General features: G+C 46.5%; 1 protein-coding gene across 1 annotated transcript; it reads left to right on the top strand.

Moving 5' to 3' along the window:
* Positions 1-64,378: 64,378 nt before the first annotated feature.
* GDF9 (growth differentiation factor 9) lies at positions 64,379-136,189 on the top strand. Its single transcript, XM_069652490.1, has 2 exons — positions 64,379-64,908; positions 133,809-136,189. Exons 1-2 carry the CDS (start codon positions 64,554-64,556, stop codon positions 134,738-134,740), a joined length of 1,287 nt encoding a protein of 428 aa, XP_069508591.1. The 5' UTR covers positions 64,379-64,553; the 3' UTR covers positions 134,741-136,189.
* Positions 136,190-144,179: the final 7,990 nt, after the last annotated feature.

Genomic DNA, 144,179 nt, shown 5'->3' with positions numbered 1-144,179 from the left:
TAAGAGCAGTGTTTTCTACCTTCATGGTTTGGAGCTCAGCAGTTATCGCCTGTATGGCATTGACCAGTTCTTGATACTGCTCTAAGCTAGCCATCCTTTGGCGTTGCAAACTATCATGCAATGAAGTATTGGGTGCTTGACAAATACCCTCCTTGGTTCCCTCCTCCTCCTCCTCACCTGTACTGGGTTCTTCTGCGGAACTGTCTGTGTCTATGGCTCTCCTTTCTCTCCAGAGGTCCAGTCCTTTCCTATTGAGTTTGGGACGAGCTCCTCCGGAGGCCACCTTGCCTGCTGGCAGACAGCAAGGCAGAGGGGGCCCTCCGGCAGTCTGCCCCCAAAACCAGGGAAAAGCGTGGCTGAAAAACCCAGGTGTGCTGGAATGTAGTCAGCACTACGAATGTAAAGGCAGGAGGCTTTCCGTTGAAGAAGATGAGAGGACTTCAATTCCCAGAAGACACTGCTGGAGGCGGGCTAGCGTGGGTATCTGGAGCGGCTGCTTGGAGGGATACAGTAGCCGAGGAATGAGGAAGAGGGCTGCAGAATGCTGCGGTGGGAAGGAGCGTACAATGGCAGCTGTGCGCACAAAACAGGGAGAGAACACAGAAAAGCACTCGAGCGGGAGAAGGAACAAGGGCTGCTCGACCGGGGGGAAAAGAGGAGAAGAGGAAGCACCAGGAGGGATAAAGGGCTCGAATCCGAGCGGGAAATCACTGCGGGCGGAACAAGAGGAAGCAAGCGAGGAACACAAGCGGAGCAAGAGAGGAGCACTAGCGTACGAACCTGGCGAGGAAAGCAAGGTTGCAATGCGTCGACTTCCGCGTGTGACGCCTATTTGTATGCGTCATGACGGTGACGTGCAGTGCGTGGGAGACTAGACCGCTGGTGGAGGAACAGGATCAGCCCTTCCATTGGCTCCATAGCTTCCATGGAGCGCACGTCATGACAGAAATACAGAACCTCCACACATTTATAAGCACACTGAACAACATAGTTCAGTCTGACAGCACGCTTACCTTGTCGCAGTAGTTTTAAATACAGGCACGCCATACCTATATTTCCATTGTTGATCAATAAACACAGGAAAGCACCGTCAGTCTGCTATATGGCTCTGACTAGCTGATGGAGGCTATCCCAACCAGTTTCACTGGCGTATGTAATGAGTTTAGCTTTGAGTTGTATTGCAACTTACAATGATTTTGGTACGTAGCGTATCAGATCTAACACGGGGTGATGCCCTACTTGGTGTAACGCTCAGACTCTCAATGTGGGGCACCAGTTCATTAATAAAAAGGGTATGTTTGAGCTTCACTGCATTATATTATGCGTTTTTACAATATTTTGATACGTGAAGACAATATTGTAATGCATTAACCTTTAATTGATTTGTTTTTTTTTATGTTTGTTGGTTGTCCTCTCTCCCTTACATTTATATGTTTTCTTTCTCATTCACTATTTCAGGGTTATGATTTTCATTATATGTTTGAATTCATATATGTTTGAATTACTTTTATGATTTTGCATTTTTTCTTTAATGGACATTGCATTGTCACACAGGTTTACTAACATCGCTTTATTATGTATATAGTTCACAATAATTCATTAATATCAATGGAATTCTCAAAAAGCCCTGAAGAAGACCTTATGGTCGAAACGCGTGTCAGCTCATATGAATCAAGGGACTTTTGTGATCTCTTGAGTATCAGCTTCCTCAATTTGCTATTTATGCTTGTTGACAGTATTTCTTTAGATTTGGGTTGAGCACTTTAGGAATCTAGTCATTTTGTTTTTTGTCCCATTCTAAGTTGTTTGTGACACCCTCATTTATTACCACCTAGCATTTAGCGCATTGATTGGGTTTGGGCCCCCTTTCTTTATTTATCACTTTTGTCATTCATCAACCTGATCTGCTGCTGACCGAGCTAGGGTTAGTACACAATGATTGATTATCTGGAAAGTTGGAAAGATGATGTAAGGATTCTTTTGTTACCGGAAGGCAGCACTGCACATGCCTTGAGAACACTGGAGCAGAGAGACTAAGCCAACAATGTTTTCGATTAGAGAAGTTAACTGAAAATGAAATCAGCATATTTTGGGGAAAGTCCACACTAGAGAAGTATTTGGAGCATGACTGAATACCTAGAGGGTTAAGATGTGTTTTTCCCAATGTAGAGGATGAAGATGATGAATTAAGCAATAAATGGGAAGAGCATCTTAATAATAGTTCAAGGAGAATGATAGAAATGCAAACGGAACACATAAATAAAACATTAAAAAAGGTTGGTAACCAGTTGCAACCATGGAAGATGAAATAGAAGCAGTGGATCTACCCGAGTCCAAAAGAAAGTATTATGAGAGCCTCAATAGAATCATTATCTAATGTCAGGAGGAGGTCAAAGTAAAAAAGACCAACACATTTTTCAGAGATGAGAGGAACTACAGGGATGGGAGGGTGTATACATTTCAGAACAAATATGACAGTAACATTCATCCCTCTGACAAATGCCAGCCCTGTTAGTTCAATTCCAGAGAGTAATGATGAGGGGGAGAAAGGGAATCAACCACCTACAGCTCACTCTAGTACTGGAACCCATAGCCACAAAAGAGCCAATTTTACTGAAGAAATTAAACGATATAGACGCACCTATTTTTTTGAGAACAGAAATTACCCAAATAGAAAAGTCACATCTCAGAGAAACCAGCTCCAGCCATAGATATTCAAACCAACTTCATAGAGGAAAGAGGCAAATACAAGACAAGAAGAAAATGAAAAAGAATACGGGATCACCACAAGATCCAAAAACCACAACTGATAGTTTCAATTAACAACTCAGTAGATTTAGTTATAAATGTATCATATTATAAAATGACATTATTGATATGATATGTTATGGCATTTATAACGTGCCTATACACAAGTGTTTCAAGGCGCGACGAATCAAGAGAGGGGGGAACAGAAGGAGGACAGATATAATGATCTTACTAGGTCAGGTGAACATTGAGAACGTGCAAGTGCAGGGGAGAGGGGGAGTAAAAGGGGACGGGGCAGGGCTGTACATGGGATCAAACAATAACAAGAAGTGCGGCCAGCAGGTCGCAGGGGCAAGGGTAAGTGCAGGCAGCAGGTGTCCAAAAGTGCAGGTGGGGGGACTGTAAGGTTACAGATACAGACCCAAGTGCAAGGGTTGCTGGGAGGCAGTGCAGGTGTGCAACTGGGTGGCCAGGGACCAGGACCCTAAATCAGAAGGTAGCCAGGTGACCAGTGCAGTATCAGGCAGCAATCAGCAGGGGAGAGGAAGAGAGAAGGCAGAGGCAAAGAGGAAGGTCTTGAGGTGCTTCCGGAACCGGAGATGGTTCTTCTCAAGTTTCAGAGAGGCAGGGAAGCTGTTCCAGAGGGAGGCCCCAGCAGAAGAAAGAGTTCTACCACCAACTTGTTGCTTGGAGGTATTGAGGATGCAGGCCCCAGAAGACCTTCTGGACAATGCAGAGGGTTTTAAAATTAATCCTTGCAGCCACTGGGAGCCAATGCAGAGATTTCAGTGCTGGAGAGATACGATCCCTGGGCTTGAGGTCAAGGACAAGTCTTGCAGTCCTGTTCTGGATGAGTTGCTGAGGGCGGAGAGTAGACATAGGCAGATTTAGAAAGAGGCTGTTGCCGTAGTCCAGCCTAGAGAGAACCAGAGCTCTAGAGACAGTGAGCTTTCGAGGGAAGGCGAGGAAAAGAAGAATACCTCTCTATTGAACAAGGGTTTAAAGTACTCCCCCTTGGGACCCATTAATATCACAGATACCTATATAGATTTGTACAAGTTTACCAGGAAATGTAAACAAAAAAAAATGGTTCACAACAAAGAGCCCTGGGAGAAAGTAGAACATGATTCACGGATACATAGTAACATCAGCATACAGCACTTAAAACACACAAGACTGTAGCTGTCCTTGGAAGAGGGATTTAAAATGGAGGCTGAAACTTTATTAAGCCATTTGAACACAGAATGGGACCTCTCTTGCCCCAGCAGGCTGTATAAGAAATCCAGGTTTATCCAACTGTTTGCAGAAAATAATGTGATTGATACTTTTTTCAATCTGGTCACCAAAGATTTGGAACATCTTCAAGCCAATCGTCACAATAGACTATTTCAAGATAATTTAAGTTCACATGAGAGGAGGGCATTAACTAAGATTATTGATAACAAATTCCTTGTCATCAAGAAAGCAGACAAAGGGGCGAACATTGTTGTTTTCAAACAGCAAGATTATATCCAGACCGCCATGAACCATCTTAATGTTCCGGGATGTTACCACAGGTTGAACTGAAATCCTACCAATAAAATTATTCAGAAAGCACATATATTGATCCACAAGTGGCATTTATATGGACTACTAAATGATGATGAAAAAGATTTCTTCACGAGTTTGGCTTAGAAATTGCCAAACATACACTTTTTACTGAAAGTTCACAAACAGTTTGACACAATACCAGAGATGAGACCCAGCATGTCTGGGATTGGTTGGATGACTGAACCAATCTTCAAGTTCAAAGACACACATCTGAGAGAATATGTCTATAAACTAGATTCCTACACCTGGGACCCCATGCATATACTAGACATTTTAAGTTTGATCCAATGGTAGCAAGACTACTTATTAGTGACGTATGATGTTAAAGCCTTACACACGTCCTTCCGGCATGATTTAGCTTTAGAAACCGTCCCTTTTGCTTTCAACAGAAATCAGCATCACGCTATTGTTTCTGTGAGATGCTCATAGAGATGTTACGGTTCACCCTTTCTTACAATGGTTTCATTTTCAATGGGGAATATTATAATCAAACTATTGGTGTTGCCATGGCAGCTAAGTATGCTCCCACTCTAGCTAACCTTTTCATGGATCAACTTGAGACTACATATGCTCTAGCACCCAGCCAACACAAAAGTGAAAGTCATGCGATACTGTGGAAGAGATTTATTGATGACATGTTTGTCCTATGGAATAGTAGCACAGCTGAACTGGAACAAGTTTCCAATCAATTGAATGTATTTCATATAGAATGTTCATGTCCTCAAAGTTCTGAAAGGATTACTTTTTTGGATCTGGAAATCAGAATAATTAACAACAAAATATAAAATAGTACATATTGCAAACCCACACAAGTAAACTCAGTCCGACATGCCACCAAAGGACTTAAGTGCAGTGTTATCGAAAATATAACTAAAGGAGAGATGGTGAGAGCACACAGGAATTGCAGCAGAAATAAAATATTTGTGCAAGAAGTCATACTCATCACCCCTGAATTGAGACATAGGGGCTATGAGGAGTACCATATTGCAGAGTGTGACATTGAGGAGACTGACCAAGAGAAGGTATGTTCTACAATACTTTATTGTTACACAAAAAACGCCCATCTATCCCTATTCTAAAGGTGTTTCCCTACCTAACAAAACTGGGGCAGTCAGGTCAGTCGAGTTCTTAAAAAGAAACAGTCCTGGTCAAAACCCTGCTATCCCTAACACTACAGCAAAACCCAACATAAATATAAGATACCCTGTGCTCCAAGCGGAATGGCTCCCTACCCCTTAGGAAATGTTGTAATGTGGAGAAACTACGTACCCGGGTGAATGGCAGTCTGTCAAGAGATTGGGATTGATCGCGCTGGGGAAAGTAGAGGATAGCATCTTCCCATCGTCGCTAAATAATGAAGGAAGTGTCAGAGTAAATCAGATAGAAGATCAGACTCAAGTGAGAGGTTAAGGAGGGAAGCGTGTATACTCATTAATCATCTAAACTTTGGAGAGTAGCGACGCGCAGGTATCCTGTCTGCCATTGCATGTATGCACTGTTGAAATCAGATGGGGATGGGAAGAGGAGACTGGAGTGTAAGCGAAAACTAGCCTGTTAAATGGAACGCTGGTCGCCATCTTAGTAGGAATCCGAAGGACCGGGCTAGTCCTTCTCCATCTGTTCCAAATGGACTGTTGGCGGAACCTGTATGTGACAGTCTGTGGATGACATACAGACATCCTTACGGTGGTAATGTGGAGGATTTCCTCAGCCTCGCCCATAGGTCTAGACATAAATGTGCTACCCTGATCCGTCAAAATTTGGGAAGCCAACCCTAGACAGAAAAGGAAGCAGGTATTTCAGGATCTGTTGGGTGGTGTTAATATTTAGTGGAAATGCTTTGTAGCAGGTGGCATAATCCACTATCACAAGGATATATTTATATTTACATTTATTTCCCAATCTAGATGGCACTAAGGGACAGAAAATGTCCATCCCTATATGGGAAAATGGGACCTCTGTAACTGGCAATGGTTGGAGGGGAGCTTGTGGTATCAGAGGTGGTGCTGTCTTTTGGCACAACTCGCATAAGGCCACAAAATGTTTGATCTTGGCATGAATGCCAGGCCAGTAGAACTACTGTGTTAGTACAACACCTTCCTGTGTAACATTTCCTTGGTAGAGGAGGTCTTTATGTATGAAGAAGAAGGGAACTGCCCTCTCTCGACCTACTCTTTAGAAACTATTTCTTGGGAGGCTTCAGCCAAAATGGGATTGTTCCGTTGTGCAAACGCTAAAATGGGAATAATTTCAACCAATTTGTCGTTGTTACTAGGCGTCTTAGTTCTAATGGTCACATCCTTTTTCCTGGTCTCCGATTGGAGGCGTGCGTTCAAATCCCACTCCTGAGAACCATGTGTGACATTGAGGAAGCAGGAGACTAACCAAGAGAAGAACAAATTACTTACACCCGCTAATGTTTTTTCGATTGGATGTTCCTCTGACGTATTCCTCATCTTTGATATCTCCTTCCAGCGTCAGCTGCTTAAAAACGATTTTCACTAATTAGAGGGCGCTGTGAGTCAATTCAATGCCCCCCAATGGCCTCCCTCCACTCTTGAGCATGACATCAGTGACTGTATATATATAGCACACACTGCGCCTGTCACTTCAGTTTTAGTTTTTCCCTCTCTTCAAAAGCACAGACATCCACGATCTCAAAAATGACCAGATGATAAAAAAGAGACACAGGTGTGATACAAAGAAATTGTTCTCAGGGGCAGGAAGGAGGGCCGATGAGGAATACGTGGGAGGAACATCCAATTGAAAGAACACTACCAGGGGTAAGTAATTTGTTCTTCAACTGTATTGTGTCCTTCCAGGTATTGCTCATTGTTGATACACTCCCAAAGAAGCATGATGTAAGCTGTGGGAACAAGAATGTATCATTAATCCTATGTAAAACAGCTTTCCCAAATGATGCCTCTTGTCCCGACGCAGAGTCCAGGCAATAATATTTTGTAAATGAATGCAGAGAGGACCAAGTGGCAGCAGCACAGATGTCTTGTACTAGTACTCCCCTCTGTAAGGCTGATGAAGTGGCCACCCCCACCTCTAGTCGAGTGCGCTTGTAAACCAACAGGAACGTCTGTACTTGCTAAATTGTAGCACTCTGATATGGAAAGTATGATCCAGTGGGACAAGGCTTGCTTGGTCACACGCAGTTCTAGCTTATGAACCACGTCCCCACAAAAAGTTGGTCGTCTTGCCTAAGCTTCGCCAGCTTGGAGAAGTGAAAGCTGAAGGCCCTCTTTGGATCCTCCTCTTCCTCCTCCGAGGGATGGAGTGATGGGTAAAAGGTAGAGTAAGGAAGGCATGGTATCAACAGTAAGACAGACACAAGTGACCGCAGTTCAAGGGTGTTTATTGAACTTCAAGAAGGGTTTGAAAAATTCCTGTCTAATCCTAAATCTACATATAGAAGGAAGCTATGACCAACAAATAATAATAATGCAGTCCTAGTGGTGTCTTGTCAAGATAAAAGGACCTGTACTTATAAACCTATGCCAATTCTTACCTCTAAATACAAATAGTGTGGGAAACAGTGTTACGAAAAAGAAAAAGGTTTTCACAAAATTATATGTCAGGAGGTTCAGGCCGTTGGCCTCCGTTCCCCATGTTTTCAGCACAGGACAAGGTGGTTCACTCGAGCGCAGCACAGTCTCTGGCTTCTTTAGCACGAGGATACAGTTCAATCATTAGCATCAGGGCCTTCTGTGTTCTAGTCTCTTTGCTTATCAAAGTCTCTCCATTCAGAGGGCCTGATGTGACCAAATAAACGAAAAGTTATTTTTCTCTTTCAGCTTTTCACAAGTACACAATTTAGGTGATTTGCTATTCACCCCGGATCCCCCTCACCTGGGCTCAGATCGCTTTAACACAATGTTCAACACCTTGGTTCTCCCTCATCCAGGCTCAGATCCCTATTAACACAATTAGTCTCCCTCGGCTGGGTTCGGACCAATTTCAATTAACATCAACTATCGAAGACTTTCAAATGTGCACTGGGTTTGGCTTGACCTGTTGCAGGACCACTTCGATTTCACAATTCCTTTCCTTTTAACATTTTCCACCTTTCAGTTGGATACATAACAGACTTTCGAATGAGCACCAATGTGGTGCCTGACCACCTCGTCTACGCATTGTATCTTGGCTTCAAAGTTCAGTCACTGGCCAGTTGTTTTATTTATATTTGCATCAGTTGCCACATATGCTTCATGCACTGTTCTCTTCTGTTTTCTCTATACAATGTTGGCGCTTGCAACCTTGGCTTCAACACAGACTGGTCTGGTATCAGTCTCCCCAACTGGCTGTGCTGACTTCACTGGTGGTGCTTTGTTGTAAGAGCCAAGGACAGTACAACAGCGGCAAACGATTCTCCCTGCCTTGACTATCTTAACTTTGAATGCAAAAACATCCTTATGGTAGTCCTTGATGAGAGACCTGCTTCCCTCCCACTAGCAGATGGAATTAGGGGAGGCTTGATAAACTACAAAGTGAATATCTTAAAAAGAACAATAAGTGAATGCAGCGACAGCATAACCGGTGAGTTATCACAGAAGGAAGAACAAAAGCCTGAATGTGTTGTTTAAAGTGAAACTGTATCAAGAAGGGTTGTGCGTTATAAGGCAACCGCCTTCAGTGGAATACTATAACAGAGCAATACAAAGTATCAGAGTGGTCATGCTGTTGAATAGCACAATTGAATGTCTCTGAAAGAAACGTTTTTGGAATTGTCGAGATTTACTGAGAGTGGAATGCTTAAAAGGAAAGCTAACGCCCGATCAAGGGGAGCTTAGAACTGTGAAATACTTAAAAGGAAAGCTTGTGACCGGTCAAGGGGATCTTAGAATTGGGAAATATTGAGTATTGAAATGTATGAGTACCGGACGAAACTACAAGCACCAGCAGGCACTGGGAAAGACTGTAGTACTGTGAAAGTCGAAGTGTCAGATATGGTTTAAATAAAACCCCATGCTGTTACGAAAGCCTTTGACGATAAAAGCCTGGAGAAGAGAAATACCAAAGTGAAAAGTAAGAGAAGTCTGTGTGTTTTGACAACAAACGTGAACTTTTGTTTCAAGGTGGAGCAAGCCTATATTCTGACAAAAGAAATCTTTGTTTTGACAAGCAAAGTTGACTTTGTTTCAAGGCGGAGGAAGACCATGTTAATTCAAGAGACGTTCTGTTGAGAACCTTTTTGTTTCTAAGACTCTATCACAGTGTTGTGAGACCAGCTGAACCTGTCCCACCCACCCAGAGTGGACACGGAGCTCGAAGGTGCTACCTTGTCCCATGCTGAAAACATGGGGAAGGGAAGCTAACGGCTCAACTATCCTGACATATTATTTCTTGAACACTTTTCCTTTTTGCACACACTATTGTCCCATGCTATTTTGTATTGTGCCAATAATCTCCAATGGTAATGCCCCGGGGGCCTTAACGGTGTTCCCGGGGGCATTACCATAAGGCTTTAATGGCCCGCCCGCGAGGCAGTTATTGCCATTAGTATTCCGGGGTCTGCAGGCTAGGGATACTAGTTTTCCTGAGTTTGCAACCCCGGGAACACTAATGGCTGACAGAACCTTTTTAAGCGGCATTTCTTTTGCCGTTTGAAAAGGTTTCAGCACAGTACGCATTGGTTCTGGGTACACTAGAACATGCGTACTGCTTCATTAGTACGGAGCAACAGGGTGCCATTTTGGGCCAACTTGCCCCGTACTAATGAAGGGGAGAAGAAAAAAAAAGGCCACCTTGGAAAAGGAAGAAGGGGCTACGTGTGGTCCCTTCTCCAGGTTGCCTTGAGAAAAAAAAAAAAAAAAAGAGTGTACCCGGCACACGAACGACATTTGTGCGTCCACAGGATTACACTGTGGTATGGCTCGGAAACAAGCCAATCCACGTTTAGTGTTTTCCGTGACACACAGTGCCAGGTACTAATTAGAAGTAAGGATTGGCAATAGGTTTATTAGTGCAGGCACTTTTATTTTGACAGACTCTACTAGGACTGCGTTATTATTTGATGGTCGTAGCTTACTCCCAACTTTAGATTTAGGGTTAGATAGGCGTTCATCCAACCGTTTTGAAGATCAATAAACACTCTTGAACTGTGATCACTTGTGTCTGTCTTACTGTTTGATACCATGCCTTCCTTACAATACACACACAGTCACAGCAGCCGCCTGGCACCGGGTCAGACTGCAGTCAGTGCTACTCCTTATTCAATATTAATGAACATATGAACAATTTAGAAGAATGTGCGCTGCCTGGGCCGGACAGCTGCCTGCAGGCACTAACTCTGGCCCTGGGTATTGTTGTTGGCAAACATAGCAGTGCACCAGGGCCCAGGGCAGGCCACCAGCACACAGTCAGATGTGAAAGTAACGCGACCTAGCTTGCAGCTGAGCTGGGGGGTGCTGTTGTGTCTGTGCTGCTGCTATGCCGGCCAGGGACCAGAGACCGAGCCAGGACGCCAGCAACTATCCCGGAGGACTTGTGGGACCCGAAACGAGTGGGCCGAGTAATATCCCCAGGTCTGGGAGCCTCCATCTCCAAGTGCGAGCAGCAGGAGCTGCATGTGAAGAGAAGCCCGGTGCAGAGAGGATGCCGCCCGCGTCCAGGAAGAAGCCGTGGGGCTGATGTACAGATGTTCTGTCGTGAAGACACTTCAAGTGGCATTGTAGTGGATCCACTCTTTTGCAACATGTCCATCACACCCATAGAGAGGAGCACAATCCCCACAACAAGGTCAAACCCTGGTGCGTGGCTTCCTCTTCCCCAGTACTTGGAAACATCACTAAACTGGTGAGAGCATTGGAAGCTTGTTGTTGCCACATTCTGCTGTACCTCACATTCCCAATATTCTGCTGTACCTCACATTCCCAATCACCCCAGAGCAAAATGCAAAGCTCACACTGTCCATCAAGTTCCTATTGTTACTCTCTGTGCCCCCAGTGGCCTCAGAATGATACAATGCACTCTTGACATACTTGATCTTTTTCTCAAGTAGAAACCGCACGATTTAAACAGCTTTGTCCGTGATGACGTTGGATGGGAAATCTTCTGTCCAAAATATCCCCTCTAGAAACTGTGTCGAATCTGGAGGTCTCTCTTCCCTGGGGGAGCCACCCACTTGGGGCTAGGGAGGTGAGCCGATTCAACAAAAAACCTTCCTAAGGGTTTGGGAAAGCGGGACCTCACTAGGAATGACTCCCCTCAAGGGGACAAGGACTCCCATTCCCATGGTGAACTTCAGATAACTAAGGTATTATCTGCATACATGGGAATCCGAGAAACTGATGTTATATTCAGCATTGGCATGGGCGTAATTTTAGGGGGGGGGCAGGGTTGTTTGTCCCCCCCAACTTTCATGGCACACCATTTGGTCCCCATTCATTTGGCTGGGGCACCTTTTCTCCAGATGTCCTGTCCCCCGCCCCAACATTTTCAGCAAAGTTACTCCACTGAGCATTGGGACTCAAAATAATACTGAAAGTGCCTTTGAATGTTTGACGCAAGACAATGCTGTTCTCTCCTTGGGCTTCGCAGCTGCACATAAACAACAGGTCGCTTTTTGGCCTCGGAGCGGGAATAACGGTGCGATCACTTTGAATGGAGGAGAAGAATCAATGCGCAGAGGTGGGCAGGTCATTGAGGGGCAGAGTTACGTTACACAGTTGAGCCGGCTTTGGGCGGAGAGAACCAGAACCAAGTAGGGAGAAAGCATCCCAAGTGGTGGAGAGGGATCAGGAAAATATCTCTCCACCCAAGGCAACTTGGGTATTTGCTCTTTTCAGGAACTTGAGACTTTATTATTTAAACTTTGTCAGACTATCAAGGACTTTTAAGCCAGGGAGAATTGTATCTACTGATAACCATTAGGATCCAGAACCAGGAGGGATTTCCTGGAAGCCCTGAGAGAGATTGAGTTGAATAACCTGAGAGCATGGCAGTATGCCCAGTTTTTCATTTTGTATTTTTTCTACATCGTAGGGCCAGTTTAGAGGATAGGTTTGGACAGATGACTCTTTTCTTTTTGTGACACAAGCACCTTAGTATAGTTTGTTAGGAAGGCAACTCCCCTTTTAGCAATAGGGCTGTTAAGGCGTTTTCATTTAAGTTAAATAAAACTCTTTAACAACAGGACCTCTGGTCTGAGTCCTCCTTGTGGCTTGCCACATTATTCGAATGATAGATCTGGTACCGGTCTCACTGGTAGCTGACCTATGATCCTGGGAGAACAAGTCTATCAAAGAAAGCACATTTCTGCCACCTACTCCGGGGGTATTGCTGAGGCATATAAAGTCAAACGCTATTTCTTACCATGATCCTTTGGGAAATTCATGGATTTGGGAGGATTCTCGCCTCAGCTTCAATGCACAATCCGTCTCCTGCAGCAACCCATTGGTCTTCCTGATACCCAGGTGATGTACATGACCCAATTTCACTAGGCTGTCAGACTCTAAAAGATGGAACCACTCTCTCCCGTTGCCCTACCGTCCACACTAAGCTCATCGGGCACCTTTCTATACTCCTTACGTTTCTTGATTGGGCGTCCTGCACAACCACCGTGCATCCTTTGCACTTAACCAGCTAGGAATAAGTATCATCAATTCTCATGGCCGCTTCCCACAATTTTCTGGCTAAACACATGGTGACTGCAATGTTATTCACCCCTACATTATCCATTCAAGCAGCAAACTCCACCTACATGTCGACCCTCTGCATACACGGGGGGGGCGTTATGTGATGGCCTAATTTTAAAATGATATTTGGGGGCCCCTTTGTCAACAGTTCGGAAAGCCTGCCTACATATCTAAACAACAGAAATAGATATCAGGTGTATTTTCAGGTTTTCAAATGCAAAAGGGCAGTGGAAAAGTGGGAAATGTGTTTTTGGGGCAAACGCAGTTTCATTTGGTGCAGTCGTGTGCCCCTGAAGCACATACCAGAGCCCCAGGTCACACAATCAATACATTATAAGCAATGGGAAGAATCCATTCAGTGCAGTAGGGGTGTGGGAGCTGTGTGGTGCATGCATTGGTGACATCGTTCCTGGTGTTATCATTGAGGTTGCAGAACACAAGCCACTTTGGACTTCATTACTCTCCAAACACATTTAACGCTCAATTCCAAAGAGCTGCACGCAGGGTAAAACACGTCTGGGATAATTGCACTCCTTTGGTAGATGCCTATACTTGGCCAGCAAATGAATATTTAACGTGATACAGCTTTTAGTTTTTGAAAACTGGTGCTTTATTTGGGGAAAAATGCATACCACATCCGACATTGTGGCTTCATTCGAATGCAAGGGGCAAGACTATTGGCCTTTGCACAGCAGAACAAAGAAAGATAGCCATCAGTGGGCTGAAACGCTAAATGACCATTTAAGAAAAGCTATGAGACTTTCTTCTCAGAGTTAAAGTTGGGCCCCCTGGTGTGGAAGACTATTTCTATTGAAAAAGATGAAAGGTCCCAACACCACACCAGTATACATTACCCACATTGTTATTCTACACATTAAGCCATCGAAACCCTTGCCGGCAAACATCATATTTTTTTTTGTATCTGTTATTGTGATGAAAATAGGTAAGTCCTAAGCTAGGTGGCCAGGGAGTGATGTTCAGCGTGCCCAATGTCAAATGAATGTCATCAGATAGTGCTCACACCTCAGCACAGGATATGAGCAAGCATTTGGGAGAGAGGTGCAAGCACCACAGAAACCTTGTCTATGTGTAAAAGGTTACTTTAATGTGACACGTTGAAATCTTTCAAAAGTATGCACTCAGACCTATGCCCTCACAACTCGTTAATGCTGAGTGTCAACCCAACCCATCCCTTACAACAAGATCCCACCATCAAAGGGCCTTCTCCAGCTCCAACATCTGTATCCATTCTCGGCTGCGACCCCAGAGGCTCCCCACTACTGAACCCCCCCCTACCTGCTCCTCCCAGGCTGCCCTGTCTGTACCTAGACATAGGCAACGGTCCCTCCCCTAACTCACCAACCCCCAAAACTGCTGCCACTCTGGCAAATCCAACTACACCTCTCTACCTCCTTCTTGAGGCAAAGCTCTAGGCTGACGCATCACACCATCTACAAAAATTGAGCAACACATCAAAATGAAGCTGTAATGTCACCATCTGTCACAGAACACTTCATGCAAGTTTGCAGTAGCAATTCCTGACCCACATTAACCCTAAAGGAAAAGAAGGGAAGCTCCCTCCAAAGCCCCCGGATCACCTCCCAAGGGACCACCCCACTATAAATCCCATGCTAATACAGGCCCGATAGATAAGGAGGATATAGGTTTTGGGGGGGGTCAAAACTCAGCCCAAACTGTGGGAGATTCTCAGCTTGTTTTGCAGCCCACTTCACCAATCATGGAGCACATATCCAGATTTCGGTTATTCTGTGCACCCAAACGCTGGCTGTTTCTAGAGTCACCCGGGAGGAAGTGGGTAGAGAAACGTAGCAAACTTTGGTAACCCCTTCACACTGTGCCAACAGAGTCGCTTGAAAGACCCTGATTTTCAACTCTCGAAACCCATAATCTCGTCCCTTCTCAAACCTGCCCTTCAACCTTCTGGCGCCACCCAATACTTAAAGGAATGCATACCACACTCCTTCAGGCCAACCCAAAGCCCACACACACACTTCCTCAGCACAGCCAATGCCTGAAAAGCAGTCCAGAATGACCGTCCGTGTGAAGCTCCTCCACTCTCCAAATGCTCACACTGGACACAATGCTCCCCCTCTCCAAAATCCCGGCGCACAACCCGTGTTCTTTTTCCCCTTTTGACTGTCTTCGAAGATCTCAGAAAAATCCTCAAGTGCGGCTGTTCAATAACCGCACTTCAGAAAAGGAATGGGCCATTGGGCTTCTGTTGGATGATCGAAGAAGGATCATCCATTGTTGGTCACCAGCATCCACTTTTGGGAAGTCACTGAGAAGTAGGAGATGTGGGTTGGGTGAAATTGTTGCATCTCTGGGCAGGCCGTGATTCTTAAGGACTCCGCACTGCCATAACAGCCTTAAACGAGGACTCCTCGTCCTCACCATGTGTGTTTCTTTTGGAAGCTCAAGCGTGGATAGCGAACGGACACTGGCAGAAGCTTATCACAGATCAACGGCACTGCAGAGTCAAAAGCTGCACAGGACACTACATCTTAAACATACTTTACATGAAAAAGTCACCATATTCATAGAACTCAAACACCTGATTTTTGTTTATCTATGTACCTTGATTTGTAGTGCGTCACACGCAACAATCACAATAATATGCCAAATATGTAAGTAGTCACTCTGTGTCCCTATTTCTAGATCAATGCTATCACTATTCATGCATATCTATCCTAGAAGATGATCTGTAGGCGTTGTCAATCTCCTATAATCTCAGTGAATCTATAAGTCTTTTGGAGTGGTTCCTGGATGTCTAACAGGTGGACTAGAGGAAGCCAGAACCAACGTGTCGCCTTCAGCACAAGGACAAACTTAAAAATGCATGGTGAAAAGACACATGCCTAGAATCGTTTTATGTATATATACATATATGCATGTTCTCCCTTCCCATGTATCAGAAAAAAGAAAAAAGAGAAACCAGTTGCACCCTGAAGTGGTGATGTTCCTGTTTCAGGTGAACTGTTCACTCTGGTAAGTGTGATGAATTTGAGTCTGACGACAAATGTGCATTTAAAAAGTGGTTGTAAAAGTGTAGAGTAACTTGGAGCATTCCAGACAATTCTCCACTTAGGAATGCTGGCCTGTGCCAGGCACCTGACTGGCTCTACTCTTCTTGCTGCTGTAAGAAGTGAAATGTCAGCTTTGGCCTCAAGAACACACCAACTTTTAGAGACAGTCCAAAGATTTTTATTATAAGAATCTTCCTCTCATCTAGTGCAAGTCTATCATTCCATGAGCCAGGCTTCCATCAACCCCAGGTTAGTCTCTAGACTTTGGTAACTGCTACTCTCCAAGATCCTGTCTGTCTTGTGGTCATGGCCTAAGAGCAAACACCCTTGCTATCTCCCACCGGAACAATCTAGGAGGGGACTAATCGAGATCCCCATTGCAGTGTAAAAAAAGGATGGGTGCCTTCCAGACGTTCAGACCCCACTTGGTCCTTCTTTTTCCTTGTACTCCTCAACCCGATGTTCTATCGTTCCTCTCCCTTCCGTCTACTCCCCTGCCCGTAAACCACCCACTTTCCTTTATCTTCCTCTCTCACTCTTCCCTTCTTCCGATGTTCTCTCTCTACTCCTACTCTCCTCCAGCACTCCCACCTCCCCACACCATGCCCACTCTCCCCACAACTCTCTCTTCTCTACACTACTACACTCCAACAACAATTTGTCCCGCAGTCCCCCTCTTTTCACTCCCTCAATCACATTCTCATTCACTCTCTCGATTAGCTCCACTCACACACCTTGCACGCACAGTCAACCCCAATTACCAACCATTTCTCCCACCAACCAATAACTCACCTTGCACACTCCTTCAGCAATCCTACTCCACACTCCTCTGCACATCCTTCCTCTACTTGGTATCTTGCTCCTTGACCTCACCCGTATAACCTGCACCTTCCCATTTCTTGTGCCCTTTTTAACCTTCCTCCTTCCTTCGCAATTGGCTCCCTCGCTCTCAACTGGATCCCCGGGTCTTTTCTTTCCCAAGGGGATGTGTTACAGGTGATCAAACAAATTAAAGGGGTCTGTGAGACAAGCATGGTATCAAGCGAGACACAGACACAAGGATAAGAGTTTGAAAACATGTATTATTAAAAGTAATAGGGTTGGTGGAAGGGCTATCTGGCCCGATCTCTAATGTGGGTTTACCCTCAACTGATGGTTCTAAGTAAAGTCGAGGTTGGTAAGTCCCAAAACAAAATCTGTCTGTGTCAAACCTATGCTTGCCCTCCCTCTAGAAGCAAATGGGGTGTTGGGTCTTCTAAAAAGAAAAATGGTGGTTCAAAAAGAAATGTAACATAAGGCTGCATTCAAGTGGCCTTATCGTCGGGATTAGTTCTGCCAGTTCAAAAATAGTTGAACTAAAAAAGGGTGACCATGGGATCTTCCAGGCAGGGTTCTTGCAACAAAACAGTTCACAGACTGTCTCCTGGGTTTCCTTTCCCCAAGCTTCGTAAAGCTTACAGTTTGCTTGGGCCCCTCAGGGTTGCCTTCCCCAAGAATAGGCCGCCTTTGATTCTACAGTTTCACCAACATTTCCTAAGGTCGCTTGGGTTCCTTTTGTCAGTCCAGAAAAAGTAGACACCCCTCAATCATAAGACAATGTACTTTGTTGGCCGAAGACCAACCGCCTCATGTTTTCAGTATTAGAAATATATAGCCATAAGCGTGACTAAAGTGCAGCCATTTTAAGATGACTGAAATCGCCATTTTGTTTTCTCTAATGTTTGCCTTTTGCTTTCTGTTAAAACTGCTTTGCTGAAAACTTATTCTGCTCCACTAATGCATAATGCAAGGCCACGAGAGACATGTTAAAACATAACTCAGCAACCCAGACAGAAATGCCCGGTCTCCTCCCTCACAAGTCCTTGGAAGTGAGCAGCAAGGCATTCTTAATCAGTACACAGGTGCCAGCTAGTCTCGTTAATAGAGTAGAAATGTTAGAAGCGATCATTAAATGTTTTGAATTATGCTCTTCTTTGCAGCCCCCCTTTCCTGAGTCCTGTAGAGCCCTGGAGAGCAAGTTGACCCCCAGTACACAAATAGAAACTAGGAGATAGCAAGGCCTGGAATGTGTCTCTTCCCTGCACGCAGCTTGCTTGCAAAAACAGAAGCATTGTGTTCTTTAAAACAAAGACTTGTGTCTGTATGCTCGCAAAATTGCAAACTTTTGCTAAATGAATGTTTGAAGGTGTCATACTCGTCACAATTGTCAATCATCGAACCCAGTTCAAAGGACATACAATATGGGCGGTATTGAATGTGTCACCACTGATTGTAAGATGCTCGCTTTGTATATATGTAACTGTTGTACGATTCTCTCTCTCTTGCGTCCCCCGAGGTCTGGAAACACACATCGCAGGGCGTGGGACCCAGTTGGCCAACTGGGACTATTTGCTTTGCAATAAACCCTAGCTTTTGGGAATACAACCTCGTGTCTGGCGTATCAGTTCGTGTGTGGTGATTGTGCCTTGTTTCCATTCGCGAGGGTCCCTCAGGGGCCCCTTCAAGATGGTGCCCGCATAGGGACCCTCCCCCACTTGTTCCATCGTGTACATTGTAAAATAAGGAAGGCAGAGAGAACGGCGAGGACGGGACGATCGAGCCGGGATCAAGGGGTGTTCAGGGTGCCCCTGTGAAAGTGATGAGAGACTCCTTTGCAGATCTGCACACAACTGATCCCTGATCGACGTGCCCGGCCAGAGAACAAGGAGGCGAGGGTCCCGAAACGAGGCAGAGTGAGCCAAGATACGCAGACACAATGTCATTGGTTGCGTCAGTATACGGACAAATTGCGTCCTGAGAGACGACTTGACTGATCAGGTGAGTCATGCCCCGATTCAAAGTAATCCTGATATTGGTATAGAGTTGATTTTGCAAAATCAAACACCCAGCATAAGGTTGATTAGCCTAGGGTAAGGTTAAAACATGCCTGGGGTATTGTACACTTTAGCAGGATTTTTCCGCTGCGTAGACAATCTTTGGAAACTGGCCAGGTCGCGCCACCCGTGGGGTCGCCGGTGTATGAGATGTATGTGAAATATGGTGTAGGGGTGATAATGTTTTGTGAGACTTGGCATAGGCATACCAGAAAAGTGGAAGATCTTCAGTGGCCGAACCATGGGAGTTTTGAGATTACGAGAATAGATAACTTAGAGAAGGTGTTGATGAAATAGAAAACACGCCCTGCATCATTTGATATCCTTAGGGACTGGAGGACGGAAGCTATGCTTCGTTGGAGAAGTAGAGAGAAACATGCGCGCAGGCATAAGTCGAAAGCAGAGAGAGTGAAAGAAAAGGAGGAGGAGAGTGGAATGATAGTTTGAGAAAGTCAAATAGACGCGATCAGTTGAGTATAGAAAAAATATACCCACAACGAGAGTTGCATTCATCAAATGAATTGATAAATAAAATATTGACTGATACAAAGCAAGGCCTAAGGGGAGAGACTAAACAGACTGCGTCAGTGACTATTGCTCAGCCCCCTCCAGTTGCTCAGCCCCTCCCTACTGATCAAATCCCAGCACAGCCACAGACCACCCAATCAGCGCCTCCCATTAGCCAGCCAGTGCCGCAACAGTCACTTCCCGTTCCCGTTGTCCCATCCGCACCTCCCTCCCTAGAGATTGTTTCTGTCTGATCTGCCCCTCCAATAATTGAACTTGAACTCATTGAAACGAGAGAGGGGACCGGACAAAGTGTATGCGCGAGAGTGACCCGTAGTGCGATCAGCAAGGAGAGAAAACGAGAGTTGCAAGAACAGGCAGAGATGTATATGAACAGCTTTGATGTATGATTTCAGGAGAAGCAATGAAAGACAGGTATTGTTGGAATGCATGGGGAAATATTTAACGGCGAGATGGAAACAGTTAATTGGAAGGCTACCGCCACAACATTTGTTGGATTTCAATGCATTAGCACATTGTAGAGAGAGAGAGATGAAGAAATAAGGGAATTTAAGAATGAACTTGATGATGAATATGCAGAAATGTTTGCCACACCGGGTATAGGAGTAAAGAGATAAGGAGAGATAGGAAGGAAGCGCAGTGCCATATATACAGCAGCGATTTTTGCCGTCGTCAAGACAGACAGGCGATAAACTGAAAGTATGTATACGAGGGGCGTTAAAATGGATTTCAGATCCTAGTATCCCCACAATGGAAATACATGAGATATTTGATGAATACCCCTTGCCAATCAAAATAGAAGCACTACGAACAATGGTTGAGGTGCTACTTCAGCAAGTGGCGGGACACAATAGAGGGAGAGGGAATGCACAAGGCAGAGGTAATTTGAACATGCATGGAGGGCCTCTGGGATTAAATCGGTGTGCGTACTGCAGGGAGGAAGGTTGCTGGCGAGCGTAATGTCCACATTTACAAAATAGAAATGGGTATGGCCAGAGAAGACAGCACAGGGGGCATCCAAGAGCAAATGGGCAGAATAGAAACAACATGCAGTAGCACCAAAATAGCGAAGGAAATGGTACCCAAAATCAGAACCAAGCCCAGAATCAAAGTGCTCTTACCCAGAGTCAGAGCCATCAAAACACGCAAAATGGGAATAGAGGAAGGGGTGGGAACATTTTTGACACCCAATCAAATACGTACTACAGCAATAGTAGCGATTACACATCGGAGGATGATGTGTTGTTCCCTCAATAGGACAGCCCAAGACAGAGGTTGGAACCAGTGCCTATTCCCGTGAATCAAAAAGGACCCTACGTAGAAATGAAAGTCGGGAATAGAGAGCATAGCTTTCTCGTAGATACGGAGGCACAAAAGTGCTCGATAGATCATCACTTGGTTCCAGAAATACCACTGTCAGGACAAAGAAATATTTCAGTAGGGTTTGCAGGTACCCCAGTAATAAATCCAGTGTCCCAACCAGTAGCAGTGACGCTAGGTCCATTCACTGAATATTGTCAATTTCTCTTAACAGAAAACTGTGGGGAAAATCTTTTGGGGTTCAATCTATTGAAAAAACTGAGTGCAGTTATCCATTGCACACCAGATGGAGTGTTCTTGACAATTTCGCCACAGAATGTACCAGTATCTGAATTTTTGTCCAAGCCTTTGCCAGGAGAATTGAGTGAAGTGCCAACTTGTATATGGGCAATGCATGGCAATGATGTGGGATGCTTGAAGATAGAACCAGTAAAAATTGTTCTAAAAGAAGGAGTAATGTTACCGCGTATTCCACAGTACAAAATTTCAGCAGAAGGAGAGAAAGGATTGAAAAGCATTGATTCGGATTAGGTAAAATTGGGGGTGATGGAAGAAATTACAGGCAGTACATGTAACAGTCCCATTCATCTGGTGTATAAGAAAGGAGGTAATGAGGTACCATATCGTTTCATAATTGATCTGTGAGCATTAAACAAAGTAGTAGATCCTCAATTCCCATTGGTTCCAGACGTCACCACAATTTTGACAATGATTCCTGCCTCGGCAGAGTACTTTAGTGTGATTGATTTGAAAAATGCCTTCTTTCACATTCCAGTACACAAGGAAAGTAGATATCTATTTGCCTTCATGTTAGGAGGACGATCATTTACATTCACGCGCATTCCACAGGGCTACACAGAGAGTCCGAGTATTTACACCAGAGCATTGAAAGAACACCTAGATATGCTAGAATTACCGGCAGGTTGTGTATTGTTACAATATATAGATGACTTATTGATCGCTGCAGATACCGAAGAGATTTGTAAAAAGAGCACTGTTTTACTGTTAACACATTTAGCAGCACATGGCAATAAAGCAAGCTTAAAGAAATTCCAATATTGTCGTAAGGAGGTGGCTTATTTGGGCTACCTACTTTCGAGAGAAGGGAGAAGACTGACTTCGGAAAGAATTGAGAGCATTTCTGGTATGCCTATTCCAAAAACACAGAAAGGAGTCAGAGCTATAATAGGCATGGCTTCCTATTGCCGGCAGTGGATTGTAAATTTTTCATTGATTGTGAAGCCAATGGTGGCATTGACAAAAAAGGATGCTGTGATGCCTTTGCAGTGGAATGAAGAATGTCAGAGAGCATTTGATCTGCTCAAAACTACATTGTGTTCTGCCCCAGTTTTGGCCACACCAAATTATGAGAACATTTTCAGATTGTTTGTACACGAGAGTGAAGGCTGCGCGTTGGCTATTTTGACACAGGAACAAGGTGGAAGAAATAGGCCATGCAGCTATTTTTCTTCCACGCTGGACCCTGTAGCGCGCGCACTACCACGTTGTTTGCGAGCTGTTGCAGTGGCTGCTGCATAAGTGAAACAAACGGAAGGGATGGTATTGGGGCACACCTTAATTTTTATGGTGCCACATGCCATAGACGTTCTATTAAATAGAACACAGACGCAACACCCAACGTCTGCTAGATTGACTAGTTACGAAATTGTCCTTTTTGCGCCACACATCCAAATTATGAGGTGTAGCGCTTTGAATCCTGCAGAATTAATTCCACTGCCCACGGAAGAACTTGGTGAAAATTAATCACCTCCCCATGATTGCTTAATGGTTACCGAGGAAGAAACAAAGGGAAGAATTGATTTAAGAGATACCCCACAAAAAGAGCCAGATGGAGAACTGTTTTGTGATGGCTCCTGTTTTAAATTACCAGATGGCACATCAACTGCAGCCTATGCTATCGACACGTTGAAGATTATTGTAGAAAGCAAGAGAATCCCCTACAACTCAGCACAAGCACTAGAGATAATAGCTTTAACTAGAGCCTGTGAGATTTCTGAAAATTTGAGTCTAAACATATATACTGACAGCCAATACGCCTTTGGTGTGGTTCATAACTTTGTCCGACTTTGGGCTGAAAGGGGTTTCAAGACATCACATGGGGCCAGGATTCAACATGGCCCTTTGATTGTACGATTACTGTCTGCACTTACGTGTCCGAAGCGCCTAGCAATAGTAAAATGCGAGGTACGTAGAAAAGTAGCATGCAAAGTGGGAGAAGGAAACGCATTTGCAGACAGGATTGCGAAGCAAACTGCCACTGATTTGAATACTAAAATGTTGACAGTCCAGTCTGAGGAAGTGCCCTGCATGATAGAGAATGGAATTGCTACTGTCAAAGAGATGCAGGCAGAAGCCACTGCTGACGAAATACGAGGGTGGGCTGAGGGCTCTGCTGAATTAGATCTAGAAGGTTGCTGGGTGGACAAGAAGAGTAAAAATTGGATGCTGCCCAACTCTCATGTAACTGCAATGGTCACGATGGCCCGCAGCCCTACTCATATTTGTGCCAAAAAGATAGTCCAGCATCTAGCCACAGTATGGGAGAACACACACATAAAGAAAAATGCCGAGAGGATGGTCCAGAATTGTATCATGTGCCTACAGCACAATGTGAGGAAGGGAACGGTGACTCCAACAGGCAGTTTTTGGCCTCCCTCTATGCCATTTGAGGTAATCCATTTTGATTTCATAGAAATGGAGAGATGCCAAAACTTGAAGTATGTCCTAGTGGTTATATGTGCATTCAGTAAATGGGTGGAAGCATATCCATTAAAAGACTGTACCGCCATGAGCACGGCAAAAGTAATGTTGAAGGAGTACTTCTCCAGTTTTGGTCTGCCCCATGTCATATTGTCAGATAATGGTCCGCATTTTGTGGACGCAGTGATATTACAGATTTGCGCAGGTCTTCAGATTGGCAAGAGATTTCATTGTTCTAGGCTCCCCATGAGCGCCGGTCTTTTTGAACGTCAGAACGGCATTTTGAGGCCAAAATAAGTAAAATTTGTGCAGGAATCAAATTAAGCTTGGTAGACGCATTACCACTAGCGTTACTGTGCATGCGCACATCTGTGCAGGCAAGAACTGGGCTCTCCCCATATGAAATAGTGATGGGGAGACCGGCGAATGTTTGGTGTGCACCGCAGCCAAAGCGGCTAAGGGAGCTTGAATATCCTGTGCTCAGCATTTATTGTAATTTGTTAATTCAAAAATTGCGTTTGATTCATCTCCAGGTGCAGGAGGCATTACCAATCAGGTACACTGGTCCGGTGCATGCACTAGAACCCGGCGGGTGGGTGCTGATCAAGAACTTTGAGAGGAAAACATTGCTTGCACCAAGGTGGCGTGGACCCTATCTGATACTTTTAACAACCCAGACAGCCATCCGCGTTACCGGAAGGAAAGCGTGGATTCATGCAATGCACGCTAAAAAGGTTCCATCACCGTCTGAAAAACTGCCTGATCGAGACGACCAGAAAGAGACAGCGGTCCCAGAAACAAAAGAAACGGTTGCCAGTTCTTTGCCACAAAATCTGCCTGATCCTGAAACGAAGCCTGGAAAGATTGCTGTAAAAGAGGAAGGGCAAAGAGTGCCCCAACGTTGTCCAGCAGAATCTGCATCATTGCTGGCTGACACAAAACGTGTACCACTTTGGCACCCACCATCATCTTCCATTGCACCACAGGCTGACTCCGAGCTGGAGTCTGGAAGTGTACCCGCACTATTCATTGATCACACGATACCAGGAGCAAGACGGTGTAATTTGTGGAACTGGAAGAAGGAGTGATCAAATCTTCATTTCTTTTGATCTTTGATGCCTCTGTTTCCTATTGTGGATGAAGTAGGAACCGGAGGCCTAGAGGAGAGCGTTGTGAGGGTTGTGCAAATCGGACAGCCCAAGAACGAGGCTCCTCGGTGCTAAAAAAAAATCCATGTGCAGATCACCCCTCCCAGACAAGAAGGGCCCACATGGAACAAGGGCAATTGATAACTGCTCTGGAGTTCTTTGAGCAATGTGCAGATGCACAGAGATCTTGCCCAACGTATAGCAATCCAGGCTGCTAAGAACTGGCAGAATAGACTGTTGACAATTACCGAACTTATTGTCATTCAAACGAGTGCAACAACAAGAGATATTCACGACGAACATTGTCGGAGAAGAAGAAGAAAGCGAGAGAAAAATGCCGGAACAAGGTTTTACCCCCTCCTGCACCACTGCTGATAATGAGTTAAACATAGAGAGACTGGAAGGTTACACAAAAAGAATTGCCGAAAAAATTGTATGCTGATTTTAACAATAGTAATGTGCATAATGAGTGTATTAGCCCCAATAATGGCCATATTGGTATTATGGTATTTGGGAGAAATACACCCCTTAGAAATACTCTTGCCAGTTGAAAACATCTCCACTACTGAAAGCCTGGTCCATGTGATTACTTATACTTTGTTCCTAATGGAAGAAAGACACAGGGAAGGTTATGGGAATAACACATTACTGCTAATAATCATTATGACTCACTCAATATTGAGAAAGAATAATTGCTGGGTATGTGCTGTGCAGCCCCTGCCATTGAGTTCTGCATATTACGCATCACTGAGTGCATTATATTATGGGAAATGGAACTAAAGTGAAACTGGTCAATTAGATAGAACAAATATGAATGAATTCGAAGAGATTATTATGAAACCTGTAGGTTGTTCTATATTTCACAAAGCACGGCCGATCACACCAGTAGTGATGCGACAAGACACACTATTTGCCCTATAAATCATCTGTAATCACGTTTCAAATGAACCCAGAAGGAAATAAAGATACAGTGCCCCCCTACTATCTAGTAAATTACAGTCCACACTCTGTCCCCTTTTGCCTGAGAAAGAAGGGTTCCTATTTGGTGGGGACATTCACTAGATGTATGAATATAGCATTCCTTGATAAGGAGGTAGAGCCAGTTTATGTAGGAGATTCTGTTTATTTTATACGTGGAGAAAAAGCGTATCCCTGGTTACCTAGAAACTGGGGAGGTACTTGTTACTTAGGATTCCTGTTCCCTGGGGTAGTCCTTTCAAAAACAGCAGACATAGCCAAATTGGCCAGGTCAAGACCACGGCGGAATGAGGAAGGAGGTTTAATCGCAGAGGACATAGCAAAATCATTCATACCATTTTGGGGCCAAGCAATATATTTGTATAATATAAGACAACTGTCCAGAATACTAGAGAAAACGATAAATGGACAACAGATATATTATACAATATGACACTCGAGGAAAAAGGAATTAGATTAATGACACTCCAAAATAGAATGGCTCTTGATGTAATCCTGGTTGATCGTGGCGGAGTTTGCAAAATCGTGGGATCAGCGTGTTGCATATTTGTAAGCGACTCCTCCCCTACGATTTTCGAAGCGATAAGAAAGTTACACGTTTTAAGCTCTGACCTTCACCCCCCCTGAAGGAAGTTGGGATTTAAACATAAGTGCCTAGTTTTGGGAGATATTACGCTCATGGGGATGGAAATTATTTGCAGTGCTAGGAATATTCATGGCATGTTGTTGTTGCATACACTGCTTACCCATAATATGTACCGAAATAAGCGAGGAGTGTGTACAGATGGTAGAAAAAAAGAGCACTACTAAATCAAGTACTCACGGTAATTATGAATTAAAGACAGTAAAAGAATTCATGTCAATCACTACTGATGACAATAAGGAGGAGACCAGTAGTGTACAAGATTCAGAATCAGAATCAGATACTTGGTTGGAAGAGGATGCAATGTACGGATGAGGCGTTTGGCACACGGCCAAAAGGAGGGTTTGTCAGTCCAGAAAAAGTAGACACCCCTCAATCATAAGGCAATGTACTTTGTTGGCCGAAGACCAACCGCCTCATGTGTTCAGTATTAGAAATATATAGCCATAAGCGTGACTAAAGTGCAGCCATTTTAAGGTGACTGAAATCACCATTTTGTTTTCTCTAATGTTTGCCTTTTGTTTTCTGTTAAAACTGCTTTGCTGAAAACTTATTCTGCTCCATTAGTGCATAATGCAAGGCCACGAGAGACATGTTGAAACATAACGCAGCAACCCAGACAGAAATGCCCGGTGTCCTCCCTCACAAGTCCTTGGAAGTGAGCAGCAAGGCATTCTTAATCAGTACACAGGTGCCAGCTAGTCTCGTTAATACAGTAGAAATGTTAGAAGCGAACATTAAATGGCTTGAATTATGCTCTTCTTTGCGGCCCCCCTTTCCTGAGCCCTGTAGAGCCCTGGAGAGCAAGTTGACCCCCAGTACACGAATAGAAACTAGGAGATAGCAAGGCCTGGTATGTGTCTCTCCCCTGCACGCAGCTTGCTTGCAAAAACACAAGCATTGTGTTCTTTAAAACAAAGACTTGTGTCTGTAGGCTCGCAAAATTGCAAACTGTTGCTAAATGAATGTTTGAAGGTGTCATACGCGTCACAATTGCCAATCCTCGGACCCAGTTCAAAGGACATACAATATGGGCGGTATTGAATGTGTCACCACTGATTGTAAGATGCTTGTTTTGTATATATGTAACTGTTGTACGATTCTCTCTCTCTTGCGTCCCCCGAGGTCTGGAAACACACATCGCGGGGCGTGGGACCCAGTTGGCCAACTGAGACTATTTGCTTTGCAATAAACCCTAGCTTTTGGGAATACAACCTCGTGTCTGGCGTATCAGTTTGTGTGTGGTGATTGTGCCTTGTTTCCATACGCGAGGGTCCCTCAGGGGACCCTTCACTATTGTCAAGCTTTTTAAAGTTCACAGTTCTTATGGGCCTCTCAGGGTTATCTTCCCCAAGCTTAGGCCCCGCTGGTTCGAAATAATTCACAATTCCATAGTTCACCATCACTCTGGGCCTCTTAGGGTTTCCTTCCCCAAGATTAGGCACCTCTGGTTCCAACAGTTCAATTAAAGTTCATTTCAGGCCTCTCAGGGTTCCCTTCCCCAAGCCTAGGCCTTTCACGTTACAACAATTCCTCTCATTTTCCTTTGGACCTCTCAGGGATCCCTTCCGCAAGCCTAGGCACCCCCAGGTCTCAAAAAATTCACTTCAAAGTTCATAAACAAAAAAAATACCAAAAGTTCACCTTGCCAGGATACACCTATCAAAACACAGTTCCTTCTTGTGGAGTTTTAAAAGCCTTTCTTTCACTTTGGGGTATTTCACTTCCACTTCACTCTCTGTGTAGCTCCCCCTTTTTCCACCTTCTCTCAAGTGGTGGTGTACACCTCCTCAATGTAACACTAGGGCAATATCAGAGACTTTCGAGAACGCAGGGCTTTTACTCCTCCCCATGCGTGACCACTCTGATACATAGCCCTCTTCCCTTAGACTCTTTATCTTGCTTTCTACCTTGTTTTCTTCTGACACCTTCTGCCTTCCCTTGCTATTTGCACACTTTCCTTTGGCACCTTCTGCCTTTCCATGCCACTTGCACACTTTGACTGTCTTTCTCTCCTTGTGCCGTTTGGACATTTTTCTTTCTTTTCCCTTTTAGTTTTATGCCAGTCGCGCCTTTAAAACTTCACTTGATCTTCTTTCCGGGTCACACACCATCTTGTTTCTTCCTTTTCTTTCCAATTCACAGTGTTTCCTTTTTCTATTATTTTGTGCCGCTCGCGCACCTTTATTTCTTTTTCTCTCTCTCTCTGTGTCACTGTCGTGCCGCTTGCAGATTTTCTCTTCTAACGCTCCTGCGCAAGCTTCCCAAACGCTACTGAGTTTCTCCCATTCACTGAAACTCACCGGGTAGTGCAGCGCTGGCGGGCAGACTCGTTAGGCTTTAGCGTCAATGTCAGGGTCTCACCACCTGCCCCTCAGACGCCCTTGGGACCTGGACCCCACCCAGGGTGAACGAGCGCTGGCCTGGACATGGCCAACAGGATGCTGCATTGCCCGATCTGGCTCCCTGGAGACACGGCTCCCTCGCCGCACTGCAACCCCTCTGACACACCGGGTCAGCGTCTTGGGATGGAGAAGGGATCCCCTGCTGGACTCAGCCACACAGCCTCCCTTCTGCTCTCCCAACTGCTGCTCTCTGCACTGCTGAGTGCCCCAACTTGTATACACCTAAGCCCTGTCAAGGGGTTTCAGGTCTGAGTCCTTGGCCTCCCTTGTCTGACTCTTATTAGGCCAATGAATGGGACATGCCTGAACCTTAGGTTGCCTTTTTTCCTTGTCAGTACTAGAGTGTTTTTGCAGGTGTGGATAATTGCTATCAATTGCCTGATTCTTTCTGACCTCCTTAAAGGGACAACCTAATAGTGTAGTAGGTCTCTCCATTCATCTTCCTCCTCACATTACTTTTCTCAGAGGCAATCTTTCTAACTCTCGGTCTCCTCTTCCTCATCTCAGTATGTTCTGAAAATGGGGAGTAGGGAACAGGATAGGAATTGTAATACTCTGTAAAAGCTGAGGGGGAGTAGGATGATGGATAATTTGGAAGGGGGGATACTGTGTCTTACCCTCAGGCATCCTCTTCCCACTCTCCAGGAACCTCCCACTCAAATATGTCCTCGCTTGTCCACCCCCAGGGTCGGTTTTGCACAAGCAATGGCCCTTTCCTGGCCACCTGGGTAAGGGATCCAACGAGAGAAAATGTGAGGACAGCCTCAGTTTTCTAACAGGTCTTAAACTCCACCCCTTTTCATATGCTGGTCCGTCGGCCTAAGAAATGGCTGCCCGCTGTAAGCATAGTGACAGTTTTAGTTTGTGTGAGGTATGTCCATGGTTTTTAAGATACAAATTGGTCAGGGGACCGCTTGGTGTCCCCATCCCAGTTAACAGTATTGTCTCTGAGATTTCCTGAGTACATTCAGATGACTGCTGGGATGATGAGCAGTCCACTCCATATTCCTGAGTGTTTGTTCTCCTGGACTACTGAACAGGTTGGTCTGATGCAAGACAGTTCCCCGCTGTCTCTCTCCTGAGCAGGTTGCTTGCTTGTTCTTCCAATGCTAGGCATGCTGGGTGTTGAAGACCAATGGGACAGAAAAGAAACTAGGCTAGACAGCCATCAGTGTGGGCTGCACACCCTAATTACCACTCAAGAGGTGTCTTTCAAGTTCAAGATACAGGGCCTCATTCCGAGATTGGAGGCAGTCATGGCGCTATTTGCGCCATGTCTGCCTCCAATAACGGTACCGGCACCGGTATGGTTCAATGGGGACTTACCGGTGTAGTCCGACCTTTGCGGGACCGGTAAGTCCCCATTGAAAAAGCCATTCCCCATTCTGGGAATGGGGAAGGAGCTAATAACGGTAAGGCAAATTACGGTACCATTATTGACTCGGAAGTCCCTTAACGAGTCCCGTCCATAACACCTGGTCGGACCAGGCGTTAAAGGAGGGACCCGCTAAGGGAACTCGTAGTAGGGCGGTAAGGGATTACCGGCACCGGTCTCCTTACCGGCACCGGTCTCCTTACCGGTGCCCGGTATCCGTTACCGCCCTACTCGGAATGAGGCCCACAGTCCTTGTGTTTATTTAAATGTTGTTTTATTCATCTAGGCATACTGCCGTAGTGCGTGGCTTGTAAAGGGTTAAAAAAACGAGTTTCTTGATAATCAGCATTTTTCTGTTTAATTCACAGATGCAATGCGTTTTGGAATTAGATAAGTCCTTCATCAGGGCGTTTCTCTATGTATAATGCCTAATAAACTTTTGTTAAAACTGTGACTTCACTTATCAAGGCACTGCCTAATGTGCCACGAGTGCAAGCGCTCGCCTGATGAAGGACTTATCCAAGTCCGAACTGCAATGGCAATTTTGCATTTGTGAATTAAACAGAAATATGCTGATCATCTAGAAACTCGTTTTTTAATTCCTTTACAAGCTGCACACTACGGCACTATGCCTAGATGAATGCAACACAATTTAAATAAACACGAGAAGTCTATATTGAACTTGAAAGACCCCACTTGAGTGGTTATTAGGGTGTGCAGCCCACACCGATGGCTATCTAGCCTAGGTCGTTGCCGTTTCATTATTTCACATGCCCAGCACGTAGGCATGACTTAGTGCGTTGCACCCCACTCTATAATTAATTGCAACTAAAGAATTGCAGTACATTAGTTACATTCGTGGTGCCCGCTCATCCGCTCTTATAACAGAAAAGAAACTAGCCAGTATTATGCAATACTGGTATGGTATGGGACGAGAAAGGGTGGTACTCATTTCATGCAAGCAGGCAAGAAAGTAGACGGGACAGGGGCTGGGCTCCACTCAACTCCCACACCCCGCCTCTAGGCCACGACTGGCTCTAGTGAAAACCCTGGTAGGCCTCCCACCCCATAATGAGAGGGGTCCCACTCCCATCTTGACAGGGTCAGATCCCTGATCCTAACAGAGAGTACAATTCTGGAACTGGAGAGCAAAAAGCTAAAGAAACCTAAGCATATTTTGAAATCTACAATAATTATGAAGTCAAATAATGAATACTTAAATACTTTAGAGTTGACGTTCTACAGTCGCCCACCGTTGTGGGTGGTTTTGCAGAGAGGCCTCATTGACCAAACTAATTCTTTAAGCAGAATGCTGTGTGACAGAGTGCACTCATGCATGGTCTGATCTAATCAGCTTTGTGGAGGCTAAAATGGCAGCTCTACAGGAACCTGGCACGCACATTGCACCTTTAATATATTCCTAATAACCTGATCTGTAATTAGCTTCCCAATCTTGCCCAAAGTATGCAAGGCTGTCATTGTTCCAGCTATCGAGTGCTCTTGCCTGCCAGTTTCCGGAGAAACCATCAGAGCGGTAAGCCCCATATGGGCAGGTGCCATTTTAGCACACAACCGATAAAGGCCGCAAAATGAAAAAACTGCCAATAAGGGGGATTTTCAGGAGCATTGTTTTAACAAAGCATCTCCACTGTTAAGCATGGTCAACAAAAGAGGCTTTTGACTGTACACATTCCTGGGTTAAATCGTTAAATGCCAGTGGAGTACCACGGTGCTGCATTCCCCAGATAGCTGGCTGTCAGGCTACGCTTGCTTAGATTTTTAGATTCCCTACCCTATCTTTTAGTATTGTATTACACTCTGCAGCTTTAGAATGACAAGCAAGAACATTATTTTGTGATTTCTTGCTACTTGAAAAATCTCTGCCCCACAACTGCTGTTCTTTTAAAAAGTAACTAGGACTTCAGATTTGGTATTGGTTGTTTGCTCTTACCAATCACTGTATATGGACATGACGTGCATTTTCAGTGAACATTTTGTTTAATAAAAGTCAGACAATAACCTGACATAGGGTTCATAGGTTGCGTGATGTCACTTCCTTTGATGTCATTGGGACAATTTCCTGGATCTAGAAAATGACGCCCTGCATTATCACTTTGCCTCATTTCCGCATCACAGTCCTTTTCATGTGAAGGGGCGTCCTACGTCCGAGCAGTGGTGGCTCGTCCATAATGAAAAAGGGGGGCACCGACCCGCCAGTACCCTTCGCCAATTATGAAGGAGCTGAGCCAGGACAGTGTAAACACTGGCTGTTCCCCCAGAACTCCTGGGTCTCGGCGTGCATGACCAATGGGCCATGCAAGGTCAGGAGCGTTTTGCTTCCCGAACCTTGCATGGCCCCTTGGGGGTACAGGCTGGGGAACCGCACCTCTGAATGTACATGCAGCGCTCCCACTCCTCCCCATATGTTCAGAGGGTCTGAGGAGAAGACATGACAGTGCCCAAGCAAGTGCAGGAACCACTCTTTGCTTCCTGGTTCCTGCTCGTGTAGCAAAGGAGCTGGCGGGCCTCCGTGTTTCCTGGGAGGCAGTGCGCTGCGAATAGCAGGCCAGACCAGGACTGAAGGTAAGAAATGTATTTAATATGTATGCATGCGTTTGTGAATGAAGGAGTGTATGATTCATGGGTGGTTGCATGTATCAATGAGCGAGTGTAAGGTGTATGGGTGCACATGCAGTGTGAATGAGTGAGCCAGCAAATGTTGTGTGGATGTTTGGGGAGGTGTGCGCTTGTGTGATTGTGCTGGACTGCTGAACGGGGTGGGGTTGGCAAAATCAAATATTCCCAGTAAAAAGTGATGCTGTGGCGGCATCATTTTATACCTGGTATCTGTGATAAAGCAGGCATGATAAGTGTTATTACGGGGCTAGACTGGCATTTTGGTGTAGCCAGTCTACCCATTTCTTACTGTGGAATGACATTTTTCACTGAGCATATTTGATAAAGCAGGCATGATAAATAGTATTACATTATGAGACTGCCATTCTGGTGCAGGCAGTCCAGCTATTTCTTTGGCATGTCACTTTTGTCTTACCATCCATAATAAAGCAAGCATGATAAGTATTATTACGTGGCTAGATTTGCATTTTGATGCAGCCAGTCTAGCTATTTCTTCTGCGTGGCATTTTTAATGGGCATCTATGATAGAGCAAGCATGATATGTTATTATGTGGCTAGACTGGCATTTCGGTACAGCCAGTTTAGGCATGTTTTCATATTGTGTTGTGGCATTTTTAATGACAAAGCCAACTGGAGTATGCTCTTACGTGGTGATACTGCAAAAAGTTGGCGCCCACAGCGTGGTTGTCACACCCTGGGGAGTCTCCACACACTGTCCCTAATGTGAGAGGTCAGTAATGTGAGCCAGACAACTGCTTGATGATTTATCAAAATATGCCAGTTTATTTTTAAAAGAAATATAATCAAAATGCCTCACTATCCCTGCTCTGCTGAGGAATCTCCTGCCAAACCAAAGCTAAGGGGAAACACTACCACAGGAACTCTGGCTCTCACACTAAACAACATATACACAAAGCAAATATTTGGCAATGCAACATAACACGAACACCATTCACAGTTTCTGAATAACCTTCTAATGTCCTGGGGTAATTTCCTTTCCGCAGGATTGAAGGTTAATTCTACCAATGTTCAACCAAAGCGAGGGCATTTCTGAAATCAGTTCCTGATGTTTCAAAGTAAAGGTTTGTTGACCAAGGTTCCAGTGATAGAAAACCTCTACTACTTGATGAAATATCCACTTTCCTACTTCCACCAAATAGCACCATTGGTAATCCCAGCTATGATGCATTGTCACCTCTTCAAGAAGACTTGCCACAATTCCAGAGAAATGCAATATCCTGCAATATCCACAACTGTCAGTGACACACAGTTCTTGGTTAACAGTTCTTATTTTCTTAGTTACAGTTTTAGAGTTCACAATGGTATATTTGTCAGGATTACTTCTTAGTGTGGTGCTTCTACTTCAACAACATCTCTTCTACTTGCTTCACCATGTGAACAGTCACCTTTGTCTCACAGTACTCCACTTTGTTTAGACTACTACAAAGTTGCATCAACTGACAACCAGATATACCACCACAGTTTCAATAATTTGGACTACTACCACAGCTTCAGTGATTTGTACTTCTACACAGGCTTCAACAAGATGCACTTTAAAGTACTTCAACACCTTCAAGTAGGCAAGGCACTCTTCCTCTGAATCACTCTTCAAAAGAGGGAGCCTCTTTTTCTCTCGTGTCTGTCTGCCACATTAACAACCTGGGTGTGCCTTTAACACTCACTTCTCCCTGTCTTCCGCAATCTCTTGCACTACAGATTGTGTCAACTTCAAAACAGTCTTTACAAGCAGCTAGTTTCCCTTCCTCAACTTTACGTGCACCTTTCCACCAGTTATCAGCCCAGGTAAATACCCAGAAGCCTTAGTGCCACTCTCTTAGCTTCAGGTAACTTGCACACTTGTATCTCAGGCCAACGGAACTGTTATTAACTTCAAAGTAACAAGTAGATTGCTTTTTAACTCTGAGAAAGACTGGTGTCACTATTAATAGGGGGGAAACTCTTGGCTTTGGCAATGCTTGTTCTCATCAATATTATTTATACTTCAATACAGTCTTTCTTAAGGAATCACAATTAGGCACATGTGACCAGTCTTTGATGTTGTTTTTAAAGTTTAAAGATTGGTATTGAATTGCATTCCCGTCTGCAAGTGAAAGATGGGGTTTAGTCTTCCTTTGGAAATCACCATTAGGCACACATGACCATTCCTTGTTGTAGTTTTCACAAGGTAAAGGTTTCAACAATGGTGTAATCAAGGTTAGGTATTGGGTAATTGTCCTTTCAATGTTGACTTTTGTAATTAGTGACACGCTACCACTCCTTCAGAAAATAACAGTCTTGTAAAGATTTAACAATGCAGTTAAGCAGTGTTTTGCTTTATACGCGAGTAAAGGGACTTCCATGTATACGCGCTTCAACTAACAACTTCTCGCTTTAAACCATACGCAAGGGAACTCGGTACTGGATACTGTTGCCAGCAATGCTTGCACAGGGTATTAGAACGCCGTACTTCACTCACTGTCTTCTTTAACTTTTGCTCTGCGGGTCGAACTGCTTTCCCGACTTCTGCCACAACTTCTACAGCTTCTGGCTTCTTGGGGATCCACACCCTTCCTCTGTGAAGGTGTCTCCAGTCTGGCCACACGTTTCTGGAGCTCCTCTCACTCCTGAGACCCATGGCTTGACAACTGATTCTCATCTCGGTCTCCAGCACAGTCACAGCATGGCAACCATAGCACTCATGCTCACATGGAGAAAGACCACTCTCCTGCACGTCTTCCACTGCACAGTCTCAGCACTTCAGAGTTTGGGGGAACGCGACCCGCTCAGAACAAGCAGGTGAAATCTGCTGTCTCCACATTCCAGCATCTCTCTTTTTCTCCCACTTCTACTTGATTTGTGTAGTAATGTGTTTTGTGTGTGGATCAGGTGATGTGGTGTCAGATGTTCTGTTGTGATGTCAGAGCTTCTGGGCTTTGTGGAATGTGGGTCCTTCTGTGTTCTAAAGTTGACCGTTGTCAGTTGGCAGAAGGAAGTAAACTAGTTGCATGGGTGTGGGGATCTAGTGTCGGTTACCGTATGTTGTGTCTTTGTGTACCTACCTTCCTTGCCTCTAGATAAACCCTGAGTGTTGGCAAGCAATGAACATTAAAGCAGAGTATAACATACGTAACAAAGGTCTCACATCTGTTATTTCAGTGTGCCGGCCTTGTGCTTTCTTCCTCCTGCTACAACTGCTACAGCTCGCAGTCCATTCACAATTCCAGCTCCTTTCTCTCCTTCCAATTGCCTGCACCTGAGGGGGCCTTTTATACCACCTAGGTTCTCTCAGGTGTGGGCTATTAGTCTTAATTGCCTGACTGTTGCAACTGTATGCCTCTTCAGCCCTCTTCCTCGTCCTAGTACTTATGGGATTATGGGACTTGTAGTCCCCTTCAACAAAGTTAGCGCTTTTCACAATTGAGTTATTTTAAAGGGTATGTTTACTTCCCTTAAACTCATTAAAAGATGGACTATTAGAATTGGTTGTTACAGAGGAAGATATTAGATTTAAGGCATTTTCTCTAGATCCTTTTACATTATACCTTTGTGTTTATCCTGAGATACCTTGAAAGATCTTTCTTCTAATAAGCTTTACTCAGGTGTAATATAGTGTGTACCCTGGGCCACAGATCTTATATGTGCGCCAGGTACATTATAATGACAATATACCCTTACCTGTTTTGGCAACCCAAAAAGGTACTTCCTTTCAGAGGAAAAATTCTATGTCTCATCCCACGGGATCTCCTCACCACCCTGTGCCCTGTCTCCTCTCAGGTGATCCTCCCGCAGTACACCACCCCAAGGTCAGGATCAGGAAGTGTCTGCCTTTCCCTAACCATCTGGGAGGAGATGTTAGGCAGGGTTTCAGTGAGGGATTGTTAGGATTTTTCACACTAACCACAGAAGTCGAATGAAGTACGACCTTCCCAACTTAATTGGCACAGCTTCCGGAACCTTAAATAACAGGTCAACGCAAGTCAGCCAATGGGGTGGGGGAGAAGATTAGGGAGAGGTTGTGGATAGGAAAAGGGAAATGGGAACACTGGAATGAGGATTAGGGATGCATGTTTGGATGGGAAGGGGGAAGAGAAGGAAAAAACTGTTTGCACACCACTGTGGTAACACCAGTGTGGCAGGTACTCGTGTACCCCAGGTTCTTCCCTAAAATGACCACTCTTACTTGTGGCCCCATTGTCCTGTCCTAATCCTTCCAATTCCTCCTACACCACACACATTAAATATAGGTTTTCAACTAGTCTATACAAAAGCATAACGTATAAGTTGCGGAATTATTCAGCCAGCACTGACAAAGCATGAAACGTAGACTTGCGAACATAAATGCTGCAAGATTCAGCTAGCACTGGAAAAAAACATGACACATATGCTTGCAACATAAGTGCTGAGATATTCAGCTAGCACTGACAAAAGCATGATACCTAGATTGTGAACATAAATGCTGAGGCAGTTTTTTTAACGTGATTACGCCACAGAAAACAACTTGAGCTAACATTGTCTAAATTGCTAGACATTTAATCACTCTGTGATCATTTTCTATGGCACGCACTGAATGTGTAGGGTCATGCCACTGTGCCATAGATGAAAACCTAAACCCTAGATATGATGTGATATGATATAGCATTTATAACACGCCTATACACAAATGTTTCAAGGCGCGACGAGGCAAGGGAGGTGTAAACAGAGGGGAGACAGAGACAATGGGCCTCATTACAACCCAGACGGTAAGTTCCCTACTTTACCACCATGGTGTAAACTCTGTTTACACTATGGTGGATGGCGGATTTACCGCCCCATTCCAAGGTGAGTGGGGCGGTAAATCCCCATTCCCCATTTACCCTTCCCCATTCCCATTTTTGCCCCATAGGGCATAATGGGAGTGGGGAAGGCGCTAATTACGGCACCGTAAATTACGGTGCCGTAATTAGCACCAAGGCGGGTTAGCGCCTTGCATTTTAACGCCTGCTAAAAGCAGGCGTTAAAATGGTAATCAGGCGTTAAGGGTTAACGGCGCCGACGGCGCCGGTAGACCCTTTACGCCTGGGTTGTAATGAGGCCCAATGATCCTACTAGGCCAGGTGACATTAAGATCGCGCAAGTTCAGGGGAGGGGGAAGGGGAAAAGTGCAGGGGGAAAGGGGAGGGGGCAGTGCAGTACATAGGATAACAGTGAAATAAATAAAGACAATACATAAAAGTGCTGGTGGCAGTGCAAGGGTAAGTGCAGACATCAGGTGTAAAGTGCTTGTAGGGGCTGTAGGGATACAGAAACGGTCCCAGAGTGCAAAGGTTGCCAGGGGGGGCAGTGCAGGTGTGTGTAAAGATTGAAGCTTGTAGGTAAGAATGACAGCTCTGTAACTTGTGGGTTTACGTATGTTTATTGTCTCATGCTACATAGGCCAGTAACATGGAAGAGGAAACACTGGCAGCATCCCACCCAGCAGGCATACAGTCTCCAACTGCCATTCCTAGAACCCCTGCATGTCATCCCTCACGCCCCACCCAACACTCTACATTCCAAAGCCACGCAACACACCAACACCACTTATAACATTATAACACTTCTCCCTCCGGAGATAACCAAACAGGAGAAGCACCACCTTCAAGATTATGACAGTGGGCAACTGGCAGGCCGGGGATCTGGGCACGAGATAATCACACACATCGACAATTTCGAGTTCTCTATTGACAAACCTTAAACTGTAATTTCGTCCTACAGTTCTTCCCCAAAATCATGACATTTGATTCTCGAGAATTCATTTCAAGATGGTAATCATAAAAAAACGACTTGGCAACGAATACTGCATCGCTGGCATAAAAGTGAAAGAGTTGTTTTCCTGTTCCTAATAGAAGGCACATCATGCTTCGTTAAAAGTATACCTTTTTCCAGCCCATTTACCACAGAAGGTGGGCGGGGGCCGCATGGATCCGTGCCGGAAGTCCTGCGTCACTGGCAAAGATGCAATGTGACGACCAGAGCGGCCAATGCCAGCCCAACCTTGGTTACCGTAAGTGCAATGATGCAACTGACCTGCCCCCCTGTAGTATTCCACCTTCACTTTGTTGATGTTCGTTTCCTAGCTATGGCGTCCCTGCCTGCTCCGAGGTTAGGAATGTTTAGGTTTAAAAGAGGTTCGACAGAGAGAGAGAGAAGAGGGAGACTTAGACGAGAGTGTGAGCGGCAGTGCAGGGCGCCGGTTCCATATTAATAAATAAACATTTTATTTATTGCTACCTTGGTTTCCCTGGCATACCTCATTTGGCGACGAGGATTGCCGGCGTTCTGAGGACCCACGAAGGTGTCAAAGAACAGTAATCCAGAGCGGACGCTCCGAGCCGTCGCACAGCGCTGTGCTTGGCTTGTGCTGCTTTGGGGGAGAGAGAGCAGACGCTCCGAACTAACGTGATTAACACGTTGGTTTGTGCTGTTGTACACGATACCGTGTACAGGAAATGGAGCAGATGCTCCGAATCGACGCGCAAGCCCGCGTTGGTTTGTGCCGTGTTTGGTTTTTTTTGGCTTTAAGCTAATCTGATTGGCTGCAGGGCTAACTGCAACCCTGATAAACACCGCGCCTCTGGTGTATTGAAGGAGGGGACCTGCCCCACGGATACAGATCACGTGATCCGTTCCTCCTGGAGTCAGGCAAAATGAGGAGTTAACGATAGTCTCCTCATCCTCTTCACAGTACTTCTGACACTCAGCAATTATTTTTAAAAAAAAAAAGGGAGTGGAATTTTAAGTATTAAAAGCAGTTTGAACACTGAAATTGGAACAATTTCATTGAAGTCTCATCTATCACGAACATAGCCATACAAAACAATGCAAGGCATTAGCATACAACCCCCAGCGAGTTTCCTTCCAACTGCAGGACAACCCGTGGTCAATTGGTTGGAATGGAAGGAATTTTGGCTAAACTATGTTCAAACAGTTGACCAGGAAGGTCTAACTCCTCACAAGAAGAAATCACTACTGCTTTACGCTCTGGGGTTGGAAGGACAAAGAAAATACAGGGAGTTACCAGAGTTGCCAATAGATGAAGCTGGGGATACTGATGAACACGAAAAAGCCATAAGACAGCTAGACAAATATTATACCCTTGAGACTAATGTAGCTATAAACAGGTATAATTTCTACACCAGGACTCAAAAGGAGCATGAATCTATCGAAGATTATGTATCGGCTTTAAGAGTGTTGTCACGTACATGTCGCTTTGGCAATGGGATCACCCTGGATGAACTCATAAGAGATCAGATTATCATACACGCAAAGAATAGTTTGGTTCAAGACAGACTTTGGATGGTGGGAAATCCATCTTTGCTGGAAACTATGGCTATTGCCAAACGAATAGAACGCAGTCATTTGTGCGCCAAAGAAATGAAAAACAGAAAACAGGAGGCTGTTCTGAACATGCAGCAACAGAATGGCAAATCCTCACTAGACTCAGGAGAACAAGGTATAAACGTTTTATTTATTGCTACCTTGGTTTCCCTGGCATACCTCACCCACCACCCCCCACTCCCTGACCCCCATTAAATTAACTCCAGCTTTGCTAGCACCTGCCAAAACATACCCATGTTCACCAGGTCCAAAGCAGCTGGGAGATCCACGTATTGTAAATAAATGCACTCCCCTCGGTCATCCCTGCTCTTTAAAATCAGGATGAGAAGATAGTAGATAAAATCAGGTCTGAGGCTGATCAATTTGTTGTGGAAAATAGGACAGAAGGAATTGGTGTTGGGACAGTCTGGGAGGCATTTAAATGTACGATGCGGGGATTGATCCTGGGTTTGTCCAGTAGCAAGAGGAAATGTACAGAGAGGAAAAGTTTGGATTTGGAACAAAATATTAAGCAGCTTTCAAAGGATTTGATAAATGACTCAGTTAATCTGGAGAAAAGGAGAAACCTTAGGGAACTGCAGAGGGAGCTGAATGAGACTTTGAAAGCAAGGTCTGAAAAGGATTTGTTTAGATTGAAATGTTCTTATTTTGATTATGGTGAAAAGTGCGATCGCTGGCTTGCCTATAGATTAAGACAACAGCAATCAGAAAGATCTATCACTTCTATCAAAAGAGAGAATGGCTCAGGTGACTTGTGACCCGAAATTGATTAATGAGACTTTTAAGGAGTATTATATGAAACTCTATCAAAGTGAGTTGGGTGTCAATGGATTGAATTATTCCTTTTTTAATGGATTGGAAATACCTAGAGTGAATGATTTGGAGAATGCAATGCTGAGTGAAGTTTTGACTGTGGATAAATTGAAAAATGCGATTGGGAAGTTGAACTCGGGCAAGTCTCCGGGTCCGGATGGTCTGCCTGCTGAATTTTATAAAATCTTACCTGATTCAGTGGTAGAACTTATGCGGGATATGTTCATAGAATCCAGGGTGGGAGGTTTGCTTCCTGCTTCTACTAGTCATGCCATTATATCGGTTTTTCTAAAAAAGGATAAAGATGGTTGTTTGACTTCGAATTACCGTCCGATCAGTTTGATTAATACTGATAATAAGATCCTTGCAAAACTATTGGCCCTTCGTTTGCAGAATCTTCTTGTGAAGTTAGTGCACACTAATCAGTCAGGCTTTGTTCATGGCCGGAGGACGTCTAGCAATATTAGGAACTTATTGTTGTTGATGACACATGCACAGGATATGGATGATGATGTTGCGGTGCTTTCCTTGGACGCGGAGAAAGCGTTTGATCGTGTTGATTGGGACTATCTTTTTTCAGTATTGCGTGCCATGAATTTGGGAGAGGAATTTATTTCTTGGATCGCCTTACTTTATGCTTGTCCGACTGCCGCTGTCAGAACTAATGGGCAATTGTCAGATTCTTTTGTGCTAAGGAGGGGTACGAGACAAGGATGTCCTTTATCCCCCCTGATATTTGTTTTGGCCATGGAACCATTGGCGATTGCCTTAAGGAGTGACTTGGGGATACAGGGTCTGAGTTTTCATGGTGCTGACCAAAAGTTGTGGTTTTATGCGGATGACCTACTTTTGTTGTTACGGAATTTAACAGTGTCCCTTCCGGCCTTGCTGAATGTTTTGGATAGATTTCATGCGGTGTCTGGATTTAAGGTTAACTGGTCTAAATCTGAGGTGTTGCCAATTTCAGGATGTTGTGACAAGAACTTGATTACTGGGATTGGGTTTCAATGGTGTGGAAGGAAACTGAAGATCCTGGGTATATGGCTAACCCCACTGGTGGATGAGATGGTTGTAGTAAACATGAATGAGGTTTGTACTGATTTAAAAATGAGCATCTTGAGGTGGTCTTTGCTTCATTTGTCCCTATGGGGCAAGGTGAACGCTATCAAAATGAATGCAGCTCCAAAGATTAATTATGTTCTAGGTATGCTTCCGATGAAAATTGGTCAACATTACTGGAAAAAAATGGATGGTTTGTTGCAGTCATTCCTGTGGGATAATAAGCCGCCTAGGCTTAAATTGTGGAAACTTCAGTTGCCAGTAGAAAAAGGTGGTCTAGGAGTACCGAACTTCAGGGCATATCATTTAGCCTTTTCAAGTCATTTTATTGTGCCTTTTTTGATGGATTTGCCTGATCAATGGGTAATTGCAGAGGCTAGTATGTTGGGTCCGCTCCCTCCAAGGGCAATTCTCACGGCGACAAACAAGTCATGTAATAAATCACCTTTGACGGTTTTTCTGAGGGAGACGTGGAGACAGGTTCATGAATTGTTGGGCTCGGTTGCTTCAAGGACCATTCACTCATCCATTTGGTTGAACCCATTGATTGCTATCGGGGGCAGGTCTTTATTCTGGCCGGATTGGTTTCTAGGCGGGGTGCTCTGGATTGATGATGTTCTGGTGGATGGAGGGTGGATTGGGGAACGTGAGTTACGAGCAAAGTTTCACATTGATAATTTCAGAACTGAAGACTTCAGGAAATTGAAAAGATGTATCGGTGATGTGGCGGAGCTAGGAAGTTCAATGGTGAATCTCTATCTAATGGAGAGGGAGCCAGGTGGTTGTTCCATTGCTAGTAGGATATATAAATGTATTGTGTCTGCTTATAAGGAAAATTCTGATTTGAGAGATGAATGGGGAAGGAGGTTGGGGTGTGAGATTTCGCCTGAGATGTGGCTGGATATGTGTGCGAATGTTAAACTCTGTGCAATTGATATGGTGGAACGGTCAAGACAGATAAAGATCCTCAATAGAGTGTTTTGGAGCCCGGAGCGAATGTTTAAGAGGGGGCTGATGGACTCAGATGAATGCTGGTGTTGTGGGAATGGACAGGGAAGTCTGGAACATCTGTTGTGGGAATGTGTGCGTGTACGGGGATTTTGGCATGATGTTTGTGGTGCCTGTCTGCGTGTTTTGGATTTGGATTTTATGACAATGATTTTGGGAGGTGGAGAATTGCTGGATGATCTCTCTGTGTCACGGAAATAGTTTTTACTCCGTGGAGCTTGTCTGGGCAAAAAGTTGGTCCTCAGAGGCTGAAGTCGCGGAGTGCGCCTTCTCTTGATGATTGGGTTGAGGGGATGTCTGCCCTTGCATCCATGGAAAGGGTGGTTTACAAGAGGCAAGGGAAGTTGAGGTTGTACGGAAAGGTGTGGGATGACTTTCTGAGTATTTACTCATTTATTGCAAGTTATGTATATGTAATATTTTGTTATTCTGTGTATTTTTGCTGAGTATTTATTGTTCTGATTGTTTGATTGATTATCTATGTGTAAACTTTATAAATAAACAAAGAAAAAAAAATCAATAGATATAATGTTAAGGAGTGCTCCACAGCGCCCTTCTGCTTCTGGAATGACGATAGGACGTCATAATCGATTATCCATAATAGACTGCTTGACTGGACTTTCTGCCAAAGGTCTTAGGTCGAGCATCCAATGGGTCTATTGTTATGTAGTTTCACACACTGGTCATCATTATGCAGTGTGTAGAATGCATGTGTGTTATGGTTCTGGAATGTAGCCATTCCAGAACCATTCTGATATGTAAACTTGCCCGGCTGCATTGGGCTCCAGGGGTTCTATTAATAAACTCAATTTGAGAAATCTGTGCCTCTTAGTATTTTATAACATCCTGCTCTTTAATATCAATAGATATAATGTTAAGGAGTGCTCCACAGCGCCCTTCTGCTTCTGGAATGACGATATGACGTCATAATCGATTATCCATAATAGGCTGCTTGACTGGACTTTCTGCCAAAGGTCTTAGGTTGAGCGTCCAATGGGTCTATAAGAGCCTGAATCTGATCTGGAGCCTTTTTTGAAGATTGGCATTACTGAACCAGATCTCCATGGGGGATGTCACATACAGTCGGAGGCGATAGGGTTGAGCACAATACACACTGAGGGTTTCCAAATCGTAGGTTCCGTTTTAATGAATGCGTTTGGAATACAGGAGCCAGGCCTGGAGCTCCCCACCCCCTTGTAGGGTCTACTGACAGCCGTGTTGACATATTCTCAGAAGAACACATCTTTTCACCAGTTATTTGATAATAAATCACTCTTTACCAGATGACCCTGTTAAATTTGGACGGACACGATATGAATTATAAATGAGGAACTTTATTAACTTATAATAACGCAGGCAGCAGGCACTGATGACTTTAAACTCATCTAACGAACTGATCCCAGAACACTCATAAGTTCTGGAACCACAATCATATCTCAACAGTGCACGCAACAAGGAATGTCTAAACATCACAGTGCCATAACATATTAACTATAATAGAATGCATATATAATATGAGAATACAGAGACCACTCTAAACCTAACAGACCCCTTTCTAGGAAAAAAGGTTGGAGGGGCACGGGGAGATCCCATTTAAGTCAATTGGAAAGGGTGCATTTTTGACTGTTGGTAAAGGGTTTCCTGGGTGTGGGGCCTCATTGTAGTCTATGGAAACCAAGTGGTGTATTGGGAAAGCGAAAGTGTGCCCAACGCAGATGACACCATCCAAAAGAGGGTCACTGAAGAGTTATGAATGTGTTGTTCTAAGTGTTAATGGCAGCATTTCAGTGCAGTCGTCAATTAATGCCAGTGGCGGCATTCACATTTTTGGTGGGGGGGCATGCCCTGTAACCTCCTTACGCCACGCTCCCCTTCCATCTAAACCCCCATCACATAGCTCCTTCTATAGATGAGAGAGAAGATGGCTGCTCCCACATCACACACCTGGTCTGACCGCTTTTGAAGGGGGAGCAGAGACTGGTAACTTCCTGTGAGGAATTTGACCATCTGCACAGGGGGTGTGCGATCGTCTGGGCTTTTTTGAAATGTTGCAAGAAATGGAATAATGGGATATCAACCTCGGAAAATGTGTGGGGCTAATCCACACACATTTTCCTATGCTCACAGCACAACAAATGCATAGTCAAGTGTACTCTGGGGGACCACAGCCTACAGGCGCAGCCCTCCCCATCACATTTAGCTGGAATGTGACAGCCAGGGGTACATGAAAGCATTTCAGGAAGGGGGAAGGCAACACCTTCCTCCTGCCATGACCAGCCTATTTAAATATCAAAGGCTCCATGGATCCGCCCTGCCCATTGTAGTTCTGTTTGGTGGCAGCGCATACTGAAGAGTTAATTGAAGCAGGCCTGCAAAGTGGCCTGGTCACAGAACTAACAAAGGGCTGGAAACCCCAACACCTCTTTGAGATGTAATGTGTCAGCTTGAAGCTAACTCCCACCCCTTTGTATGAAGGTGTTACACCTTTGAGCCAATGGTCGCTCTGGCGACAACGACGAGTGTGTAATGTGCTGCAATCTTACTCATCTAAGATGGCCGACTGCTCTGGAACCGTCTGTGCAGACAACGGTACAGAGGTCGTACGTTTCTTGCATTCGTACTGCAACGATCATGTGACTCCATATAGTTCAACGAGGAAGTCAAGCAAGTGCGTTGCTACTCTCCAGCACGGCGCTTCGTAAGTTCGTTCCTAGGAACTAGTGCTTTATTCCACACTCTACTGTCCCTTGATTCTGGTTCCATTCATAATCCTCAATCCCTCTGTCGTTCATCCCTTAGAACCCCTCTCCTCATTAGACCACCAATTGATCTTCTCTACAATTCGCCGTGTTCCTTTGTTGCACTCTGTATCATCACCGGGAAGTGAGTTTCCTTGGATCTCTCATTAATCTCTTCCCGTACTCTTCCAAACCCCCACAGCTTATACTAATCTCAGGTTTCTGTTTCCGGAAACGGTCTTTATATTTCCTTAGGTCTAGTGAACCGCTCCTTTTTGGAATACACCACTAGGCATACTGAATGCGATTATCTCCGTCTCAGGAGTAAGTTTAGTCTTCTATTTCAAATCTGAACTTCTAACTATATTCTGTGTACGGATACTTACCTCTCCCATCTCCTGCTCAGGACAAGTCATGCCCGCAGCCAGTTTCCTGAATACAGCAAGGCAGACCCCTGGAAGTCAACTGCAGAACTGATCCACCTTCGTGTCCACGCAGGGTTTTTCTTCCCCGGATGGTTTTCTCTGGGGGTTGTGTTTCCTCCGCTGCCGAGATTGCTCGCTGGCAGGGAGGGAACAGGGTTTCCCGGGAGACCTTTCAATTCTACAGTGTTGCTGTTCTTGGAACCTGCCGGCTGCCCAGGTTAGTGAATCCCACTGATGTGCTGTCTATTGTAATACTGAAGTATAGTAGCTCTGAGTCGTAACAGAAGGCCAGTGAATGGCATATCTGGGACAACTGTTTACAGTAGGCAACCCCTGCAAAGGCACCCCCCTTTCAGAGGGAAGTAGTATGTTATTTGACGGAGACCGAATGTCTGTTCTCACCACAAACTTCAAGGGAGACCTGCACTTTGATCAGGAGCCACAGAGAGCTCAATTAACCAGAGAGACACTTTTATCGACAACAGACAGGAAGATGGATGGGATTTAGTAGTATATGTCGTCACCCCTTACCTTTCCTGTTGCAAAGCACTCTGGATATAATCCCACGCATAACAGAAGATTGTTTGTGGGGACCCAGGATTGGTTCATTAAGGTAGACTTAGCGTGCACCAATCACTGAGGCCCATTTGGCTTTATAAGAGGTTTGAGCCCCTCTTTTGGAGATCATCCGACGACTTTGAAAGGAGTAACGAGGAATCATCTAGACCCTGGCTGAAGGTACAATCTGCCTCACAGCTTCCGCCAGTGAAGGAAGGCCAGGATTTCCAAGGGGGAAGCAAGATCCCTCCCCGAAACATCTCCAAGGGAACAGAGAGAGATACCAAACTCTGAGGACCCGTCTAGCAGCTCCAGAACCGGTACCCAGCCAGCACAGAACGTGCCCTGCTAGGTTCTGACAGCAAGTTTCCTAGGTGGCAAGTGCCAGAGAGTCTCTGAACAATGGACAAGGCTGATGCCTGCAAACTCTCCTCAGCTTTGGGCCGCCTGCCTTAAAGGATGAAACATGCCCAGCAAAGAAGCTAGGACGAATGCCACAAGCATCAACCAGCATCCATCTTTTAAGGACATTTTCAAGGCAGTCGAGGCCTTGCACCGTGACTGACTGCACCATTGACTGTTGTCACGCTGCTGTCACTAAATCTGTCTGAGACCCCTCGGCCAGAGTTCCAGATCCACCAACCAGCACCGAGACAATTCTTGACCGAGCCACCATGTAGGCCAGCCTGCAGCTGTCTGTCAAACCTTGCTTGCCGAACTGCCTGCCGCCCAATAACTGCAGCTGTCTCCTACTACCTCTTGCTCCCTTCGTCCGGATACCAAATAACCTTGGGCATGAGTATTTTGAGGCAAAACAATAAATGAGTAAGTCCACTAACACTATACCTAGTTAGAAGCACACCCTATCCCTGTAGGGTAATGCTGTCCCTAGGTCAGAGCTGGTGTGCCACCTATCTAATAGTAAAGGCAAGAGAGAATCTATCCCTACCTCTACAATGTATGAATCATAGAAATCGCAATAAAAGAATTGAGCCAAAATCATGCAACAACCATTGCACGATATCCCCAAAGGGATTTGAGGATACAGGATATGTAAATTGATAACCTGTGTCGATTGTTTTACTGACATAAAATTGGCAATACCCATCTGACTAAATTGGTCAGATTGGAAGTAGACTGGACCAAAAGATAGGAGCAACCAGTGAAGTAGCTTATTTTCCTCACTGACTTGAACTCTGCAGACAAAACGTCCTTTTAATGCATTGAGTCATAGAATATCTGTTGCCCTGCACTCTGTGCACACACTTCATTGGGGGTGAATAAAGAAATGGCGCTTATCCAAAATGAAATACTCCTCTGTGACATGTCCAGACTGTGAACGGTGTTGGCTCAATCCTTTTATTGTGATTGCTATATGATTCATACATTGTACGGGTAGGGATAGATTCTCTCTTGCCTTTTCTATTAGACAGGCGGTGAACCAGCTCTGACCTAGGGACAGCATTACCCTACAGGGATAGGGTGTACTTCTAACTAGGGATAGTGTTAGTTGACTTACTCATTTATTGCTTTGCTTCAAAATACTCATTCCGAAAGTAATGCATGCTCTGTATATGTTCGTGTGTGATAAAACATATTGAGTTTGAGTTGTGTTGTATCACACTGTAAGTGAAACTCACATCAGCATGTCGCCATTATCCAACCAAACAAAAACAAAAAATATTCTCTTTTCCAATGCAGGATTAAAAAAAACAGCTCATGACACTGCATGTCATGTCAGCACCGACATGCATCTCCCCTTGAAATTGCTGAGGCCCTTCCTTTCCGTAATGCAGACCCAAGTGTAGCCGCTGTTCACCATTCGCCAGTCATTTTAAAAGAAACTCTGTTTCTCACAGCTGCCGATCCAACGCCTTCAATTTCTTGCGACGTTGCAGTGTACGCACGCCACATTCATCCAGCTGTGCTTCATGAATACTGCTGTTCAGGGCGGACAACCCTCTTTTCTAAGATCTTCCCCCTTTCCATTGAGTCATACACTTCATTTTAAATCCTCTGCGTGTTACGCTTCTACATGTGTCATGGCGTCACAAGCACACGGGGTCCTTTACTCTACACTTCTACGGAGCTGGGCTTCATCATCTCTAGCTACCTCTCTGAACCCTGTGACGTGCGGAATTGACGATCACCATCTCCCCCACGCAGCACAGTGATATCATCAATTACCCTGAGGCCGCAACGGTGAGAAGAGCCCACAGCATGTTAACGGTCACAATACGCACCAGGCTTTGCACTGTCCCTAGGTGCTTATATTTCAGGTTTTCTTTGTGCAAAGACTTAAAGCGTGTGCATGCCTCCAAAATCTGTCTCTCTCATTTTTTTGGGTGCTGATCTACCAACCGTTAACACTGTAATCCTCATGCATGCACACGTCCCTACAGAAAACTCCTGCTTACAGCTCCCTTTTTTAACTACTTCGGGCACTTCCTTGCAAGACACAACTTCTTTAATTTAAGGGCACATAATCCCTGCAAGGAAGTGCCCAAAGTAGTTATAAAGAGTAGAGCAACATTGGAAAAATGACAGTGGGAGGCGTCCCTCCTCCTCTTAAACTCAGAATCCACAACAGGGAAGTTACAGCTAGTGTTGAGAGGGAGGGACGCCTTCCACGTTGTGGATTCTGAGTTTAAGAGGAGGAGGGACGCATCCCACTGTCATTTTTCCAGTGTTGCGCTACTCTTCAACCCCTTAACTGCCAAGGGTTTTCCCCCCCAGTGCCAAGGCCTTTTTTGGTGATTTTGGTATGTCGCCATTTAAACCCTTGCAACTTTTTTGTTACATGAGATATGTCAGCCAAATTTGGCCTCTTTGCTTCCCAAATTTAGGCGGTCATAACGGCACCAAGGAATCCTAGTTTGCTGTATTGGGGTGAGAGGAAATAACCAAACAGGGAGAAAATGTGGGATTTTTCCAGAAAATGCCAATAAAATGATGTACAAAGAAGCCTGTGGTTTTTTCCTTGTAAGAGCTAGGAACAAATGGTTTGCTATTCTGAATTCACCATTTTCCAGGCTTTCATAAACAGGTTTATTTGGTTACCATCCGTTTTGTGAGAGGTAGGCAATTTTGCCCTTTTTTTCCAATAGGAAATGCGTGGACGGAATGGAAGAGAAGGGTAGGAAAGCTGCAAGGGAAGACAGAAAGGAATACATTTCTGAAAAGTAGACAAAATGCCAAGTTTAGGAAGGGGTGATTTGCGCAAGTCAGGCAACCACTATGTAGGGAAAATGTCCATAGTTTGGGGAAAAATGACAGAAACAAAAAAAGGTATGTGGTGGACATGGTTGGCCCGGTAAGGCAATGACTTTTGTGAATTTTGAGAAAAGCAATGCTCTGCTACATTCCCCCAACTCTTCCAGTTAGGAAATCACACATTTTTCGTAATGTTTCACAAACCAAGCAATACCACAAGCCAAAAACGGAGCCATGGTACACAGGATTTTTATGTTTACGGCCTAAACAGATGTACTTAGCATGTGTAAATATGAAAAACAAATGTGGTGAGGAAGGGCAAGCATACATGTTTTGAAAGAGCACAGGCAGACCTTTTGAAGGGTAAGTGACTTGTGAAGGTTACAAAAGCGTATATTGCCTAAAGCAGCGACTAAATATAGGTCACATTTGGGAAATGAAAGGGTTGTGTGACAAAGTGCAGCAGCAAATGTATGAAAATGTTATGAAAACCAAGCGAACACAACAAATGTCCTACCTTTCCGCGTTCCCACAGGTGTCTCGCAACAACGGTACATCACATGTGTGGGTGCACCTATCTGGGCGCAAAAGGAAAAGTCTAAACCACTGGTAACCCCAAGTCTTTCGGCAGAGCACATTTTGAAAGATTTTGCTCTTCTGGACAACCTACAGATTGGGCCTTAGGTGTCGCAGCCACCGAGGAAAACAGGGAACCCCATGCATTTCCGAAAAGAAGACACTGTGGCAATCCACAGAGGTCTGACTTGCGGGAATCGGCTCAGAATGTATTACCCACAATCCCCAGCAAAGTCCGAAATTTGGGGGGGAAAAAACACAATTTTCAGACATTTCCCCCTGCCAACCCACCGAAACACACAGCCAACAACACATATCCTACATTCCCACAGGTGTCCCAATGAAAACGGGAGCTCACAAGTGTGCATGCACCTACCTGGGCGCAAAGGAAAAAGGCTAAACCACTGCTATCACCAAAGGGTTTGGGGAGCCAACCTACAGATGTGGGCCTGGAGTGTCGCAGCCACCAAGGAAAACAGGGAACCCCATGCATTTCCGAAAAGAAGAGACCTGTGGGAATCCACATAGGTCTGACTTGCGCAAATCGCTTTAAAATGTATTACCCACAAGCCCTGGCAAAGTCCCAAATTTAGGAAAATGAAATCAATTTTCAGACATTTCCCACCTGGAAACTACTGAAACACACTGCCAACCACACATTTCCCACATTCCCACAGGTGTCCGGATGAAAACAGTACCTCACATGTGTGGGTGCATCTACCTGGGTGAAAAGGAAAAAGTGTCGACCATCCACAAGCCCAACGGCAGTCCCAGGGAGCCCCGACACGGTCCCCATCCATTCTCGGAGGGAAAATCTGTAATTCTGCCTACCCAGAGCTCCAGGCTGGTCTGTGTTGATGTCCCTGGCATTGGGTGGCTGTCCCTCATGTGGGTTGACCATCCACAAGTCCAGCAGCGGTTTCAGGGAGTGTCAGCAGGCTCATCATCCTTTCCCAGAGGGAGAAGGTGTAATGCAACCCAGCCAGAGCTCAAAGATGGTCGGGGGTGATGTCCCAGGCCTTGGTACCAGTCACCCATGTGGGTTGACCATCCCTAAGCCCAGCCTGGAGCTCTGGCTGGGCTGCATTACAGGTCGAGGACCCTGCCGGGGGCTCCCTGGAACCACTGCTGGGATTGGGTATGGTCAAACCACATGGGAGACAGCCGGCCAAGGCCAGAGACATCACCCCGACCATCCTGGAGTGCTGGCTCGGCTGCATTACAAAATATAACTCTGGGAAGGGAGGGGGTCCCTGCCGGGGCACACTGGGACTGCCGCTGCACTTGGAGATGGTCAACCACATGGGAGACAGTCGCCCAAGGCCAGGGACATCACCCCCAACCATCCTGGAGTGCTGGCCGGGCTGCGTTACAGAACTTCCCTTGGGGGACGGAAGGGGGCCCTGTCGGGGCTCCCTGGAGCTGCCACTGTGCTTGTGGACTGTACACCCACATGGTAAATGGATGTCCAAGGCCGGGGACATCACCTACAACCGTCTTGGAGTTCTGGCAGGGCTGCAGTACAGCTTTTCCCCCTTCAGGAGGTATTGGCACACTGCCTTGGCCATGGACATCCATTTCCCATGTGGGTGTACCATCCCCTAGCACAGCGGCAGCGCCAGGGAGCCCTTGGGAGGGTCCCCTTCCCTCCCCATGGGGAAATTCTGGAACGCAGCCCAGCCAGTGGTCCAGGATGGGTGGGGGTGATGTCCCTGGCCTTGGGAGGCTGTCTCACAAGTGGTTTGACCAACCCCAAACCCAGCAGCGGTTCCAGGGAGCCCCAGCAGGGTCCCCAACCTTTCCCGGAGGGAGAAGCTGTAACGCAGGCCAGCCAGAGCTCCAGGAAAGTTGGGGGTAATGTCCCTGGCCTTGGGCGGCTGTCTCCCATGTGAGTTGACCATCTCCAAGTGCAGCGGCAGTCCCAGGGAGACCTGGCAGGGTCCCTGACCTTGCCCGGAGGGAGAAGCTGCAACGCAGGCCAGCCAGAGCTCCAGGATAGTCAGGGGAATGTCCCTGGCCTTGGTGGGCTGTCTCCCATATGGACGATCCCCAAGTGCAGTGGCTGTCCTAGGGAGTCCCGGCAGGAAACCCATCCCTTCCCAGAGGGAAATTCTGGAACACAGCCAAGCCAGAGCTCCAGGATTTGTCAAGGGTGATGTCCCTGGCCATGGGTGGCTGTCTCCCATGTGGGTCGACGGTCCCCATGTCCAGTGGCAGTTCCGGCAGGGTCCCCATTCTTCCCCGGAGAGAAAGGCTGTATCGCAGCCCAGCCAGAGCTCCAGGCTGGGCTTTGGGATGGTCAACCCACATGGGAGACATCACCCCCGACCATCCTGGAGGTCTGGCTGGGATGCATTATAGAATGTACCTCTGGGAAGGGAGGGGGACCCTGCCGGGGCTCCCTGGGACTGCTGCTGCACTTGGGGGTGGTCAACCCACATGGGAGACAGGTGGCCAAGGTCAGGTAAATGTTGCACAACCATCCTGGTTGTCATAAAGCCAAGGCTAAGCCCCCGGGGAAGGAACAAGCCTAAGGTGGTTGCAGGTACTGTAGGGGGAAGTGCTCTGAGCAGGTGTCATCTTTGCCCCTTTTGTAGGTGCACCTGGTGTTGTAAGAAGGGGCTTTCCAGGAGCAAGGCCCAGGAAAAACTCCCAGCAGCCTTGTGGCATAGAACTACAGCCCTGGCAGCCCGGATCCCGTGTGTAAAGAAAACAGGCACACGGCGCCTGCAAATGACCCAAGGAACGCCCAGGCCAACGCCCAAAGCAATGCGCATGCGCGAGACGTCTGGAGCGCATGGGCAAGCTCCAAATCCTCGTTCGCGCTCTACGCTGCTGCGAGAGGATGCATTCTGCAGAGCTCCAGTGAAGCCACTCGCGGGGCCGCCCTCGCTGCTGGAATATAATCTTCTGGCCCCGTGGCACTAAAGATAAGTGAAATGTTTGACTAAAGTAACGAAGCATGGTACTATTACTTGCCTGAAGACACTAACGCTCATAAGAGGCTCCGGTTGCCTGTTTGACAATCGTGGGAGTCGACCAAGTTCTAGGGAGACTACGTGAACTAACGGATAACACGTTACTAAACTGCATGCCGAATTACACTCGCCAGTTGCGGGTGCTACTGATGTTATGCCCGTCAGTTGCGGGTGCTTGTAACATTATGATACTCGCCTGTTGTGGGTGCTTGTGAGTAACCCGACTACGCACCAGACCAAAGCTAATTATCTCCTTTCTTGTCAGGAGCATTCCGCTATCCACAGCGACCTGATTCCACGGCCCACAGACTGCGGAGGTGGCGGGCGGAACGAGACTTGTTGGAAAGCCTGAGCTAAGTGCTTTTTTGATCAAAAGTGTTGTGCTTTTACTCGACACTATTTAGAATTCTTGCAGTTGTTTAAAGACCCGTAGTCCTAAGTGTACTAAGAGGTATAACTCAGTGTCTATGTTAATCTGAGTGCTGAACCTCACCCTGGGTATTGCATGTATGAGAAACATTTACGGAGCACAACTCTGTGTACAAGACAGAGTGTTGAGTTCCAACCAAGGGGTAACGCATGCCTGAGATATGAATGCATGAGTGGATGTGTGTGAAAACTGAGCTGCAGCACCAGAGCAAAACAGAACAGACTCTTAATGGTCGGAGTGAAGCAGCATGCCTTTCCTAACAACCCCCTGCCTGTCCACAACGTCTCCCTAATCCTCAACCCGGTTTCCCTACCACCCTGAAACCTATCCAATCCGTGGACCCAAACCCTCTTTCCCTGTGGGGGTCGCGGTGACCTGCGTTTAACCAATCCAGGCGCCAAGACCGCCAAGGAGAGGTAGGAGTTCTTGCTGCTTCTCCATTGGGATGAGCCTCGCTTTGACCCTGGTATTCTGGCTGGCCTGCATTACAGATTCTCCTTTCGGGAAAGGATGGGAAATGTCCCGGGTCTCCCGGAAACCACCGCTGGGCTTGGGGACATTCAACCCCCATGGGAGACAGCCGCCCAAGGCCAGGGACATTACTCCCGACTTTCCTGGAGCTCTGGCTGGCCTGCGTTACAGCCTCTCCCTCTGGGAAAGGTCAGGGACCCTGCTGGGGCTCCCTGGAACCACTGCTGGGCTTGGGAACAGTCAAACCACATGGGAGACAGCTGCCCGTGGCCAGGGACATCACCCCCGACCACCCTAGAGCGCTGGCTGGGCTGTGTTACAGAATGTCCCTTGGGGGAGGGAAGGGTACCCTGGAGCTGCCGCTGTGCGTGGAGACGGTACACCCACATGGTAAACGGATGTCCAAGATCGGGGACATCACCTCCAACCATCCTGGTGTTCTGGCTGAGTTGCGTTAGAGCATTTCTGTTTGGGGAGGTATTGGCACACTGCCGGGACTCCCTGGTGGGGAAAAGCTGTAACACAGGCCAGCAAGAACTCCAGGACCGTTGGAGGTGATGTCCCTGGCCGTGGGCATCCGTTTCCCATGTGGGTGTACCATCCCCAAACACAACAGCAGTGCCAGGGAGCCCCTGGCAGGGTCCCCTTCCCTCCACAGGGGGAAATTCTCTAACGCAGCCCAGCCATGACTCCGGGGCAATGTCCCTTGCCTTAGTGGCCTGTCTCCCATAAGGGGCAACCATCCCCAAGTGCAGCGGCTGTCCCAGGGAGCCCCGGCAGGGTCCCCATCCTTTCCCGGGGGGAAATTATGTAACACGGCCCAGCCAAAGCTCTTGATGGTCGGGGGTGATGTCCCTGGCCTTGGGCATCCGTCTCCCATGTGGGTCAACCACCCCCAAGCACAGTGGCAGTCCCAGGGAGTTTTGGCAGGGTCCCCGTCCTTTCCCGAAGGGAGAAGCTGTAATGCAGGCCAGCCAGAGCTCCAGGAAGGTGGGGGTGATTTCCCTGGCATTGGTCGGCTGTCTCCCACGTGGGTTGACTGTCCCCAAGCCCAGTGACAGTTCCAGGGAGCCCTGGGAGGGTCCCTGTCCTTTCCCAGAGGGGAAAGCTGCAACGCAGGCCAGCCAGAACTCTAGGATGGTCGGAGGTGATGCCTCCGGCCTTGGGCGGCTTGTCTCCCATGTGGGTCGACCATCCCCAAGTCCAGCGGCAGTTCCAGGGAGCCCCGGGAGGATCCCCATTCCTCCCCGGAGGTGACATCTGTAACGCAGCACACCCAGAGGTGAAGCCTGGGCTTGCGGGCGGTCAACCCACATGGGAGACAGCCGCCTTCAGGCAAAAATCAATGTTATGCTGGCATGGGGGACAATTTGTGGCCTGACCCTGCCATTGTGTGCCAGCCCACCAAAATACCTCCCCAGATGGCCCACTCCCGCCCACACATATACAACAAAACATTGAGGGGAAATTATTAGATGGCCCCAGGATTCGTCCCCCCTAACAATGCCCGACATGTTTCGTTCTTCTAATGATGTAAGACAAGTGATAGAACTTCTTCAGAGAAAATTCGACAACCAGATTCTCTTGGTCTTCTTAAACTTTGTGTGGAAATGTTCCTCTAGGATCCGTGGTAACTTCAGTATTTTTTACCGGTCCCGGTGATGTAGGCTCGTCTCCAAAACCAAACGACCCACCGTTATCGTTGACCTCCACGCGTGCAGGTGCCCCTGTCTTGCTACAGTTCCGTCGAGTGATAAAATCACTCCAACGCGAAGGTTGCTGAACCGAGGTAGCTAAACCTTGTAGCCGGGAAGGTACCTTTTGTTACGGCATTGGATTGACACTGTTGTTTGGGACCGCTTGATTATTCTTCTGTGAGCGGTTTCAATCAGCTTGACGCATCGCGTTGGGTCTTCCGTCTTCACGTACATGGTGCTTCAATTGTCTGGTGCCACTCCCGCCCACAACACCAACAATCCAGCCCCAGTCCCATCCACCCCACTGACAATGGGCCCTAACCGTAGAATATTAAAAAACGGTACACACCGTATAACGTTGCAGCTGCTCACGTCGAAAATGCTGTAAACGAAACAAAAACAAACAAAACTAAATTGCTACCTATGGTCAGCCCAGCAAAAATAAATCATAACTACTACTCTCCGATCACGGCTCCCCTTTCAAGCCCTCCCTGGTGGTCTACTGACCATCACCCCCCAGTAAAAACACATTTGCCCCTTCCTAGGGGCAGATTGCACTAGCAATCTGCCCCAGGGAGGGCTACATGAGAGCCACCCCAGCCATTTAGGGTGGGGAGAGAGGGTCACCCGCATTTTCATTACATAAGTTGCTGGTGGTTTAGGGTGCTCCCTGACCCCCACCAACTACATTTTTGTTTTAGAATGTTTTTTTACTGTGCCCACCTGCAAAACGTACTGCGCCATGCTTGGGGGGTGAGGGGGACCTGTGCCAAGATTTCTGATGGCCCTCTCCCCCCCCACCCCAAATGGATGGGGGCATCTCATGTAGCCCTCCCTGGGGGCAGATAGGGGAAAGGCTACATGAGGTGCCCCCCATTCACTTGGGGTGGGGGGTGAGGGCCAACCCCCTTTTCATTGTACATGATCACTGGTGGTTCAGTGTCCACCCCATCTTCCCCCTCCCAAATCAACTTATTTTTTCTGGGGTTTTTTGCCCCTTCCCTAGGGTGGACATATGAGTGTGCCCGTCCCCCGGGGGGGGGCAAACGTGCTGCCCCATGCTTTGAGGGTCAGTGGGGAAAGGGCTGCTTACATTGTAAGCAGCACCCTCACCCCCCCCCACACTTCACAAACAGATCCATGGTGGTCTAGAGGCATTCCTGGGTGCGAATCGAGCGATCTGCGTCCAATCCGCGCCAAGCAATGCTTCAAAGAAGGTGTTGTTGTTAAGGGGAATCTCCCCTTTCCAATGACACCTTCCTCGATCTGAACGCACAATAATGCTGCAGATCGAGGGTAAGAAAGGTGGATACTCACCTTCTCTTTTCACTGCGGCACCATAAAATGGCTTCCGCGGTGAAAATTGCTTTCAGTTTCATGTCGGCACGCATTGCGCGCGCTGATGTGAAACTGAAGGAAATCCAACCCCTGGACCGTGAGGAGGAACCTCCTCCTCACATAGCCCGGGGGTTGGATTTCACCTTTGTGTGAGTCCCTGATTTTCAGGGATCACACAAAGTGCAATGCCAAAAAGGATGAGATACCTCGTCCTTGGCACTTAAGAGGTTAAATAAGGCGCACTGTGTGTTGTGTGTGTGGTGTTTCTGGATGGATGGGAGATGTGTTGTGATGTGTCTTGTGTGTGTGTAGTGTCTCTGGAGGAAAGGGAGATGTGTTGTGATGTGCTTGTAAGTGTATGCGGAAGCTTGTGATGTCATGTGGAATGTTATGGTGTGGATGAAAGAATGTTTGTGGTGAGGGTTCCAAGTCTAGGCAGTTGGAGAGCCCCTGCCTGGGTGATGAGTGCCAGTGTCGGTTCCATCTGTTCTATGTAACTGTTCCTGAGAAGCTAAGCCAATGTAACGTAAGAAGATGCTAATAAAGCTTAAAGAAACTTACCATGAAGACTAAGGAGGCTGCTTTGTTTCAAGTACCTAACAGCAGGGCTTATACCCTTTGAAGGTGTAGTCAATCAAATAATGGTTTCCCTAATTGTTTTTTGTGACCAAATAACCTTGGACAGTTTAGACTGATTGCTTTACCTACTACCCTTCTGTCAGTAGACAGAGTGCATCCCTTTCCTTCTTGAAACTGTCTGTCCTTTGTGTTCCTTTACAGGGTGGGTTGTATTTTGTAGTGTGCTAGAAATATCTGTTGTAATAATAAGAAAGTAGATATTTCTATACAACTTTGACTGGTCAGTCCCTTTTATCATTGGATAATAATTGTATTTTCGCTGTGTTGCAACTAACGAACGATCCACGACCTTGCGGAGATAAGCCTGCCGTTCCGTCCACGTTACCAAAATTGGACAAGGAGGTTTATAACTTACTTGTTTTTCCAATCGGTTCAAATCCCTTCTGGTGTACTAGAGGTGTGGGGCTGATTGATGGTTTAGAAACCGATGTTCATCCCTGGACCACTGGTGCCCCGCAAGTTGATTCGCCACACTTCCATTTGTAAGTAGATGATTTTTTCTGTCCTGGTTTATCCAATTTATGACTTAAAGCCTGAAATATTTTCAAGGGCCAAGCTCAAATGAAGGCCTGTTACTCTAGCGAGAACGTTAATTCTAATTCTGTTCGCCAACAAATTCAAATATAACCTTACAGCAAATACCACAGTCAGGTTTAACCCTGTGCTGTTTTCTTGCCACTCAAGTCATTGCTCCCTCTCTTTCAATGTGTGTGGCCTTTTCGTGGGGGGCAGGGAAATATAGTTATGTTAAACACAGGGTAGTTCTTTTCTATGGCATTCAGTAAACCATTTGCTAGATTTGGCTCTTGGTACTCTTACGTTTACAGATGATGCTCGCTTATCATTAGTGTCTGATTTTTAGTTGTAGCTATAACCTATAATGTTAAAGGTATTTGTATAGCACACCATCACCAATGGAATTGGTCCCCAGGCGCTCAGGCGGATCTGTAAATGAGAAGGCGGGTTGGGTTAGTAAGGTGAAGAGGGAGTGGGATAGTGAGAGAAGTGGTGTCCTGTTGGCGGCTTCAGTTCGGTATACACCATGCTCTGAGCTTTGGTGCGAGTATCGGATCGAAGTCAGGCCTTGTGTGCTGTTGGTGCGGCTTATGTGTTGTTTGTTGTTGCGGTGTGGTGTGGGGAAGTGCGTGCGTCTTGCTGTGCGAGAGGTGGTTGTGTAGATTTCTGTAGGAGCTAGGTATGCAGAGTTTTAGCTTTTTTGGTTAATGGGTTATATTTCTAGAAGCTCACCTTCACAGTTTGGCTAAGTGCCTAGAATTAGGAATCCTGTGTGGTGGGGCGGAGGCCCAGATCGCATAATACACTACGTTTCACCATGCCATCGACAAGGTTGGAGACTATACCTAGAGTTGAGAGTCCTCTCCGAGTGGGTCAAAGGCCCCGGTCCCAGAGATGGAGGTTACACCTAGATTCGGCTACACCAGGCTGATATTCACAGTTCTAAGAGTGGGACTTGCTAACATTCACAATTCTATCCAGATGCGATGCAGGCCAACGTTCACAATTATATCTAAGTGTGCGACATGCTAATATTTATAGTTCTAAGTGTGGGCCTTGCTAACATTTGCAATTCCATCTAAGTGCGGCTCTTGCTAATCTTCACAGTCTTATCTAGATGCGACGCAGGTTAATGTTCATGATTCTATCTAAGTGTGGCGCATGCTAATATTCACAGTTCAGAGGTAGGGTAATGTAACCAAAACTATTGCATTGGAGTTCAGATAGGAGGAGATGGCATATGAGGAGGGACACAAAGCTTGTAGGTGTTGTTTGGTTATTTATCCAACCATTCACCTGCATGCTTCCTGTCCCTCATCTGGACTCTTTCACGACCTCTGCGACTCTCTCTCTCTTTCTATTCTCCCCCCTGGCCCGACTCACTCTGCAGGGCACACGCTGGATGTTCTGATCTATTCAGACCTCCGCCTCTCTATCCCCCTCACCACTACTCTCTCCTGGAGTGATCACTTTCTCCTTTCCTCCAATCTCTCCCTCGCTACCCCTCAGGCCAAGCCAACTCCAGCACTGCCCCCTACCTTCTCGGTCATCCGACCCATGAAGCATGTGTCATTTGAGGCTTTCGCCGCCACTTTGTCTCCCCCTCCTCCTCCTCCTCTGACTCACATCCTGACACAGCCCTTTCCATGCTGCACTCTTTTATCTCTGATACTCTTGATGTTCTTGCCCCCGTCATGAGGATCTGCTTGAAGCCCAAAGCCAAGTGCAACTCCTTGTGAGACTCTGACCTTGTCACCCTTAAACGCAAGTGCAGGGTGGCTGAGAGGAAATGGCTAGCTTCCTGCGCATACTCTGACAAACTGGCCTGTTGGCTGCTCCAAAGGCATTAACGGCTCTCTGTCATCACTAAGAAGAGAGCCCACATCCAAGCCTGTGTCTCTGCGGCATCTAACAACTCGGCCGAACTCTTTAAAATCTGCAAGGAGCTGGCCAATCCTGCTGCAGTCTCTACCTCTCCTGTCCCCTCCCAGGCCCTCTGCACAGCCCTGGCTTCTCATTTCATCTCTAAAACCCAGGACATCCTGTCCACCCTCTCGTCCTCTCCTCCACCTCCCTCTACTGTATCCTCTACCTCGGGCCCTGCTGTAGCCACCTCTCCTCCCTCTTTCTCTTCCTTTCCTCTGTTCTCCCCCAATGAGGTTTCTAGACAGGTCTGATCTATGAAAGTCTCATCAAAACAGGTTCTTCCTTGTTCTTCCAAAACCATCAAGGACCACGTAGACACCCTTGCTCCTGCCCTGGCTGACTTCTGCAACCAGTCCTTTGCCACTGGAGCCTTCCCTTTCCCATTGAAACACTCTTTTGTGCACCCTCTTCTCAAGAAACCCTGAGCCGACCCCTCCTGCCTGGCTAACTATTGCCCGATCTCCATCACTCCTTTCCCTTGCAAACTCCTGGAAAAGCTGCCCATCTCCCAGTTTAATCTTCACACTGAATCTGTTGGTTGTCTCCATGATCATCAGTCTGGCTTCAGAAGCATGGAAACTGCTCTCCTGAACATCTGTGAAGACCTGCCCTCTAACCTTGATTCTAATCTCCTGTCTGTCCTCATCTTACTCCATCTCTCTTCTGCCATTGACAGTTAACCATGACATCCTGCTCAGTCATCTCTGTGATGACCTGGGTATCACCGATCAGGCCCTGGCCTGGCTGACCTCGTTCTTCTCTGATCGACTCTCCCAGGTCCAACTTGGGTCCTTCCTTTCCTCTATCTCACTCTCCACCTGTGGTGTTCCCCAGGGGTCTAACCTCTCTCCCTGGATGTTCAACCAATACCTGGCACCTCTTGTTCACTGCAGTGGCCACTCTCTGCTCCAACTTTCAGTGTTATGCAGATGACACTCAGCTCGTTTTTAGGCTCCCCTCTGCAACCTCTTCTTCTCCCAGTAAGACAGAGATTCTCCTCATCGGCACACCTGCGTCCTCCTTTCCTGTCACTCTCTGGCCGGCCTCCCTTGGCCCTCTAACTGCTCCCACCTGTGAGGCTAAGAACCTTGGGGTCATCTTCGACTCCACACTCTCCTTTTCGCCTCGCATCTCTGACGTCTTTAAGAAGTCAAACTACCAACTGCACCTCCTCTGAGGTATTCTTCCTTTCCTCTCCTTCCCCCAGAAGCTCACTGTTTATAAAGCTTTGGTTCTCTCTAGGCTGGACTATTGAAACAGCCTCTTTCTAAATTTGCCTGCTTCTACTCTCCACCCTCTGCAACTCATCTAAACAGGACGGCGAGACTTGTCCTTGGCCTCAAGCTCAGGGATCGTATCTCTCCAGCACTGAAATCTCTGCATTGGCTCCCAGTGGCTGCAAGGATTAAGTTCAAGACCCTCTGCATTGTCCTCAAAGCCTTCTGAGGCCTGGGTCCTCCATACCTACAACTCTCTCTTTGTAAATACCTTCTTACTCGAGCTCTTCGCTCCTCCACCTCCCTCAGGGTCAGTCGCTTCTCCAAGCAATGAGTTGGTGGTAGATCTCTTTCTTCGGCTGGGGTCTCCCTCTGGAACAGCCTCCCTGCCTCTTTGAAACTCGAGGAGAGCCATCTCCAGTTCCGGAAGCACCTCAAGGCCTTCTTCTTTGCTTCTGCCTTGTCTCTTCCTCTCCCCTGCTGATTTCCTGTCTGATACTGTACTGGTCACTTGGCTACCCTCTGATTTCAGGCCCAGGTCGCTACCCGCCCACTCATACACCCGCACTGTCTCCCGGCAACCCTTGCACTCGGGTCTGTATCTATAACCCTACAGTGCCCCTACCAGCACTTCGGGACACCTGCTGTCTGAACTTACCCTTGTACTTGCCACCTGCTTGCTGCACTTCTTGTTATTGTTTTGATCCCAAGTACTGCACTGCCCCCTTCCCTTTCCCCTGGCACTTTTCCCCTACCCCATCCCCTGCACTTGCACAATCTCAATATCACTTAGCCTGCTAAAACCGTTGTCTCTGTCCTCCCTCTGTTCCCCCATCCTTGCCTTGTTGCGCCCTGAAACACTTGTGTATAGGCGCGTTACAAATGCCATATTATATGATTGACTGCCCATGGCATTGCTAATACATATTGTCATTCCCACCTACGTCCGGCCCCTCTCAGCCCAAAACACACCGTACTGGGATCCCTTTGAGCTATTTTATCAAGCTGTTACATCAGCCTTTGCACTCAAAGTGCCTATTTGGTTACTTCAAAGCGGTCTTAATGGCTTAATTGGAGCTGTATACACACTACTGGTGTAATAAAAATGTCTTAAGCAGGTCGACCTTCAGCCACTTGAATTATGAGCAGTATGAGTGTCCTTTACTGAAGACCCGTTAAAAACAAGCATTAGCAAAGCCAACAGTTTTGGTTTGTGTATAGGCATTTGATAGGCATTTGCCAAGTACTGCTGTTATATGCTGAGGTACTCGCACCATTTTGCAACTGCTATCATTAATAGCCAGTTAGTGCCATTACGGCAAAGCCTGGCAAATGCCTTTCTCAGGCCTACACTAACCCCAAAACTGTTGGCATTGCCAATGGTTGTTTCTTCCCCAGTGGCACTTTCTTATGCAATGCTGAGATGGGAAGAGTAATCCACCAATAGGACGACTTTTGACAGAAAGACCTCATAGGTAATGCAACAGATTTAAGGTGGCCAGATGACACTTTTTTCAAGTACAGGGCTTTCGTTAACTGATGAATTCTGGGAGTTGTAGTCTTAGTTAACGTTTAACATAGTATTTACCTCTAAAACTAATGTTTGGTAAATGGCCAGGACTGGAAAATACAGCAACATGGTTAGAGAAAATATATTTTAATATTCTCTTGTACGTTTTTCAGAAAACAGTTCACATTATTTTCTTATTTTTTTAAATACGTGTCCGAGTTCGACTCTGGTATTCGGAGCACGATCTTACTTTGTGGCATAGAACCATTGCTTTACGTGCCGGGACTGAGTACCTGCACTTCTGAACAGTGAGAAGGTACTCTGGGATGGTGAGTGCCTGCTCCCCTGTGTTTCCATTTCAAGCACTGCATAGCACTGCCCAGCCTCTTGCACACTAAAAGGGAAGGGGAACGCTAGCAAAAAGGCACGTGTAATTCGGCCACCCTCATCAAGTCATCGTTTCTGAGCCAACAGCGACATTTCAACCTGTAACACCTAATACCCGAATTGTATGATCAATTGGCTCGTTGTAAACAAAGGTAGGCCTCATGGGCTAAAAATGAAACTCTTTCAAAAATAGTTCAAAACAATACTTAAACTCTTACGCGGAGTTTTCTTCCACACTATGTGGCCGGAATCTATTCTCTCTTTGAATTGGACCCAAGTGCCTGACCCCGCCTCGGTCACAGCGTTACCAGAGGACATCATGTCACAGGGGCATCCACTTTCTAACCCGGGGTTTGCCCTCTCCCATGCACTGGTATCAAGTGCACACGTGGCAATTGGAGTGAACCAACACTACACCCCCCAGAATGCACCATATTGCCAACTAAAAACCAGGACTGAAAACGGTGTGCAAGAGATGCGGAATAATTGTTTCAAAATTAATTTGTGCAATTTTTTAATAGGGGGCTCCAATTATGCGTGACTCACCACTAACATAAAAACACTTTCTATGAGGAGCAACTCTTTCCAGTTTTATAAAATGGTCAGGTCAGGACTTAATTCTGACGGGAAAATATGTGTGCTTAGGTGTATAACCGAGTGGCTTTGTTATGTGTAAAACTAGTGACCATCACCAAGATCTGCGTTCTTTTCTGTATATTCTGGAAACAAAATGTCCTTTTTCTAAAATCAACTCGGGAACTACTAGGCAAATAAAGCAGGCAAGTGACTCTGCTCGCGATCGCCGACTCGTGGCAGGAGTGGCTGCTCAGGATATAAAATGTTTTGAAGTTCATCGCATCATCTTACTTAGAAGCTGGAAACGCTGCTATCCCCTGCCAATCCTGCTTCTTTAAGCAACCCGAGGGTTGTGTGTTTAGAGGAGCCGTCACCAGACACACCTGTGACCTATTAAGGTGTGCCGGGTGGACGGGCCGCCGGTTTAGAAACGCCGGGCTGCTCTGCTCTCCTAAACCCATATCATGGAAGCGGCCAGGACCGCGCTCTGCTTCTACGCGTGCTTCTCCCTGCCGCCTGTCTTCTGCTTGCAGGGCGGCTCCCAGGTGACGCCGACGCCCCAGTATGACGAGGTGGGGTTCAGCCTCTTGCCCCCGCTTCTCCAGGTACTCTCGGACCGGCCCGGCTGGAGGGACAAGGCCGCCCTGCCCAGGTTTCCGCGCTCCAGTGTCAAAGGCCTGCGCTACATGAAGAGGCTGTACAAGATGTCCACCACCAGGGAGGGGGTCCCCCTGAAGCACACGAGACACCAGTACAACACCGTGCGCCTCTTCACCCCGCGGGCCGAGTGCCAGCCGGTCGAGAACGTCGACATGAAAAGTAGGTAAAAGGAAGATCCTGTTTTAAGTAGCTCGTCGTTTCTCTCATGAATAGGGTGTCGCCGTGGCTCCACTTCAGCCTCGATCTTGGGGCTTTTAGCAAGTTTCAAGTATTACATCACGTCACATATAGATAGGATTCTGAATGTTAGCATATGCCACACCTAGATGGAACTTTAATGTTAACATGTGCCACACTTAGATGGAATTCCTAACTTAGGCCTGAGTCTGTCTATATAGGATTGTGAATGTTAGCACTTGCCACACACAGAGGGAACCTGTTTGTTAGCATGCGCCACACTTAGAATTGAGAACATTATCCCGCCCCAGATCTAGATAATTATTGTGAGGGCTAGTGAGTGCCACACCTAGACTCTACTATGTAGACCAGCAAGTACTACACTTGGACAGAACTGCGAATGTTAGCATGTTAAATGGCACATAACCCACTAACCAATATAAACTCTCTGCATACTTATCTCACTCAAAAAAACTCCCACAACAAGCCGCACGCACTTCACCACACTGCAACAACACATAAGCCGCACCGACAGCACACGCGGACTGACACCGATCCGATACTCGCACCAAAGCTCAGCACCCAGTGTCTACCGAGTTTAAGCTGCCAACGGTACACCCCCTCTCACTATCCTACTCCCTCTTCACCTTACTAACCCATCCCACCTTCTCGTTTACAGATCCGCCAGAGCGCCTGGGGACCAATTCCGTTGGTGACGGTGCGCTATATAAGTACCTTTAACATAACATTGCTGTTTTCGTACACAATTAATTAGCTGGCCCAGTGTTTGCCCATGTTTTTAAGGGGAATCCCAGGACCTGCAACTTTGCATATCTGGGCGACCTGTAATCTTGTGGCTCACGTAGGCGTCGTTGGAGCTGTGCCTGTCTTAAGGAATTGGACATGGGGGTGCTGTAGTACACACAGTCTCCCAATATTACTCCTCACCACCTCCCCCCCCCCCCATTTGTCATGGGAAACGTAGACTTGACAAATGTAAGAATGTGGATTGGTGTCTGTGAGCTACGTAGCTAGGACTGGCTTAACGTCTGGTCTGGAATATCCTCCTGGTTTGGTGAGATGGCCATGCAACCCTATGTCGCCAATTAGCTATGAGACTGGCCCCAGGGTTCCCATTTTATTAACTGCTGTATCTGGGTACTTGCAGGAAGGTACCTGTCATTGGCACGCAAAACTACAGAAACCAGAATGCAAGAATTTGTAAAGGGAAGTCCAGACTGAAAAGGTGCCATATCGCTGACCTGCCTTTTGGGGAGAAAGTTGCCTCTATTGGAATTAGTCGTTCACATAGGATTCCCAACCTCCCACCTGCAGTGTGGTCGTGTTGGCTAATTCGAAGGGTTTTAAAAACGAAAGCTGGGAATGACTGCACAATCCATGGTTGGCATTCGTAAGTGCCAGGCTATTATGCAAGTCTATGCAAAAAGGACGAGCATACTCGTCTTTAGCACTTAAAGGGTTAACGCCCGCCTAAGAACAAACACCTTTAACAATAAAGAACACGTTGCCTAAACTTAATAAACAAGTTTCCCATGGCCATGCATAAGGCCTTCCAGTCATAAATTATAATTGCAAATTCAGGACTACAAGTCCCAGAAGGCTAATCAGTATAGACAAAACCAATAGTTTTGGTTCATGTCAAGTAGGTAATACCATCTTATGCCCAGCGAGTACCATCATTTTCCATTGCTTTATGGGATGTTCAATGAAGTAACTGTGATCTGGTGATCCAGACACATTAGTTATGATCCCGGTTTAACCAAGTTGTGTGATTGTAGGGAACATTTGTGTTTCCCTCTTTGCCTCAGTTTTCCACTGTAACAGTTTGTTGCAATATGTGAATATTGAGAAAGGGTGAATGGTATGTATATAACCTCTCAACTTTTTTTGATAATTTATTTACAATATAAATAAGAATACACCAACGTATAATACATTAACATTATATACAAAGTCACAGAAACGGTAAATAAACAACAACATTTCAGGACCCAAACCCACCCAACCCCATGTTCACATCTCGTTACCTACAAGATCAGATCAACACAGTTCCAAAAATGTTCCCCAAATCTTAAGAAACAAACCTATTTTGCCTTGCTTTCTATACAGTCGTTCCTCCATAGCTGCCAAATTCCCCATTTCAGTCAGCCACAGCTCTTTGTCTAATGTAGCAATCGACTTCCAATTTCTGAGGATAATCTTTTTACCCGTTGCAGCTCCTCAGAAGAACCATTTTTTATTGGCACGGAGTGAGATCTTCCAAAATGGAATCATTCCCCCGAATTAACGTCTCAAAATTAAAATCAATTGTCACATCCAAGATATTCTCACAGATACCACCGATATCATTCCAAAACCCATGGACCTTCACACAATCCCACAACATATGTTCCATAGTACCATCCTCCTGAACACATGCCCAACGTTCCGATCCATCCTTCAAGCCTCTCCTCCACAATTTTTCCGGGGTCCAGTACACCCTATTCAAGGACTTAATTTGTCTTGCCGGTTCAGTCAGTCCCAAGGAACACAATTTGACATTCTCACATATCCAACTTTCCTCAGTAATGTCCGCTCCAATTCTCCGACCCCATTCAATTCTTAGGCTATCATTGCTTTTATAATTTATTAACAATCTGCCTATACATCCGGCTCGCCAAACCGCCCTCATTCACCAATGATTTCCTCGTAAGAAATTCCAGGTTTAGACCATTCTGAAAATAAATTATACCAACTGCTAACTTCAATTTCCTGTAATCCGATAATCTGAATCCGTCAATACTGAACTCACTTTGCAATTCCCTCGCAGATTTCCACACACCATCATTGAAGAGATCTCCAATCCATTTGATACCTCCCAAAAACCATCCAGGCCAGAAAAAGGATTTGCCATTCAATTTAATAGACGGATTCATCCAAATAGACTCACTCTGATCCCTGTACGCGTCCACACCCAATAAGACATTCACATTCTTCCAGGAATCTCTCAGTGATGTAGTCAATATATCCTTTACTCCCTTCGATATAGAGGTTAACAATGCCCTAGGAGATAATGGACCATTTGCACTTGCCTCCGCCACAGCCCATACACTAGGACTCAATTCCATGTAATCCACCAAAAAAGCACAACTGAAGGCCAGATGGTAGGCCCTGAAGTTTGGTACACCTTAACCGCCTTTCTCTAAAGGCAGTTGTAGCTTCCACAAACTCAATCTTGCCGGTTTTGAGGTTATGGCCCGTTGCCATAACCTCTCATCTCTTCCTCAGCCTATCCAGTTCCCACCTGACACTCCCCTACTCTTCTTCAGCTGCAAACCTCAGCATCATTTAAGACCCTTCTCTACTTTTGTCTCCAAAACTGGAACAGCAGCTCGCCTCAACCGCCTAAATATTAGGAACATCGGGCACCTCCTTCCTTTGAACACTGCCAACCATCTCTTAACCACTCTTCTAAACTCGACTACTGAGCCAGCATCCTCTTTGGTCTCCCTGCCCAACTGTGCTTTCTGTCCTTTCAACAAGATTAATAACTTCACCACCAGGACCCCCTTTGAGCTCCCTCACCTCACACATACTACTTCGTACCGTTACCAGGCTGGATGGCTAATGATGCAAAGCGGGACCAGATTTAAATTTCTTCTCCTATTTGACAAATCTATTCACGGTGAGGCATCCCTGTATTTATCCTTCTCTAGCCCACTCTATAAACCTTCTTATAATCTCTGCTCTGCCTCCTCGACTACCCTTGTTGCTCCCCGCCCTCCCTGTGCTTCCACCCTTTTTCTCTTCTTGCTCCACTTGCATGGAATTCTCTTACCCCGGACATCCATGAAACAGTCCACATGTGTGTTCCCTCACCCCCCGCCCCCGGTCACCTGTGATGCTGTGTGCCCCCCACACCTCTTTCTTGCCCTTGATGTCCTCTGCACATCCACCTCCCTGCATCCCATTCCTCCAAGCAGTGGCGCCCCAAGACATTTTTCATAGCGGTGGCCTGATGAGGCCACGGGAAATCATGGGGTGCCACACAGAGGTGGATCCAGTCTCAACATTATGGCAGGGCTGGATGGAAGTTTTGAAAACTGTTTATGAGACGGGACATTAAACCTATTGCGCTACTGAACCACCCCTCACCCTAACACCCCCTCCTCAGGCCCATGAGGCTGAGTAGATCTCTTCCTTTGTCCCATTAGATCCATCTTTCACCCCAACTCAGCAGAAGCATAGCCATTATTCTGTAACAAGTGGGGCCTGGAGCTAATGTAGTAGGGCCCACATTATGAAGAGCCTGCGCCCACATTAAGAGCCTGCGGAAGGAAGGGCACTTGTTCTGCCCGCAGCCAAATGCATAGGGGTGACAGAATAGTGAGGGGGGGCAAACCAATCAAGGGGGGATTGTCCTCTTGAGAAAAGGTTTTAAATAATGGGTTACAATAGTACACTTTGTGATAAATTGTGTAAAAAGCTACACAGTTTACAATCGGTTTTGTAGGGTGAGACATAGGGTAAGACATAAAAAGAACATTCGATGCCAAGCCACCAACAATGCACAGGAGCATTTTCAACCACATTTTCATAAGGCCTTTGTCCTCTATATGCCAGTACTCTGCAAGTGTAAAAAAAGCATTTTCATATTGATTGTGCTCACACATGTCCATTCTGGTGCACCTATATATGCCACTATTCCAACATAGGAAAATACTCACGTTTGCTTTGTCGATTGATGTCAGTAATAATACTATAACAAAGAATGTTTATGCTAGCTCTCCCAATACATGCTAATACCCACATGTAAGAACATCATGCCAGTGAAAAAAAAAAAGCCATGCCACAGTAACAAAATATATCCTTGCAGGCTACACAAATCCCCCACTCCACATATAAGAACACTCATGTTGTATTTGCTCCCTAACGGCAGTAGAAAATGTCATGCCACAGTAAATAAAAAAAAAAAAACATAGCCTTGCAGGCAGCACAAATGCCCCAACCCCAATGTTAGAATACTTATGTTGCCATTGGCCTTAACACCAGTAATAAACTGCAATGCCACAGAAAGAAAACATGCCCTTGCTAGCTAGAGCCGGTAAAATAGCTCAGCGGATTCGGGTCATGGTTTTGTAACCAGAGTGTGATTCGCAGATTCAAATCCTGGCACGGCCAACTCTGCCTTTCATGCTTCCTAGTGACCACCATGATCTCTACAGACCTCGTACTAATATGTTGCTTTTGCACCTTGTTACCTCTCTTACTGTTTTCTCTGCTCACCAAGTTGTACCACTGCCGTGATACTTACGGGTTTGGGTGATGTCAATAAATGCAATAAACAAAGCTCATTAAATGAGTGCAAACTTCGGCTGGCACATTTGACGTAAATATGTTCTCTGTACATCGCTTTGGCGAAAACGCTATATAAATAGCATATCATCACACAAATCCCCCCTGCCCCATATAAGAACCCTATGTTGCACGCATCATGTTATATTCCCCCATGTAAGGATATGTATGTTGCCTGTGACCTTAAACACCAATAAAATAAAGACCCAAGTCAAAATAAGGAAACATGTGCTCCCCCATGTAAGAACACTCATGTTGCCTTTGAACTTAATGCGAGTACAACATTCCATGCCACAGTAAGACCGAGCCAGGCCAGTCCCATTCTCCCCCACTCCAACCCCACCATCACATAAAACACTCAAGTTGGCTTTCCTTTGCCCAAAAACAGCAGTAAAACATGCCATGCTCTTGTCAAAAAATGTTCATTCTCCAATGCCCCTGCCCAGATACAGAGATATGGAGACATTCAGGCACATGCACTCACACAGATGATCTGTCATTCACACAAGCACCAAGAACATTTAGACTGTGCGCACATTAAAACGCGCAGTCACACCGTTCACACAGTCACATTGCATTCATTCATAGGTGTGCACTTGCAGACGCCGCCTAGCATACAAACATACCATTTGCACACTCCCTCGCATGCATGCATACATACAATCCCTGCATGCACACAAATATACTTTTTTTTTGTTAATGGTAATTATTGAAAGCGTGGGCCTTGTAAAAGCTGAGCCAGCAAGATTCAAGGTGGAACATGGGGGTGGAGGGAATCCTACTGATGTGCTGGCAGGCTTTTGTCCTCAGCCTCTACCCTTCACTTCAATGACTGTTTTCTCACCTCGGAGAGCAGTCTATTTGTTTAAGTAAATACACCACTCTGAGGTGAGAAATGAAACCGGTTCTTGCTGGCTGGGCCTGGACTGGGCATAACAGCAGTGATTCCTGCTGCTAGTGATGGCGCCGGAACTGGAAGATCCTATTCTAAGCTTCTAAATGGTATTTGAAAACTGTACGCCCGTAGTGTTTATGACATCAGAACTGGCCGATGGCATGGCTCTCCTTGAATCTTGAAATCACATGTAATCCTTAAAGTGTGAACACTTACGGACACATGGGACAAGCTTGTAGCCCCATGGGTGCTTTATGTAGTGTTTGGCTCCGAATTTCACCCGCTCTGTATTCTAAGGGCCTAATTCACAGAAGAGTTTTATAATCGGAAAACCTCATTGGAAAATGCTCTGTGAAGGATATAATAACCCAGCTCAGGTGCTCATTTTATGGACATTGGAGCATGCTTGGCCGGCCCTGTTGGGATTTAAACCAATGGCTGCAGATCGCAATCAGATCTGAGGCGAATTGGCTGAACACGTTTAGGAGAGCCATAGGGGACCTCTTGCCCCCCTCCTCTGGAGTTTCTGAGCAATGTTTTTAAAAGCAACATGTACACGGGTCAAGAGGAAACCCTCAAAAGGTGTGCTGTTCACATGTAATCTAAGGTCTACATCATATACACGTGTCATTTTTCATTGTCTACTGTTGTAAAATAGTCCTTTGACTTTGTTCATGCAACATATTAATATAGACTTTTAGCCGTGCAGGCTCCTTATATATTGCCCGTACAAAAATCCACTCGCTCCTCAGCTATTGCTACCCCTAGGGAATGGACTGGGAGTGGCATTGGGAATAACGCACTCCCGCTGTGCATTACATAGACAGTGTAAGTGGCGGAGGTATGAAAATCCAGGGTGCTGGATACGTGTGGGCATTATTCTTCATAAAGCCAAACTACACATTGCTATTCCTTTGAATCAGTCAGTGGTAGCGCTGAAGTTGGGGGCATGGAAAAGCTCATTACACTATACCTGCAGGTAGTAAGGTGGTTCGTATAGTTTTCTGTCCAGCCACAAAATCCCAGCCAATCGCTACTATGAAGCCTTTGCTTCTCTGCAAACTTCCACGATGTCACTGTTTGGCACAGCTCATCTACAATCGCAGTAATACATACCATGCCCCGACAGCTGTTTAGGGTTATGTAAAAAAAAATCCCGATTTGGAAACCAGTTCGTAATCTTGCTAGGGGAGAGTATTCATGAAAAATCCAGTTCCCTGTGCACTGCCGGTGCCTGTATGGAACACAGCCTGAGCCAGCGTGAGCCAAAGCAGAAATGACTCCCCAGTCCATTTCGGCCCGCGGCAAGAAAAAAGCGCACACATTATTTTTTTCGCACTGAACAGGGCATATTATTACTGTCCATGGACAGTTCAGTGTGAAAAAAGTGTTCTTTTTCACAGGGTGGCCGATGGGGCGCCAGCATTTTTATTGGCCCCCTTTGACAACCACTTGGAGACACCCTGCCTCTAAGCCCGATGGAGCCCTCAATTCATTTTTGCATTTGAATGCTGCTGCCGCCCTGCAACATGGGTTAGGCACCATGTATTTGCCCACTAATTTGATGTTATCATCTGTGTGCCACTGCCGCCCTGTAACAGGGAGTAGGCACCATGTATTTGCCCATTGCTAGACTTTTGCATCTGTGTGCAATGTGCCTTTGTCCCTCATACGTACTCTAGATGTAGTTCCCCCGCAACAAGAGACGAGCTTTCCCAAGTATGTATTAAATGTACCTATGATGTCCCTCATATGTACTCCTGAAGTAGTTCCACCCCCCCCCCGCAACAAGAGGCAACCTTTTCCAAGTATGTATTTTTGCACTATCCAGGTTCAATGTATGCCTGGTCTGTAATGATTGTAACTTGTTTTCTTCAAGCACTTACTATAACCATATTCACGTTAAAACGCCTAGATGCCTCTGAGCTTTGTGCGCTATATAAATATCAAAATAAAAAATAAACATAGATTTGTTCAAAATCAAACTAAAACCCTACCTCCTCGCCTCTTAACCCACCTCTCCTAATATTGTTCCCTCGCCTCTAAACTGCCTCTGTCTCTCACTTCCTCCGCCTCCATTCTAGCGCTTCACCCATCATTGTCACACCCCAAGCCAAGCTGGCCATACCTCCTACCTGCACTTAAACATGTCCTATGTTGGTTGTCCTTAAACTATGTATGTCCACTTACGTATTGTCCCTGGTGACTGTTCCATTTACTTCCTCTACAACCTGGTCAGAATGTCCCTCAAACTCGTTGCATTGTAAGAAGCTCAAGAGCATTGTTATATATATTGTTATATATATGCTGATCGAGAAGATACAAGTCAAAACCTTAATTAGGCTAACTAAGGCATTTATTTTGCATATTTGTGACCTTTCGTGGAATGTCTCCACTTCCCCAGACAGAGATGAAATGAAGCGTTTGAAAAACATTGCAGCATTACAGATTTCATAGCACCTGCTGCAGACACCCTGATATCTGTGCCGGTCTGCACCTGATTTGTAGTATTGCTCAGAAAGGCATGTGGATGTTTAATTCCCCCCACACATGCAATCTTCAAGGCCTAAATGGTACACTGTGTTCAATAGGGCAAAGTGGAGAGCAGGGAAAAGAATTGAAAAAACAGCCCTCTTTGTTGATGTGCTCTCGGGAAGGCAGGAGGGGTTGGTTAGGTGTCGGTCATTGTATGTGCAGTGCAGTTGAAGCTCAGTATGTCGGGCCAGTCCCTTTTACAAGCTCAGTGGTAGCAAAATAATCAACATATCGGGCCTGTGTCTCTAGAGGTCTGAAAGGGGGGAATATACAGCCAGTTTGTGTTAGGCCTGTGACCCGTGGTAACGTTTTGTTGAATACCGTATCAGGATTGGTTAAGTCCCATCAAGAGGAAAGGGTGGGGTTTGACTAGGGACAAGGGCCATGGGAAGTTTTTGGCAGATGGGGCTGGGTTGGAGGGAATTTGACAACGATGCATTGCCTTAGAGAGGCTGGTGGGTCTGGTGCAGTGGCAGTTAAATGACTTTGAAAAAAATGATGGCAAGTGTCTATCTAGATGTTGAATCAACATTCTATTCAACCCTTGGATAACACGGTACAAACTGTCATTTTTAAAAAAATATATTACACACCCATACACACATCTCAAAGGGATTATTTCTGGATGCAGGTAACCCAGTCCCAACACCACTTCTTAAAATCCTCTTAAGATATCGTAGTTTTCTTCTTTGGTGGTTTCATGGCTATCTGACAATTGTTACTTTTTACCACGCTTATGATACTTTAAAGGATTTCTACACGCTTATGATACTTTAAAGGATTTCTATTCAAGGGTATTTTTATCATGACGCTTAGATAGTTCATGTCCTGCTCGCCAGATTTTGATCACTTTTGCATAGAGCAGATAGTAAGACAATCTATGTTTCTGTTCTATTATCCGTCCTACGACGATCAACCCTCTTCTCCAATGGCGGTGATCTCTAATGAGCGCCTGAACGTATAAATATGATGGCGATCATTACATGGGATCCCTATGAATACCAACTCATATTTGTTTTGTAATGGACTAGAGCTGTAGAGATATGTAGGGATCCCAGCTTCTCCACTCACAGATATAATGGATCCGGGCATAGACAGTGGCAAATTCCCTGCACGGAAATGCACAAAGTGGATCTCTGGGATCCCACCCAAATGGCAAGGAGGCAGTCTGAAAAGAGCTGGTCTCCAGGCTCCTAAAAATGAGTTGTGTATAATAGTACCCATCTGCTTTGTGATGTGCTGGTTGTGTCCGATCTTAAAGTACCTCCTTGCTGGACCAAACTGTGCCTTGTTTATGTGATTGTATGGTTCTATCTAGAGAGGCTTCAAGTGCATATTTAAATATTCTTTTTTTTGTTGTGTTTTTCTCAAATCTTTTTATTATTATGTCAACTAATCTAATTCATCCCAATACGATACAAGGGTTTCAGTTTACATCAAGAACATAAACTTTCAGTTTCACTATATTACAAGAAGTACATATTTCGAAGTATACATTATAATTAACCCGACACCCCCCCATAGACATACTTAACATTTTCAATATATGCAAACAGTAAAAATTCCAAAAAATATAACCACCCCTTCTAACAGAACTCAAACACAAACACAAGACTTCACCCAGACAAACACCAACCAAACCACTGTGAAAAAGAGCAAAGAAGAAACTGATGAAGGAACATAGAGAAGAGTAAGAAGGAAGAAGAGAAAAAAAGAGAAAGATTTCCCATTCCTTAATATCAACCACCTCATAGATATTCAGTCATATAAGGCATTAAATATTCTAATACCTCTTCGGTCCGGGTTCTGCAAACTGCAGTTGTCTAGACCTGACTCCGACACTCATGTCCCCTCACAATGAACGTTGCCGGCTAAACCTAATGGGAATTGAAGACCAAGACCTCTAATGAGCCAATGGTTGCAGATCCCTGTCCTAGGTAGTTGGAAACGTATACCTTTTTACAGTGAAAACCGGTCCCCTTAAACCAACAACAATGTTGGTGGATGCAGCGAGGTGTGGTTTTCAGGAGTATCTTTGCCTAGAATGTTTCTCCACTTATGTAATTGAACTATGTTAACAGGCAAAATGCCTAATTATTGTGCAGTTTCTTACACAAATCACAAATATTAGTGTAGTAGCGGGGGATCCCAAAACATGGCTGCACCACTGCACAAGCACTGCAATGGGACACCATTTTTACAGATCAGTTACGCGAACACAGGGTTGGGGTGCATAGAAAAACCAGGAACCAATTATATGAATGTCTTAGAAATGCACAAGAAAGTTGGTGTTCACAAGAGATGATCATAAATATAAGGCAATGTTCGTTCAGCTGCGATATATATCGATATATATATATATATATTTTTTTTTTTTAAATTTATTTTTTTACCAGTGTTTTTTCTTTTTTTGGACCTGAGAATGATTTATGGCAGATGCCTTTTGTATATAGCACTCGTTTTACAGTTTTTCTGCCTTTTTATGAAACAACTGGTAGCAATTACTTTCCTTGGTCCATATAATCAGTAAAGAGTGGATTCTGCATTATACTGATGCTTTCAGGAAGGAAATGAACTCACTGAGTTATGTTTATGACTAATGCTGAGAATTATCATTGCAACTGTGCGTCTCTCTTGCCTGGTTTCTCTTTCAGACTTCATCCCTCCGTCTCCATCTCCTTACCTGCTTTTCTCTCTGGTGTTTCATCATCTCGTTTAAGGATTGCATGATCTAATGACACTTCAGATGACTGTTATGTTTAAGAAAAAAAAAAGAAAAAAGGGCTATGTTGGTGGAATAGCTCCACGAAAGGTTGTTTGGGCGAGTAATTGTGTGTGAAAGCACTTCTACATTTTTACGAGATAACTTTAGATTGCCTTCAGAAATGTACTTCCGTTCTTGATGACTGCCTTCTCTTTAATATGGATGCGCAAAGTCTTTATATTTCAATATTTCATCACTGTATTTTACTTGTAATTTGTATAGCGCAAGCAAGAGGATGGGTCTTCGTGAAGAATGGGTTCCTGCAGAGAAACAGTTTTCTCTTTAATTCACATTATCCTAATCAATAACTCTTTTCAAAACCAGGGTAAATACTGTTTGCAAGTCTTGGGAACCTCAATTGGGTTATCAATGGCACCTGCCTATGCAAACGTTTTCATGTTCTTTTGAGCTAACATTTGTTCTAAATGATCCAGTATGGTCAACAGATTACAACTTGGAAACAGTACATGATGGTATTTTCTGCATATCGAGTGGTTCAAAATCGGAATTGCAAGAGTTCTATAGTCATCTGAATACTGTTCACTCAGAAATAAATGTACTTTGTAGATCAGTATTCCATTTTAAATTTTTTCAGATGAGACAATCGGCTCATCTCAAGGTAAATGTAACACCACTCTCAAAAATCCAGATGTGAACAACACATTTTAATGGTTTCCGTCCTAGATATGTGTGCCATATAGTCATTTCTCAACATTGAAAAGGCTCATTTCAAACCCAACTAAGTCTGAAATAGAATGTGCCATGTTAGAGGAGCGTGGGTATTACCCAGATGAGGTGACGATAATACATACTCAAGTTACTCTTTTGGACGGTTCACATATTCTGATAACAAAACCTAAAGATGGGCCTACTCCCCTGTTACTTGTTATCATATTCTAATATGAGCCATCATCTATCTAGGATTATTATAAAGAACTGGAAACTTGTACATTTTGACACACAATCGCTACGCTTGTTTCCAAGGCCACCTATGATGGCCTACAATCGTGGACGTAATGTTTGTGATATTCTCATAGAAGCTGAAAGAACTCCATCTGAAAAACAACTTGCACTTAAACACTAAAGACAGGACTCTTCCTTATCCCCACTTCTTCTGTCTATGCCCTCCACGTCTCCTGAATTAACTGCATGTGTGTGGCAGGAACATCATCCAATTTCGTCGTCTTTGCAAAAAGAATTTATATCCAGCATATTGGTATACATAATCCACAGGGTCCTGCAATACCTGTGACCTGTAATTATTAAAAGCTGCTCCATCATAGGTAATTCTATTCAACTGAACTCCTGGATACCCCGCTCTCCTCCAAAGCTCATCGGACTGCTCCCCCCCATTAGAGCCGTGAATAAGCTTTTGATATACCCTATGGCCAACATGACCCCAGCGGTATGTTTCTCCAATGAATTAATCTACTTCCCCTGCAGTGAGTGGATGGAGTGTCTTCATCAAATTCCATGTGTGAGCACGGGACATAATATGCCTTTCCCTGACCCTTCTGGAGCACTGGGGCCTCCCCCATCTCTTCCCTGCTACTTATTATTCATGCAAGTAACCTGGCATGTCCTAAGACTCCATGGTGTACTCTGTCGCTGCTCCTGGAGAGGGAGGTGGGGCGCTACACCATGATTACCCCCCTACTCCACATTGGATTACCATTCCCCATCATCTCCTACTCCTCTTAACATTTCCCCTGACACTTTACGGGCACTGAAGCATACTTGCACTACCATAGGGTGCCGGCTCCCATCTTGCCTGCTCGAACCCTTTACCTATGGCAGTATTTCTGTTCTCCGGGTCCACGCTCACCTCTTTGATCAATTTATCCAACCTAACAAGAACTTGTCCATCCATGCCTCCACCTCTCTTCCTCTACATCCTGTACCCTCCTTTTTAGGTCCCTCCTCCAAGACCGTTAACACAATGGGTTTTCCCGCCTTTTCCATAAATTCTCCATAACTCTGTTTTAAGCGCTTCTCTAATTTGAAACCCTTGTGCCTTAGAAGAAAAAAATAAAGTATGCCCGATCTCCAATATCCCCTTATCAGAGGTCCCTGTTTCCCCATATCATTCCCGATGCTATTTTAGTCACTTTATAGCCAGAAGTACCTGTAACTGACACAAATGATTCAGTCTCCATACTCCAACCCAATTTCACAAAGCCTAACACAGAAGCCAAACCCGTGGCACAGAAATGCCCCCCCACGCAAAAAAAAACCCTTCTTTGCCCTTTCCAATTTCTTACTCGTTATATACAATCACTAAGCACTTGCCTTACTCACTTTCACCGCACATCACCTCACTATTCCTTTTAATTACACTTCTCAGTCTTACACAAAAACACACAAAGGCCCACTCACTGAGCTACCTTCTTCACTCGAGCATAGGAGTGCAATGTTCAAACTACAACACTGCTGCTCTTGCTCTTTTCATCATTATTGCAGTCTTCTTTACTACTACACTCTTTCCTGACTACAGGAAGATACCCTTAACTCCTTCAATTAACCAAGAACAGTGAGGCGGGGGCTCCGCCCGTACAGTCAATACAAAATGAAGTGTGCCGAGGGTGTACTTCAGAAAGGTATCTATGGGTGGATTTACCATAAGATGCCAACTCACGCCTAGGTTATTGCTGCAGCCAACCAGACAAGCAAACTGGAGGATATGAAGACAAACCTCACAATGGACATGCTGAGAGGGATAACACCCCACACCTCTAAAAAACAAGCTAGGTAAACACATATACAAAGGACTTGCAACGTGAAACGGTTAAATCACTCCTTCAAAGCATTCAGCCTTTCGATCCCAGTAACGTTGACTAATTCCACACATACTCAGATTCTACCCTTACCACACACCTTAAATCAAAGAAACAACCCTCTTTTTACCTATTTCCCTTCTTGCTTTACTCCCCAAAAGTGCACTCGCATGAACCTGAAGTGCTGCAATGAGGTGCTTGTCAAGACACCCTGAACAGCTGTACCACAGTGCCACAGGCCTTTAACCAATGTGGCGCCTCTAAACATTTTTTCACCATGTGCGGAAGACTGGTCCCCACAGACAGGTGCTGCAGCAGAGTTGTGCCATCAGGAGATTCCCCCCCCCCCCCCAACATTTCGGAAAACCTGTGGCCCACCCAGGGACACCAAATGTGCAGATGGGCCTATGATCACCTTATCCCAAAGCAGGCACAACCACTTAAGGAACGAGTGCACATTTGTACGTAAAGCAATTATTGTACAATCGTCTGGGGAGGAGCTAGATGATGTTGCATAGCCAAATAAGTCTCACTGAACCACATAAGTTGAGACATTATGTACATTTTTGCAACAGTTAAAACACTCCCATCTATTTTATTACAGTCCACTCCCCACACATGTGATTGGACAAAACCTTTACAAAGAAATCCCATCTTTCTCCAGTTCCTCCGTTCTCATTGGCTGTTGTTATCTTGACTACCATCTTCAGATCTTCTTCATAGCACACACCTCTTTGGGATTCATTCCTGGTAGGCCATGACATCAGAACATGGTTACACATTCATATACAAACACAATTCATTACGAGTTGGAACTGGCATGAAACCTCTTAACCCTGAACATAATTGACCATGGTGTACATGGATACTTCAATTGACGTAAGGAAAGCGGAATAAACCAGTTCCCTTTGAACTGGCGTTAATTTTCTCATCCACCTCAACTTTACTGGCATCCCAGAACACTCTAATCTAAATGACTACATGCACGGCACATCTTGAGACTACAATACAAACCCCTGGTTATCAGTCACTTTGGCCTTGAGCGTCACTTCACCCCATTGTATTGCTGACCAAAACAAATGTCCGGGTCCCTCTGTGAACACCCATGGACTTAAGAGATTACATCTGCCTCCTGTGGAACTACCAGGCCATAAAGTTCCTGGTTGGTTTGTTAAGAGCTGACCATCTGCGAAGGTCATAGTTACCCTTCTCCAAGCCACGTTAAATTCACCTTACGAAACCCTGGCTGCCGAGTTTAATCCATTTATTTAAAAAAGCCCACTACATGTAGATTTGTGATTTCCCTGTGTATGTGTATCAGTGTGCTTGCATGTTTATAACTGTCGTGTTTCTTCTCTGTGGGTTCTTTATGACCAGTTCCCTTCCTCTAATGAGCATTATAAAACTCCTGTCTGCCCAGCCTCTAGGTACTTCATCACACATTATATCTGGATTGTTTTTTTATATTTAGTTTGGTGGTTTTGGTATTTCTTTCTACGTGTGTGCAAACCTAATATGTATCAACTTAAACAGAAAGTAACCCCCAAGTAACATATCCCATTCACGTTTAACTACACTCGATACATATACAACATTGCAACCTCACGCTAACTTTACCGCACCCCCAGTCACCAATAATGGAACGTGTAATATGAACCCCCCCCCTTATCATTGGGGCCTTTCCTGACCACCCCACACTAGATTATGAGTGGACATTTATTTTGCATGTTATCCTTTTAACCTATTCACTATTATGTATTCTTCAACAAGCTTCTTATTTTCTTTGCACACAATTAGTACACAGGTATCTATTTTTAATTTGTTCTTCTAGACTTACAAATTGTTGCTTATGATCAGACATTTGTAAATATAGAGGCAATGATGTAATGATGCATGTTTGTGATGACATCCCCACGTTCTTGCGTCTGTCTGGCATTTTGAATATATCCAACTAGGTGCATGATCAAAGAAGGCTAGCTTGTTACACTTATGATGGCGGTTTCGCTTAATCTTTTGAGTTTTTCATCCTGGTAAGCAACCTCATGCCTCATGCTCTTTCCCTTTTTTTTTTTTTTTTTTTTTTTTAGATATTTTTTTTATTTTTTAAATTTGAATTATTCCACATGGATATTCTTTAAAATACATATTTGAATCGTTTGATTATATACCTTATCCTTTTTGCATGTTTCACAGTTCACTCTCTTCTTTCAGACGTTGGCAATAGAGCTCAATTTATTATATTGCATAAGGTCAATTTTATTCTAAGTTTTTTCAAGATTGACCCTCATTGTAGGTTCTTGATTCTCTTGGTTATTTGGACATTTCACATCAATTGACATTTACTGTAATTGATTTTCCACTACAGTTTCATGTATTTCTATTTCATTACTGATTTTAATAAAAACCTTGTTTCCACTTCACTGAATGAAGTCTAATAAGTTGGTTGTAATTCTTCACTGATATACTGAGTATGCAGGGACAGGCTGGAAAGTTGAAAGGTGGAGCCAGACAAAAGGGTGGCATTCTACACAAGGCTTTTATTGAAATAAGGTCTACGTTTCCATATACTAAAAGGGTTTCCCCTGACTAACGGAACTCTAGCCAGAGTGCTTGTTGTTTGCTCAAATAAAAGTCTATCCTACTCTGACCCTAACACTAATCGAAATGATTTAGCAAAACAAATGAGGGCTCAGGAGAATGACTCCCTTCTCCTGGCTGGCCGGCTGACTCAGCCTTAATGGTTGATTTCTCTTATAGTCTCTTGCAGTAGTTCTGATTAGTCCCTGCAGTTCCTCAAGGGGGCTTCTTTAGTCTATCTCAAGTGTCCAATGACTATTGGCTCTCAATGTCCAGAATGGTTCTTTCCTTAACTGTTTTTCTCCTTTCTGGTTTCTTGGTTCTGGTTCAATAAACTGTTCTTGACCGAGCTATGAGTCGGCACCCCTAAATTCTTCGACACAATTCTTATACTTTCGTTGAACCATTTTCACATTGTCAATTATAATCTGAGTACTGCCATATCTTATGTTAGAGTACTTATAGAGCGCAACATTCACGAACAAGGGAATTGTGGTGCTGGGGCAGACCAGGTAATCAAAAGGAGTAAACCACTAGGCAGAAAAGAGAGCGGTTTCCAACAGCCTATGAAATTTTAAATGATAGTTTTACGAAGAGACGGAGGAGGAGAATTCCATAGGGGAGCAGCATAGACCAAAAAGGAGCAGCCTCTGACCCGGGAATGACAAACCGGGGAGCAAGAATACATAGCTTGGAGGCCGACCAAAGTAAACACGGGGGAACATAGTGTTGGATTTTATCCTGTAGATGTTCCGGGCTCTGTTTTATAGAAGGCCCGGTGTACAATGCACAAGGCTTTAAAACGAAACAATTGGCAGCCAGTGTAAATACTTCAGGGCGGCAGAGGCTGAGGAAAAGCAAAGATGCCCCGTGGACAAACGGGCCGCCGAGTTTTGCAGGATTTGGAGACAATTAACTAGATAGTCAGGCTGGGCCAAATAAAGGGAGTTGCAAGCCTCAGATGAGGGACGAAACAATGACGGGACGAAGTGGAAACGCAAGAGAAGGAAGTACATTCTGTAGGACCCGTAGCTGTAACCATATTGACAGACCACGCTCACTTGGGGAAGCAAGGAAAGGGAGGCTGGTGGCTTAACCCAAGATTATTAACAACCATAGAGGGGGATCGAAGGGGGCCAAGCCAGAAATCTAGCCATAGACCCAGTGGTCTGCTAAGCAGATCAATAAAGATTCAAGATGTGTTTTAGCAAACATATGAAGTAAGCTCACATCATTTGTGAGCATAATGCAGTGTTTTAAGCTTTCTTAGAAAATGCTGAAGAGAAAGCGAGTGAGAGGCCAACATGACATTTCGGTTCATCCAGATCCTCCTTCAGTGCCTGTTTTCTTGAAAAGCCATTCACTGTTGGGTGGCGTTACTCTAGCAAATTGAGACTAGAAGATGTGGCCGAGTGTTCTTCAAAATGGTAATCTGCTGCAATGCAGCTTGTCAGAGGGCAAATGCAAGGGAGGTTACTCCTGTAGTACTCTTGGCTTTTCTTAGGGTTTACTGTGATTAGTAAGATCACTCCAGTCATTCTCTTGGCTTTTCTTATGGTTTTCACAATTAAGGTGATGAGGTAGATCATTCCCTTAATACTCGTGGCTTTCACAATTCCCCAAATACCTCCAAGGTATCACACAGCTGTGGTTACCTCTGACTCAGTGGATGTGCGTCAGCGGTGCTTCCTGGGGTCGCGGGCTGGCTTCTCTCCTGTAGACGCTCTTGGCGTTTCTCTTCCGAGCTTCTCGTCTTGTTCTGCGCCTCCACTGGGGATTTGTTTGGCCGGTCCTGATACCGTTTGCGGACCTCACGGTCCACCTCCTATAGGTCACACCATCTGTATTATCCCAAGCTTCAAGTGAGTCAGCACTTCGCCAGCTTCTGCGTTGTCACCTGGACTGAGCACCCTCTTCCTTCCACGGACTTATTTTCCATGGTTTGAGCTTCCCGGGATGTGCTGGCTTGATGACTGCTTCTTCTTTCAGCAAATCCTTCCTGGTTTTTTTTTTTTTTTTAATCTCCTGTTGCTGCGTCCTTCCCATCAGAGGATCATAGTCCTTTTTGTTTCAACATGGTATTCTTTATGCCTCCTTGGGACCAACATTTCCCAGTACTGACTATCTTTACTGAAGGAGTGGTTATTGGTCTTTCACTCATCTTCATCCATCTACTGTTGGGTTCCAACCTTTCTTCATGTCTCTTTGACTCATCCTCTACTCAGTGGTTTCAGGTCTTGGTTAAGTTAAAGAAGATCTTTACAGTAGTTTCTTCAGGTTGGATTTATTATGACCTTGAGGGTCTCCGGGGGGGGGGGGGGCAGATGTGGGGGGGGGGGCTCATGGAAAGAGGATTAGGGAGTAATTTGCCCCAAGAGGGGAGTTTCTACCTGTAAGGTCCCACTTAGCACCACCCCTGGAGGGAATGATGCCTAGTGAGCTCACCTCCCTAACCCCCAGGGGAAGGGCTCCCCCATGCCTCCCATATGGGGAGAAGTGACAAGATCCTGTGAATCGTTATTATCCTAAAAAGGATTTCCCTGCCCATTACAATATGCTAAAAGAAAAAAGCTCTGATAAAAGGAATCTGTCCCTCACACCTATACATACATAAAACTGACAAAGTTAATATATGGCAATTAAAATGTAATAGAAATAAGTTATGCTATAGTATTGTTTATTTATGAAGCCCCTATTCACAGGCATTGTTTCAAAGCGCTCAAGGAGTGTGGGAACATTGGGGTGGTGGGAGAGGACGTTGCTCAGAGCCCTTGAAATTCTGAGACAATAATGGTCTCCACAGGCAGAGTAAGTGAAAAATGATACATTTAACAGTTTGCATAAAGCAAATAGGCCTGACAGCGAGTTTTTTCAAGTGCACATTAAGGTGTGAAGACTAGGGAGAACAGACAGACAATCTTCAGGCAGAGATGTATTCAGATTGTGCAAGTGCAAGATGGTGAGGGGGGTGGGGGGGTTCAAGGGCACCCAGTCGGTAGAGACTGGGATAAGTGCAAAGATAAAAGCTCTCTTGGATTTATTCAGAAGTGCAATGAGGGGAATGGGGTGCAGGGCCCTGAGGCAAGTGCAAAGACGACTGGCGGGGGTGCCCGGGACATGTGATTCTGAGGTACACAAGGCAGCCCATCAGCAAAGCTGTATGGAAGAGGAGGGAGCGATGTATAGAGCAGAGAGCTAGTTTAGCAGAGGAGGAGGTCTTGAGGAGTTTCTGGAACTTCAGAAGATCGGGTGCAAGACGGAGGGTGGCAGGGAGGCTATTCCAGAGGGAGGCGCCTGCTGAGGAGAAGTATATCCCTCCAAAGCTCTGCTTGGAGAACCGACTCACTTGCAGAAGGTTGGAGGTAGATGAGCGGAGGGCTCCAGATGGACTGTATTTAGGTAGGCAATGTTGCAGGTAAGTGGGTCCTAGGCCCCAGAAAGTCTTGTGGACAATGCAGAGGATCTTGAATTTTATCCTTGCACCCGCAGGGAGCCAGTGAAGGGGTTTAAGCACCCGAGAGATGCAGCCCCTGGGCTTGAGGCCAAGGATAACTCTCGTGGTTCTGCTCTGGATGAGTTGCAGAGGGCCTAAGGCAGAAGCAGGGGGGTTGAGGAAGAGGCTGTTGCAGTAGTCCAGCCTAGAGAGAACCAAGGCTCTGGAGACAGTGAGACGCTGGGGGAAGGTGAGAAAGGGTAGAGTGCCTCTGAAGCGGTGTAGTTGATAGTTTGACTTTTTTGAGATGTCAGAAATGTGAGAGAAGGAGAGAGTGGAGTTAAAGATGACCCCAAGGTTTTTGGCCTCGCAGGTGCCGGTGCGTGCTGGGCCAAGGGAGGCTGGCCAGAGAGAAAGTGGGAAAGCGGAAGCAGGGGTCCCAATGCGAACGATCTTAGTTTTACTGGCGTTGAGGCAGCGGTAGTTTGCAGCACACCATAACTGGATAGCAGAAAGACATTTTGGATATGAGTGAGGAAGAGGAAACTGCTGAGGGTAGCCTGGAGGATAGTGCATGTCATCCGCATAACACTGGAAATGAGAGGTGACTGCGGCGATCACACGTGCCAAGGTAGCCATATAGACCTTGAGGACCAGGGGGATAGGTTTGATCCCTGGGGAACACCGCAGGTTGAGGGTGATGGTCAAGAGGAAGTTTCCAAGTTCCACTTGGGATGGGCGGTCAGAGATAAGAGGTTAATCACACCATAACCACACCAGGGCCTGACCTGTGATTCCCAAGGTGTCATGAAGACGTGCAATCAGGATGTTGTGGTTAACCGTGTCAAAGGCGGAGGAGAGATGAAGGAAAATGAGGACAGAGGGAGTGTTTGAGAAGATTTGAGAGCAGGTCTTCACAGGTGTTCAGCAGAGGTTTGTGTCTCTGGATGCTCTAAAGCCAGACTGATAGACATGGAAGCAACCAATTGATTCAAACATAAATCTAATAAACTGTGTATCCTTGTAACCTGGGTCGGATCCCCTTCCCCAGATTCAAAGCAGGATTTTCAATCAACGTTCAAATAAAGTTCTGTTTTGCAGCCAAGTTTTGACCATAAAGTTCTTCTTGCTCCAAGTCTTTAACTTGAACATTTAGTTAAAGTTCAACCAGATGACAAGACTTTATCCCTCCACTTATAGAAAAGAATTCAATAAAACTTCTTTTAAGAAAACACAAATAGTGTTGTCAAGATGATTCCAGCAAAATGTATGAAACACTTGTTTGTGGTCTTGCTACTTCTTCTCCACAACATTCAACTACAATCTAGTACTACAATGATTTCTTCGTGGTCCACTAACTTGCCAGGACTACCACTACCTGATTCCTTTCCTGGTATATTCTCCTTCCAGGACAAAAGCTCATAGCACCACTACAAGTACTCTGTGGTGAGGTTTACCTCAAACCTTTTCGAAAAGTCTTCAACATCAACACTCCTACCACCCCTTATCCGAAGATGTGATACACATTGGTGCCGTTGTTCCACTGTTGGATTTGCCATATGCAATGCAGGTTATGCTCATCTACTCCTTGATACTTTCTACCAGGAGGGCTTCTCTCCTGCACCTTTTTGTTTTCCCACGTTCACATCAAATAACTGCCGACAGTGTTCCTTTGTTGCACGTGTCCCTCTTTGGCATAGGCAGTGCGTGTTGATGTCTTGCTAACTATTCTCTCTTCCTCCCTCTGGCAATAATGGTTACAATCTTTCTACAATAATGTTAGCAATTTTGCCACTGGAAAATTGCTTTTTGAGGTATTACCCCCTTTTTACTTTGGCGGTGTTGATTAAAGGTGGCTTGCTTCAGTATTTCCCCATCCTTTCTTTGGCAATGGTGGTTATAGTTGGCTTGCTTCAGTACTGCTCCCTCTTTATCTTGGCAACAATGTTGACTTTGGTAGCAGTGATTAGTAACTTTCTCTTATCTTCTTACAAAGATCTTGTTACGCCATTACTTATTTCAGTTCAGAATTCAAAATTATCAGCAGTCGACTACGGAGCGTACTGGGATTACCCGATACTGGTGAACTCACTGGTTTCTGTCCTCTCGATTTGTTGCCACCGCTTGTTCTGCCGCCTCCTGCACAGAAGACTGCTTCGGTTTTCTCGTGCCGATTGGCAAAGGAGCTTTTCTCACTCCTAGTGCACTGTGGTGCTCGCCAGCCACCGGGACACAGCACACAATTAAGGAGAGCCTCTCTTCAGGGGGTAAGCCTACTATAACACTGCCTCCTGCTGCACAACCTCTGCAGTTAATGTCATCAATCTTGGAGACCCTCTCAGGACCGACATCCACTTGAAAGATTGCGGCGGCTCTTGTGGCTCCGTTTTCTTCTTTCTTCTTTCTTCTGCTGCAACTCCACCTTCTGGTTCTAATGGCCTGTCCCTGAGGTGGCCTTAAATATTCAAAAGTCCAGCTCAGGTGTAGGTCATCGGAACCACTGGACTGCTTACTGCAATTTAGTGCCTCTGAGTCCCTCTTCCTCGTCCCAGTAGTTATTAATATATAAATATTATAATTGTTCTTTTATAACAAGCTGATTACCAACGAGAGGTTTCCAAGATCGGGATCAGGATTCAAATCTGTGTTGCGCTGCGTTGTCTTGCTTCTAAGGCCAGCGCATTGCCCCGGAGCTATCCTTCCATCCATAGTACTCGGGGCATTGTGGGACTAAGTCCCCAATAACCTGAATATTTTATTTTTTTTCTTCAAAATCCTCAATTTTGCAATAGGCCATTAAAGCTGTAGGATCGCTAGGGAGGTTAGTAAAGGGGTTCTCCCAGTTATCCTGACCTGATTTCCATTTCATGTGGTCCTCCCACAGAATATCACCTCCAGGGTCAGGAAGCGTTTGCCTTTCCCTAGCCAAATGAGATAGATCCCAGGCAGGAGTTTCTAGGATAATTGCCTCTGATTCATCACAATACACCTTTTCCCTTTTAAACAAAATATATATTTTTGGGATTCTCCACAGATGAAAGGTCACAACCAAGACCAAGTTCTATGTGGCGTCACCGATCTGTTTGCTTATTTCTTTTAACCTCATTGTTCACTTGATAGTTGGATATGCTTTTCTCGTCCCCTCCCCCGCCCCCTCAATTTCTGTTTTTGCAATGGTGGGGCATCCTCTGATCTCACCTATTTCCACCCCCCTGTTCACCAGTAGCCCCACCACGTATCTGCAACGGAATGGGTTGTCCCCTTTGCCCCCAAAGCACTCCTGTGTCACTATGTAGGAGTATGTACGTAAACCGATTTTTTTTTTTTATCTGTCCATCGGATGATTAATTCATGAAATGCCACTATGCACCTAAGCACTTTGCGACCTTGTGTTCTTTGCTGGATGTTTGCAGAGAAAATCTTCAGTTGTTTCTCAAACATGTATGCCAGCATTGCCACTGTGAAACATTTCCATGCTGCTTCTTGTCCCAATTTTCCCCACACATGAGCCTCTTGCTGTTCCCTCCTCTTCCTGTTGTGACAAGGTCATGACCCTGTCAAGGGGTGGGGGGGATACGTGGGTAGAGGCCCCTTCTCGACCTAGGGCAGGAAGCTCTTTATATAACTAAGGCAGGGCTAGTTCTGCCTAAGAATTGGGGGTGGAGGTGTGCCTGGCCCTCTCCCTGCCGCACACCGTGCAACAAGCGGCAACCCTGATACTGATGCTTCCCAGTATAGTTGCTGGCTAAAGTTCTTCGTTTTTCTACAACTGAAACTCCCAGAATCCCTCTGGCGCAACCGTTACCCGGATTGTATTTGAACAAGAGGAGAACCAGCAAAATAACTGCCCTGACGCCACTGTATCCTAACAGCAACCGGCACCTACGAAGATCACAGGACTCGCCCCAACCTCAGAAGAATGAAGCATAAGATCCATAGCGCAACTGTAAAACCAGCAGAGACTATTGTTGAAATCTTGCTGGAAAAGGGGAGAGGGGCTTAGGGGTTTTTAAAACCTCACCTAGGTCCCGGGGGAAAGACGGGCACTGATTGATGTAAGGTGTCTGGTGATCATTGCAGCCAATAGGGGGTCTGGGGTGAGAAAGGTATAAGTGCCAGTCCTGCAGTATAAGGAAAGGCAGAGACAGGGTGTGGGTTGTAGGAGGAGCTTGAGGAGGACTAAGAGACCAGGCTGAGGAAGGGCGGCGGAGCAGAGTGTTGGTGACAGAGGTTTGAAAAATGACGTATTTGAGAGGGTGCGATCAGTAGTGTTGCGGGGGGGGGAGGTGTGTATATAAGGTGTAAGAGGTGTGGGGGATAGCAGTATAGGACTAGAGTAGTAGTGAGAGAGGGGGAATGGCAGAGAGGGGTGTAGGTGTGAGGTGGTGTAGAAGAGAAGTGGGGAGAGGGTGAGTGTAGTGGAAGGGTGAGCAGGGCACCTCATCCCAGAGGTTGGTGGAGAGGAAGTGCAGCAGCAGTAGTGGTAAGATGGACAGGGTAGTAACATCAAAGGGTGGAGGCAAGGACTAGTAGTGTGGGAGTGGACGGAGGATAGTGAGAGTAGAAGTGGTAGTGTGGGAAGAATAGTCGTGGTGAGAAGGTAGCAATGGGAGGATAGGGAGAAGAGTTAACATCACAAGTGTGTAGGAAGGCGAGAAACATTGGAGACAGAAGATGGGTGGAGTTGGTAGAATGGAGGACAGAGGGAGAAGGGGGTAGTAGGAGAGGTGATGGAGGGCTTTATGCTCAGAAGGTACTCCTACAGTACTTGATTAGAGTTAATTGTTGGTATTGTGGAGCAAGGTAGGAAGGCTGTGCGAGATATTAGAGAGATTGGCCAGCATCTCAGCGACTCGTTGTTGGACCATGTCAGTGATCAGATAGTAGGGTTACCTTGCTTTAAAGACGAACTGGGGGGTACGGATGCCTGCGCAGAGTGGGAATCCCACGAGGTGTGAAAGTGAATCATCTTCCTGTGTCTATCCTAAAGCATATTTCTTATAGGAAAACCTATGTTATGCTGTACTTAATGAAACTTCATGGAGACTCCTGCAAATTAAAGGCCATCTGTGACACCACCCAGATATGCTCACTGCCACCCCATAGCAGATTACTGGCCTCTTTCCTCACCTCCATGCTCCCATCGCGAAGCACAAAGCCCCCATTCATCATGCGCTTCCTGCTGCCCAGTGACCCTCTTACACCCTGTCCCTCCTATCACGCAACTCTGTCTGGTTCGCAGCTCACCTCCCTCATGGCTACTGTAAATTTGATCCGAAATTTTATTTTTTTATTTTTTTTTAAACACAAAGGAAGGAAGGCAGAAAGTTGGTTGACCTCTTCCCATACTGAGCCACACCACAGAAGTGCCGCAATGGACTATTCCATCAGAGCTGACGTGCAAGGAAGGAGCCTGTTTCTGCTGAACTATAGCTTACCTATATTCTCCACAAATGAGAATCGCGCGAAGATGGCAGTTTTTCACCAACTGTAATCTGTATGCAAAACTACTTAAAGCGTGAGAGGCAGACAAACTGCTCCCCATTCACCCAACTACTTAATTCACACTCTTGTTATGTAGGTATATTCTGAACCGCTCTCAAATCATGTACAGGAAGTCCTGGCATTGCTGGTGTAGCCCAGGGAATGGTTGTCATAGCCTGTGTGACGTCCTTGCTGTGGCCCGCGCATGCATGGTATGAATAAAGACGGTCCGTGCGGCAGTTGCCGCCGGGACCCTGTACGGCACAGACGTGTTCCTCATTGTGTCAGTGAGTGTGTGCGTGTGGATGCAAGTGCGGAGCGGCCTGAGGCACGGGTGCGCCCATCACATTGGCAACGAGGACAGGTGTGGAAAGGGAGACATTCTGACAAGCGCGGGCGTGTCAACGGCGGATTTCTTCCCCAACACACCACGGACCCGACACAAGTGATGGCAGCCATTTGCAATCTCATGCGTGAGACAGTAGCCGCCCGCAAGGGTGCTCGTGCACTGCCCACGTGCTGAAGGAGATGCATATCTTCAATTTTTGGAACCCCTGTGGTTCTCCAACCCGGAGGACCGCGGAGAAGACCGTGAGGAGGGGCTCTTCACGTTGGAGCATTGGAGAGGCCTTTGAGGCCACATCTTGGTGCCTGGGGCAGGTGACAAGGCTGATGCACACCAGGGCAGTGCAGTACACATGACAAGGTACATGCATGCCTGCGTGAAGTCAGGTTTGCGGCCTCCAGGACAGTGGGAGGTGCCTGTGTGACCTGTGAAAGAATGACGGACAGCGACGGGGAAGCTACCGCGCCACCCAGAGTGATGCGTCGGCAACATGGCTCATTGCTGCCAATGCAAGAATTTGACATGTCTGGCCCACCCTCAAAATTGGGCCCAAAATGGCTCCTGTGGTTCAAGAAATTGGACATGTTTTTCACTGCCACCGGAGAGACTGATGATGATGCAAAAAGGCCCACTCTGCTCTATTCAGCGGGCATGGACGTTCTACGTATATGAGTCCCTAAATTTGCAGGTGGTGACGTATGCAGCTGTCAAAACGGCGCTCCAGAACTATTTCATTCCGTTATCCAATGTTTACTTCAAAAGGTTTCTTTTTTGTGGTGAGAAGCAGCACGAGGATGAATCTCTCGACAAGTTTTGCGCACGTCTGCAGCAAATGGCAAGCACCTGCAGGTGAGACAACAATGAAAAAAATCAAGTAATCCAAGGTTGCAGTTCCAGACAAATTCTGCGGGAGCCAGGTATGAGACTAACCCAAATATTAGACAGTGGCAGGGTGTATGAGCTTGCCAAGACGAGGGGTGCGAAGATGGACGCGGCAGTGCGCCCTGGCAAATGTGAGAAGGCGTTTGCAATGGGGAGGCAGGCCCCGTCAAAAACTCGCTGGAGTCAGAAGCGCCAGGAGGCGGTTCCTGCGCAAGGGAATGCTGCCATATGCCAATACTGTGGGTACGACCTTCCCCACTCGGAGGACTGTCCGGCCAAAACGAGAGTTTGTGGAAGGTGCAACACTCCTGGTCACTAAGCCAGGATGTGTCGCGCAACTGACCCGTAACCACGCATCGAGGGCGAGTGGAGGTGGCTTCAGGAGACAAAGTAGAATCGCCTCGCTGGAGCAGGACACTCGGAGGAAGATGAAGGGGACATTTTCTTCATTTCAAACCTCGCGACAGGAGTGAAGAAGAGGCGACAGCCCACATGCGTCGTGGACATTCAAGGTGCCCCCACCCAGGTTTTGACACTGGGGCCTCTGTCTGCGTACTGGCCACTGAACACTACAAGGCCAGCCCCCGCTGGACGTGTCAAGGGCCAAGATATTCACCTTTGGTGGTGACACACCGCTACCCATTCAGGGTGTGTTCGTTGCACCAGTGACTCGAGGGGACAGGTCCATCAAGGCAAGATTTTTCATCACCGACGTCAGCCCGCACTCACTCCTGAGCTGTGCTGCGTCAGAGGCTCTGGACCTCGTGCATTTTGCCCTCAAAATTTACCAGGTAGACACGGATCAGCTCCTAGACAAGTTCTCCAGAATTTTTCAAGGGGTGGGCAAGTTGAAGGCTCCCCCAGTGCGTTTCCACATCGATGACACTTTCCGGCCCACGGCCCTAAAGCATCGATTGCATTCCTTTCCACCTCTGGGCACAGCTGGAGAAGGAACTGCGGCTTCAGCCCGCTCTCCGGGGCCTCACTGGGCTCAGAAAGGGGTACCGTAAAGATCATAATTCAACTCTTTAAATGCTAGTTTTGGACATTGCTATTCTTTCAGGAGACTCGCTGGCATTCGTATACTGATTAAATGCCTTGCTCCCTGTCTTCAAGGATACGTGAGGGAGGGAATCGGGCATTCTTGTCTGGCTCTCCAATGTAATGTTTCAACATGTTTCTTAGCCTTGGACCATTGAAGCGAAATAATATCTACAGCAAAGCAGTTTTACATGAGGCAAAGTGGCAACGTTAGAGAGAGCAGAGAGAGAAAACAAAATGGCGATTCTGGTCATCTTAAAATGGCTTCACTCTAGTTAAACTAATAGCTACGTAATAACTAATGACTAAATATATTCTTACACTGTAAATGAGGCGGTTGGTCTTCGGCCAACCAATTATCATTCATTTCCGGACCCTCAAGGGGTGCTTAGTTTTTGTGGACTGACAAAGCTGGATCTGAGGTTGGGGTATCACCAGCTGGAGCTCCACCCAGACTTGAGGTACATTACGACCTTGACTACTCATGAGGGCCTCTATCAGTTTAAACGCCTAAGCTTTGGCATTTCCTCCGCGGCGGAAGTCTTCCAAAATGCCATCAGTGGAGCGCTGGCTGATCTCGAAGGGTACTCAATATGAGTGATGACGTTTCTGTTTTTTTGCGGAGTCCCGGGCCGAACACATGAATAGACTGGAGTGCACGCTACAGAGGCTGAGTGAGCTGGGCCTTACTTTACATAGAGGGAAGTGCACATTCTTCAAGGATCTTATTGCATTCTTTGAATTCATATTCCATGCCAACGGCGTTTCGCCAGACCCCGAGGAAAATTAAGGACATCCGCGAGGCAGCGGCGCCCCAATTCCCCACGAAGGTACGTAGTTTCCTGGAGATGGTGAACTACTGTGGGCGATTTATCAAAGGTCTGGCGTCCCTGTCTGAACCTCTCCGAGCTTTGACCAAAAACGACGCTACGTGGGTGTGGGACAAGAGGGAACAGTATGCCTTCCTGGAGATTAAGCGTGCTCTCTCAGATCGAGACACAATGGCTTATTTTGACCCCACAGCCAGAGTCAGAGATTGTCGTTGATGCCAGCCCGGTGGGACTGGGTGCGGTTCTTATGCAGTCGGACCCAGAGGGGACATGCGACCCATCGCCTACGCGAGCAAGGCCCTCATGGACACCGAGAGACGTTATTCGCAGATTGAGAGGGAGGCATTGGCCATCCTATGGGGCTTCCAGCATTTTCGCCTGTACATACTTGGAAAGCCCGTCATGGTCGTGACGGACCACAAACCGCTTTTGCCCATTCTGGCGGGTGTGTCATCGAAGCCTCCGCCGAGGATCCAGCGCTGGATGCTGGCACTAATTGAATATGGGGTCAAGCTCGTGTACAGGCCGGGGATGAACAATCCGGCGGATTGCTTGTCCCGCCACCCGAACTATGGGAGCGCGCAGGGATCCGATGAGCTGGTGGAGTGCCAGGTGTTCGTAAACAACATTGTGGATTGCGCGATGCCTGTGGCGCTGTCTCGAGAGTTAGTGGCTGAAGAGTCGTCATCCGACAAGGTATTCCACATTATACAGGCGGCGATAAGAAGTGGAGACTGGAAAGAGGTGCTCCAGAACAACGCCAGGCGAGATGTCGGGGGCCCAGAGAGATCTCCAGGCACTTTGGAGGGTAAGGGATGAACTCTCGATATCGGACGATGGGTTGCTGTTGCGTGGACGGCAGATTGTCATTCCGCAGTCACTGAGGGCTCGAGTTCTGGAGTTGGCACACACAGGTCATCAGGGGGGTTGCGAAAACCAAGGCGCGGCTAAGACCCAAAGTGTGGTTCCCGGACCTGGAAAACCTAGTGGAACTGCATGTGAAGAGGTGCTTGCCCTGCCAGGCAGCTAGTCCCATTGAGAAAGCTCTGCCCATCAGTTCCATGGAAGCCTGTGGGGCACAGTCCACGCAGACTTTGGGTCGACCGGGAGGGGCATGTACTTTTTGGCCGTAGTCGACCAATGGTCGAGATATCCGGAGGTGGAGGTGGTGGAATCAACGGCGAGCGAACACACCATCGTGGCTTTGGACAAGATGTTTGCGACCCATGGCTTCCCGGAGATCCTATGCTCAGACAATGGGCCGCCGTCACAGGGAACCTGTTTGCGCAGTACCACAAAGAAAAAGAAATACAGCACCGCAAGGTATCGCCACTCTGGCCCAGGGCCAACGGAGAAGCTGAAAGACTCATGAGGACCCTGAAGAAGGTGTTCAGAATATCGGCCAACGAAGGGGGTGACCTGAAAAGGAAACTGGTGGAATTTCTTTGGGAATATCGAACCACACCTCAGCAGTCGACCGGAGTTGCTCCGGCAGAGGCTTTGTTTGGACGCTGCCCTCATCCCGCAAGTCGAAGGCCACGAGCCTGGAGTCATCGATAACGACAAAGTCTGAGAGGAGAGAGCAGCGCGCAATGAGAGAGTGTGCAGAGAGGTCTGCAGGAAAAGGAGATTGCAGTGGGAGACTCAGTACTGGTGTGGAACCGTCGGCCAGAAGGGGAGCTATTGCTCCCGTATGAGCCCCAACCGTGGGCAGTTACCTATGTCAAGGGCACCATGGTCACCGCGGCCAATGAGAGAGGGACCGTCACCTGCAACAAGTCCTTTTTCAAGAAGGTGGATGTGCACCATCATGAGGAGGAACCGGAAGAGGTTTCCCTGCCTGGAACCGGGGCTGAGAGCCCGGAGGTTGACCTGCCTGCGGATACACAGCCACAAATGGATAACCCGCTGCCGACCCCCAGGAGCAGCAGCCGGTATCCTGTGCGACATGGTCGCAGACTGCCTGTTCGTCTCAAGGACTACATCATGGACTCGGGAGACTGAGCCGATGTTGCAGTCAGGTCAGCGACCCCCGTTGGGTCTGTTTATTGTTACCCTGTTTGTTGTCAGTTGCATTTCTGTTTAAAGAAAAGGAGGGGTGTGACGTCTTGAACTGAAGGCGCGCACGCGCAGTATGAATAAAGACGATCCGTGCGGCAGTTGCCGCCGGGACCCTGTACGGCACAGACGTGTTCCTCATTGTGTCAGTAAGTGTGTGCGTGTGGATGCAAGTACGGGGTTGCCTGAGGCATGGGTGCGCCCATCACAGCCTGGCAGCTGGCACTCGCCAAGTTAGGGAGGGGAACCATAACATTAATTCCTCAGACAAGCTGAAAGGGAAAGCATTGGGCAAGCTGCAGTAGAAGGGTGAAGGTTAGGGTGACCAGATTTCCAAAACGAAAAACCGGGACGACCAACAACATCAAAGAGGGACTACTCCATGGCAGCCCACCAATTACCGCCCCTCTCCCAACATGCCCCCACAACACCACCCAATCATATTTCCAGCAATTCTCCTTTTTTATAAACTGTATATGATCTCATTTGTGCAGTTTTGCCTGTGAATCTTGGAATGTTAATTCAAAACAAGTGTTTGCTCTAATTGATCTCAGATGGCTTGCTGTACAGTCATTTCTAAGCCAGTCTCTGTAGCACAGTCAGTAAGTGATGTGACTTGTACCTGAAAGGTTGGTGGTTTGAGCCAATCCTTCAGCTCTAACATTCTGAACGTGTTGTGAAAAATAATTAGTTTTTATTACCATGGCCGCCCAACCATGAAAACCGCGGATGGGGTTTCTAAAATGAAAAAACTCCTGGACCCTGGGACGGAGGGTGATTTCCCCGGACTGTCCTGGGAAAACCGGGACGTCTTGTCGCCCTAGTGGAGGTGGTAGTGGGGGGTGGTGGAGAGAGAGATGTGCTACCATACGGAGATCCATGTTTTTCTAGGATTCCTGGGGAGGGAAGAGGGAGGAAGATGCCCAGACCAACGTGCCTTTTTGTAACACTTAATGCTACTTATGGAGAGTTCATGTCTGTTACATTACAAAACTCATAAAATAGCATAACTTTGCATACTGTTCTGTGACAGGGTCCACAGCTCTGAGGCGCAGGAGTGGCATGAACATGACCAGGGGTGCTCAATGTGAACGATGATGTGTTAATATGCAAGGAACACATGGACAGGCTCACTGCTGTGCTCGAGAGGTTGGCTCAACAAGGACTGTCTATGAACTGAAGGAAGTGACGGATCATGGAGTCTAAGGTTGACTTTTTGGGATTTGTTGTACATGAGGAGTAGAAGGGGGCCTCGCCAGATACTCGCAAGGTGAAAGACCTCAACGACGCAGGAGCCCCAGCATCTCAGTCTGAGGTCGAGCTTCCTGGGGATGGTGGATTTCTGTTGAAGGTTCATCCCCAACCTTGCCACAATCGCGGAACCCCTGAGTCTGCTGACAAAGAAGGATCACAGTACTGGTGTGTGGGGGGTGGGAAGTGGGGGAAGGCACTGAACAGGAGGCCTTCAGGGCCATCAAGGAGGCACTGGTGACGGACACCACCATGGCATACTTTGACCTTGCGAAGGCTACGGAAATCCTGGTTGATGCAGGCCTTTGGACCTTGGTGCAGTCCTGCCGTAGGTTTCAGAGCAAGGGAAGCAAAGTCCGGTGGCTTATGCCATTAAGGCGCGACTCCAACCCAACACCAGTACTCCCAGATGGAAATGGAGGCACTTGTGGTCCTGTTGTGGATATAAGCGTTTTCACATTTACATCTACGGCCACCCGGGCCAGTGATTACAGACCACAAACCCCCGGTGTCTATCGTGCGAGGGTCCGCGCCCCAGCCCCAAATCCAGCTCGAGATGTGGCTGCTGCAGCTACAGGAATATGGTGTCATCTTAGCTTTCTAAAGCCGGTGCAGATAATCCAGATGACTATCTGTCTCTCCACCCTGTAGCGGAGAAGCCCTCTGTTTCGGATGAGAACAAAACAGAAGAGTTGGTGGCCATGATCACGTGGGCTGCTGTAGCCATATCTATGTCACTGGCGGACATCGCTGCTGTGACATGCCAGGACACAGTAATGCATGACCTGCTGGATCAGTTGCGAGCAGGACAATGGAAAGAGTTCCTCTCAATGATGCAGCACAAGACACCAGAGGTGCAAATGTTCCTGCAAGGGCTCTGGAATGTGAGGAATGATCTATCCATTGGCCAGGAACAAGTTCTTCTTCATGGAACCCAGCTGGTCCTTCCCACCGCGCTACAAATATCATGTCCTAGGCCAGGTGCATTTGTGTGCCATCAAGACCAAAGCGTGCCTCGGTGAGGTGTGGTTTTTGGATTTTGAGAGGGTGGAGGATGCCATCAGCCAGTGCACATGGTGCCGGGCGGCTAGACCGCTAGCGAAGTGTCCCCTGATAGCGGCGCCGGAAAGGGCATCAGTGTCATGTGACTTTAGCACTGTATTTCAGTCCCAGCACTTCCTGGTGATCGAGTTTTCACAGTAGCCCCTTGTGCAGTTTGTGGAGTCCACGGCTGGCAGTTCTATTATCCCGATTCTGGAGGACAAGTTTGCAGCACACTGGATCCCGGAGTCTGCATGCTCTGACAAGGGACCTCTGGTCCAGAGTGCAGAGTTGAGCAAGGTTTCAGGACTACTGCCTGCTGGCCGAGAGCCAATGTGGATGTCGAGATTTATGCTAGCAAGGTGTTTCCGCATAGCTGTGGACAGGTGTTACACCATCCACTGGTCGCCTTACGCACACGCACACGAATACCTGTGCAGGCACTAGGCCCTCCATCTCAGGCCCTGATCTGCCTTCCCCTTCTAACCTCATGTCCTCACTCCCTCAAGCAGCACGGCAGCGGCTATACAACAAGGACACACGAGGGCATCCAATGCGCTATAGTCATACTCACCCATTGCAATGTTGGCAGCTGCCCTGGCGTCTTGGAGACAGTCGACGGAGACGCCGGCCTTTTTCTTTGCTTCATCACGCCCCCAGGAAGACCCGGCAGTGTTTTTGAAAACTTGGGTCATGTGACAAGGAAACGTGCTACATCAGTCACGTGATGGGGTCATGTGACACTCCTAGGCCCCTTCAAAACCGGAGAGGGAACGCTCATTCAGTGCTTCACAGCTGACCCAATCAGGCACTGTTCGGCGTCTTCCTGTCTCCACATCTCGATTCTGGACTACAGACTGTTCTTCTTGGATTCCTCTGTCAAGCCCTCGGATACTGTTTTGCTCTGCTGTTTCAGGACCTTTTTGAACTGTGTTTTTGGATTCCTTTGGATTACCCATGGTTTCGACGAACTTGGCTGGCTTTTGACCTTGGAACTCTTAACGGACGGTTTTCGGATTTCCTCTTCTGTTCCCTTTTGGAGTACCCTCTCCATACAGGTTTTGCAGTGCCAAATTCTACAGCAATCTTCCAGTACTACGCCTACCCGCTGCCGCTTGCTACACTCTGCAGCCACACCGAACACCACCATTTTCATCTGTGCTCTTCCTGTCCCCAGACCCCACCTTGGTAAGCCCCTTGATATTTGTTACCTCGCTATTCAGTGCATTGTTTGCCATTGTACTGACCCATTGCTTGCTTTACAGCGGTCGAGGGGTCACCGGTGTTCCTGGTTCCTGGCGTTCTTCGGCACTCAAAAAACCTGTGGCCTCAAGGATCGCTCAGGAAGTTATTTGTATCTTTCTGAGTGGAACTTGTGGACAGAGGCCCCATAATCTTCACAACCATCAAGTCATAGCAGGAAGCAACCACTGGAACCTGCCCTCAGGTTCTTCCGTATGACGTACTGCACCACACCCCACTCTACCATGAGGGTGGCACCAGCACTACCATGAGGGTGGCACCAGCACAAACCTTCTTGGGTTAAGTTCTCCATCCTGGAGCGCATTTCCAGGCATAGGGCAGTGGTGGATCCTGCCATAGTCCAGGAGAAACGAGAGGACGTCAACCCAGAGGAGGCTTGTTAATCAAACAATGGATATCTATGACCAAGTCCTGGCGAGGATCAGGCACCCCACACACAAGATGCGTCTACCCCATGACCCTGTGTCGTGGATGGTGGCTGACTGTTTGGACAGTGATCACTGTGGTAAGGGCACAGGAGTCGCTCACCAGAAACAGCAGCTGGTTCCAAGGTCATCAAGACACTCCTGATAATAGTGACCGGAAGCGATGGCAGCGTCACCATGTCGGAAATGGATCGCAGGTTGTACCCAGACCAGGATGACCAGACTACAGAGGATGGCGATCAGGGATGCTTGGCTGGTCCACTTGCGGCAGCCAGGTACCCCCTAGCCCTCCCTCCTCCTCCCCCCAACCCCCCCATTCCAACAGGCAGCGAGAGGCTCATGGAGTACGTCTTAGAGTGACGGCAGACTCTGCACAATTGCTGGCCTAAAGGTGTTGATTCAATGTGATGTTAATTGTTTGTGGTGGTTGGATGGGATGATTATGTGCACCAGTGTCTGGTGACCGCCCACGTCATGCTGTTAAAGGGGTAGGTGTGCCCCCCGCGAAGGACAGACTCCCCATGACCGGTGTTCCAAGGCCCATAACATGCACATTTATAAAACCAGAACTACAAATGGGGTTTGGTTTTAGGCTAATTTGTATACCCACAATACCTTGCTGATGTGGCTTGGAACTGGAGGTGAACTTCAGAGATGGCTACTAGGTGGTGTTATGATTTGGCTCAAATGAACTAAATTACTTGCATTTCAGGGGAGAGGTTGTTTCAAGCCTTTTTTTATCCCCACCATAACTTTCTTGGTGGTGTGTGTTCATATTACACATGCAATAGTGAAGTAGAACTATACACGATTACCATTATTACCAATAGTATTCTTGAGGCATCCATATTCTTCCCATCTGATTTCTAAAGCAATTTGTGAAGTAATTTGAAACCTAACGCAATAAAATTTGCACTCTCAATCGTTCCGTTTAGGAGGGCAGCTCTGTACTGATTGTGCAGAATAAGGCCACTGGACACATGGCCACTGGCGTAACTGGGGCCCCTGCAGCCCCGCGGTGTGGGGTCCCCCGCTAGCACGTGTCCTGGGAGGGGGCACCACAAAAAAATAAAATTTTTCCAAATATTTTTTTAAAAATGTTTCTTTTTGAATGCACTCTGCATTTATAAAGAAATAATTTCTGTAACAGAAATAATTTCTTTGACGGCAGAGTGAGTACAAAAAGAAACATTCTTTTTGCAGTCATATGGCTCCCCCTCCCCATGACATGGAAGTCCTCAGGCTGGAGGCCTCCATGTCATGGGGGTGGGGGAGCCTTATGACTTCAAAAAGAAATAGGTTATTTTTGAAGTCACTCTGCCTTCATAAAGATATTATTTAACGGAAATCATTTCTTTATGAAGTCAGAGTGACTTCAAAAATAAACCATTTCTTTTTTAAGTAATGGGGCTCACCTCAACCCCATGACGTGTGTTTGTGGGAGTGTATGGTGAAAGGGTGCACACTGTATGGACTGCTGTGACAATGAGCGGTGTCCTGTTCCCTCTCTACCCTTCTGCCTAAAAGATTTGAATGCAGGTACTAACAGTGAAATGCTTTACTTTAATAATTGTTGGGCCCTCGTTAACAGCGAAACCCAAGTGCCGTTTTTAACATCTGTGTCCTGTTCTGTCCGGCAACTGCTCTGAAGGTCAGCCAGATTGAGTCAACATAGCCCAAAATTTCAGAGGGGGAGTGCTGAAGCCCGGTCCACTCAATGATGTTACACTACTACTTGTTTTCAATTGCTTGATTTCTTATTGGTAATTGTCATTACTCTTAGCCCTATTCTTCCTCGTCGCTGTACTTGTATATGAGGCAGTACTTGTATATGAGGCACTCTGCCTCATACACAAGTACTGGGATGAGGTAGAGGTACAAAGAGGTAATGCATGACTTAGCTACCTGTACAATTCATTACTCCTAGTCCCACTCTTCCTCATCCCATTACTTACCTATGAGGCACAGTCTCATACGTAAGTTCTAGGACCAGGAAGAGGGATGTGAAGGTAATTCTGGGCCAAGGAGCTGATTTTGGAGTTGGGGGTGGGAAGGAGAGGGGATGGAATTGTGCAATAAATCATAATGGTTGTCCATGTCCAGGCTAAGCAGGCATGATATGTTGTATTAGTGGCTAGAGAGGCATTTTGGTGTAGCCAGTCTAGTAATTCCTCAGTTTGGTATGACTTTTTTTAACTGCGCCTTTCTGATAAAGCAATCGTGCTAAGTGTAATTATCTGGATAGAATGGCATTTGGGTGCTGCCAGTCTAGCCATTTCTTACTGCAGCATTGCATTTCTTTTTGGGCATCTGTGATAAACTGATATGATATAACACACCTGTACACAAGTGTTTCTAGGCGCGACAAGACAAGGGAGGGAAGATGGGGGAGGACAAGACCAACTATCTTACTTGGTCTTGTATCATTCAGATCGTGCACATGCGAGAATGAGAAATGCAAGAGGAAAGGAAGGGGGGAGTGCAAGGAAGAGTGGAGGGGAACACAGGGCAGTAATGCTCTGAGTAAGTGCTGCCGGGGCAGCACGGCTCTGGGTAGTGCAAGGAGATCAAGTGATGGTAGGGTTACAGTTACATCCCCCAAGTGTGTTTATAGGTCCGGAGGCAGTGCAAGAGGGACTGATCAAGCAAGAGCCTGGACTCAGTGAGACTCTGAGGGTAGCCAAGCAACCAGTCAGTACAGCAGATAGGTAGGTCATCAGGACAGGGAGAGGGAGAAAGCAGAGGAGAAAAGGAAAGTTTTGAGCTGCTTACGGAACTTCAGGTGGTCCGCTCAAGTTTGAGAGGGGCAGGGAGGCCATTCCAGAGGGAGGCACGAGCAGAGGAGAGATATCTACCCCCCACTCTCTGCCTGGAGAAGCATCTAACCCTTAGAGAGTTGAGGTAGCTGGGGAAGGGCTCGAGAAGGAAGGTATTTTGGAAGAGAGCATTGGATGTAGTGTGGGCCCTGACCCCAGAAAGCCTTGTGGACAATGCAAAAGGTCTTGAACTTGATCCTTGCAGCTGCCGGGAGCCGGTGGAGAGATTTCAGGCCTGGAGAGATACGATCCCTGGGCCTGAGGCCAAGGAGAAGTCTTGCAGTCCTGTTCTGGATTAGTTGCAAAGGGCGAAGAGTAGAGGAAAGCAGATTGAGGACACCAAGGTTTTTCACCTTGCAGGAAGGCGAAGGAACAGGGCCCATGGTGGGTGGCCAGAGTGAGAGAGGGAAAGCAGGGGTAGGGGTCCCAATTAGAAGGATCTCCATCTTAATGGCATTAAGGCAGAGATCTTTGGAGGCATACCAATCCTGAATCACAGATGGACAATCGGGAATGAGCGCGAGAGGAGAGGAGTCTGAAGGAAAGCTGAGTGTCATCCGCATAGCACTGAAAGTTAGATGAGATGGTAGAGATCTGCTGGGCCAAAGGGGCCAAGTAGAGGTTGAAAAACCAGGTGTCGTGACCCATAGACTTGCCCCTTCTGGACTTCCTGATCCTTATCGCGACGGGGGTTGTATTCCTTGTTACTCCCAACATGGCCGTGCTAAGTGACTTGCTTCGCACCAGCCTTCACGTCGCACATGGCACGTTCTATAAATTGGCCACGCCCCAGCGGCCCTGCGTGTCTCAACGCTATCATTAGGTAGTGACTTGACGTGTGTGCGCTGTTCGGCGAATCCACTATTCCTAGTTTCCTGGTTGCTTCTTCCTTCCTTTCACCCCTTCCCTCTAATTCTGCTCCCGGAATCCTCATCCCTAGCGACCGCTACCCTTTTCCTGGACATCCTGGAACTGCGACCTTCCCGGAACTTTGAACGCGCTCTGCAGCTGGACGAGACTCGAGCGAGCCTATACAAGACCCGATCCATCCACAAGAGCAATCCTCCCGCGGAACAGAGCAGGAAGCAATCCCAGGTGAGACGGGGGAGATTTACGACACCAGGGTGAGATGATAGAGCCCTGGGGAACTCCAGAGGGAGAGGTGGCAGAGAAAGGGACCAAGTTGGATCTGGGAGGGGAAGTCCAAGAGGAAGGTCAGACACTCCACGGCTTGATCCGTGATGCCCAGGTTCTCACTTAGTCGATTGATCAGGATGGCCTGGTTGACTGTGTCAAATGTAGAGGAAAGACCAAGGAAGATTAGGACAGAAGGGAAAGCTGGAACAAAGGTAGAGAGCAGATCTTCACGGGTGTGCAGGAGAGCAGTTTCCGTGCCTCTGGCAGCTCTGAAGCCAGACTGATGGTCATGGACAACCAACAGATTCAGTGTGGGAAGTAAGCTGGGAGATGGGCAGCTTTTCCAAGTGTTTGCCCAGGAAAGGGGTGATGGAGATTGGGCGATAGTTTGCCAGGCCGGTAGGATCGGCATACAGCTTCTTGAGGAGTCGGTGCACAAGGGAGTGCTTAAGGGGAGAGGGGAACGTTCCAGTGGCGAAAGAGTGATTACAGAAATCGGCCAAGGCTGGAGCGAGGGTGTCAATATGGTCCTTGATGGTTCTGGAGGAGCAGGGGAGAACCTGTTTGGAGGACACTTTCATAGATCGGACTTGTCTAGAATCCTCGTCGAGTGTTGTCAGAGAGAAGGAGTAGAAAGGAGCAGGAGAGGTAGAGCTGGCCAAAGGGGGGCCGACAGAGAAAGAGGGAGAGGGAGAGGAGATGGAGGACAGGATTTCCTGAGTTTTAGCGGAGAAGTGAGAGGCCAGAGCCATACAAAGGGCCTGGGAGGGAACAGGATTGACCAGTTCCTAGCAGATAGTTTGGCCATGTTGTTGGAGGCCGCAGAGACCCGAGCTTGATTATGTGCTCTCTTATTGATGAGTGTTAGTACTTCGACTGGCACTTCGGTCCAACCAGTCTAGGTATGTCTAAATATGGCCTGGCATGCTTTACTGTAATGTTATTACATATCTACACTGGTCTACATTGTGCAGCCAGTGGGACATGTTTTCAATGTGGCATGGCATTTTTAATAACAAAGCATTAATGTTCCTGTGCACTGTTGGTGACTTGCATGTATTGGATTGGTGTTACCCTACAAGAAATTGCAAACACTCTGGCTTTTTAGCCAATTTTTCACAGTAAGTGGGCTGTATATTGCATTGAAACACATTTATATCTTTCTCCTAGTACAGTGTGCGGGATACCCCTTCAGCAGCATGTTTGTGCGTATTGTGCAAGCGTGATAATCTAGGCCGGGCCAGAGTGTGGCACGACCTGTGGTTTGTCGCCGAGTTGGGGGGTGTCCCCTCAGCATGGCTCGCAGGGGGGCCCCCCACATTTTGTTACCCCACTGCACATAGCCTTGTAAAAAACCAACACGCACCTTTTTAAAAACTGTTTGTGAAAATTATTCCCAAAGAATAAGCCCCTTGGCAAAAAGCAGCATTCCAGGCATCTTGTCTTGGCCCTGTGTTCAAAGTGTAGCTCCCTAGTCCGTCTGCCAGCTCTGGCCCTTGTTTAGTGTTACCTTTTCCTGCTCCTTGATGATGCTCAAAACCTGTCAAATTGCCATTAAATAAGGAATTCTTAAGGTTTCCACAGTCTTGCATCTTCCAGTTTCCCGATGGATGGTTGAAGCGGGAAGGTCTTGTTATGATTGTGGATTTGTCTCCAGTGTCATCCTGACCACTTACTAATTGGCCATCTTGCAGTATAGATGTTATCACGAGTCATTCTGAGGACTACTGATAACAATGTATGACAGCCATTTTCAGATTACAACCATCCATGCAGCCACGCTCCTAAAATGATATCCTGAACCTGTTAGGCAGTCATTTAATTCTAGGTGACTAGCGCTCAGTCAGTATATCAGCCAGCCAACTTTTTAGAAGCCACTTTTGTAGATTTTTTGATCATTGAACAGCTGCTGCTAAAATACTCAGTTTATAAAACATTAGATGGTCCTAAATATAGTGCAGGTGTATATGAATGTATTAAAATACGTGAATACAAGCTTGTGAAGAATAAAATGCACGCACCGTGAAAAACCTCGTGCATTTAAAAATGGGATTTTCGAAATCTATGAAAATATTTCTTCAGTGAAACTGATGTAGAGCATCCCATTGTGCCATTAAAAGCCACCCAAGACACCATGGAGTGGTGCTGGATTGTGGAAATGCAGCCTTTCCAGACAGTCCCCAGTGTGTAAAAAGACCGAAACCACCCCACCCCCACCCCATTACACACAGTATTTTCTTTGCAATGTGGGAGTACTGAATCAGAGCAGTGTAGCTGTTTAGTAGTTTTCAGCGTAATACTTCAAAATACATGACTTTCTATTTGCAGGGTGAATGACCAAGCGTGTATAAAGGGCAAAGCCTTTTTATCTTATTGGATGGAATCGGGGGGGGGGGGGGGGTGGAGAGATTTGCAGTGAGACTGGCTGTTGGAAGCTTCGAGTCTAAGGAGAAGGGTATCCAAAGAGGAGAAATTCTATTTTTGGTGGCATTAAGACCAAGATTGTCATTCAGTTTTGAATGGACTGGTTAATGATGGAAGTTAGTGGTTTAATAGTATTGCACAACCATAAGGAAAGGGTAGAGACCTGGGGGACTCCTCTGGTGCATGGGGTGAATTGCGATTTTAAACTCTCCTCATTTGTGCAGAGGAACAAAGCGCCAACAGAGAAGCCGTGACTCTCAATTCCCGAGTAGGTTCATTCCCACTAGGAAAGCATGCTCTACTGTATCAAATGCTGCTGATGGATCTAGACGAATGAATATAATAGTGGTGCTGGCATTAAGAGTTTTCAGGATATCTTCTTTTATTAAAAAGTTGCTAAGGTTCAGTGCATTGCAAGTCTAAAACCTGATTGCTCATTGTAGGGTAGCTCTTTGCCTTCAGTCAGATAGTTGAGCGCCGATCTGCAATCATTTTGCGATGGAAAAATGTTTGGTATCTAAGATATGAATTATCTTTAAATCTTTGTACTCTCGGATAATATGGAAATCATTGGCTATTTTACGAAAAATGTGCTTGAGTCCCTCAATTCCGGCATATCAAATATTCCCAACAAAATCTGAAAGTGAACGGCACAGTTTACTGGGAGACTGGAAATGTCTTCTAGAAGGAATCCTGTTAGCTGCCGACATAAAGAAATCTGACTTGATCAAACATCCGCAACTTGCCAAGAATAGGTTTGAGAACTGGTGTTGGATAATCAATTTAGAACAACGTGAACAAATGCAGTCCACTCTGAAGTCGGGAACAGGAGAACATAAGTTAAATGTCCAATGCAGATATCTGCTAAATTGTCCGTCACACCATCATCGAGACCAATTCCTGAGGTTACGACGGAATGCTCTGAACACCAAAGAAATGTGGCAAAGACGGAATAAAGAAGTCCAAGACAACTTAAGTCGTTACTGTGGGCTCGCAATTCAATCAATACAACATTTGATAACAGCTTGTCCAGATGCTAGTAACCAGCGCACTCTTCATCTTGGGATATTTGCCCCCCAAAATAACGACATGGAAGCTTGGTGGCCGTATGTGACTTCGGGTCATAACACAAAACTGACATGTGCAGTAGTTGATTACATGGATATGATCCTGATGAAAGCTTTTTTTAAATAGGAGAAATGTAATCCGAAACCACATGCACAACTTGGTCCGAAAACAACAGCCCCGAGATGGGGCGTCAGATTTTGTTTGTATTTTTTTTTTTTTTCGTTCTTCCTTGTTTTAGGACCTGTCAGTTTGTCAGTTTGTAACAAAAGTTTAACATTATTAACTTTTAAAATTGTTAAACTGAAGTTTGAATAAAAAGAAATTTTGGTATATGCCATAGCTTTAATTTCATCCAAAGGCCTTTATGTCTGGCTGTAAACTTTGCCACGGTATTCTTATATATCTTTTATATAAAAAAAAAATCATTCAACCTTAACAATACAAAACCGAGCACAATAATGAAAAACAATAAAAGAGTATAAAACAAACTATTGAAAAAAAAAGCGTAAATCAAACCATACAAAATGGTGGGATGAACTACAATAAAGGAGAATAAAAACAATGTGTTATAAAAAAAAAAAAAACAGTACATTCGTTTACCTTTAAAATATCAGGGAAACTCTACATCACTTAGCCACATAAATCCATTAAATCTCGTAAAACCGAGTTTATTATTTTCCTTGTCAGCCAAAATCTATAACATAAAAGAAAACGAACTCATTCAAAAAAATAAGTCGGGTAAGTTATAGGTAAGGTCCCGAATAGACTCTTCCTTCATCCCTAACTTTGCTATTGCATCCAACTGATCCAAAATAATTCCCTTTGCCCCAATTGTTTGTTAATGTCTCCACCCTTTGGTAGAGGCTGTACAATCCATCTCATTTGTGCTATTGTATGTTTGTTATCTCATAAGTGTCTATACTCTGGTGACCTGGTGTTTGCCGTCCTTATCTTGGATTTGTGTTCGGTCCATCTGTCTTTTACTTTCCAGATGGTTTGGCCTACATAGTATTTGCTACAGGGGCATTTTAAGGCATAGATGGCATTCTTACTATGTTGCATGTTGCAAAGTCCCGAAGTGTAATTTTTTTTTTTTGTTGCCAGTGTTGGAATGTCTGATATGATCACTCCTGAGGATATTAGAGCAGTGTGTCAGTTTAGCCATGGAAATGTGCCCAGTTTGGATTTGTCTCCATTTTTTTCAGCTCCGATCAACAGGTCCCTGATGTGCCATACTCTTGTATAGGCCATCATCGGTGGCTCAGGGAAGAGCTTGTCTAACATGGGGTCAAGTTTGACCAACTTCCAATTCTTTTTAATGGCCTTTGCTAGTTGGTAAATCTGCACTGAATATTTCATTGAGATGAGTTTGTTGGTAACCCTTTTTTTGGGGCCTGGTTTCAATAGGTCTTTACTTGGTGTGTCTCAGCTCCGGCTACCACAGCACTCAGTTTCCAGTGGATAACCCTTTTCTCTGAATCTCTCGGACAATAAGGTCACACTCTTTTTGAAGCATCTCAGTGCTGCATGCTATCCGTTTTTGTCTGAGAAACTGACTGTATGGCAGACTCTCCTTTTTAAATGTGAGGGATGGAATTTATTATAATGTACGGTATAAGATTCCTAAACTGGCCCACTGGCCATGGCCTTCAGCTGTGTCCACTTTCCATATTGCATTATTTGGTTCCTTAAATTAACTCAGTACCCATATCCTTCGGCCACACACATTACCCCCACCTCACTGTAAAATGTATTTTCTTGTTGTATTCATTTTTTTAACAAAACGTTACCAAAATGTCCAGACGGAGGTGGGGTGCTGGAGGGTGCAGGGGGCTGGGGGGGGGTCCCCAGGAGACCTTTTGGTGCCGTGACAAACCTTTGGTTTGCAAAATATCAGCTAAATGCATCATGCAAGTTAAGTTCAGGTTTACAATGGAACTTGATACTCGGCTTGACTATAGTGTGGCAACTGCCGCACTACAACTAAACCTTTTTTTTTTTTTTTCCTTGACCATGTATATTGAAGTGCAGTTAAGGCAAGCAAACCTAAGGCAACACAACTCCTTTAATTTCAGTGCATTGGGAAACTCTGGACCCGCTTAATTTGGCACGTTCACGTTGATCTCCCCCCTAATGCCATTTTGTATGGCATTGTAAATTTCTTCTTTCATAATAATATATATGTGCTCGTGGGCTTTGTAACAGGAACACGCTGAGTTAAGTCAATCCTGAGTTTCGCCTTAACTGCACTCCAACTAAAGTTCTTTCTTTGAATTTCAAGAATTTTGTTATACCATTGTTATTATTTTTTTTCATGCCACTGTATAATTTTTAGCGCCAGTGTGCACGGCCTTTGGCCATAGCCAGTGGCCACAGACTTTGGCCGATGCCATTGTATAGTTTTCAGCCCCCTGGCCTTCGGCTGTGCCTACTGTATAGTTTTCATCATCACTGGCCATGCCTTCAGCTGTGCAGAGTGTATATTTTACAGCGCCGTTGATTATACATTTTAAAACATTGACTGGCCACTGGCCCCCAGGGTCAGACTGGAACAAGAAATAGGCCGGGACACCCAAAAACATGTGCCCCACCCCTCGCATAAAAAAGAGGGCCACCGCTCGTCTAAAAATAAAATAAATGAAATGCACTACTCATGCATGCTGGGTGAAGCAACATGAAGTGCGGCCAGGTGCAGTTCTGCAGGGCTGTGGGGGGGGGGGGGGGGGACACAAGGCTGTGGGAGGAATCCGAGGCTACTGCTGAAGAAAGAAGGAACACGCAGCATACATTCCTTGTACTGCCGCAGCATTGCAGCTGTGCAGCTATAATAAATGCCACGATTTACATTATCCTATTGAAGCAGAAATGCAAGGGCACTTGCAACTTAAGCTTGGAGCACCTAGCGTGAAAAAGGGTGCTTTACCGGTGCAGCCAAGCACCTGCTTCCCCCAAGATTGCTAAACAAATCTGTTATGGGGGAGGGGGGGGACACGTGGGTCTGACCAAGGGCAGGAAGGGCTCTGGGCAGACAGACTATATGGTCCTGCCACGAAACTGGTGGAGCAGAGTTGCGCAGATAAACAAATGAAGAAAGCTTAGAAACACGTGATTGTAAAAGGGTCCGCTCAGAGCCAGCAGCCTTTGGTGTTCTCGCACTGGGATGAGAAAAGTATGTAATGAGGTCTGAGGTCCAGAGTCCGAGGGGGGACACTTGGTCATTGATGCGTAGCCTGTTGTTTCTGGTGCTCTGCAAATTTGTCTTACTCACTAGTCATCATTGTCCGAGCACTGGTTATTCTTGCACACATCCTATAGGTGAAGCATGGGCGTCATGACTCTTGTGGCATTTCCCCATACTGTGTATTAAGCAGCAGGCAGACAATATCATATTCATGAGCAATTTCCTGCAAATTTAATCCAGTCCCAGTCCTAAATATTCACATGTAACTAGTCTGAAGCTTTCTATGCATTATTGAGACGAAAATAATTTTGTGCTTAGCCTCTCCCGCCATTATACTTCCAAATAAAGCGCTGCCACTGGTGCACTGTATCACGAGTTAATGCAAGTGGACAGTAACGATACTAAAACATCCAACATTGACAATCACTCGCTGCTTAATCTGAGTTATTCCTTGCAAACTGAAATTGTAAATAAGCAAAAGGATTGCGATTACAGCAGGGGCGGCACCGTCTCAACGTGACGATGCAGTTGGACAAGTTACAGAGAGGCTGCCCCTTAAACAACAGCCTTGCTGTTGGCAACATATCCCTGCATACTCCTTTTGCATTCTGGGATTTGCCCTTTTGCTTTGCTGTTATAAATCTGTCCCGTAACTACATTTCCCAGAATGCACACTGCTTAAGGACTGCCTTTACAATCTTGGGTATGTTGGCTCGGCTCGTATAGGACGCAAAGGTCGCGAAAAGACACTGCAAACAAGGAAAAGGCCTGGACCAACAGGCACTCATAAACACATCAAACTTTGCAATTCCGAGCATGGAAGTGCTGGCGCTGCTCCCTCCTAGAGAGCCACCACCACCCCCCCCCACAGAACAAGCCCCTACCGCTGCGCACTCACTCGGGCACGGAGCAGAGTCCAGAGGGGCACCATCTCCTGTGGGGACCAGGTGGGCTCCCCACCCCTCACCAGCACTGCCAGGAACTGCGGGCTGCAGCAGACTGCATGACCCGGGGCCCAGGGCCAGGTCCACCAGACTGGTGTATGAGCGAGTACTGAATCCTGCAGCTAGAGGCTAACTCCCCGTAAGACTGATAGTATGAGGGCAGCATGCTTTAGGGTTTGGTGTGTGGAAGTGGAACCAATTCAAACCCCATATTTGTTTGCAGATAAAACCTGCAATTGTTGGTATGATAATAAAGATTACCCCTGCTAGCTGCGCAGGGAGTATTCATTCTATTAAAGACTAGGAGGCGAGCATTATGCTTCAACTTCTTTAATTTACCACTCTTCAGCAGTTTCAACAAAACGCAAAAACCCATAACAAAACACAGAAAACTGTCTAAAACAGCCTTTTCTTCCTTTAAACTACAATCCCCTTAGTCTCTGTAGTCCATCTCACTCCAAGCTCAGCTATGACCACATCCTGTCCCTGAGCTCCTCCTCTTTTACTCGCTCTGAAAGTCCATTTAATATTCCACACAAAAGTCCTGCAACTGGCAATGACTTGAACCATCTCAAACGAATGATGAACTTCCTCAACTCAGACGACCACTCTTGCTAGCCTCACACTTCAATTGTTCTTCTGCTCCTCCCCTATAAATAAACGAAAAGCAGAAAAATCAGGGTGGTGTCCATGTATTACTGATAATATCATAACATTATCCTTAACAATCATCCAACATCTTACACAATACATGCTTTGGGTGGGAATTTAATGCTCGCCTCCTAGTCTTTAATAGAATGAATACTCCCTGCGCAGCTAGCAGGGGTAATCTTTATTCTATGACAAGACTGGAGGCGAGCATTATGCTTGTTCAAAGCTTCCCAACAGTGTGACCGCTAAACTCTCTCGGTCGGCTTCGACCAGTCTGCCGCTAGCATAATATCTCTGAGGGATACCCCTGTCCTATAGGCTTTGGACGCCATCGCTCCTCTCACAGAATGCGCTCCATACTTCTCTATTCCTGCCGCCTGCATTATTTCTTTAACCCATCTGGCTATAGTAGCTGAGGACACCCCTTTGAATGGCTTCCTGCGCGCAATCAGCAATTGCTTCGTATTCGCTGCTCTGAACTCCTCAGTTCTGCTCGCGTATTCTTTTACGCAGCTCGCTACGCACCATTCAGGTCTAGCCGGAAAATACGGATAGGGAACTGAAGATGTCCCCGTCTTAGTTCGTCCCACAATTGTAAAAGTCACACCTTCTGGTCCAAATGACTTTCTATCAATCTCCAGGGCTCTTACGTCTGACACTCGTTTACAAGAAACTAGACACAATAGCATCGCTAGCTTCCCTGATAACTGTTTCATAGATAAATATCTGTTCCCTGGCCAACTCTCCACTAGTTTAAGAACTGCCCGGACATCCCAGACCGTCTTGTATCGGGGTTCTGGAGGCACTTTAAACCTGGCTCCTCTAATAAGCCTTGAATATTGCTTGAGCTGTACCTATCCTCTTTTTAGGGGCTGAGTGGGTGAGGATAATGAAACACCAATTACAAAAAATCCCACTAAACAGCTTCCTTCCCTTACCGTGCTGAGTGAACCAACTTAGATGTATGTGTACTTAATTTTTGCATACTTAAACCTAAACAAAAGGGCACTTCACCTCTTAATTATCGAAAAATACTCATATTTTATTGTTTATCACACCATATTGACAATTCTGATATACACAATTAAAAATATTCCAAACACATATTCAACAATGAGTCATTGTATGTACATCTTTCTTCATTACAAATGAAGGCATAGACATATCTGCTTAGACAAACCTTTTATATGCCTTACTGGGGGTATTCCAAACACATATTCAACAATGAGTCGTATGTACATCTTTCTTCATTAAAAATGAAGGCATAGACATTTCTGCTTAGACCAACCTTTTATATGCCTTACTGGGGGTGTGTTCTCTTTTATAGAACGAACCCCACTCTTATTTCTGCCCTTCCTAATTTCTCTGGGCAAAGCGGACTGTGCCAACACTTTTATAAAAATGTGTTTCTAGGACCAGCATGGAAATATATCTTTAAGAATAGGCTAGGTCAGTAATCCCTATGGCGAATCCTGCTGGTACTGTCTTCAGGGCACATAGGCTTAGTTCATATAGTGGTTTTCACATTGACACATTAAATGAAGAGATTAAATCATGTTGAATATAAGATGAAGTGTGGTAGTGGACAATAATCTAGACCACTTAACCAAATATGTATCCCTGCTGTCTATAATGCCAAAAGAGTTGAAACCGTAACAGATGTATTTCGTTTTTTGCATAAAAAATGTTTTATTTTAACCATATTTTAAAATGCAACTGTTTTATTTGTCTTTTAGAAAGATTGCAAATTACGACAAACCATTAAGTGGGTGAAAACCACTATATGAACTAAGCCTATGTGCCCTGAAGACAGTACCAGCAGGATTCGCCATAGGGATTACTGACCTAGCCTATTCTTAAAGATATATTTCCATGCTGGTCCTAGAAACACATTTTTATAAAAGTGTTGGCACAGTCCGCTTTGCCCAGAGAAATTAGGAAGGGCAGAAATAAGAGTGGGGTTCGTTCTATAAAAGAGAACACACCCCCAGTAAGGCATATAAAAGGTTGGTCTAAGCAGAAATGTCTATGCCTTCATTTTTAATGAAGAAAGATGTACATACGACTCATTGTTGAATATGTGTTTGGAATACCCCCAGTAAGGCTTTTAAAAGGTTTGTCTAAGCAGATATGTCTATGCCTTCATTTGTAATGAAGAAAGATGTACATACATTGACTCATTGTTGAATATGTGTTTGGAATATTTTTAATTGTGTATATCAGAATTGTCAATATGGTGTGATAAACAATAAAATATGAGTATTTTTCGATAATTAAGAGGTGAAGTGCCCTTTTGTTTAGGTTTAAGTATGCAAAAATTAAGTACACATACATCTAAGTTGGTTCACTCAGCACGGTAAGGGAAGGAAGCTGTTTAGTGGGATTTTTTGTAATTGGTCCTCTAATAAGCCGTACTACCGCTGGGTGTTCCCCTGCTGGCACTCCCTCAATAGGGAGATGTCCCGCGGATATGGCCGACCTGTACACCCCTATGGTACGGAGCGCTTTACCACCTTGTAGCAGCTGAGCTAAGAAATTCAAAATCATCACTACAGGGGCCGAAATGGGATGAAGACCTCTCCCCTTGCACCAGCTCGTCCATTTGGCCCAAGCCGCGTCGTAGCGCCTTCTCGTTGACGGAGCCCAGGAATCCGCAATGAGCTGCGCAGCTTGCGCCGAAATGCCTGGCAGCGCCCAACGTCTCCTTATATTCTGCAAGCGATGAGCGGGAGAGTCCCCCTCACTCTGAGGGTGATACGACCCAGCTGGGTCCGTGAGCAGTTGTTCTCCTTCTGGAACAAGCCTCGGGTAATCTACCACCAGTTCCATGAGAGTCGGGAACCATACTTGAGACTTCCAGCATGGTGCTACTAATAGCAACTCCGCCGTCTCCCTCCGACACTTTGCTAGAACTCTGCTCCGCATCATGAATGGCGGGAACACGTAGTGTGGACCTCCGTTCCAGGCTTGAAGGAACGCATCCGTCCCTCGAGCTCCCGGATCCAGCCTCCAGCTGAAATACTCTGCTATCTGGGCGTTCAACCGGGACGCAAATGGGTCTATGTGCACTGGGCCCCATCTCTCTATCATCCTCTGAAAGACTGCTGGATCCAGCTTCCAATCGCTGGAGTCCGTGAGGTACCGAGAGTTCCAGTCCGCTATGACGTTCAACATTCCGGGCAGATATTCCGCTGTGACGGACATCTCTGACTGCAGGCAGAAGTGCCAAAAGTCCTTCGCTAGTTCGGCCAACATCCTGGATTTGGTACCGCCCAGGTGGTTTATGTAACGCACTACCGATATGTTGTCCATCTTCAGGGGGACACAAGATCTCATCTTCTCTTTCGTGAAAGGCCCTTATCGCAAAGGACCCTGCCAGGAGCTCTAGACAATTTATGTGCAAGCGAAGCTCCTCCTCGCTCCATTTCCCACCTGTCTGCAGGTTTCCGCATCTTGCGCCCCAGCCTAACCGGCTGGCATCGGATTCTATGACCAGATCCGGTCTGTCTCCGAAAATGGCACGCCCATTCCAGGCGTCCATATTCTGTAACCACCATTCCAGTTCTGTCTTGGACTCATGATCCAGTGGCACTGCCTTATGGTAGCGCAGGCCCTGCTGCAGATGTCGTATCTTTAATCGCTGCAGTGCTCGATAATGAAGTGGCCCTGGAAAGATGGCCTGTATAGAAGCTGCCAACAGCCCTACTATTCTTGCTAGGGTCCGGAGAGATACAAGCTCCTTCTGCAGGCATCCTCTGAGTTCCCTCTTGATGTCGCAAATCTTCCAAGATGGCAGCTCCAGGGTCGCTTTCTGGGTATCCAGAATGAATCCTAGAAAGTCTAACCTCTGTGCCGGTTCGGTTTTTTTTTTTTTTTTTTTTTTTTTTTCCTTGCACAAGCAACCGTAGAGACGACAGTAGGTCTATTACCCACTCTGTCTGGTATTTGAGGGTCTCTCGATCCTCGGCTAGTAGTAGCAGATCGTCTAGATAAATGATCAGTCTGATACCTTTCTCTCTTATGGCCGCCGCCACTGGTTTCATTACTTTGGTAAAGGCCCATGGCGCCGAAGCTAGCCCGAAGGGCATAGTCTTGAACTGCCAGAGCTGTCTTTTCCAGCGAAAAGCTAGAAAAGTTATGAATTCCTGCGCTATCGGAATTGTCCGGTACGCATCTTTCAGATCCAACCTGGTCAACCAACCTCTCTCTCTCTCGGAGTGTGTCTCGGAGCTGATGTATGCCCTCCATTTTGAAATGTCGGTACACAATCCACCCGTTCAACTCCTTTAGGGTTATGACTGGATGCACTTTCTCCTTTCGGTGCGCCAGAAACATGTTGCTTTTGAAAGCGGGCTCTCTCGCACATTTCTCTATGGCGCCTTTCGTCATCAATTGACTTAACTCGTGGTCTAGTAGGCTCTGCGCACTCTAGACGCTGCTGGTGTGGCCTGCGTGCTTGCACTGGGGGCTGAACGAACTCTAGGCGTAATCCCCCTACTGCTTGCAAAACCCAAGCATCGCTGGAAAGCTCGCGCCAATTTCTCCAGAACATGTTTGTTCTCCCTCCTACAGGGGGGTAATATGTGGCTCTCACCTTGGGTGAACCCTTGTCCACGACCGGAGCCTCTTCCTCTGCGACCCCTCGGGAAGCGTCCTCTGGAAGGGAAGAAGGAGTCCTGTTGTCTATTTTCCCAGTATTGGGCCCTGGGATTCTGGGGTCTTCTTCCTCCCTGATTACGACCAGTCGATCGACCCCTGTGGCGAATGGCCCCTCCAGAAACTCTATTGGGGAAAATCTTCCTTATGGAGGCTTGCGCCTTCTCCAGAGAGGTGTAGGTGCCAACAAAGCGACCCATTTCCTTGCCAAAGGTCTCCCCGAAAAGTAGTCCCTGTGAGGCCTCGCCGGCCTCGTAGGAGGCCAAATCACTCAGCTTCGAATATATCTTCAGAAGGAGTCCTCTTCGGCGTTCAGATGCTATGGCGCAGTTGGCGTTCCCCAAGAGGCACACTGCTGTCTGCGCCCAGCCCGCTAGGGCGTCGGGGTCTACTTCCTCCCCCGTATCCTTGGCCCTCTTGGCTAGGTCCATTAATTTAGCGAGGGGTTCTGCCAGTTCTAGAACCTTCTCTTGACAACTCCTCCAAGACCTTTCGATACCTTTCCGGGGATCTTTGGTCATCTTTGAGACGAAAGTCATCATTTTGGGGTCTAATTCTGGCGTTTCTGCCACTTTCCCCAGTAGATCTGGTCTCGGGCACTTTGCTCGGAGCCTTTGGCGGACCTTTTTGTCCAGTGCCTTTTAGCAGCCTCATGGTCATATATTGAGTCACTCTAGGCGAGGGCTGCCAGTCCGAGGACCTCGGATTCCGAATGCTCTCTGGGTCAAACATGTCTTCCTCCACCTCTTCGAGGTGCTTCTCTTTACGCATTCTCTTTGCTCCGCTAGGCTTGATCTCTACCTCTTCTTCCTCCTCCTCCTCTTGCGAGGGGGTTAAACCTTCTTCCAGCTCATCTCCTGAGCCTGGGTCCTCTTCTCCATATTCTTCGTCCCCTGGAGTGGGGGTCGTGAGGTCTGGCACAGTCTGACGCTGCAAATATGCTTCACGGAGCTTTGCAAAGGCATCGACGACCTCCGGGGCCTTCTCTTTTGCCCCATCCCAAGGGCCCTGGGGGGTCAAGAGGGGCTTTCCTCTTACGGGCCTTAGTACTCCCAATGACCCTTCCTCTGAGGGTTCCGTGGGCGTGCTTCCCCTCCGTCCGACACTGTCTAAGGGCTGATGCTAAATTGCTTCGAGGGACTCCAGCCTATCCTGCAGGGGTTTCACCCCTTGCGCCACTGCATCTGAGTGAATTTCCTAGCACCTGCTTGAAGCTGGCAGCCAGATCTGAGGTCTGCTCCTCTTCGCTCCACTCTAATTCTGACATTTTGCGTGGGTGCTGTGTGCCTGTTATACCCGCAAGGGTGTCACTGCACGCCCCTTCACTCTAGATGCTCTGGGCCTTATTCTTGTGACCCTTTCTTTAACCAGCCAACTATTATTATTATTATTATTATTTTTTTTTTAATTGTCTTTTCCAACTGTTATTTCTTTGTGGCTGTGCTGGACAGGGGTAGATAGTCCAAATGCCTGCTGTGGCTTTCTTCTCTCAATCCCCTTGTCGGGGGGAGCGTGCTACGTGCTCTCACACGTCTTCCTGGGTCTCCTACAGGCCCTTGCACGATCGTGCTGATAATACAAGCACACGTTATGATCGTGTGTGTGCTAGAACTACTTGCTCATTCCGTTTGCTTTGGTAAAGGAAACTTCACCGCCAGGCCTGGCTTTATCTGCCCGCTGCTCCGTGTAGCTCTAACTAAATGCTGCGACACGGGAATCGAGTGCGCCTCGGCTCCGCCTCCGCAAAGGAGGGGAGCGAGGCTTCCCGGCGGCTGGCTCCTCCCTCCCCATGGAGGGGGCCTCCCATCGCGGTCGGCTCTCCGCTGCCGCACTCCCCACGGGGAGGGACTCCGAATTCGGCTCGAGCGGGGTCCTGCGACCCACTCTATGCTTGCCTTCGTTCGCGCTGCCACCCCCGATGTGCCGGACATGTGGCACAGGGTCCGCGAAACGAGGCGAAGTCAGCCCGCACGGTCGGGCTAACACATCAGCAAATCCTACGCGCTGCCGCGCCGTATTAACGTCTTATCTAACATATAATCGAGCGGGTTACAATGTCCTAACCTTCACTGCTAAATTAATATAGCCTCGATCAGCATAGCTATTACATCCTTAATCGCATGTAATATCAACTGAACCTCTAAAGATTTACATCCCAATAAGGAGATAGTCAAAATAGTACTTATCTGCTTGAAGAGCAGTAAAAGAAGAGGAGGAGCTCGGACAGGATGTGGTCATAGCTGAGCATGGAGTGAGATGGACTACAGAGACTATGGGGATTGTAATTTAAAGGAAGAAAAGGCTGTTTTAGACAGTTTTCTGTGTTTTTGTTATGGTTTTTTGAGTTTTGTTGAAACTGCTGAAGAGTGGTAAACTAAAGAAGTTGAAGCATAATGCTCGCCTCCAGGCTTGTCATAGAATCATTTTAAAAAGTACAGTAAGCAAGCTCACTGTCAGTGGACACATGGGCAGTGGGCACACTGAAAGAATGCATTCTAAAGAAACAAACAAGGCACAAGGTTTCTGGCACAACTCGCAGGTAAACTTACTTGGTGGTGGTCCTCCTGGACCCTGGTCCGTAAATGGATGGAATCAGCTATCCTCACAGCAGGTGCCGTGCCGCTGCTCAAGGTGGCTCAAGTGCTGCCAGTGTACCTGCTGCACTGTGTGCGCAGCTGTCCTGTCTGAGTGAGAGTAGCAAAATCATGTGCAGCAGAGAGGCCCATGCATCCACGTCACATGACATGACACACCACAGAATTGACCTCTCCTAGTGGCACAGTGGAGTCTGTGTGCAACACTGCCTGCTGCACTCATTGGTTCTCGCTCTTCCCTTCCCTGGTGGCCACAGGCCTCAGGACCTGGCCCAGGCACAAGTTGCTAACTTGCTTTCAACTTTGCATGCAAGTGAAGTGCAACAAATGTGTTACTTCCTGCAGTGCAAAGTTGAAAGCAACTTAAAAGTACTTGTTGTTGTGGCTTCAGGCCATATTTATGATGATCCTATTATGAGCCCATAAGCCCGGCCGCCCTCCCAGGACCCGGCGGTGTTACACCTTGTCCTTTTTGCCACAGCAGAGGTGACTCGCAGTTCTTTCCCTCAGCAGGTTGTCTCACCGTCCTCTGTCTTAGACATAAGGGCCGTCATGCTTTTCAGTAGGACGGCCCCTGTCTTCTCTGCGCTACAATATCCTGCTGCTCTGTCAGAGAACAGGGCTGTGTCCACTCCCTGCCCACTCTGTCACAGAGACACGTGCTACGCTACTCTTTCTGTCAAACATTCAGGGCCTCATTCATTCACGGAGTGTTTTATAAAAACGATTCTGTGAATCCGGTTGCAAGGCTGTTCACTCCGGCCACTCTGTCTCACAGCTGGGCTCTCCAACTATGCTTTCTGAGAGACATGGGGGTGCCCCTTTCCCATCTGTTATAAAATGGGGCTGTCTGCTGCTGGCACCATGGTGTTGCGGCCTGGCCGCTGGCCCGCCGCATTCATCAAAGAAAGGTGCATCCGCGGGTGGCCGGTGGTGCCACAAAGGATCTGTAATTTGTGGCGAGGCCCTGTGGGCCATTTCCTGACTCCTTCCCAGGCGTGGGCTTCAGAACCGGCCCCAAGGGTCTCGCCCGCCTCAGCATGATTTTGGCCTGGCCATTCCCACTTTATTTCCCAACTCTACCAAGCCTTTGGCCATTTAAAATGCTACCTGTGATTTATTTGATTTGTTCACTCTGACGTCATTGTAGCTGTAAAAATATATACTTTTTTTTTTTTTTTTTTTTTTTATAGCCGCGATTATGTTTTCATGAACTACGGATTATTTGTAGTCATTATACCTGTGGTTATCAATGGGGAAAAAGGGCAAAAAGAAATGCTTCCCTGACCACCTCACACTCGCCAAATGCCCACCCTCATGTGCTTGCCCCCCCATCCCTTGACCTTTCCCGCTCCCTTGACCTTTCCGATTTCCCCCCACAAAACACTTTCTGTGATGGTTTAGGCAGCGGGTGCAGGGAGTGGGGTCTCTGAGGGTGGGCCGGCAGTGGGGAGCACTGTGGGTGTTTCGGGTGGTCCAAAAACCCCACATGGTTTATCATTGCATTTGCATGAACGCCAATGCTTTTTAACATGTACCGTCATTATTTCTTACTTGAAATGTATGTACTACACGCAAATTGCCGACCATGACCTATCTGTATTGGTATATCCATCCCAACATTATCCCTAATGGACCACTCACTTTTGGGTGATTCACTTATTACAAAGGCCTGTAATTGTCAATGTTTAGCCTTGAAAATGACCCCTGAGGGTGTCAGCTACGCAGTTGCACACCCCAATGATTTCCGACTCATCCATGCTCTCATCGTTATGCTTGATACCTGGTGCGAGGTTGAAGGTTCCAAACCCCAAATGCGTATTTCAAAAATGTACTGCACAGTAGGAGTCCTTTGAATCTGTATATATTCTGACGCAACACGTGGCTGATTGCTCTTTTCTCTTGCGCCTTTCTCTTGCGTCAGTAATTTTGAAAATAACTTGTTGCCAGACATGTGTGATATTAGATGGTAAATGAAAGTGGTTGGAGGTGGCTTGCATGATGATGGAGGACGACTATTGGTCTTTGTCATGTACTGATGTGTCCTTTGCTGAGAATTTGAAGGGGGATGCAACTAACCAGAAAGTCATCAGTGCATTTAGAAATTCTGTTTTATAACTTGGTACCCATTCAAATAAAATGTGACAAACCAAGGAAAGGAAAACATGTAAACTGCCATGAATCTGCATTTAAAAAAAATAAAAATGTTTTTAATAGCACTCAAATGAACCTATGTCCAACCCACCCCTATTTTCTTTCTACCATGACGTGTCTTTTGAGAATCTTCCTCGATCAAGATACCCAAGCCTGTGTCTGGAATGGAAAGCATGGCCATTGTACCTATACATTTGTAGTAGAAGCAGGGATGTGTCGTGGGCTGTGTCCTGGTTTATACATAAATGGCCTTTACGATAGTTTGGTAGGCCCTGGCACAGATGTTCTGAAACCTGGGAATAAAAGGCTACCCTTGTTTGCCCGTGCCGACTATATGGTTTTAATCACTCATGCTTACTCTATGTACTGCAAAACTAATCTCGGATTATACAATTTTTATGAATGGGCTCGACCTAACAGTTACTCTCTCAAATCGGTAGTTAGGGTCCCTCACAGAGGTAGACGGACTCTCAAGTTCACAAGCATATATAGTAACGATTTTCTCATACCGTTGGTAAGAGTTTGATTACCTGAGAGTCTGTTTCTCATCAACATTTTCACGTGCACCACATATCCTGAAACGGGCTAATGGTTTTAAACAGCGCTCTCGGTAGTCTTGGCTCTGTCAATAGACCTAATTCTTAAAGTATCATTGTAAAGCAGTGTACGTTGCAAAACGGAATTACACTTTGGGGCTTTGCAAACACCAATGAAATCTAGACAATGGAGAAGGATTTAAAAAAAAAAAAACATATTGTAGGGCTACATCGTTCACCACCAAGTCATGGCGTACATATGTAATTGGGGTGTGATTATGTTAATGATGTGTTGTCCATCGTGTTATAGGGTGGTCATGGCCCCGGGTCCCCTCCTGTAGGCCCCATCCTCCCTTACCTCAATGAGCACTCGGAGACAAGTCTGCTTGCTAGGGGTTCCCAGCAGCAACTGCCGAGCACGGGCTCCCCTTTTTTCAATGCGCAAGTGCGGCCTCGATCAGGCGTCGCGCATGCGCACATAACACTTCACTCCATAAAATCCCTCCTTTTCCATAACAAACAGTCATAACTTAACCTGATATGTCAACATAAGAAACAAATCAATACACAGCCTACAAACTAAGATATAGCCTGAAATGGCCCTTTACTGTCCCATCTGGCCCTCAGTGATTCTGGTCCAGAATGTAGTCCTTGAACCTGGTCAGACATCTTCGGCCTTCGTGGCGGGGGTAGCACCCATCCTCTGCACGATTCACGGGGAGGCTCCTCTAGGGGCCCCGGTGTCATCTTCGAGCCCCGGTGCTGTGTTGGAGGTGTAAATCTGTGCCCTGCACTTGGGAGGTTCATCTGGGGTATCGTAGGTGTTGACCTTCTTAAAGAAGCACAAGTGGGAGCGTGGCTTGGCGCCGACACGGACAACATGGCTCCCTAAGAGCTCCTGGCTGGACCCACTGTTCAAGCAGTTTTATGCTACGAATTCTCCTCAGTTGCGACATCAAACAAGCATCATGAGGAGCTGAAAAGGTCCTCCATACGGCGCCTCACTCAAATTGTCTCGCAGAAGCCCCATTTTCCAGATATCACTGAGCTGAAGCTGCGCTCGCGCATCTACACGGGAACGAAAATGGCGGCCACAATCATGCGGAGCCCGGAGTGGACCAGAAAGACCGGAGGCGCAGAAGCAGTCCCACAATGATGAGCGCCTGAGAGACGGTCGCTGGGGAGCACGACACTGACCGAGCGAGTGAGGCCAATATATTCAGGGACTAATCCGCTAGTGAAAGCTACAACCCAGCACTGATGACGGGTCCCGGACGAGGGATTCCAATACGGCACCAGCAGCATCCAGAGAGAAGCAGAGCTGCCCGCCCATCAGGCCGCTCGGACGTATGTCACAGTGAAGTCTGGGCGGCTGCAACAGCCGGGACAGCATTTGGGCCGATGGACCCCCATGAGGAGCTCCAGAAAGCAACAAGCTGAGGGGCCGGACCGAGAGACATCACACAGAGCAGTGGTGAGTCCCCGCCCCATCATGATTCCCACAACAGGAGGTCCCGGCAGTGCCGACACTGCGGCGGACCCAGCGGGACCCCATCCGAGCCCAGCAGTCCCCGGTCCGTAATCCCTAGACTGGGGTGACCCACCTCAACATAAGCACACCAATGAAGCCACGCAGAGCAACATAACACATGTATGAGTAGCGGGCCCCCCCCCTCCCGCCCTCCCTGGAGCACTCAAATAAGATGTTGGTGAACCCAGCTAGGCAGAGGAGCCCACAGAATAAACCCCGGGAGAACACCACACAAGCTGACCTACTGCAAAGCTGTACACACAGAGGTGCAGAGCCATAAGAGCCCAGCAGCGGGAATTCCAACCGGGGGAAATACCAGCAGCCCCTCAGCAAAACGGAGCCCTTGGGCCCTTCCCCCCCCCCCCATCCCCAAAAGAAAACACGCAGACACCCACCAAGGGAGTCGCCCAAGAGACCAGCGTGCAACTCTCTATCAAGGGGGGAGAAACTATCACAAAAGTAGCCCCCACAGACTTCTCAAAGAATAAGGGCACTCGCTACTGTCCTGCTCCTCTCCTCGCCGTTCGCATTGCAAACCCAAATACCTACCTGCTTACCGAACTCAGACCGCGGGAGAACCAGCGCTGCAACTGAGCTAACCAGAACTCTATGCACAGCTGGGGGAGAAAGACCACCTTGAAATAGAACCAGGGACTCCATAAGATACCAAAAGCAATAGGCCGGCGACAACCAAAGCCCTCTGCACCCGGGGGCGGCCCCAGACCCAAAGCATCAATTATGGCAAAAAGCAGCAAAACAAACAGCTCTCGCAGCCTTGATGGGTGGCTCTGCAATGAAAAAGCTAAAGAAAGTGGATCACACACTGGACTCTGCCGTGGAGCTGACTACCACGCCCACGGGCCCAGAGGCAACCCAATCTGCAACCAAATCTGACCTACTAACAGCAATAACCAAGGATATACAAAAGGGGACTGAAGAGGACACACAGAAAATCACAGCACTAGATAAAAGGGTGTCGGAGGTTGAACAACGCACTGGAGATCTAGAAAATACCATATGCAACCATGCTTTTGACCTGGAAAGGAATCTGGACAGAATAGTAGTTCTGGAAGCGAAATATGACCTACTGGAACTCAAGCAAAAAGACACGGAAAATCGTTCCCACGGGGAATACCCACAACGATCACGGACACAAACCTGGAGAACTTTACCAGGGAGCTGTTCAGATTCATCCTGACTCTTCCAGATGGCTCCCCCGTGGAGCTTGACCAGGTCCACCGCCCAATCCAGCGGCATCCTCCCCATTCCCCCAGATGTCTTAGCACGGGTCAATTTCTTCAAGATAAAGAGATTGAGGGAGGCCAGGGCAACCGAGCAAATCCTCTTCAGGGGAGAAAACGTCTCACTGTACCAGGGCCTGTCTGTCCTGACTGCAGAAAAGGAAAGCACTCCGTAACCTCACAGCATGGCTAATAGAACGAAAGGTGCAGTACAGATGGAGCTTCCCAACAGCACTGAATTTTACATGGGAGGGAGCCAGGAGATATAGGGCCTCATTACACGGTAGGCGGTGAACCATGGCGCAATTAGCGCCATGGTTCATGCCGGTAAAATACCGGCCTCGCCTTGGTGGAAAGGGGAATTACCGCCCCATTCCCAAGGTTGGAGGGGCGGTAATTCCCCCCTTCCACCATTGCCCTTCCCCATTCCCATTTTTGCTCCATAGGGCATAATGGGAATGGGGAAGGCGCTAATTACGGCACCGCAAATTGCGGTACCGTAATTGGCTCCCTGGGTCCCTTTGCGGGTTGGGTTGCAGGCGTTAAAATACCCAACCCGCAAAGGGACCTCGTAGTAAGGCGGTAAGGATTTACCGGTACCAGTAAAATACCGGTACTGGTAAACCCTTACCGCCTACCATGTAATGAGGCCCATAGCCTTCCACGTTGGATGAGGCTGGTCTTGGTCCGAGGAGTTTGGGGGGGGGGGGGGGGAGTTGGGGGGGGGGGGGGGGAAGAGGGGGGGGGTAAGAGTTGGGTAAGGGAGGGGGAGAGTTGGGGCATGTTGCCTCCTAAGAAAGAAATAGACGCTACACCTCAGACATACAAACACATCACTCACAAACTTACTGAAGGCGGAGCCCCACTCACGGGCCCCGAAGGCTGGAACGGGAAAGCCCTTAGGGGCACTACAGCATGAACCTATTAGGCCAGGTGGAAGATGGAAACATCTGCATCCTTGCATGGAACGTAGGCGGCCTCAACTCTGAGGAAGTGTAAGTCGGTAGAGAACAGGCTTAATAACCTAGAGGGGGATATTGTAATCGTTCAAGAAACCCATCTACTGGCAGCAGACGAGCACTGCCTCAAGTTCCGATGATTCACACAAGCTCTCTTTGCCACCTCGGGGGTGAGGGGGGAAGAAACGGAGGGTAGCAATCCTACTGAGCAATAATTTCCTGTTTCGAGACCTCACAAAAAAAGAGACCCAGCAGGCAGGTTCGTCTTGGTAAAGTGATATTTGGTAGAGCAGGCGGTCGCCATAGTGGGGATATACTGCCCTAATACAGACCAAGCCAAATTCCTACAGAGCCTAACCCCAAAACTGGCAACATTCACTATGGGATACTTGATCATAGGCGGGGACTTTAACACGGTCCCAGATCCCGCAGTGGACAAAACCCTCCCATCATCCACCATCCAACATTGACTACACACGAGCCTTAGCCCTCGCAAGACTAATGCGAGAAACAGAAACCATAGACTCGTGGAGCCTTGCAAATAGCGGGACTACACCTTCTACTCTAACGCCCACGAAGGGCACTCCCGAATTCACTTATTAATTGCGGGGGCCCTATTTCCATGCCTAGAAAATATACAAATCCACACTTGGACGATTTCAGACCATGCCCCGGTATCAGCAGACCTAGCCATAAATGGGCTTCCAGCACCTCCACGAGATACTGGAAACTAAACGACTCCATCCTAAGGGACTCATTGATGTCCTACTTCCAGGGAAAAAAAAACAATATGCCCATTGGAACAGTATGGGAAGCGATGAAACCTGTAGTCCGAGGAACACTAATCGGTGTAGCGGCAGAACACCAGCGAGTCTCTAGCCAGGCAACAGCCCTGGAGCTAAGTCTGAGTTAGCGAAGTGGCTTAAAATCCACCATTCCAGAAAAACTAGAAAGGGAGCTGAAGAAAGCAGGAATTGCACTAGAAATATATAGGACGGATCGATCGGCTAAAGCCCTCGCTTATACTAAGCAGTTTTACTATAGTGAAAGTAAAAAGGCCAACCGAATACTCACCCACAAACTTTAGCGGATACCCAAAAAGAACAATAATATGCATCACAGGGGAAGGCGGTATAACCCGATATACAGGTAGAGGTAAAATGAACGCCCTTCTAGCCTGTCATAAAACAATGACCGGCCTATCCACCCGCCCTGAGAGCCAACACCAGGGCAAGCAATATCTACAACCGTTCATGGCACCCAACATCAAACCACAACTCGAATCCCTTGAAACCCCGATAACATCCGAAAAAGTCTGGGAATCCATTAAATCCCTGAAGAACACCGCCCCAGGCCCTGACGAGCTAACAGCGAAATTTTATAAATACTGGCCCCACAACTCTCCCAAGTGTTCAACTCATTCCTAGAATCACGGAAGGTCACGAAGTCAATGGGGGAATCACTTACTATACTGGTCCATAAGCCGGGGAAATACCCAAAGCAAGTAACCGCATACAGACCGATAACCCTCATGAACTTGGACAGGAAGATGTACTCCAAAGTCCTGGCTGCCAGGCTAGGGGAAAGTGCTCCGAGACCTGATAGACGGGGACCAAACAGGATTCCTCCCTAGGATGAGCACATTCGACAATATTAGGAGAACACTAGGCCTAATGGCGTCAGTTGGCAGAAGGAGGAACTCATGGTCATATCCCTAGACACACACAAGGCGTTCAACCTGGTAGACTGGGAGTACATTAAGAACACACTTGAGCACATGGGTTTTGTTCGCCATTATCCATGTTGTGAACTTATCACCAACAACCCAGTTAAGAGTAAATGGGCATAGGTCCGAAAGCATAGCCATCAATCGGGGAACCCGGCAAGGATGCCCGGTCTCCCCTATGGTGTTCGCACTATCCATGGAGGCCTTCACCAGAAGAATTGGACAAAACCCAGGCATAAATGGAATCTCAGTGGGAGGCAGGGAATATGAAGTGGCGTTATACACCGACGACATTCTTCTAACAATCGCACACCCAATCACCTCCCTTGACCCCCCTGCAAGAAGAGCTCGAAGCGTTACGGAAAGCATCAAGATTCAGAGTGAATTACGATAAATCGGCTGCACTAACAATCGACATCACAAAGAAGTGGAAGGAAAAACTCTCTCCCAAATTCCCTATCCCCTGGGCCAAAGACGCAATCCATTACTTGGGGGTACGTAGCCCCAACAACCACACCCAGATATACCAGAGTAACTTCCCACAACTATTCAGAGAATTGAAGGGACCTAACCCACTGGAACAAGCAAGAATTTGCATGGCTGGTCAGAGTGGCTGCAACGAAAATGAACCTGGTCCCAAGACTAATCTACTACTGCTGACACAAATCCCAGAGAGTGAGCTCAAAGGCCTACAGTGAGCTGTACTGAAATGTATATGGGGGGATGGGGGAGAGCTTGAATTGCGAAACAAATAACGAATGACCCGAGGCCGTAATACAGGTGGGCTAGGTGTACCGGAGGTAACTAGGTACAAACGAGCTGCTCAACTAGCTCCAGCATTCACATGTTCACAAACAACGGACGAATCTTGGGAAATGTCTGATGTACTGCTTTACGTTAAAATGGCAATAAAATGTTGTACTGAAAAAAAAAAGAAACACAAGTGCCTCATGATCGTCCTTCTCCTGTCGTCAGATGCCAAAACCATTGAGCCGTTGACATGAGTCAAGCCCATGGGGGTGGGCTCATAGTTGAGGGACAGCTTCCCTTCGGGGTGCCAGTTGCGTACAAGGATGGTGTCCCCCACTTCAATGCTTGCCGGCTTCAGATGTCTCTGGGTGTTTTCACGCTCATTGCGCACTTGCCATTCTTCCAGGGTCCTTTGGTCCTCAGTGACCCAGAATGTCATCCCTCGGCTTCAGGTATCAAACCTCTCGGGCACTGGTTGAACAGGGCCTCCGCTGGGACCACCCCTGTGGACTACTGGGGTGTGGATCGATACTCCCGGAGGAATTGGTACAGGTCTCTTCCCAATTCCCCCCCCCCCCGTCCCTCCTTGGCCCTGAGTGATCCGGAACACCTTATTGAGAGAGTCTGCATGAAGCGTTCCACCTCCCAGTTGGCTCTTAGCCACCCAGGCGTTTTCTTCCTGTGCGTGACCCCACTTTCATCCATGAAGGCGGCAAACTGGCGGCCATGAAACAGGGGACCATTGTCTGAACACAACTCCTGGGGAAAGCTATGGGTGGCGAACATCGTGTCCATCGCTTGAATGGTTTGGTCACTGGACATGGACTCCGCCAGCTCCACCTCCGGGTAGCGGGGCCACTGGTCAATGAGGGCTAGGGGGTACATGCTGCTACTGAAGACTTTGTGTGCTGTGCCCCAGGGCTTGTCACTCCTTTCCATACATTCGATGCAATGTTCTTTGACCACTGATGCAGCTGCTTGACACCAGAGGAAACGGTGTAAATACTCGTCGACCCTCCTTTCAAGGTCTGGGAACCAGACTTTGGCTCTCAGTCACACCTTCGTCTTGGTGGTGCCTTGATGTGCAAGTTTCAACACCCTCTTTACCAGTGCTCGTGGGATGACGATCTGTATCCCCAGCAACAACAGGCCCTCATCGGACACGGACAGCTTGTGACGCTTGCGCCATAGTGCCTGTAGGTCCTGCTGAACCTCCTTTCTGGGACTTGTCTGCCAGGGCCGATTTCCAGTCCGTGCTGCTCATGGCAGTTTGGATCAGCTGAAAACGCCCGTCGGCCCTTGAGGCTTCGGCCAACTCATCCAGTTTCAGGGCAATCGGCATGGCTGCCTCCACCACATGCTGAATGACCTCGGCACAGTCTCCTCCGGTCTGCGAACTGCTGCCCCTGGGATGGCGGGACAGGTAGTCTGCTGGGTTGTGTGTGCCTGGCCTGTATTGTAGTTTCACCCCATACTCCATGAGGGTGAGCATCCACCCCTCTATCCTCCGTGGTGGTTTGGAGGATGCCCCTGTCATGATGGGGATCAGGGGCTTGTGGTCTGTAACGACAGACTGGTTTGCCAAGGATGCAAATTCGAAAATGCTTGCAGTTCCACAGTATGGCCAGTGCTTGAGAATACCTTTGCTCGGTGTCCGTCTGAGCTTTACTGACATATGCAATGTGCTACATCTGTCCTTGGGGGTCAGGTTGGAGTAGCACCGCACCGAGCCCCACGGGGCTGGCACCGATGACCAGCTTGGACGCCTTCTTTGGGTCAAAAAAGGCCAGGGTTTAATTACCAGTGAGTGTGGCCTTAATGGCATCAAAGGCATTCTGCTGCTTGGATGACCATGTCCAGGTGGCATCCTTCTTTGTGAGGGCCCTGAGCGGTTCAGAGAGGGAGGCAAGGTTTTTGATAAACCTCCCGCCGTAATTCACCATTCCTAGGATGCTGCGCACTTCGGAGGGAGTGTCTGTGGGCATGGCATCCTGAATGTCTTTCACTTTCTGTGGGTCTGGTGAGATCCCTCGAGTGAAAAATGAATCCGAAGAATGTGATGCTCTCCTTTTAAAAAAATAAATTAAATAAAAATAAAAACTCATTTCTCACGATGCAGGGTCAAGCCCAGATCACGGATCCTCTCAACGCCTTCTCCAGCCTGATCATGTCTTCAGTTTCAGAGGAGGCATAAACCAGGATGTCATCGCTTAAGTTGATTACTCCTTTCAGTCCACCAAGGGCACCCCTGATCACATTCTGAAACACCTCTGCAGCTGAGGAAATCCTGAAAGTTAGCCTTTTGTATTGGTATAGGCTGTTATGTGTGGTGATGTACCGGGAGTCCGGATGCAGCTCGGGCTGGTGGTAGCCGGAGCGCAGGTCTAGCTTTGAATACCTTGCCACCCTGCAGCTTCCCCACCACGTTATCTAGCGTTTGCATCAGGTGGTGTTCCCTCTTGATGGCCATGTAGGGCAGCCTCATGTCTACGCAAATGCGTACCGCCCCCGGCTGCTTGGGGTTTGGTCGCCACGACTATGGGAGACACTCACGGAGTAGGGCCCTCCATCCTCTCAATAATGTCTAGATCTATGAGGTTCTGAAGATCTTGGTCCACCTGCGCCGTAGGTGAAAGGGAATGCGTCGGTGCTTCAACGCCGTTGGTCTCACCGACTCATCGATGTGTAGGCGGATGGGTTCCCCTTTTAGCTTGCCGTCTCCATAGAAAAGGTCTGCAAACCGTCTGGTGGCACCTTGGATGTTGGCTTGGTACACCGAGAGCACAAAGTGTACTATGTCCAGTGCCTCAGACACGGCGCAACTCGGGAGTGAATGCGGGATGACATTGGTCACAAAGAACTTAGCCTTGATCGAGCGGTTGGCATGTGTGATGGATGTTGTGAATACCCCTTTGAGTTGAAGTGGATGATCACCCCCAAACAAGTATATTCTAGCTTTGGTGTCAGCCAGCGCTGGTGGTCCGGGCAGTGCCTCTTAGCGTTGCATTGCCATCTCACACACAATGCGACCGTATCTATTAACACCGGGGTGGGGGTCTCGGATGTCTACCACACACGTGGGGTGCCAGCGCTTCTTGGAGATGGAATCAATGTTCGATATGAAAAATACTTAATCTTCAGCAATGTTTAGCTTCTGTTTGTGCGGGCCACTACTGTAGGATCTCGCGAGTTTGTTACTGGATTTGCCGCCCGGCATATTCTGGCAAAATGGCCTGCGGTTCTACAGCGCACAGATGCCCTCGCTTTTGCGGGGCAGTCACTGGAATGCGGGAGGTCGTACCCACATTTCTGACATTGCTGTGGCGTGTCGATTTTCTGTAGTGACTGTGTTCTTTTGGGTCCATCTCGGGCCCTAGGGTCACTGTCCGCTCGACGGCGTAGGACTCCTCACCCTTCCCAGACTTAACTGCTGCATCCATTCTAGTGGCACGGCTGTCAGCCAGTTCATAGGACCTGCGTCAGCCCTGGTTCGCAGAGTACCTGGCGCCAGAGCTTCCCTGAACTGCAGCCTTGGATGAGTTGGTTCCGGACCCTCCCCTCTCCCCTCTCCCCTCTTCCGTCTCCCACTGGCAAGTGCTAGCCAGGTGCTGCAGTCTCCCGCAGAAATGATCAAGTGACTCGTCCTCATGTTGGCTCTCGCTAAACATCACAAAGCGATCAAAGTCTTGGTTGGCCAGGGGTAGGAAATGTTCCTTAAGGGTGACCTTTTCTGCCTGGTACATGACCGCAGGAGAGTTCAGCAATTCAAAGACCTGATGGACTTCAGAACCAGCAGCATACAGCAGCATTGCCACCTTCGCATTGTCCTCCATCTCTCCAGGTGCCCTGAAGTACATCTCCAGCTTCTTGACCCAAAAGAGCCACTTTGGGCCCAGTTTCGATGGAGGGCCTGACCTATCAAATTCAGGCATAGGCGCCAGAGTGCCCTGTTGCCTGGGAATCGGCCTGACAGGAGGTTGCGCACCACCTGGATGTGGGGCCTTTACCCCTTTAGTGCCACCAGCGTTGTCAACCATGGCTGCGGACCACTCAGGCACCCCACAGAGGCTGCAAGTCTGCAACGGTGAAGATGTTCAGGAGCAGTAGCAAGTCCTGGCGTAGGTGTCCGCACTAGTCCCAGTGCAAGGCGTTCCCCCCCCCCCCCCACCTTGGCGTGGCGTGCAGGGATGATTGCACAGAAAAATGTACCTCTACCAGGGAAAAGTAACTTTGCAGGCCTCCTCACTAATGAGGCCTGCAGACGGCCCAACTTGCCCAGGAAGACGGACAACCGTGAACAGAGAAGGCAAGTGTCCTTTGTTTCCTGGTGGCACATTCAATTCACAAGTGCCCATACATTTGCAGACCCCTGCAAGGGCTCCACCATGTCGAAGTGAAGAGAAATATTTTCATTTTTAATTTTGCACAAAGTACATGAAATGGTCTTCCAGATGCCTGCACAGGGTCCAAAACTCAGAAACATTTCTTTAAATCTATTGAAATTGTCCAAGAATGTCTTTGAAAAAGCCTGTTTGCCTTAGACGGCGCACGAGCACCCTGTGAGGGGCTGCAACCGTCAGAAACACAAGATGGCGGTCACACATGCACCGCACGTGTGTCTCCTCTAGTGAGCACCAAGAAAATACTCAGAAATCGAGTCGTTTGACTCAGCGGCGTCCTCGTTGCCAATGTTATATGGTGGTCATGGCCCGGGGCCCCTCCGTAGTAAGGCTCCCATCCCACCATGCCTCAATGAGCACTTGGAGACAGCTGCTTGCTACGGGTTCCCGGCGGCAACTGCTGAGAAAGGGCTACCCTTTATTCAATGCGCATGCGCGACCCTCACCCAGGTGTTGCGAATGCATACATAACGATTCACTCCGTAAAACATGGATCTGTTTAGACTAGTTGTGTTTGAGGAGGAACAAGGCAGAAATTACTCAGGAACGTATTGCTTTCACTAATGCTAAAGGATAATTCAGCAATGTTTCCATGGCTAAAAAGGTGAAATTGAATCTCAAGTACATCAATGCAATTTGTTCTTTTTGTGCATCAGACACTTTAAGCCAGTTGAAGGCAGGTTATTTAAAAAGAAGGCTAGTAACTGTCACAAAGTCACAATCTATCCTCTGGGCCAATACATTTCCGAGGCTATCAACATTTGAAGTGTCGATCAGTGTTTACAACGTAGAGTGCTCTACTGCAGATGATTAAGACTCCCTGCATCAGGGGCAGAGATGCGTTATAACCTAGGCCACTGCTGATGCCTGACAAGTGACCATAACCATCCACTATCAACTTCTAAACCTTCAAAGCAATTCATGCAAATCCCATGCCAGGTGTTTAACAGGACCACTGTAATATCCCATCAGGGATAGAAGCCGAGACCCCAAAACAATTATTAATAGCTGTAGTATCTGGAAAGAGGATTGTAGAGTAAACCATGAACTTTACTGGGCATCATCTAGTTATGTTTATGCAACAAAGCATCTAATTTCATTGGATAATCATTTGTGATGTGCGTGGGTCTTACAAATGTGTTTTTTTTTCTATTCCTTAGGAGAATTTCAATCACTGGATCTGTTCTTCAACATGGACCGTGTTGCTGTCCTAGAGCACTTGCTGAAGTCTGTCCTACTGTACTCTGTTCACCGATCTGCACCTTGTAACATCACCTGCATCTACCATCTGGCTGTCACAGATCAACCCGTTCGACCGCAAGTGTGCTCTCCTGCCATGTACACTTTTGTTTTTAATCTTGGAAGACGACAAAAGTGGATTGAAATTGATGTCACTTCTTTTTTACAACCTCTGATGTCCGTGAATAAGAGAAGGGTCCACATGGCTGTGAATTTCACTTGCTTGCGGGACGACCAGCACTATGGAAAAGATGAGCTATTTAAAATGGCTTCTGTGCCCCCTTCCCTCCTTCTGTACCTCAATGACACCAGTGAGCAAGCCTACAACAGGTGGAGTTCCTTAAGAACTCCGAAGAAGCCTTCATTATGGTACAGTCAGGGGGGTCATCTTACCAATCTTCTTGAGGGTTGGGCTCCAGATCTGCAAGAACAAGTAGCATCTCGCCAACGAAGGGGCTCTCCGAAAGAAGGTGAACTGGAAAGCACTCCCGCTTTTAACTTGACGGCATACGTTAAACTGCTGCTATTATCGCAACGTGACGAGTGCGAGCTCCATAACTTCAGGCTTAGTTTCCGACAACTGAACTGGGACAAATGGATTATCGCACCCCATCGCTACAACCCCCATTATTGCAAAGGTGAATGTCCAAGGCTTGTTGGGCACCGGTATGGCTCCCCTGTGCATACCATGGTACAAAATATCTTGCATGAGAAGGTGGACTCTTCTGTCCCCAGGCCTTCTTGTGTTCCCTCCGAATACAGCCCAATGAGTGTTCTCACAATCGAGCCTGACCGGTCCATTGTTTACAAAGAGTATGAAGACATGATTGCTACAAAGTGCACATGTCGTTAAGCTACAATCCTGCTAGAGGTCTTATTACTTGGCGTGGATCCCGCTGCTCATGACATTCTCTGCACGTTTTTCACATGTTTCCAAGCTCGATAATGCATTCAAGCCAACACCAGGGACCTTAACTGTAGCTTGGTGATAGAGTCCGTAACACCTAATTTATTTTCAGCTGCAAGATGGATGTGCCACCCATATCAGTAATACTCTTGCTGGCAACCCTGCCAATTAACCTAGGAGTCTGACGCCCAGCCCCTTCCTGCTACAATTGGAAGGAGAAAAGGCTGTTTACAGAAGAACCTGTTGGCTGTACCAGCGGTTTGCAGTGATTTTGGTACTTCCATGTATTGGCGTCCTTCAGAGGTCTGGATGGTGCTTCAGTCTTGGCTTAATAGCTGCCTCATCCAATGCAGCTACTAATACCCGGCTATAAATGTGGCCAGAAGATGACTCTTGTTCTAAGTGACCTCTAGACTTGATTTGGTATTGTTTGCATTTTCAGCTAATTGTTTTGTTTTCTATGGGACACACACAATGAACTTATTAATTCACCAATATTTGTGTCTTTCGGGTGGTATAAAAAGACTAAGCACTTATTATTGAGACCTGATCATAGAGTAAAGATCTCGAGCAGGATAGCCGTATCACAGTGACAAAGGAGAATGTAACCTGTGATTCTGTCTGTCTTTCATGCCGAACTCTCAGTATTTGGGTACGTGTACCCTGTTTCTCTTTGACCTCTTATGCTTCTTTTTCTTTTTCTATTTTTGTGCGAGTTCTCTATATATGTTTTCTCACTTTAAACAACATTTTTAAGTTGGCAGAGTGGACATGTTTTATATCCACAAGAGCCTGGACATAGAAAAGGAGGTTTTAGAAATTGTTTCATGTTTAGACCATCTCTGAAGTTTAAATGTGATTTTAGAGACCAAACACAGATGGTTGTCTGACGGACAACTCCCCTCCTTGCGTCCTGTTGTCCAGGTTCCAGGTTGTCCAGGATTAGGGACAACCTACAATGTCCAACTCTGAACGTCTTGTCTTACATGAATTAATGTGTCCAAAGGGATATTTAAGATGTCTGAAATCGTTTGAACAAAAACAGTGAATTAATTTGTAGAAGATTCTTTTTCATTTTGCTACAACCTTTGGTGCAAAAAGTTGGGCAAAAAATTATTGGCGGCTCTCAATATGCGGGTGCCATTCTGACACATTTAATTTGGGGGGGGGAGGGAAAAAGATTATTGAAATGAAGCAATATTTGCAAATGTCAGTGATTGCTTAAAATGCACTTCTAATAACCTCAAACTGGGGGCTTTCTTATAGCAAGATCTCAGTTTTGAAAATCTGTTCGTGTACCAAAAGCAAGCATGCATGCTCCCTCTGGTTCAATAATGGTACTGAAATATAACTACGAATAGAACTGCGTTTAGAATAAAAATGTGCTCGGCCATTAAGTTTGTTTTTTTATTGACAAACGGTGAGGATGTATGCACCAGGCGCACATGATGAGTTTGTATTTATTTTTTTGCTCCCTATATTGATTAACCCGTGATAAAAGGGATTTTTTTTTTCTCTTCTCCAGTGACCATGACGACACCTAGCAGACTCCAAATGGCAGTGGCGACAAAGAGTACATTGGGGGCTGGGGTCAAAATATGGGTAAGAAGCGATTCCTGACGAGTCTTGATGTATAATCCACTCCTTCATAGCTGACTGAACACAACCTTGCGCCAATGGTTTTGTTGATCAGGATAGCTCAGCTAGGTTAAGAGCACAGACCTTTTCATTTCACCCTAGATCCAAATCATGAAGCCTGTTCCTGTCTACATACTGTAGCATTGCTTTTTATTTGGCACTACGGTGATCATCGGAGTAGAAAACCTGGGACACAGAGGTATTCGTGCTAAGATCTAAATTGTGGAATAGCCACATTTCCAGCACATCCCTGCCTTTTCCTAATGTCAAGCTGTAGCTCTTCCCTTTTGCTATTTTTCTGTGCTTGGAATCTTAGTAATTTCGTGACCAGAGGATGTTTGTATCTGATTCTGTGCCACCTCTGTTGGGATAAGCAAGCATTTTATATATATTTTCTTAACAATGTTGCTTTACTAGGTAGCCCCACGTGGTCCTGTTGTAAGAGGAGCACTTTTGTGTCACTTTGAAATTAACGATCTGTACGAATTGATGGCAGCTGGTTTGGTACTCTACTGTTGACTTTAAATGAAAGGTGTTTAAAATGTTAGCTGCATGATTGTCCTGTTAGGTATGGGAAGGTAGAAGTGTTGTGACGCAAGACTGGTCTCGCTGGTTCTCGTTTGAAAGATGGCTTGCCAATACTGCTATTTGTTTTATTGGAAAAAAGAGTTGGGCAAATTCCACTTGGTGTGTTATTGGTCATAAACCAAGGAGTTCTTGTTTTTAGAAACGACATGAATGAGACGATTAAGAGAGGGTAGAAAAATACCTCCTGTTGCGCCAGCAGATCTGCCAGAAATGGTTATATAATTCAGCAGCTGCTTCGAAATTCCTCCGTTTTTCCACCTTAATTGCAACTTCATCTGCAAACACTTAGACATTCCGTACAGGAAGATCATTGCTTTTCCCACCTGGAAGTTTTAAGGTTTTTGCTCACATTGAGCGCATGGTCTCCACTAACGAACATTACCTATAGACTTGCAAGAACCTAGCCCTGCAGAGAGTATTCGGGTCGGGGAAAGTTTGCCACGCAAATACTCTTGGATTCTACAAAAATAATATACCATGCAATTACAACCTGGAAAGAATAGGTATTCATCGTACAGTTGTGCTCACCAGCTATGGAGTACACACTAAACAAAAACATCTAGAGAAAACCGAACCTTCAGGGAACTTTGCATCCATGGAGCAGCCTTGATGAAGGGAGACTTTTGGCTCTTCGGGGGTAGATTTAACCCTGACTAGTGCACTTTTGAACCGCTGCCCCAGGAAGTGATCGGGCACCTTGCTAAGGTGTTCTCTGGGGGAAACGTTCAGAGCAACCACTCCAGTTTGATGAATTCCCTTCAATACACAAGCCAATCTGCCTACCGGACCTCGATGGATGTTCAAGTCTTCTGACCAGGCATCCATTTTGAGTGACTAGCCATTTGAGGAGTCGGAATCCACCACTATAAAAGTGATGCAATGCACAAAGCAAACACGCATAGCCTCTTGATCATTAAAAGCAATTGGCCTCACCAAACCTCTCTGCCTTACATAAACAGGAAGGGGTTCCAGGCAGATGAAGGTGCGTTCACTCCTGCTCTGCCTCTCACCGCCCCACTCCACAATGCTGTCTGGTATCCTGCAGACTCCCAGTATAGACACACAAATGAATTGCCAACATTGCAGCCTAGGCAGTGGAGTGTCCTGGTGGCAGTTTAGAAGCCTCTGAAGCTTACCACCACAGGTGATGGGATTCAGTTTGTTTTTAGGATGTTGTCTGATAGTTGAATGATTTTAAAACCTAATTTCAGACCGACGACCTTGAGACAGATTTCCTGTTGTAGTAGTCTTTATCAGCATGACTGAGGTACTGATGGGCCTAACAACAGGTACCCTTCTATCCCAAGGCTACTGTCGTCATAATGATATTCGGATTGTCACCCAGTCCGTGTTTTTGCCTGCTCTCTTAGTTGTGCAATCTCAGCTGAACTAGACTGGCTAGCGCAGTTATCCAAAAGGTCCGGTTTGTGTGACGTATGCTCAGCTAGATGGACATTGCCATTGCCTGAGACAGCTATCCATGATCGACGGGCATGTCTGAAAATAATCTATTGGTAAAAGGTGCTTCTACTTCCACCCTTAAAACTGGAAGAATTGTCCGCATAGAAAATTGCGCAAAGTGAACCAGAAGGCACAGTTAAGTTGATGTGTTTAACTGTTTATTACACTACATTATTACCGTACATTAAGTAGAAAGACCTGTTCAGAATATTTGTAAATCTGATTTACAAATGAGCATCAGCAATGCTAGGGGTTCCGAAAGTTTGATTTCGGAGGGACTGGGCTACCCTGGTTAGATATGCCTGAAACCCGGCTTGAATGTTCTAAGGCTTGCTGGCACTTAGCACCAAAGTGATGTACAGTTCTTCGGTATCATTGGCTCAGACAACGTCTTGCATCCACATCTTTTTTGTGGGGGGGGGGGGTTATTGGTGTGTCCATTTCATGAGGATAGCTCTTTTGGCCGGCAGCAACCCCACGTTCAAGAACCTGCGCTGGGTTATACCCATCCGGCCAACATAGCCTAGTATACCGTCGCATAGAGATGTCCAAATGCTGCCCCATTATCTCAGACAGGGTGTTTTTAACAGCGTCCCAGTAACCATATAGTTTGGGGCAGGACCAGAACACATGCAGCAGATGAGCATTATCCCCACATCTGGGGCATACCTAGTCCCGTTTGCCAAAGCATGTTTAGCATTGCTCAGGGTCGTAGTATAGTCTAGTCAAAATCTTGAAATGTATCCAAGTCTGTACTGAATTTAGTGATATCCCCTCTGATAATGGACAATGTGCTTTTCATTGAGAGTCCGAAAATTCTACCTAGAGATCTCTACCCCACCTTGAGCATATATTCCATACAGCACCACTAGACCTTGATTGTGCAAGTTTAAATAGAACAGACGTACCCATTCTACTTTCCGCAACCAAGTTCTGCAATTAATAAGCCCTGCACCTGTCTGATGGTCATGATTCCTTGAAATCCTTACATCACATGTTTCTCCCCACCTACCACAAACCCTTAAATCAACCAGTTACTTCCTCGTTTTTCGGACAGCCTATAGCACTCTAATATTATACCATGGTAATTCTGACAACAGCTTTTTAATACCACTAGTGGCCACGCCTGATGCCCTAGTGGTAAATGGTGCAGAGAAGGCATTTGATGAAATGTATTGGAATTCGTCCCAATTGTGTTAAAAACTTCAGACATTCTATGTTCCTGGTTCCTAATAGGGCGCATGAAAGCACTTGTGAACACAGTGCCTCTCTATCCCTTCCTTCTGTTACATAAGAACCCAGAATGACCAAACTATCAATAGCTTAAGAGTTTTATTAGCAGAGGTTTCTTAGAACTCTTAATGCATTTATAATGAGGTGGTAACCCTGTAGATTTCGAGATTGATTGAAGGTGTAACCTTTTTTTTTTATTTAAAGCCGCAAATAAAAACTTTCCCACAGGATCCAGAAAGTGATCGACAGCCCCCAGCACTGTTTAACCACTGCACAAACTCAACCACACCCAAAAATCCAGAGCTCCCTGGTGGGCAAACCATCTTTTTCACAGGAAGGTTGCAGGGCAAACGTTTTTCACAAGGATGCCACAGCAGATGAGTGCTTGGTGACGTGGAGTCCCACAGGAGTCCTGTGTATCTCCAACTTTATTTAGCATCTTTTACATTATCACTCTTTGAAATGCTGGATGCGGAAGGCATAGTATATGCAAACTACGCTGATGAGTTTCTGATTCTATTTACAGGCAACCACAGCAAGGATACCATGCCCATCAACTCCATGTATAACCTCATTCTAATATGGTTATTAGACTATGGACTGGCATTAAATAATTCCAAAACAGAGCTCATGATTACTGGTACTGCACCTTGGTTCTGTAAGCTGGATGATGCCTACAAGTCTCTTAAAATGGCCGAATGTACCCTGGCCACTTTTACTGAAGGTCAAGACACTAGGAGTAATATCAGACCAAGAGTTGAACATGAAGGCATATGAGTCTAGTGTCTGGCACCTCATATTACCTCAAACTACAGATGAGACCCTTTCTTAATTCCACTAACTGTCATCATTGGAGCACATCTTGACTATTGTGCCAGCCTGCTGCAGGGTATTGGTAGGGGCAAAATGAATGGTCTACAGGTTATTTAAAATAAAGGGTTTAGGAGAACTGACCATGTATATGCTGCATGGAGAACATTACACTGGCTGCCCATTGACAGGTCTGTTATCTTTCACAAACTGTCACACACAACTGCCTTTATGGCAAAAGCCCAGGTTACCTATCAAGCAGGCTCTCGACCTTTTCTAAATTCCTAAATCCAAACTCTCACTTGTGACCAAGGGTGCCCTTCCATATTGTTATTATTTTTGTATTTGTAAAGCGCCTAACAGCACAAAGTCATTGAGGCGCTGTTTGAAGAAGGTGTCTTAGTTACATGAAGAAAGAGGCAATGCATGGGTTAAAAATGGAATGCGCCTTACAGGGTGGACGTGCAGGCATAGGAAAACATAAAGGAGATACATTACAGTGATGCCTTAGACATAAGGTGCAGATGAAGTGCTGGTAGCATGACACGTTAGAATTTACACAAACAGCATTGTTTTGTTTGCTTTTCTGAAGGCTGCGTGGGACTCTATGCTTCTGAGTGTGGGAGGGAGCAAATTCCAGTTGGTGGCTGCTATGACTGGGAAGGTTGAGCCCCCTGCTTCAACCCTAAAGCTTTTGGGGATGGTTTAAACGGTTAGTGTAGTTGGATCTGGTGGGTCTGTTCGAGGGAGGAGCTGAGAATCTTTGAGAGGTGAATATGCCACCCCAAGATGCTGAAACGCCCTTCCGCCAGATCTGAAAGCATGTCCCTTTCTAGTTGGGTTCAAGCAGGCTCTGAAAAACGATCTTATTCTGCAAAATTCCTCTTTCAGTTACTAAATCCGACCCTGAGTTTTTAGTTATTTGTCTTGTGCTACCATGCCCAGGGGATTTTGTTCATATCTAGCGCAGTATAAATAAAATTAAGCATTGACTGAATCCTTTTTTTCTAAATCTCATCAGCTCCGGAGGACACCTTGCACCCTACAGCCAAGTTAAATGCTTCACTCTCTGCACCACAAAAGACTAAGCACTCCAGTCTTGTTTATAAAAAAAAAAGCAAGCATAACCCAGACCTTTCAAGGAATCTGATTCCTGCACACTGGCCAGTGCCACAGCTCATGCGGACACATTAGTCACCGCCTCCTTTCATGGCTTCTCCTATTGGACTTCAAATTCTACCAAGTTATTCCATTCTCAAAAATATAACAAACCAATCACTAGCCTTGGAAATGACTGTCCAATCGCTGGAGTTTTGACCGTAACTGATCTTCTAAGAAGGATACTTTGAAATCTTAACACATTTTTTAGGGTGTCCTGTAGGTTCATCCTATTCTCAAAATCCCACTATTTCTCACAAGGTCTTTCAAGCTGCTTATAAGATGTGAAATATTCTAAGAAAATGTATTTGTGAAATAAAGAATTAGATTTCAATTTAAATAATTGAAGTATGAATGATTGATCTCGCGTATACCCAAGCAATTTAACAAACTCGGGGAACTGTCACATTCAAAGTAATGCTTGGAAGTAGGTGGAAAATTACTTCTTTTTTTTAAGTTACCCCGTTGGTCCCTGCACTCATGTCTTCCTGTGGGTGGGGAAAGACATTCCACAAACACCCCAAAAGAGGGTGGTTCTGGCACAGCAGAAAATTATAGCGCATTCGGCCCCAGTGCCATCAACTCCCTACTATTTGTGAACATGGTTTTATAATTTGAGCCAGACAACAATGTGCAGCACTCGATGTTCAGAATCGTATCTCCCCAGCAGGTGTCCAACTTGAACTGCCATGCCTGAGGAGTTGATCCAGGAAACTGTTTTAGCTGTTCAAGCATTAAGATCTGGTGTTGAAACCGGTGATTTGTCACTAACTGCACAACCATAAGGAAGGGGGGCTATTGGGCCTATTAGACAATGTATGCTGTCGATGAACGGGGGCCTACCTACCTGGTGCCTCAGAAAGGAAGACTATTTGAGTCACAAAAAAAATTGTGATCACATGAAACCCTGCAATGTTGGATGGGGCAAGATAACGATTTTTACCATGCATACATCCCCTTGGTTTCATTTTAAGTTTAGTGGAGTATTTGATGCCTCTGGTGAACCATGTATCTAAGCTTTTCTATTCTGTTGCACACCACCCAGCAATAAGTACATGTGCACTTCCACTATGGTCGTATTAGGGCAGGTTGATGGGGGCTTAGACTGCTACATCTTTGTTCTGGAACCCAAAGCATCTTTTGGTGTGGCACTGAAAGACCTCCCTTCACCAAATATTATTCACAACAGTAGGGATGCATGGTTGGACTTGTTGCCTAATGCTCTGTCCCTGATTCCACAGCCAAATGTGACGCACAGGCTGATTAACAGCTGACCGTTCCCTAAGTTATTGCACCTGCCACTGAGCAACTAGCACTTTAAAAACTGGACAATAGTGGGATGTGTGAGCTAAACCCACAATAAATAATGCCAGAAGAAAAGTAATTGTGCACAGTGTAGTAATTTTGGCTACATGAGTGTGCTGTGTGGGACCCATCCTAAATGCAGTGAGAAGGATTATGTGGTAATCTTTGTTTTTTTTTTTTAAATTAAACTATCACAAATAATGTGAAGTTGTGTCAAATGAAGAGGACATCGATTACAGAATTCTAAGCATTTAGCACACACTGGACTGCAGTCTAAGCTAACTACTGGGAGTAGACCAGGAATAAAGGCTTCTTGTTGAGAATGTTACTGTAAAATGACTGGTTTCGGTCTAAGCTAAAGCAAGAGCATTGCTTGGTATGGTTATAGGTCAAAGGCTCAAAAAAGGGTCGAATGACAAAAGGGTCGAGTCAATTCGACCGAAAAAAGGAGCGACATTTGGTTTTGGGTCGAATGCACTCGACCCTTTTTGCTTTCAAGCCTTTAACTGGACACCGCGGGGTATAGTGTGTATCCGGACTTCTTTTATTATCAAGTTGGTTTGAGATCTATATATATTTTAGGGTGGTGATAGCTGCCGCATAAGTTGAGCCGGACTCCCATAGGAACCCCTTAAAGTGCTACTGTTAATAACTTTTGTTTTGAGTAACGGATTTGACTGCAATTTCTAAAGTGATTAGGGACTCGCGCCCCCCCTTCACCTTCTCGCCCTACTGCAAGTTTCGTAAAGATACAATAGAAAAATAAGAACGATATTAAGGAGACAATGTTTTGCCCCAAGTTGCGGCCTACTTCCCATTCATTTTGCCATACATAAAGTCAATTTTTTTCCAAGCGCACAGCCCAAAATGCTGAATGGATTTGGACCAGGTCTAAAACAACTTGGGCACGAAGTGTTAACTCTTGATCCATGCTTGGTTTGGGGTTATTCCGTGCAGTAGTTATTAGAAAAGGGGCGGGGGGGTACACCTTCTCAAAAATAGATGGCTACAGGGATTTACCCAAAACTGGCTGTTTTTAGGAATGAAACAGCCGCCATCTTGTTTTTCTGTTGATAAGAGATTTTCAAGTTTATAGCTGAGGATATGAAAAAAATTATAATCTGCAGGTCAAAAAACATGCAAATGTCATCAGGTGGCAGGGTGGCTAGAGGGCACCAAGTGAAATTCGGGA

Source organism: Ambystoma mexicanum, chromosome 3p (assembly GCF_040938575.1).
Source record: "Ambystoma mexicanum isolate Mex_15411 chromosome 3p, UKY_AmexF1_1, whole genome shotgun sequence".
In the NCBI taxonomy this organism is placed as follows: domain Eukaryota; kingdom Metazoa; phylum Chordata; class Amphibia; order Caudata; family Ambystomatidae; genus Ambystoma; species Ambystoma mexicanum.
This window is presented reverse-complemented; position numbering and strand designations above follow the sequence as displayed.

What these genes read in the sequence shown, in the direction of transcription:
- GDF9 (XM_069652490.1), top strand. Translation starts at nt 64,554, where the DNA reads ATGGAAGCGGCCAGGACCGCGCTCTGCTTCTACGCGTGCTTCTCCCTG. An exon ending in CGAGAACGTCGACATGAAAA is followed by an intron (nt 64,909 to 133,808) that starts GTAGGTAAAAGG and finishes TCTATTCCTTAG; the next exon opens with GAGAATTTCAATCACTGGAT.